At 39.7% G+C, this 114,410-nt stretch overlaps 1 non-coding gene and 1 pseudogene across 1 annotated transcript; one reads left to right on the top strand and one right to left on the bottom strand.

Annotated features, from left to right (window-relative positions):
- The first annotated feature begins 15,365 nt into the window (after positions 1-15,365).
- Positions 15,366-51,219, top strand: LOC126024226 (hexokinase-1-like; annotated as a pseudogene).
- On the bottom strand, positions 49,267-49,373 carry LOC126025006 (U6 spliceosomal RNA). Its single transcript, XR_007501060.1, has one exon. It is a non-coding gene; the product is annotated as a U6 spliceosomal RNA (small nuclear RNA).
- Positions 51,220-114,410: the final 63,191 nt, after the last annotated feature.

Below are 114,410 nucleotides of genomic sequence, written 5' to 3'. Positions count from 1 at the left end.
TTTACTTAATCAACTGAAAATTATTAGAGAAAAAAATGTAATTCAGAAACAGAAAGAAAAGATGCAATGGCATAGATTTGTTCTAAACAACTCTTTCAACTCATCTTTCACATATTCCCCCAAACTGAAAGTTCTCCAAACTTGTCTTTGATCATGGCAGCTTCATTATATATATATATATATTTGATTAGCTTATTGATTCATTAGTACTTCATTCAGTCTTGGCTCCTCTCCTCTCCCAGGAGAATAAAATATGGGATTATAAGTCTCAATTCTTCCTATGTACTTTTATATCTTAGATATGAGAGAGTTCATTCTGTGTCTGTCCCTCTTCTTACTGGCTAATTTTACTCAGCATGATACTCTACAGTTCCATCCAGGTAGCAACAAACCACATGATTTTTTATTACAAGAACTGAGTAGTATTCCATTGTGTCTAAGATCATAGTTTCTTTATTCAGTTCGGTTTGGGGACACTTGGATTGTTTTCATATGTTGGCTGCTGTGACTAGTGTTCTACAACCATAGAAATGCATCAAAAAGAGTAGACAGTGGTGAAGGGGTGATGTTGGAATACATTTTGTTTCCTTCTATTTTTTAAATAAATTTTTAATTGAATCATCATGAGATATATAGCTACAAAGTTGTTCATGATTGAGTTTTAGTCATACAATGTACAACACCCTTCACCAGTGCATATTTCCTGCCACCAATATTACCAGTTAACTTCAGCCTTTCCCCATCCTTTCTTCTGCCTGCCTCTGTGGTAGACATTTTTTCTCTCTCTTTATCACTCTCTCACTCTCACCCTCTCCTCTCTCTCTTTTTTTCCTTTATTTCCTTTTAGACACTGTAGTTTTCAGTATTGTTACTGAATGGGTATTGTGCATATCATTTTATCTCCTTTCAGCTCCCAATTCTTGTCCATAGTGGAAAACCTTTTATGGGTAAAACCCTACTTACTTTACAAAACCCTAACTCTCTACTCAATAGTTGGTTCTCTTGGCAATCAAGTCCAAAACTTAGATGAGGTCCAAGTTTAACTATTTAAGAAATTTAACTAATTAGTACTGAAGAGATATTACTGCAGGTTGAAAGCTTTCTTTGCCATGCAGGTTACCCAGGCTCAAACCCCAAAACTACATATGGTCCCTAAGAGCTGCTTGACAAGATCCCTCGGAGAAGAGTAAGGAGTAAGTCCTGAGCATAGTCCTGGGCATAGTCCAAAAAAAAAAAAAAAAAAAAAAAAGAAATTGAAATAATTTTAGGAGCTCTGTGCCAGAAATAGGAGTAAAGATTGAATATACAATTTTTTAATATAAATCACATCACAGATTGTTATGTTAATTAGATAGAAATAAACATAAAAAGAAAGGAAAAGAGAGAGAGAAAACTGCTCTTTAGCCCAAATAAGGAATAGAAAATAAAGAACATTAACAGCAGCAACTTAGTAATGAACCTAATTCTTACAGTTTTTATCCTAAGACCAATACCATGGCCCTGGAGAAATTTCAAGAAACTTGGACAGCATGAAGATTATATACAAGAAGGTGGGTGACTCCAAATGAATGCATATTCTAAGACTAAGCTCATCTACTTAAAATACCAATTTGTTGTTTGGAAGCAATCATAAAAAGTCATGAAAAGCCAGAGGATACATTTGTTCACCATTTAATTTTAGCAGTTAGAGCAGTGCCCAGAATATGTTTACTAAATATTTGCTAAATGACTGCATAATTTGTATTAAATTCCTACCAAAAGAATGAAATTATCTAATAATTTTATTTTCATAACTAGGCATTTAGGCACTAAATTTCTCTTTCACTATTTTTAAAATACAAAAAATATTTTTATTTTATACATTCTATTTATTATACTCAGTCCTTAGGTTGAAATAGCTTCCAGAGTTGTTATAACATTGTAATTTGTCCAGAAATTTGAAAGATCCAATTTGTTCATATTCTCACAAGTCCCAGGTTGCTGTCATTTGTTTACTTGTTTTAATATGTTTAAACATGTCCACATGTTTAATACTAGTATAAATACACTTTATTTTTGTTGTCGTATGCCTCTTTTGATGCTGATGATCAAAACCAGGTCTCACATGTGTAACACAGATACTATCACTGAAGCATATCTTTAGCCAATTAAATTTTGATGTTGATATTGTAACCTAAAACTTTTTTAAATTAATATCTTTACTTAAACACCTTGATTACAAACATTATTGTGTTTGGGTTTCAGTCATATAAAGAACACCCCCACCCCTTCACCAGTGCAACATTCCCATCACCAATGTCCCAAATCTCCCTCCTCCCCACCCCACCCCTGCCTGTACTCTAGACAGGCTTTCTACTTCCCTCATCCATTCACATTGTTATGATAGTTCTCAATGTAGTTATTTCTCTAACTGCACTCATCACTCTTTGTGATGAGCTTCATGTAGTGAGCTCGAACTTCCAGGCCTCCTCTCTTTTGTCTCTAAAAATTATTGTAAGGATGACTTTTATTTTTCTTAAAACCCATAGATGAGTGAGACTATTCTATGTCTATCTCTCTCCGGCTGACTTATTTCACTCAGCATAATAAATTCCATGTACATTCATATATAGGAAAATTTCATGACTTCATCTCTCCTGATGGCTGCATAATAATCCATTGTGTATATGTACCACAGTTTCTTTAGCCATTCATCTGTTGAAGGGCATCTTGGTTGTTTTCAGAGTCTGACTACTGTAAATAGTGCTGCCATGAATATAGGTGTGAGGAATGGATTTTTGTATTGTATTTTTGTGTTTCTAGGGTATATCCCTAGGAGTGGTATAGCTGGATCATGTGGGAGCTCAATTTCCAGCTTTTGGAGGAATCTCCATATTGCTTTTCATAAAGGTTGGACTAGATGGCATTCCCGCCAACAGTGAATAAGAGTTCCTTTCTCTCCACATCCCTCCCAACACTGCTTGTTCTTATTCTTTGTGATGTGTGCCAATCTCTGTGGTATAAGGTGGTACCTCATAGTTGTTTTGATTTGCATCTCCCTGGTGATTAGTGATTGCAATATTTTTTTCATGTGCCTTTTGGCCATTTGTATTTTTTGTTTTTTGTCAAAGTGTCTGTCTATTTCTTCTCCCCATTTTTGATGGGATTAGATTTTTTTTCTTGTAAAGTTATGTCAGTGCCTTGTATATTTTGGATACTAGCCCCTTATCTGATGGGTATTGGGTGAATAGTTTCTTCCACTCAGTGGGTGACTCATAATCCTGGGCTCTGTTTCCTTTGAGGTGCAGAAGCTTCTCAGCTTAATATAATCCCATCTGTTTATCTCTGCTTCCACTTGTTTGGAGAGTGTAGTTTCCTCCTTAAAGATGCCTTTAGTCTCAATGTCATGGAGTGTTTTACCTATGTGTTTTACCTTATGGTATCAGGTCTGATATCAAGGTCTTTAATTCATTTGGATTTTACCTTCATACATGATGTTAGCTGGGAGTCTAAGTTTGCTTTTTTGCAAGTGGCTAACCAGTTGTGCCAACACCACTTGTAGAAGAAGCTTTCCCTGCTACATTTAGGATTTCTTGCTCCTTTATCAAAAATTAGATGATTGTATGTCTGGGGAACATTCTCTGAGTACTCAAGCCTATTCCACTGATCTGAGGGTCTGTCTTTATTCCAATACCATGCTGTTTTGATAACTATTGCTTTGTAATAGTTTAAAGTTGGGTAACCTAAAACTCAATAAACTCACTTTTTAATTCTAGTGTTTGTTGTGCTTTCCATGGTAGTTGCTATGTAGGCAACCATATTTTCTGTAAAAAAATATGACACTAGGGCCGGGCGGTGGCGCTGGAGGTAAGGTGCCTGCCTTACCTGCGCTAGCCTAGGAGACGGACCGCGGTTCGATCCCCCAGCGTCCCATATGGTCCCCCAAGCCAGGAGCGACTTCTGAGCGCATAGCCAGGAGTAACCCCTGAGCGTCACCGGGTGTGGCCCAAAAACCAAAAAAAAAAAAAATATGACACTATACTTTAAGAATGGAGAAACCCTGTATCTCCTAGGCCAAGGGAATTTCCTCTCTAATGCCCCCCAATATTTACTATGCCATGCAGGAAAAGAAAAGGCCCAAAATAATCTTTTTACCTATTTATTTATTTTTTATTTTTATTTTTATCTTTTTTGACTTCTTTGTTTTGGTGTAGATATTGAAGTTGATGTCCCCAATCTTATTTTATGTTATTTTATCTTTCTCTTTCTTTTTGCTCTCTGGCATTGTTTTATTGCAGGTTCGAGACTATTATGTGGTGCTTGCCTTTAGTGCTGTAGTGCTCACTGGATATTTTATTTGATATTTCTTTTTGTATTGTTGTTGTATTTAAATTCCTTTTTTTCCTGTCCTCTCTCAAACTGAGGTTGAGAGCCTCTAGAAGGACTACACCCATTTTCCGCTTATTTGATTTTTACCCCACTTTATTGCTTTTCTTTTCTTCAAACAAAGCCACATAAGTTGAACTATCTAGTTCCACCTCTCAAATAGAGGGGGAAATAAGGGAGGGTACCAGGACCAAACAGATATATGATCACTAAGTAGTAAGGTAGACATAGAGGGGACCACTTATTCTAGCAGCCCGGGAGGGCGTGGTGGGGGATATGGGATGCAAGATGGGAATGGGGGTAGAGGCAGGGCAAATTTGGTGATGGTAATTTCCCTGATATAATGTTAATATGTACCTAAAATACTACTGTGAAACATATGTAAGCAATATGGTCAAAATAAAAATTATAAAAAAATAATAATAATTGCATTTCCTTCTGTCTTTAATTTCAATTTTACCACATTGAGCTACATGAAACTTTCAGCAATTGTGTTGAATAGTAGTAGTGAGAGAAGATATCCCTTGTTCCTTATCTTAGAGGGACACAGACAGCTTTTCTCCTTTTAAAGAAATATTGGCACTAGGGGCCGGGTAGGTGGCGCTGGAGGTAAGGTGTCTGCCTTGCAAGCGCTAGCCAAGGAAGGACCGCGGTTCGATCCCCCGGCGTCCCATATGGTCCCCCCAAGCCAGGGGTGATTTCTGAGCACATAGCCAGGAGTAACCCCTGAGCGTCAAACGGGTGTGGCCCAAAAACCAAAAAAAAAAAAAAAAAAAAAAAAGAAATATTGGCACTGGATTTTTTCTACATATTTTTGATTTAGTTGAATTAGCTTCTTTCTATTTTAGTTTTTTGAGAATTCTTATTCTGAATAAGGGTTGAGAGTTTATAAGATTCCTTTTCTGTTTTAACTGACATAAATGTTCAAATGATTTTCTTTAGCCTGTCTTTTTTTAATCCTTATTTAAGCATAATTATTACAAACATGTTTGTAGTTGGGTTTCAGTTAAAAAAAAATACATCCTCCTTCACCAGTGCAATATTCCCTCCATCAATGTTCCTCCTCCCTCATATCCTTCCTTCCCCACCCTCTATCTATCTTTGAGACAGGCATTCTATTTCTCTCACTCATTACCAATGTCGTGATAGTTGTTAGTGTAGTTCTTTCTCTAACTGCACTCATCACAATTTGAGGTAAGCTTCTTTCGCCTGTTCAATAGGATGTAGTAGCTTGCATTGATTGTGTCTCTGTTTTTCTGTCTATCTGTCTGTCTGTCTGTCTGTCTCTTTTTTATTTCTGTTGTTTGGGCCATTCAAGTGGGTGTGCAGGGCTGATTCCTGGCTCTGTGCTCAGGAACCACTCCTGGCAGTGTTCAGGAGGTCAAATAGTATGTCTGAGACAAAACATTGACCAGCTTTATCCAAGGCAAGGGCTTGCTGTATGATTGCTCTGACGACCCCTCATTGACTGATTTTCAGATGCCAAACCTCCTTCATCCTTGGAATGAATTCCACTTAGTTATGGTATATTTTTACATATTGTTAATTCTGTCTACTAATACTAATACTGTGCTTGAGGAATATTGTTTATAGCTGGTTCTGATACCAGAAAAAGACTTATATCATAAATTAAATTGCAAATTGTTATTTTGAGGTACACAATAAATTAGAATAATGTGCTGAAATTGTGTTTTTTAAATATTTGCCAGAATTTTTCAGTTAAAATTAGGACTAGAGATTTTTGAGAGGTTTAATTTAATAAATGTTATTAATTTAATTTTCTTAATAGGGCTATTTGATATTTTTTCTATTTTATGAGTTATAGCAACTTGTTCAGGTTGAAGAATTGGTGTATTTATTTTTTCATTTAATCTATACTTAGAGTTTTATGTTGTTGTTTTTCTTTCTTTTATCTTTTTTATAGTATTCCTTATTATTTATTTGATGCTTCTCTATTATCTAGCTATATTCCCTATTTTATTTCTGATATAAATCATTTAAAATTTTTATTTTTCTCTCTTTATAAAACTTTCTGGATATTTATATATTTCATTGCTCTTTATGTAGAACAGACTATTTATTTTATTAATTTTTCTATTGTTTCTATTTTTTAATTAACTTTACTTGAGTCTTTATGATTTCTTTCATTCTCCCTGGTATGATTTTATTTAGCTCCTACTTTTCCTATTGAAATGAAAACCTGCTATCTCAATACTTTTTCTCTTTTTTATGTGTGTGTGTTGGGGTCAACCCAGCAATGCTCAAGGATTACTCCTGACTCTGCTCAGGAAGCCATATAAAATGCCAGGGGTAGAATCTTTGTCTATCATATGCAAGGCAAGCACTTTACACACTATCATATCTCTCTGGCCCCAATATTTTTTCTTTTATGGTATTTGCAGTAATTCAAAAATGTTCCACTTCTTCACTGTGTGACTATGCCCACAAGTATTTATTTAGTTCAAATGTTTTGTTTTGATTTAGTTCAGTGTTGCTTTTGTTTTATTTGGTTTTTTGTTTGTTTGTTTGTTTGTTTGTTTGGAGTCACACCAGCTGTACTTAGGGATTTATCCTAACTTTGTCCTCATGGATAACTCCTAGTGCTGCTCAGGGACAATGATGACAAATGAACAGAAGTTGGATATGGGGGCCCGGGGAGATAGCACAGCGGCGTTTGCCTTGCAAGCAGCCGATCCAGGACCAAAGGTGGTTGGTTTGAATCCCGGTGTCCCATATGGTCCCCCATGCCTGCCAGGAGCTATTTCTGAGCAGACAGCCAGGAGTAACCCCTGAGCACCGACAGGTGTGGCTCAAAAACCAAAAAAAAAAAAAAGAAGAAGAAGAAGAAGAAGTTGGATATGTGCAAGGCAATTGCCCTACCCACTATACAATTTTTCAGCCATCGATGTAGGCTTTATTTCCATTAATACTTTTTGACCAATGAAGTGTTATGATATATTTTTCATTTTCCAAATGCTTGGATATTTTATGTTGTATGGCTGTAATTTGTTTCTATTTTGATTGTGGAAGATAATTTTCTTCATATGATTTCAATTATTTCAAATATGTTAATATTTGGTTATGGACCCAGGATAGAATTTATCTTATCTATCTACTGATCTTATCTATCTACTTTCTATGAATGTTTTAAATATATTCCATGTTTTTTAAAATAAATTTTACATAAATTTTGAATAGCTGTTATAGTTTGATGGTAGTGCTTAGTAGTTTTATAATGGACTAGTTTTCTGCCCATAGCAATATGCTGCATGATATTAGTTTCAAAGACTATGTGTACTATGATGGTCTCTATCCTTTCTGCTTGTGTTGTAGGCTAAAGCATCTTGATTCATATAAATAAATTCTATGTATACATACAATAATAAATCACCTTACACTGCATTTTTAGAGCATTATTTCTATTGTTTAATGGTGCTTGACTGTACCTATATTCCAATTGTAAGATGTGTATAAAGTTCTCTAACTATAATTTTGAATTTATAAATTTCTTTTCTGCTTGAGTCACTTTGTTTCACATATTTTGTAACCTTTTAGGGGCATACAATTAAAGATTATGAAGTATTAGTGAGAATTGACCCTTCTATTATGGTCATATTCTCTTCCAGAGAATCATAAATAATTTCTTTTAAATCTACATGTCTCCCAGAACCATACAGGGTACTGTATCTGCAGGGGTGATCACTAAGCACAGCCAGAAAAAAGCTCTGAATACTGTGTGCTGTATCCACAAAAGCAAAAAGTAAATAAAATTTACATCTCATATTAATACATCAATTCCTTTTTTTTTTGTCCTATGCCATCTTTCCCTATTCTTTTATTTTAATAAACTATCCTATGTTGTTCCAAAAGCTAGAACAAACAAACTTTTTATAAGATTTCTCTGTACTCCCTTGTGAGAGTGTCCAATTTGCCATCTTCTTTAGGATCCATTTTCTGACATAAAATCGAAAGAAAATTCATGCAATCATTGCTGACTTGTTTTTTTTTAGGTCTCAAGTTCTCCATAGGAGTCAAGTTAAAATTGTGAGCTATCACTAAATCTACTAGAGTTTGATCACTAGTCATACTTTTGAAGACAAAACAATATGAACATCCAAATGCACAGAGTAGCAGTAGGTGTATGATATATATCCTTAACAGAGTGAATTAGAAAAGCATTAAGAGAGATTCAAAAAACCTGTTATCTGCTTGTTTGACATGAAGTTGTATGACCTCCAACTACTAAAAAGAAGATGAAGGCAGAGGAATCTACCCAAGACACTAAATTTTACAGAGATTAAATGTTTCCTAAATTGACTATATTGAGATTTTAATCCAATTTGATATTTAAATAACTTGGATTTGCTACTTTTGTGTGGAAGAATAGAAGAAAGACATATTTAATGTAGGCAAATTAAAGACATTACATTTTTTAAAATTAATATCTTTATTTAAGTACCATGATTACAAACATGTTTGTAGTTGGGTTTCAGTTATAAAATAAAGAACACTCCCTTCACCAGTGCAACATTCCCACCACCAAAGCCCCCCCCATCTACATTTTTGGATATATGTGAGATCAGAATTCTACTTTATAGGTGCTTATCTACTGAGACTGAGAACCTAAGGGTTGGTATATTCTACCAGGTATTTTCTGTGGTTCATTTTGTGGTGTTTTTACTTCCATTTTTCTTCAAATGAACAATTCTAGTTATTTTTTCTTTTAAATTCTGAGTTCTTAAATTTTTTTTTAGTATTCCCTAGATTTAAGACCATGCGGTTGATATCTTGCAAAAATGCTTTTCAAGATATGTTACAAGATCCCTTTCACTTATTTTTAAGCACAGTAAATTCAGAAATTTAAATACTTTGGGTTGTCAAAGAATAGAGAGAAATGTTGATTCGACAATGGCAGGTCCCCTAAGCCAATACTTCCCATATTATAACCTCTATATCATAAGAAGCCTTGTATTGTCACCTAAACTTTATCTGAAGCATTTGGCAGTGAATGCACTTACACCAGGCCCTCCAACTAGTATGTGTTAACGTGGGAAGCCTTGAAAATGTCCTCCTACCTTCCAAACAATCTTCTTTGGGTGATTCTGAAAGACTTTCATTGTGCTCACTGATTCTGTGTCCTCACCTTTTGTTTCCACTTTGGAATCTTCTAGCATGCAGAATTGACACGTAAATTGTCTCCAGGATGGGAGCCAGAGCTATTCTCAGGACTGTGCTGTGGCTGAGCTGACACCAGTAAGTGTGTTCTATATGCCTATCTCCCTGACAGGAGCAGTATCAGGACCTTGACTTTAAGATGTTCTTTTGAATCATTGATAACCTTAAATCTGTCATTCTTATGTGATCTTTAATACATTTTCAATGTTTCTATTCCTACTGTTTTATTATAAAGGCCTAATCAGAGTATAAGAAATGATAGTAAGTGATTTACTTGACCATCTCACTACTAAGTTTACTTTCAGCTATTATGAACATGCCTACTTTCTGCTTTTTCTTATTTATCTAAACTTACAAAAGACAAAATAAAAAAACACTTTGCAAATGCCAAGATCTCAACAGGGCACTAATAGACCCGACTGAACAAAAGAAATAAATCCTTATTTAATTTTCAGAGATTATTTCTTAGAAGTATTATTACTCAGCAAGAAAGTTAAGGTTTGTGTGTGCTTTTGTGTGTGGATCTGTATGTCTATGTGAGTGTGACAAAGAGACAGAAAGAATATGAGAATGCTAGGTGACAATGGGACAGAGGAAGGAAATTTTAGAGATAGAGCAACCAACCAGTCAACACAAATACTAAGTTGAACTAGAAGAAATATCCAATATTCTAACTTTTTTTTTTGGTTTTTGGGTCACACCTGGCAGTGCTCAGGGGTTACTCCTGGCTCTACATTCAGAAATCACCCCTGGCAGGCATGGGGGACCATATGAGATGCCAGAATTCGAACCACCGTCCTTCTGCATGTAAGGCAAATGCCTTACCTCCATGCTAACTCTCCAGCCCCTGCAATATTCTAACATTTTGATCTTCAAAAATGACAATTTAATATGATACAACAAAAAATTATAATGTTCATGGCTTACTCCTGGTTCTGTACTCAGAGATAACTAACTTATTCTAACTTATCACTGCTGAAAATTATATTAGAGTGTACTTAAGTTGTGGGCACAGAGAGTACAGACAGAGGGGCTGAGACTTGCTCAAAATATCTTCCCCCTGGTCCTTCATTAGATAGCACTCTGCCCTTTCCAAGAATGTGTTTATCAAAAAGGCAAATGGAAACTTTGCTTTCTCTAGCACTCTGTTAGCATGCAACTTGAGATTGCCACACAGGTCTCTGTTCAGAGAATGGAGCCCAACTATTTATAATATTAATCCCAAGTCCGTGCCTCCCCTCAGGGCCTGATCTGCCAGAAAGGTCAGAGAGCATTCATTGCTCTGCTAGATAGAATGACCACTTTTCATCACAGTGCCATGGAGGGATCAGAGGTTATAATTACAACCTTTTCCAGAAAGGTGTGGGCCTCATTGCTTAGATCTTTTTTGGAAAGAAAAAAAATAAAGAGCGGGGGGGGGGGGGAGAAAATTTCTAAAAAGAAACAGTGGACTGTGTCCCTGATACATCCCAATTCTACCATTTAGCCTTCAGGAAAATCTTGCTAAGCAAGTCTCTTTTTATGTCAAAATTGACCCTCAAGAGATAGTGGGGAGGAAGTGGGCTGATCAGGTGCTGATTGCAGGTGCTGACCAAAACTAAGCACAGTAAAGATGATTCTGATTTCAAATGTTTAAATTTCAATAGAGCTCTGCTTTTATAGTTAAATGTTGTAGCCCAAATGAGGGAACCTTATATTCGCTGAAATAAAAAGAGAAAAGAAATTTTTACTCATTTGCCAGCTGATCACCTGATAGTGCTCAGGATTTATTCCAAACTCTGTCAAAGGTATCACTCCTAGTGGAACTAGCAGACCAAGTGTGATACTAGAGATCAAATCAGATTCAGCTGCAAAGAAAATGCTTTACCTCCTTGTCTAGTCTAGGCTAGATGCCTTTCTTAATGTAAGTAATATGAAAATAAATAAGGGTAGAAAATGAGGGCATGATTAAATAAAAAAATAAAGCAAAGGGAAAAGAAATTTAATTGTGGCCAAAAAATAAACATCACATGGCTTGTGTATATAATATTATAGTCATAATTATAACCACTTAACTAATTTAACAAAAATTTTAATAAAATTACACTGAATTTATGAGAAAGGAAAATAGAATGTAAGTGGAGCGAAAGGGAGAGGTTTAAATTAATAATATCTTGTCTTCCATAGAATAGACAATAGGAAATAAACTAAATTTTATAATTGAGAAAGAAATATTTAAAAAGGAAAAAAGCAATAAAAACAAGTTAATGAAGTATCAGAGATGTAAGTTACATTCTTTTTATCTCTAAAACATGGCAGTAAGAAGGGGAAAAGCATAAGATTGTCTTTTTTATATAACTGTGAAAGACTAGTAATTCAAATTAATCTCAATAAACATTTTTAAAAATTAATGATATTTTAAATAAATAAAAGTGTGCACATTTATGTATAAATTTGTGCATGTATACATATAAAAATTTAGATGCATGTATCTATAATAAAAATTAATTATATAAGATAATATATAAATGTTTCAATAGTAGAAGCTTTAGCAATCTCAGTAACAAAAAATGATTGTCTTTTTTTACTATAAACTTTTAGAAAAGATTTTTAAAACTATTTTTGGGTGTTGTCTCAAAACAAACAAAAATATGTGCTCATTATTACATTTCAAATATATGAAATTTATGGGAAGTCAAGATCATTCATTTGTTACTTCAATTAGATCATGGAAGGCTACCATGCCCAGTATTGGGCATAACTTTGCTAAAAGAATATAGATGGGAAGCTTCTACAATAAGAAAATTCGGAGAGGGCCGGGCGGTGGCGCTGGAGGTAAGGTGCCTGCCTTGCCTGCGCTAGCCTAGGACGGACCGCGGTTCCATCCCCCGGTGTCCCATATGGTCCCCCAAGAAGCCAGGAGCAACTTCTGAGCGCATAGCCAGGAGTAACCCCTGAGCGTCACAGGGTGTGGCCCAAAAACCAAAAAAAAAAAAAAAAAGAAAAAGAAAATTCGGAGTCGCAGAGATATCACAGCGGCGTTTGCCTTGCAAGCAGCCAATCCAGGACCTAAGATGGTTGATTCGAATTCCGGTGTCCCATATGGTCCCCCATGCCTGCCAGGAGCTACTTCTGAGCATAGAGCCAGGAGTAACCCCTGTGCACGGCCGGATGTGACCCCCCCCCCAAAAAAAAAAAGAAAATTCATGATGAAGGCACTAAAGCTGATAAGCTGATAAACTGGAGACAAAAGGTAAGTGATTAAAAATCAATATTTTTCTTATAATTTGGAACTATTGCATGATTTTTTTTTTTTTTTTTTTTTTTTTTTTTTTTTTTTTTTTTTGGTTTTTGGGCCACCACCCGGTGACGCTCAGGGGTTACTCCTGGCTAATGCGCTCAGAAGTCGCTCCTGGCTTGGGGGGACCATATGGGGCGCCGGGGGATCGAACCGCGGTCGTCTCCTAGGCTAGCGCAGGTAAGGCAGGCACCTTACCCTCGAGCGCCACGCCCGGCCCCTATTACATAGATTTTTTAAAAAATGTAACTTGACGAGACTGGCCGCCAAACAGAGCAGTGGCTGAAATGTCTTTTGGGTTATATATTGATCTGTGAGAAGAGTTTTGTTAAATAAAGTTAATACTGTGTTTAAAAAAAAATGTAACTTGAGGAACTGGGGGTGTTACTCACTAGTAGAGCACTAACCCTCCTTGTCTCCAGAAAACAAAAAGTATAAATCTCTTAAGTACTTATAATATTTAACTCAAGGCTGAGTTAGGGTCATTGCTTCAGCACTCATCTAGTGTTGTCTACCCATATTATTGTGTTAATATGTTAATATAAAATTATCACTTCCTGTGACCTTTAGGGAGTTAGTATATATGTATTATTCATTTTCCTATCCCCAATGCAGCCAGGAGCCATGCCTGGCATGTAGTAGATGCTGGAAATCAAAAAGGAATAAATTTCATGATTTGATATAACTTTAGCTCAAAGAACATTAAATTTCAGGGGAATCCTGACAATGTATGAAATTGTCTGGAAAGATGAGTATTTAATCACAAGAATAATCAAGTAGAACTGGAGTCCTTCTCTAGGTGAAGCTGAAAAGTAGATGACCTTGAAAACTTCTTCCAATTAACATTGCAATTAACATTGACTTCAACTATGAACATTAAAAAGTATCAGAAATATCTCTTGAGAATTATTGCTTCTATATCCTTATCTTTCTCAGCTAAATGGACAGCAGTAAACTAAAGGTCAATAATAGGACACATAGGACAATGATATGAGGGACAAACACTACCTAAAATAATGCACTAGAAAGTTCTATCTGGTTGAAATATTCCTGTCTTGAAGTCTTCGTTATCTTTACCTACCAAACCACCATATGAAAATTCATGAACAGGAAAAATCAAGAAGTGGAAATTAATAACTACTAGTTGAGAGTAGTTGCTATATTGCGTAGATTCAGGAAATACTGCCTGTTTCATAGCAGTGAGAATGCTGAACATTGGTCTTGAGAAATGGACAATCTGGATGGCAGGTCCTGTGATTTTGATAGGACAGGAATGCTGGCCAGTTAAGGTGCTCAGGAATGAGGAGAGCAAAAAGAGATCAACAACAAACAATTGCAAAACCGAATCTTATTTTTTATTGATTTAAAATAATATCTTTATTTGAGCATAATAATTACAAACATATTCATAATAAGGTTTCAGTTATAATATGTACAACCCCCCCTTCACCAGTGCAACTTTCAAACCACCAATGCCCCCATTTCCCTTTTCCAACTCCCCCTGCCTGTCTTTGAGAAATGCATTCTATTTTCTTTTTCACTATTATTGTCATGATAGTTGTTAGTGTAGTATTTCTCCAACTGAGTTCACCACTCTTTGTGGTAAGCTTCATATCATGGCTGGTCTTCTGGCCCTCATCTCTATTGTCTCTGGGTATTATTATTATACTGTATTTTATTTTTTTAAATCTCATAGCTGAGACTATTCTGTCTGTCTCTCTCCTTCAGACTTATTTTGCTTAGCATAATAGTTTCTATGACCATCCATTTTTAGGCAAATTTTATGACTTCATTTTTTCTAACAACTGTATAGTATTTCATTGTGTAGACACACCACAGTTTCTTTAGCCACTTATCTGTTGAACTTAAGATAAAAACAAATCTAACCCAATTAAAATAAAAATCGGAAGAAGCAGTGAACAGTCATTTGCTCAAAGATGAAATACAGATAGTCAAAAAGGCACATAAAAAAATGCTCCACATCACTAATCATCAGGAAGATGCAAATCACATCAATTAGGTATTACCTCATGCCACAGTCTGGCACACATCTCTCTCTCTCACTCTCTCTCTCTCTCTCTCTCTCTCTCTCTCTCTCTCTCTCTCACACACACACACACACACACACACACACACACACACACAACCAAGAACATCCAGTGCTGGTGGGGATGTGGTAAGAAAGAAACTCTCATTCACTGCTGGTGGGACTGTTGTCTATTCTAGCCTTTCTGAAAACAATATGGATATTCCTCAAAAAACTGGAAATTGATCTCCCAGATGACCCAGCATACAGTGGAAATACCCTGGAACACAATACAAAAATGCTATCTGCACTCTTATGTTCATTGCAGTTCTATTTACAATAGCCAGAATCTCTAAATAACCCAGGTGACAATGGATCTTATTTTAGATGGACATACTTGCTGAGCTAATTCTAAAGGATAGTTATTCCTATGTTGGGTTTGATTGTACATGCAGACCCAACCTCAATACATACTTTTATTATTTTTCTAAGTGAAAAATAATATAATGTGACTTTACCTCAATGTTAGTCACTGAGAAACTGATATATTTCATTGTCACTCACCTGCTCAACAGTTCTGCTATGAGGAGGAGAGCAAGTGAAGATAAAGGCGAAGTGGATAATAGGGAGTTGATAGGACATCAAAGGCTGGAGGTGCAGACAGCAGAGAGGAGGTGGTGAGCATGCTTCAGAGCCAAGTGCAGACCTCTCATGCATGCCTATTTTTATGCCCACTCTTAGCTGCTTGTGTCACTGAACCTTGAAGGCATCAGTTCCCAGAGTCCCAAAAGTCTATTTTAAGATTTTACTTTAATGCCTGACACCAACAAAAGACAGATTCTACAAATAGCTAAACAGAAAGAGCATATGTGGCTGCTTCATAATTTAACAAAAGCAGATATATTGTCTCCCTTACAAATGTGTAGGCTTCAAGGGATACAAGAAGTGTCTGTGATAAAGGGCCCCCAAGGAGTTCAGTGAGACTGTACATTAGGAAAGGCACTTGAGTTGCATATTCTGACCCAGGAATGATCCCTGAGCACAAAGCCAAAAGGACTTTAACAGCTGGAAGGGCTGTTATTTGTGGCCCCAAACCAAACCAATAAAAAATAAAAGAATTTCATAGGAGTAGGAGAATTTTATAGAATTTCGTAGGAGTAGTTCCATTGGGCCCTGTTATATACTTAACACCTTCCCAGACTTCCCCAACATGCACTAAGGATCTTTGGTCTGTTAGACGTTTTATACCTTTATTTAGTAAGTAATCTGTCTCCTTTTGAAGTTAAAGTTCTATATTTGCAAGAAAAATATTAAGGCAAAAGAAAGAACCACACCAAATGCTTCTCTGCCCTTTAAATAAGTTCTTAGGTTCCAGACACTACTAGTTGCAAAAGTAATTAGCAAGATTCTCTGTCCACTTGGAAAGAAATTCTTAATGCACAGGTAAGGCACACAACTGTCATCTCCCCATTCTCAGTAACTGCTGACCTTGAATGCTTAGATATCTAAACACATGAAGCTCCATGAGCAGGGCAGGCTGTTAGTCAGCCAACACGAAGAACAGGCCCTGAGCCCTGTGCAGGAGTGACCAATCGGATACCTGGGGAGTTTGGTTTCACTCTCTCCTCTGGACAAGGAGAGATCGTGCCAGAAGGATCCTTGGAAAAATGCAGAGGACTAAGATAGTCTTGCTCAATAGACTCACCAGTACAGAATTTAGAAACTGTGTCTTCCCCTTTCCCTGACTTTCAGACTCAACCAATAATTTTTCCTTTACCCTGAGAGTCCTTTGCTGTTCCTTCTCCCAAATCTCAAGTACTCAAGTTGAGTACTTGGCAAGAAAGAGAGAAAATAAGAATTTGGGATAGATTGTGGTCAGAAAAAAATAGTGTTTTATAACCATCTAGTCTGAGTATTGAGAAGACTCAGTCAGCCTGAAGAATACATTGAATTCCATGAAGACGTATTAAGACACACATTCCTTTAGAACCGCCAATTGCCAAGGTTTTTGTTTGTTTCTTGGAGCCAATAATGTGTGGGGAGAGATCATCTCTTTGAGACTGGAGAACAGAGGAGGGCTTAAGGTCAGACGAGACAACTGAGAGAATGGAAGAACATGTATGCTCATGAGGAGAATAGCATTGCCAATAAATTGTCATTCTAACCTGCAAAAAAACAGGCCAAGGATTCTCTGAAGTGAACACTTAGAGGGAACTCATGAGTACTCAATTTTATCAGGGACCTTCACAACTTACTGGCTGTGTACTGTCAATCAAAGATTAGACAAGAGGAGTGTCCTCTGGCAGATGCAAATCTTTCTCAAAGAACAGGTCCTCTAAGGCCATGCAAACATAGTGGAACTATCTCATCATTGGCAGCCAGACTGCTGTTCCAATAGATACTTTATAGTTTTATGTAGAGTCTTATTATGTTGATTGCTTAATTCTGTTGATTAGATAGCTATCATTTATCTGATTTCAACTGATGACATGCAAAAGTCATCTATAACACATAGCTTTATAAGACAAGATATATTCAGAAAAGAACATGCAAAATAATAGGATTACTCTTTTAGGAATGGGAAGAGTTTAACTTAAACATCAACACAATATTTCTATAAAAATTATGATATTGAAACTTGAGACATAGGCCTTGTGAACCAGCTGAGAGCAGAGATCTTGAAACTCTTATAATGTCCAAATGTCCTACCCAGTTTGCCTCCTTCCCACATCAAACTTGCCTAACTAAACACCCCACATTGGGAAATCTTAGAGCCTTCTGCTTTTCTATTCTTATGTTAGGGGTCATCTGTGTTCATTATTTAGTTATCATAGTATTCACTGTCTTCATTAGGGCCAGAGAGAGAAAGAGAGCAATGCAGAGTCAGAAGTAAGTTCTGAGCACCTCCGGGGTATAGTGTGCATGTGTCCCTGCATACTCCTCTCTCTCTCTCTCTATCTCTCTCTCTCCTACTCTCTCTCTTTCTCTCTCTCTCTCTCTCATCTTTCACACACACACACACAACACACACACACACACATACACACACAGAATGCATGGACTGTACTGATTGGGAGAGAATAAGAAAATTGTCTTTGGAAAAGGACGAATGAGCAACATTTCCAGCTGAGTCCAGTTTTCCAAGCCTAGATGAAGCTCTTTCTTGTATGCTATATTATACATCGATTCGGACCCATCAACCAAAGTTCCTATTAAAAACCCTCTTCCTGGAGAAAGAAGACTCAATTCTCTAAATCCTTCTTAAGTGCTTCAAACGACTCATTGGCACTACCTCTCCAACTGAACATCACTCCGATTGTGGGCTGAGCATTAGAATTTTCACAAGAACTTAATTAAAAAAAAAAAAAAAAAAAAACTTCCCTTGCACATCCAAACTAGCTCAAAAATTACCAGAACGCAGGTAATTTACAGGCACCAAACCACATTGAAAGGTCTCTGAATCAATAAGTAAACTATTTGAAGAAAAAAAAAATCCCTGAAAATGAGCCAAAGAGGTACAGCAAAAATGGGCAACCTTCCTTACCTGTAACCAACCAGGGTTACGAGGCAGGTTACGTGCCTTACATACACTTAAGGACTAAAATAAATCAATCAGCAAAGTTGAATATGGCCCAAACCTCCCATTATCACCCCCCTCAAAAAAGGAAAGAAATGTTTAAAATCTAAAATCAACATCATAATTTCCAAATCCTAATGTAAATGAAAATAAAGGCTCTTTAACCAAGATAGCACAGCTTGATAGGGCATTTGCCTTGCCTACAAACCGATCTGGGTTCAATCCCCAGACTCCTATATGGTTTCCCAAAGCACTTCCAGAAATGACCTCTGAGTGTAAGCCCAGGAGTAACCCCTGAGTACTACCAGGTGTGATGCAAAAATATAAAATAAAATAAAAATTAAAAATGCTCTTTGTTTAAAATTGAAAATTCAAGGTTATGAGAACAGAATATTAAATCTTTCTGTGATGAACTTGTGTAGAATTTGTGCATTTTCATTACAATTATTTAAGGTGTTTAAGACATGTTTTTGATGTTCATAAGTGTCATTGTTCTTTTAAGTTACTTTTTTATTTTGTTTTGTTGTGAGACACCCCTGGCCCCAAAATTGTCTCTTTTACAATTCCTAATTGTACAGTAAAGGAGTTGGGCTTTCTGGTATTGGCAGGCAGGTACTATGTTAATGATAGGAATGAAAGGAAATGAAAGGAATGCCCAATAGGATAGAAAGTAGGTCTTATTTTCAAGGTCATGGCTGACATTGAAAGCATTCTCTTAGTTTTGGAAAGTGGGTGCTAAAGAAAACTAAACACCTAAATAAACTTGGGAAGGCATTTCTGGTGACATTTCAGAGAAGCCAACTTGAGCCAAGTGTAAGAATTGCTACACACCACTATAGTCAATGCTATTATTTTTCTTTTAATAATCATTTTTAATCAATTTGATTTCAATATATCTATCATTTAAGTTTTATTTCTATTTTCCTTGATCATAAGACATGTTATAACTTTCAGTGACCTAAAGTATAAAAGCTCTTTTAATTCCAGGGGGTAAAGTAATCACCACTTCATTTGAAGTGCATTTTGGATTATATTTCTTTAAAAAGACACAAATAGAGATAGAGCATTTCACTGTTATTGGGAAGTCTGATCAGAAAAGTAGCAATGACTATGCTCAGCAAATATGTGGAAGAATCAAGCCATTGTCTATTATTAGTATGAGGATAAAATAGTGCAGGCATTCTGGGAAACAAGAGAGCAGATTCTCAAAAATTAAACTCAAAATCTATATAGGGACCCTCTGCCATTCCACTTTGAGTATACACCAGAAGAATAAAAGTGGTGTTTCAAAACAAATTTTGTGTTAATAGTAACATTTTTATAATAGTCAAAAGGGAGACACAACCCAAATGTTCTTATCACGGGGTAAAGAGGTTAAACAAAATGTAGTATACTCTTGCAGAGAAAATATTATCCATCCATTAACAAGAAAGACCTAAGACTTGTATTTTAATATTTGGACACTGAAGATATTGTGATTTGTGAAATAAGACAATCATAAAAAGACAATATATTGTTATTTTTCTTAAATAGGTTATCTGGATTAGTTAAATTTGTGAAGACAAAGATCAGAACAGTGGCTGGTCAATGCTAGAGAGCAGGAATGAGAAAACATTATTTAATAGTCAAAGAATTTTTGTTTAGGAAAATGGATATTTTCTAGAAATCAGATGATGGTGATGTTTATTTACGCAATGTTGTGAATGCACTTAACACCACTTAATTGAATACTCCAGAAATGGTTAAGGTGGAAAAATAAGGTGTATTTTTTTATCATTACTTTAAAAAAGATACAAGTGGAGAGGGATGGGATACAGGTAAATTTATCAGATTGTTGGAATAGTTGGTACAAAGTATGTTTGAGTTTCAAACCAATGAGGGCAAATATAATTTTATAGTCTTAGTAAGAATATGTTATCCCCTAAAATTGTTCTGTTAACCACGTAAAGAATACAGAATATCTTAATTCTAGTGACTTATAACGGAGAAGTGTGTTCTTAAGATATGCTTACTTTCTATCTCAAAAAATTTCCTTCCTATCCTGAGAAAAGCTAACATTTTTGTGCATTTCTTGTGGTCTGATACTAATAAATGTGAGTGGTGATGGGCAGAAATTAATGACTAGTAGAGCATTTTGCCTTACATGCAGCAGACTTGGGTTTAATCCCCTCGCGCATCCCATCACGTTCCCAACTAAGAACCACCAGGAGAAATTCCTGGATATAGAACCATGGAGTAACTCCCAATCAGCACTGAATGTAGCTCAAAAACCAAATAAATATTAACTGCCAACATACTTTCTAAAAAGTTATGTTTTTTAACAAAGCCCTGAATCCTTTTTTCTTTTCCTAAACTGTCGTTATACAAAAAAGCCACTAAATTTTATCTCTACTTCAATTCACCACGGTATCCTTTCAGCTATGTTGTATCTCTCCCCCACTGCACCCCCCAGCAAGGCCTCCTGCACTCCCTCTCCATCCAGTCACAGAACATCTGGGGAATGATTTGCCCTCAGCATATTCTTTACTTAACATTATAATCTCGACCCCGTTTCAGTGAACTTGGAGTCAAACTTCCATGCAAGGGTTTTGGAAAAAGGATTTGGTAACTAAATATCTTATGTGGTTTTGTGGTGCAAATCTTACCCACACACCATGTCTAAGTAGCTAATTTCATCCTGATTGATCCCAGCATGAACTGTGGAAGGGCAGAGCCTCCCAGGAACGCAAGGCCGACTTCTTGGAAACCAATGCAAAATGCCCTGGGGAAGGCTTGGGCCAAAAGGCAGTTTAGAGAATATTTTTAGTCATCTCCATTCTGATCAGTTTAAAGTTGGGAATTGAAGTGAACTTCACAAGTTAGCTGAAAATCATAGAGTACAGCATGCCCAAAGAACAGTCATCTGCAGTGAGGTGGAGTTGTGCTCAAGAAGATGTTGGCAACCCCCAAGGGCTGATTTCAGGGCAGCCAGTCACAAGGCTGGAGGTTCAGGGGGGTGAGATTTTCGGTAACTTGGTCCTCAGGAATCCTGAAGACAGCGCATGTTCCCCTCACCAGTATAAACATTTGTTGCTTCAGGTTCTCAACATTTCATGGACCACACCTGCCGATCTTCATAAAGCAACCAGGGCACATGATAGAGCAAGATGAACCTTCTTAAAGCCATGTTCCATGGATAATGAGGTGCTTCATGGCTGCTGTCAGTCAGAGGGAAAGGAGATGATGGAGGCAAGCACAGCGAGACCACAGGGGCAGACAGTGTGTGGGTGTTGTCCCTGCTGTTACTTTTGTAGCCAGAGGCTGCTAGTCATCGAGGGGTCATAGAGATTCTTTGGTTTTGCATTAAGGGACCATTTCCAAAAGTACACAGTTCTAACTCATGACTCTGTGCTCAAGATCGCTCCTTGTGGTGCTCAGGGGATCCTATAGGATGCCAATTATTGAACCTAGGTCAGCCTCATGCAAGGCAAGCACCCTATCCACTGTACTATCACTCTGATCCCTGACAGAAAACCTTTCATTTGTCCATATCCTTGGTAGGGGATGAGAAATGCACCTAGTAAGATGAATGATCTGTACATCTTTATGTGATTTCAGACTAAAGAAATAATAAAACAAAGTATGAATGTGTGTGTGAGAGAGAGAAGCAAATTGTCTGCCCCCGAGACAGGCAGAGTGGGGGTTAGGAGAAAAGGGAGGCATCAGTGTCAGAAAGGGGGCTTGGTGAAGGGTGGTGTACACTGTATGACTGAAGCCCAATAATGAACAACTTTGTCTCCATGGTGCTTAAATAAAGCAATTAATAAAATAAGAAAAAGAAAATTACAGGGAAGACTATTCTGTGAGCTAAACAGAATACAGAAGGCTCAACTAGAGCCAACCACAGTCTAGTAAATCCTCAGACACTGATTTTAGTAACACCATTGAGAGATATCATAATTATTAAAAATTGACCCTTATTGATCTAAATTTTAGTAATTCCATTTACCTTTGTGTTGGAACAACCAATATGAAATAAATTTGTTCATGCCTACAAGGGGCCAGCTAGTACATTCTTAGCCAATGTGCAGCAGTTTTAATAAAGACCATCTTTGTCAGATGTCAACAAAGGAGGGTAACACTTTGACAGGTAACAGGGTAGGGAGGGGAATTTACCAGCATAGGGACTGGAAAGAATAGAGCGATAGGAATGGCCTGCACGCACTTATGGGGAACAAGAAAAAGTGGGGGTGCAGGAGGAAAATAGAATGCCCAGAACGAAATCCTCACAGTCATGGGAAGACTATGCAAATTCTAAAAACTGTTTCCCAGACCAGAAATTCATATTTTCTCCTCCTCATTGAACTTAGAGGAAAATGAAAAGAAATAAATTGATAGTAATGGAGATCCTGCTGGAATAGACAACTTTGACACAGATGTCTCTGGTTCTTTTTTTATAATATAATAATTTATTGTGACCAATATGAATTACATGTTTTTTCACATTATATTTAAGGTACACAGTGATAGTGAATCAGGGTCATTCTCACCAAAAGTGTTGTCCTCCGTCCACTCCTGTTCCCAGCTTGCTTATGATATCTTTCCCCTGAGCCCCCCAGGAATGCTAGTATAACAGCATTATGATTATGTGTATATTCATTTGTGTATAGCTTGTTGTAGATTGGGGGTTCCCCCTTGATTCTAGTTTGTCGTTGATTTTGGGTTTGGTGTTTAAGGTCTGATTATTTTTTTATTTCCACTTAAATTTTCAAGCGACTGTTTGCTCCTGGGTTTTCCTCCCCCAACCCCTCAATTTATGAAGCAGAACAAGATGATTCAAGTTCTCTGGTTTTGTTGGAAAACAAAACAATTGAAAGGAACCTTTCTCAATCTAGTCGAAGCCAATGGCAAATATTATATTCAATGGAGAAAAACTTAAAGCCTTCCCTCTAAATTCTGGTACAAGATAAGGCTGTCCTCTCTCACCACTCCTATTCAGCATAGTACTACGAAGTACTTGTTATAAAGATTAGGCCAATAAAGAGATATCAAGGTAATCCAGATAGAAAAGGAAGAAAGTCAAGCTCTCACTGTTTGCAGATGACATGAAACTATACTTAGAAAACTCTTAGAACTCTACCGAAAAGCTTCTAGAAACAATAGAGTGCATATAGACAATGTGACAGACTACAAAATTAGCACACAGAAAATCAATGGCCTTTTTATACACCCATAATGATAGGGGAAGAAATGGACATTAAGGAAACAAAACAAAACAAAAAAACAACGCACATTGGCAAAAGAAACAAACCCACAATAGCAACAAGAAAAAAAAAACAACAAAACAATAATAAGGAAAGAAAAAAAGAAAAAGAAAGGGGAAAGAAAGAAACAGGAGGAGGGCTAGTGTGGCAAGTTTTTTGTTTATTTGTTATGTTTTTTGTATAGGCACAGTAAGTATTTGGGGATATTACAAAGGGAATTCCCTGGGCCTAAGAGAGATTCAGGGTTTCTCCACTCCTGAAGTTTACTGTCATGGTAATAACTATAGGCTCCAGACATGCTCATTATCAAATCCCAAGGTCATTTTATGGGTGCCAGGAAACATTCTGCTCAGTTGTGACTGTCTAAATCAGGTTCTTCTACTTGTTGCTAAAGCTCTCAAAATTAAAGAGAAGTAGAATTTGAAATTATACATACCTTCATGTTGTACCAACATTTACTTGCCTGCTCTTAGATTATTAGGCACACTATTGTCCACATCTTGATAACTTTTAGAGCCCCAATTCTCAGCAGATTCATCCATTCAGCAGGAGACATGTTAAAATTCTGTGTCTTTTGAAGACCTTTAGTTGTAGTGTTTCTAGGTTCTACTACCTGCAAGAAAGGTGAACAGATATGGGCCATAACAGAGCAATGTCCTAGTGGAGGTTATGACCCGAAACATGACCTTTCCAGATTCCATTGTTGCTACATTATTATCCTCATCATCTCTGCACTAATAAGCAGCTCTGGTGGACCAGGGCAAATTTCGCATGGCATTATCATCTACACCTCCTCAAATCTGTGGGGCGAGGCGCCTTTTCAGCCCATAAGTGCAGGTCCCTTTTGTCCACTCACATATGACTATCCTGCTCTAGCCTTTGCTCTTAATAAGATGTTCTCTATGACCAAGACTGAGGAGACACAATTTATGTTTTCTGATGGAGGAAGAACTAAAAGTAAAAATATAACATTTAACACACACACACACAAAATTTTTTCTGCTGAATGTTGTCTGCAATCTATGAACTCCCAAAAGAATTGCAGAAATATTAGGAATATACTTTTTTAAAGAGTTCAGTTTGAGAATTTCAGCAAGTTCAATCTGAAGAAAAAGAACAGACCTGTAATATGAATTCATGAATGTACAAGAATTATAATGAAATAATAAATACCATAGGTGCTGAAAACAATCTTTAAATCACAGGTGTTTCCCAGGGGTCCACAGTAAATCCAACAACTTGTGTGTCTCCTGGTCTGGAAATTCACAAACCAAGAAGTCACAAGCCCTGATTTCTTTTTTTTTTTATACCATTGCAAGTATACCATTGCAAGATATACTTCAATAATTAAGAGTTGATGAACACTTTGTTTTATCTAATTTGGGGTAATTGAATAAATTTTTCTGGATAGTTTAAGAAAAACCTTTGTGTAGATATATAATTTAATTTATCTTAAGCTAATGAATACTTTGGCATGGAATAGTTCAATCGATATAAGATACTAAATTTAGCTTTTTAAGAAAATAGGGTTTTTTTGGTGGTTTTTTAATATTTTTTATTAAACACCTTGGTTACAAACATGATTGTGGTTGGGTTTCAGTCATATAAGAGGACATCCCCAACACTAGTGCAACATTCCCACCACCAATATGTCTCAAATATCTCTCCTCACCACCCTGAACCCACCTGTACTCTAGACAGGCTTTCTTTTCCCTCATACATTCCATTTTAATTGATAGGTAGTTGACAATGTAGTTATTCTCTAAACTAAACTCATCACTCGTTGTGGTGAGGTTTCATGAAGTGTGGCTGTAACGTTCCAGCCCTCCACTCTTTTTGTCCTCTGAAAATTATTGCAAGAATGTCTATCATTTTTCTAAAACCCCATAGATGAGTGAAACCATATTTCTGCTCTTTCATTCTCTTCTCTGTCTTATTTCACGTCCAGCATAATAGATTCCATGTACATCCATGTATAGGAAAATTTCATGACTTCATTTCTCCTGACAGCTGCATAATATTTCATTGCGTATATGGTACCCACAGGTTTCTTTAGGTATTTATCTGTTGAAGGGCATATTGGTTGTTTCCAGAGCCTTGCTATGGTAAATAGTGCTGCAATGTATATTGGGTGTAAGGAAGGGGATTTTTCTATTGTATTATTGTGTTCCTAGGGTATATTCCTAGGAGTGGATTATAGCTGGAACCTATGGGAGCTCAATTTCCAGTTTTGGAGGAATCTCCAGTATCGCTTTCCATAAAGGTTGAACTAGACAGCATTTCCACCTAGCAGTGGATAAGAGTTCCTTTCTCTCCACATCCCTGCCACACTGACAAGCCCTGATTTCTGAATCTGGGGTCTCATGGTATCTTCAAGTCTCTCCCATCAGAAAATGAAAAACTGGGGGCTGGAGCAGTTGAGACACAAGGTGTCTGCCGCGGTGCTATCCCCATATGGTCCCCCAAGCCAGGAGCTATTTCTGAGTGCATAGCCAGGTGTAACTCTTGAGAGTCACCAGCTGTGGCCCAAAAACCAAAACCAAAAAAGTGAAGCACCTTGTTAGAAATGTTACACAAAATGATGGCTGGAATTGAATAAGAATGAGTCCAAATGAGGAGCCAGGTCATTTCTATGCATAGTGAAGGTATGGAGCCCTACCCCCAAAGAGGATCTTCAGTAATCCTGGCCTAGTGAGGATTTCTCTATCACTGTCATTGATAAGAGTGCTGGCTGTTTGAGAGCACACATAGCACAGCAATTAGCAAGTAGCTCATTCAGCCACTCATGTGAGGTCAGCTCCAAACCTATGATGCAAAATGATAGGAGCCTCTAAACTACTCCTTGGCCCACCCAAGGGCAGAGGCAACAGATGGCCATGAGCACCCTTCATTGTTGCCATGGTACCTCACTGAGAACATGCATGCCCAGCTATGACGATCACTCAGTTATGACCTCCCTAACAGTCAACCCTCTTAGCCAAGTTCTAGAAGTGTCTCTGATATGAAAGCACCTGAGGGATGAGTGAGAATGCCGTAATTGTTTCCAACAGGCAGAATTTGGGTAAGTAGCTGGCTCTACTCCGGAACAAGTGGGACTGTAGATACATTTTAGCCAACCCTACAGTGTTGGGGTGCTTCACAGGCACCTGAAAGAGCAATCAAACGGAAGGGAAAGTAGGAAGGGCAGAGAGGGTTCTGAAGCCCACAGGTGACTCCTATAGAACAGACCATCCACTCTTAGCCCGATTCCAACCTGCAAAAGGATTTCACTCACTTAACAGCGTTTTTGAGAATCGGGTCACTATTTTAAAATGGACCTTTATGATAAGACCAAGAGTAGGACACGTTTCTTACTTGTGCCAATTTAGGTTCAATCTCCTGCACCACTCAGCACTGTTAGGAGCGATCCCTGAACACAGAGCCAGGAGTAAGCAAGCCTTGAGCACTGCTGGGTGTTGATCACAAAACGAGATAAATAAATTAAAATGTTATAAAATAAATATAAACATATGATTTATAAAATATGTAGAATATTTATAAATAATTAAATGTAAAAAAATTCATAAATAAATTGTTGAATATTGTATAAATAAAATGTTTTTGTATTATATTAAATTAAAATTTTATTTTATAAAATATTTATAATATATAAATATTTTTAATATTTATTACATAAATTATTTAATAAGTACAATTGAGTAGTTTTTAGAGAAAAGACTCACTAAAATATATATTTAAATAGTAAACAAATAAATACCTAAGTCATAAGCTACTGAAATAGTTGACCTTAATCTTAAGAGTCTAGATAATTATATAAAATTTAAAACAAAAAATTCAACATGACTTTAAGAAGTTTAGAGTAGATGGATTAGATTGTAAAAAATAAGATACTTTTAATAAAAGTAGCATTTGATGTAAGTAAAGCTGTATGATATGCTATGAAATTAAGTAACCTACTCTTGGAAATAAACATAACTACATTTAGGAAAATAGAGTCACTGAAATTCAGGAACCACAAGATCACTACTACTTCACCTCAGAGAGAAAAAAAAATCTATAAAAATATATGTTGGGCCCAGAGCGATAGCGTAGCAGGTGCGACATTTGCCTTGCATGTGACTGACCCATGTTTGATCCCCAGCATACCTATGGCCCACCAAGCACAGCCAGAAATGACCCCTGAGTGCAGAGGCAGGAATGGCCCAGATGTGGTCCATAAACCACAACACACACACCAAAAAAAAAAAAAGTACATTTGTGTTTTGTAGTTATATTTAAATTTAGTTATGATCCACTTAAAGATATTTTGGGGGGAGGAACTGATTCTGTTCATGACTGTAAGTCTTCTTTTTATCCCCTTTCAATGTAATTTTTGTGGTGACTGAGGGTTGCATGGGTTGGGTTGGGTGCTCACCATGTCTTCTCTCAGCAGTTTGTGCTGGAATGGTGCCTCTCAATGTCATATTCAGAGCACAAATGTTTAGCCAACTTCTGGTTGTACCGCTCTATTGATATATTTAAGGGAATTAATGAATAAAATTTTAAGGAGCGATGATGCCCCCCCTGTAATGGCAATTAAACTGGGACATGACCCCCTGGACTGGGACATGCCTCCCCTAATGGAAAATTGTCCAAAGTATAAAAAGTAGAGCCTGGCACTTGGAGGGGCAGGTTAATACTGGAGCAGAACCTACTGGCTTGCCAGGGTCCACAGGCCCAGGCCTGCCCCCAGCCAGGCCTGATATATAACATCAGCAAGATGCAATTTGTTCTCTCTCTTCCCTCCCCTCCCATCTCCCCTACCCTCCCATCTCTTCTCTTCTCTTCTCTTCTCTTCTCTTCTCTCCCCTCCCCTCCCTTCCCTTCCCTTCCCTTCCCTTCCCTTCTCTTCTCTTCTCTTCTCTTCTCTTCTCTTCTCTTCTCTTCTCTTCTCTTCTCTTCTCTTCTCTTCTTCTCTCTCTTCTCTTCTCTCTCTTCTCTTCTCTTCTCCTCTTCTCTTCTCTCTCTTCTCTTCCCTCCCCTCCCCTCCCATCTCCCCTCCCCTCCCTTCTCTTCTCTTCCCTCCCCTCCCCTCCCATCTCCCCTCCCATCTCCCCCCCCTCCCCTTCCCTTTCCCCTCCCCTCCCCTCCCCTTTCCTTTCCCCTCCCCTCCCCTTTCCCCCCCCCTTTCCCCTCCCCACCCCTCCCCTTCCCCTCCCCTCCCCTTTCCCCTCCCCTCCCCTCCCATCTCCCCTCCCCTCCCCTCCCATCTCCCCTCCCCTCCCCTCCCATCTCCCCTCCCCTCCCCTCCCCTCCCCTTTCCCCTCCCCTCCCATCTCCCCTCCCCTCCCCTCCCATCTCCCCTCCCCTCCCATCCCCTCCCCTCCCCTCCCATCTCCCCTCCCCTTTCCCCTCCCCTTTCCCCCCTCCCCTTTCCCCTCCCTTCCCATCTCCCCTCCCCTCCCCTCCCCTTCCCTTTCCCCTCCCCTTCCCTTTCTTTCCCTCCCCTCCCCTTTCCCCTCCCCTCCCCTTTCCCCTCCCCTCCCCTCCCCTTCCCTCCCCTCCCCTCCCCTTTCCCCTCCCCTCCCCTCCCCTCACCCTTCCCTCCCCCTCCCCTTTCCCTTCCCTTCCCTTCCTCCCCTCCCCTCCCCTCCCTCCCCTCCCCTCCCCTTCCCTTCCCTTCCCTCCCCTTCCCTTCCCCTTCCCTTCCCTCCCCTTCCCTCCCCTCCCCTCCCCTTCCCTCCTCTCCCCTCCCCTTCCCTTCCCTTCCTTCCCTTCCCTTCCCTTCCCTTTCCTTCCCTTCCTTCCCTTCCCTTCCCTTCCCTTCCCTTCCCTTCCCTTCCCTTCCCTTCCCTTCCCTTCCCTTCCCTTCCCTTCCCTTCCCTTCCCTTCCCTTCCCTTCCCTTCTCGTCTCTTCTCTTCTCTTCTGTCTGGAACTGGAGCTACAGGCCTCCTCCTCCTCCCAGCACTCTAGCTGGTGATTCTCTCTCTCCCTCTTACTTCCCTCCCTTATTCTCTCTCTCTCTCTCTCTCTCTCTCTCTCTCTCTCTCTCTCTCTCTCACTCTCTCTCTCTCTCTCTCTCCTCTCTCTCTCTCTCTCTCTCCCCTTCCACCATTGCCCCCACCCCTCTCACTCCTCCTCTTTCTCAGACCGCTTAGGCAAAGTTGCAGGTCTCTACATTTGGTGTTCCTAGGTGGACCCTTGGCACTGCTCACAGTACTGAAGTAACAGTAATCTTCACACACAACCTCATTGTGGGATTATGCCTTGGCCAGGACACTCACTTGCTTCTTGTTTGTTTGGTTTTTGGTTTGGGAGCCACACCTAGCAGTTCTCAGGGGTTCCTCCTGGCTCTGCACTCAGGAATCACTGCTGGCAGACTTGGTGGACCATAAGGGATGCCAGGGATCAAACCTGAGTCAGCCAAGTGCAAGGTGAATGCCCTATCTGCTGTGCAATTGCACCAGCCCCCATTTGCTTTTTTTGACTATGGTGCTCCACACCCTAGTACAGTAGTCTGAAATGATTCTTAGTGCTAGGGACCACTGATCAAAAAGATGCCAGGATCAGTGTAGGTCAGAGCACTGAGGACCAAGCTCCAAGCTTACACATAAGGACCAAAACTATCTGACCCTCTACTATAATCAAACCTCCCTGTTACTTAGATTTGCTACATAATCCAAAACACCTATTTGAGACTTTGTTATTGGGTTGCAAAAATATTTTTTTAGATTTTTGAATCTTTCATTTAAAGAAAAATTTAATAAATAGATGTAACAGATAGTGGTTATGATATTTCCACCCATGTGTTCAATTATGAAAATGTGTCTTATTTTCATGTGGATGCATGTGATATTTTTATTTTTTAATAAATTTATTTTTAATTATGAGAACAAAGATGCAAAGAGGAAAAGGTAAAGTTACAGTGGAAGGACAATCACCCATAAAGAGAATTCTTAGAAGGAAACCCCTTGCTGATACCTTAATTTTGAACTTTCAGCCAAAAAACATTAAGAAAAATAAAATAGGGGCCGGAGAGATAGCATGGAGGTAAAGCGTTTGCCTTTCATGCAGGAGGTCATCGGTTCGAATCCCGGCGTCCCATATGGTCCCCCGTGCCTGCCAGGAGCAATTTCTGAGCCTGGAGCCAGGAATAACCCCTGAGCACTGCCTGGTGTGACCCAAAAACCCCCCCCCCCAAAAAAAAAAGAAAGAAAGAAAAATAAAATAGAACCCACGTACAATTACTTTGTCCCTCAAGTCTCCAGATTGTAGTACATTATAACATTTCTTAGCCGTACACAAAGCAATCTAAGGCCATAAAACTTATGTAACTGGATGCATGTGATTTTTACCTCTACCTAAAGAATTTGCTCCAGCTAGTTATTTTTAGGTAATTCCAGCCATTTTCACAATCATTACAGACTGTACTATGTTGACTGCTAATTCCCATGCTCACCACTGTCTCCCCCATTTCTGCTTTCAGTTCTCATCCCCAGCTGCCTCCCTCTTACTGGCAGTGTCTGTGGAGCCTTGTCTGAACAACTGGATATCTCCCCTCAGGAGCCAACACTAAGATACATAGACCCCTGGGAGTCGGTCCCTTGGCACAGACTTGGCCAGGCTCCAGGTCCCATCCAGTCTCTCTGCACTTGTCATGCTCTACTTCTTTCACTGAACTCAAGTTGGGTTAGAAGGGGCTATGAGAATAGTAAAATGCCTGCCTCAGAGGCAGGCAGAGGGGGGAGAGAGGGATGGAAACTGGAGACACTGGTGGCGGGAAATGTGCACTGGTGAAGGGTAAGACTGAAACTCAATCATGAACAACTTCCTAACCACAGTATTTAAATAAAAAGAAAAAAAAAAACAAAGAGTGAGGCCAGCTTTTCATGGTTCTGCTAGACACTTTCCTTTTGAAAACTGGATTGACTGGCTCTGGATTGGTTTGGTTTTCATTTTTTAACTTCCAAGTTATGAATTGTTGTTCTTTGATCTCCATTTCCACAGAATCAGCTTTTCCTTGCAGCAGAGATTTATGTCTGGCAGTCGCCGGGAAACAAAGGCCCGTGGGGCAAGAGGGAAGAGTTTACTAAAGCCTGGGTGGGACACCCATCTAGGGCCAAAACTGCTCTTGATTCCTGCCATCTAGATAAATAGAAGAGATTTTCCATCAACCTAGACCCACATGTTCTGCATTTATGCCATCCATAAAGTATCAGAAATGGTTTCATCTCCAGGTTGAAAATATGCCTACGAGTTCTTTAATAATAGCTAGAATAAGCAATCAGCTATACATTTATATACTAACAGCACAGTAGTTATTTAAAAATTAATAATCAGAATAAGTCAAAGAAAGCTTTTTGTTCTTTACTAACTATAATTTCTTATAATTAAGGATACTCCTTTTGAGTTCTGAATATTCAAATATCAGAATCAATGTGACACCATTTGGTATAAACTGAAATGTACCCTCAAATAATATGCTGAAGCTCCCCTACCTCAGATATGAAATACTGGAGTGAGAGTATTTAAAGAAGGAGTTAAAAAGGGTCGTGTGAGTGAGGCTATGATCCAGTCAAACTTGGTCCTAATAAGAGTCAGAGACAGCAAAATGACTATAACCAGAGAGAACAGAGGGTAGGAAGGGCAAAATTTCCCTTAACCCTCCAAAGTCCAGTGCTTTTGGAACTTCCAGGCAAACAAAGGACAGGTCACCAAGAAAATTTACAGAAGTTTGATAATAATGACTAATGTGGGAATTCACAGCAACTAGGTGAAACTCAAGAAAACTATTGAAGAGGCAAAAAAAAGTAGTAGTAGTTAAGGCATTTACTTTGCATGCATTGGAGTCTGATTTAATTCCCTGGCAGTGTGTGTGTTTCCCCAAACCACTGTGATGAATGTTTCCTGGGTGTAGAGCCAAAAGTAAGTCTTAAGCCCTGCCAATGTGGCTCAGGAAAAAATAGGAAAAATAAAATTATTAAACTTGGGATCATATAAAACATCTTAATAAATAAATAGTCACAGTTTCAAGGATCACAAATCGTGAAGGAGTGGCTCAGAAATAGATGGAGACTAATTAAAAAAAAAGGTTATGTTAAGCATTGTATAGATTTAATACAATCCCTCTAAAGATACCCATGACATTCTTCAAAGAAGTGGATCAAACACTCATGAAATGCATTTGGAACAATAAATACCCATGAATAGCTAAAGCAACCCTTGAGAAAAGGAAAATGGAAGGCATCATTTTCCCCAATTTTAAATTGTATTACAAAGGAATAGTTATTAAAACAGCATGGTATTGGAATATAGACCCTCAGATCAGTATAGACTTGAGTATTCAGATAATCATCCCCAGACATGTGATCAATTAATCTTTGATAAAGGATCAAAATGGAGCAAGGAAAGCATTTTCAACAAGTGATGTTGGGAAAACTGGCCACATGCAAAAAAGTGAACTCAGACCTCCATCTAATACCATGCACAAAGTTCAAATCTAAATGGATTAAAGACCTTGATATCAGACCCCAAAACATAAGGCACATAGAACAACATGTAGGTAAAAAACACACTTCAGGACAATTGATACTAAAGGCATTTTCAAGAAGGAAACACCATTCTCTAAGCAAGTGAAAGTGGAAATAAACAGCTGGGACTATATTAAGCTGAGAATCTTCTGCACCTCAAAGAAAATAGTACCTAGGACACAAAAGCCACCCACATAACAGGAGAAACTATTCACCCAATACCCATCAGATAGGGCTAATATCTAAGATATACAAGGTACTGACATGACTTTACAAGAACAAAACATCCAACCTCATCAAAAAATGGGGAGAAGAAATGAAGAGACAATTTCTCAAAGAAGAAATACAAATAGCCAAAAAGCACATAAAAAATGCTCATCAGGGAGAGGTAAATCAAAACAACAATGAGGTACCATCTCATGCCACAGAGACTGGCACACATTACAAAGAAAAAGAACAATCAGTACTGGAGGGGATGTGGAGAGAAAGAAACTCTCATTTACTGCTTATGGAAATGCCATCTAGTCCATCCTTTATAGAAAACAATATGGAGATTCCTCAAAAACTGGAAATTGAGCTTCCATATCTAGATATACCACTCCTACATATTTATCCTAGGAACAAAAAACAATATAAAATTGCCTTCTTCACACCTACATTTATTGAAGCACTATTTACAATAGTCAGAATCTGGGAACAAACAAAATGCCCTTCAACAGATAAATGGCTAAAGAAATTGTGGAACTGGGCCAGAGTAGTGGCACAAGGGGCATCGTGTTTGTCTTGCCTGCACTAGCCTAGGACAGACCGCGGTTCGATCCCCAGGTGTCCCATATGGTCCCCCAGGCCAGGGGCAATTTTGAGCTCATAGCAAGGAGTAACCCCTGAGCGTCTCTGGGTGTGGCCCCAAAACAAAAACAAACAAAAAATTAAACTGTGGTACATATACACAATGGAATATTATGCAGCCATCAGGAGAGATGAATTCATAAAATTTTTCTATACATGGATGCACATGAAAACTATTATGCTGAGTGAAATAAGTCAGAGGGAGAGAAATAGACACAGAATAGTCTCACTCATCTATGAGTTTTAAGAAAAATAAGCGACATTATTGTAATAATGCCCAGAGTCAAGAGAGATGAGGGCCAGAAGGACCAGCTCAAGATATGAAGCTCACCACAAAGAGTAATGAATGCAGTTAGAGAAATAACTGCACTAACAACTATCATGACTATGTTAATGAAAGAAGTAGAATGCCTGTTTCCAATACAGGCAAAGGTGGGGGAGGAGGGAGTTGGGGGGCATTGGTGTTGGGAATGTTGCACAGGTAAATGGGGGTGTTCTGTTTATGACTGAAACCCAACTACAATCATGTTTGTAATCATGGTGATTAAATAAAGAAAAGTCTGAATACATAGAAACATCCCTCTTCTCCATCCTCTTCTTGATGGTGGTGTTACATGGTGTAGGGGTATAGAAATTACCTTCACAGTGCCCGGAGAGATAGCACAGCGGCATTTGCCTTGCAAGCAGCCGATCCAGGACCAAAGGTGGTTGGTTCAAATCCCGGTGTCCCATATGGTCCCCCGTGCCTACCAGGAGCTATTTCTGAGCAGATAGCCAGGAGTAACCCCTGAGCACAGCCGGGTGTGGCCCCCCCAAAAAAATAAAAAAGAAATTACCTTCACAAACTAAAGTTTTCTTCCTGTTCATAGCAGGTAACTGAAGACCAATTGCAGTTTTTGCTTCTGCTGGTATTCAAATGCCTTTAGCTCCAAATAGTTCTTAGCTAGTGGGCATATTTCAAGATGGTTGTCAGGCTCTTGATCTTCTTCAGCAGCATCTGAAAGACAAGGAGAGAGGCCACAGAAGAAATCAACTCTGCTGGCATCTTGGTCTCAGACATTCACTCTCCAGAACATTGAGAAAATTAATGCCTGTTACTAAATGTCCCCTGATATGTGCCATTTTGTTACAACAGCACTTGCAAATGAATAGTGCATTATTCTTGTTTCCATTCTTTTGGTTTTATTACTGTAATGGTCTTTGATAAAGAAGAAACTACATGAAATAACAAATGACCTCAATGGACAAATAGACATTAATTGTCCATATGGAAAGGGTCATATGTCCTGGGCAGTCTTTCGCATGTGAATTTGAAATGTCCTAGTGACTCTTTGGTTTTCAGAACACTATCAGACAAAAATATTAGATATTTTTCCTTTACATAAGATACATAAGTTAATTTTTTTCTCATAGTCTAATCATTTTACTTGGTTCTTTTGAATTAAATGTTACCTAAAATTTCAGTATATAAAATTTTAGAAAACACCTTGACTATTGGAAGAGCAGGCTGGATAATTGTAGGTGGGGACCTCTGCATGCTGACATGGTAGCAGACTAAAAGGGCCATGCTCCTTCACAAGCTACAAGCTTAGCTAACATTTGAAGTCCAGTCCCCAGTCACAGAAACAGGTCAGCACTGCATTACTACTTTTTCATAAACTGCTTTTCTACAAAATTATTAGGCAAGCTGCTTCATGCTCTCTGTACTTCAAATCTTCTAGTCTTAAACAACCATATCCAGAAGGATGGGTGTCATAAAAGTTTCATCAGTAGTTAAAAAAAAATCAACTTTCATTTCTCGAAAGTAGAGTTGACATTTAGACATATATGAACCTGTCAGGAGGTGGTGCATGAAAGGGACAAGTTCTTACATGAGCCACATAGAAACCTCTAGCTCAAGACTAGACTGTTTCTTTCATCCAAGGAGCCTCAAGAAAAGTTGAGAATTCACATGTGAACCTGCATGGTTTATTGAAGCTGGAATTGGAAGTGGAAACGGGGGCTGGAGTGACAGTACAACTGGTAGGGCATTTGCCTTGCATGCAGCCAACCCATGTTCAATCCCAGCATCCCATATGGCCTGAGCATGCCAGAAGTAACTTCTGAGCTCTGAGCCAGAAATAACACATGAGTTATGTGTTATGTGGGTATGGTACCAAAAAAAGTAGAAACAAAAATCAGAGCTCTGGTACAAGCAAGCCTGCTGAAGAGAGATCAAAGTAACGACAATATATTTTAGGAGGAAGTAACCTTTAGCCTGACTGTCTTGTATCCCTTTGGAAGGATCTTAAAATGAGTTCACTACTGATTCTACAATCTTTTAGACAGGGTATAGGAGTTACAAATTCATATTTCTATAGTAGTCACATGTATGAATGTGTAAAGCAAAAGTTTAAGGCTACTGATGACACTAAAGAGGCAGAGGACTTAATAAACACAAAAACCATGGGCAGCAGTATTAATTCTTTTATAATTGATCCCTATAGAATTGGCAGCAATGAAAGAGAAAACAAAGTCAACCTGATCAAATCACATCTTAGAGTCACTGGAATGTCCTTTCAGGATTAATGTATTGGCTCCCTCAGATCCAAGGCTTTCAGACAATCCTGTAAGCCAAAGAATAACTTCATGAAATAAAGTTATTTTTATGAAAAATTTTACTCAATTGTTTTCTTCTTTTCAATCCTTTATCTAATCTCCACATTATTATTTTTTCAATTCAAGTAAAATAGACTTTAGATTTCTTTCTTCTGTTTTGGAAAACAACTTTCTCATTTTCTATTTATAAGTGAAAAAACATAACTGAGAAGTTGAAGACATTTCTAATTTGCATTTGTTTGTTTGAGTTTCTCAATAACACTATCTTCCAATGTGCATTTTTATATGTGTGCGTTAGTACTGGAGTCATTAAACATAAGTAATTAAACCAAAAGTATCTATGCTCAATGATTCCTTCCGAACTCACTGACAGATGAGGGAACTGTGATGGGAGTGGAGGAATCTATATAAGAACATGGAGTTATGGCACTTAAGATTAAAATTTCTGAGGCGGGGAAAATCCGCGAAAGTACACCGGCCCAGTGGGGCTCAGCTGTGAAAGACTGTGAGTGTGACCTGTCTATGTCTGTCTACTGTCCTCTTGCGTGAAACTCTTGCGAGTGGGGCAAAAAGAGGCTCAGAGGAGCACGGCCGCTCTGCTTCGCTATGCGGCCGTGCACTCTTTCTAAGGAAAGAACTCCATTGCAACAAGAAGGAAAAATCACACTAAGAACGGCGCTATATCACAGAAGCAAACATTTCTCTCTGGACTGTCTTCTCTGTTGCATGCTCGGGCCTAAGATTTGACCCAGTGTGAGGCTTCATCCACGGAGGACTCCCCTCCCTTAGAGGCAAGTCAGCCCATCCAGAAAGGGAGGAGCCAGAGGAGTGTGCTGCCTACATCATATAGACAATGAATACCACCACAACACGTAGAAAAAACCCACAATACAAGTGTGACAATGGGGAAACAACGCAGGCCAGCATCAGACATAGAGAATGAAGATGACAATTCTGAGGACCAGATAATGACTGAACAACTAATCAACCTCTCAGATAAGGACTTTAGACTAGCAATATGGAAGGTGCTCAACAGACTCCAAGAAACCATGGATCGAGTTGAACAGAACACTAATAAGAACCAAGAAAATATGAAGGCAGAAATGACAAAACTCCAAACTGAAATAACATGTCAACTAACAGGACTGAAAAAGTCAGTAAACGAAGTGAATGACAAAATGGATAAGCTCTGGGACAGGGTATCAGAAGCTGAGAATAGACTTGGTGCTGTGGAAGATGAGATACATAACAATTCCATACAGCAGGAGAGATTGGACAAAAAACTTAAAGCAAATGAGCAGACAATGGAAAAATTAGTCAAAGAATGGGAACAGACGAAAATAGAAGTCTATGATAAGATCAACAGAAACAACTTAAGAATCATTGGAGTCCCAGAGACCCAGGAAGAAAATTTCCAGGAAGAATCAATGGTCAAGAACATCATTAAAGAGAAACTTCCAGAGCTAAAGAATATATGTGATCAAATCCTGCATGCCCGAAGAGTACCAACCAAAAGAGACCCCAGAAAAACCACCCCAAGACACATCCTAGTCACAATGACAAATCCCACAGATAGAGACAGAATTCTGAAAACAGCAAGATCAAAAGGGGAAATCATGTTCAAGCAAGCTTCCCTGAGATTTACAGCAGACCTGTCACCAGAAACGCTCAATGCCAGAAAGCAGTGGTGGGATATTGTGACAAGACTGAATGAAATGAATGCTTCACCCAGAATACTATACCCAGCAAAACTCACTTTCCGGTTTGATGGAAGAATACATGGTTTCACAGACAAAAAACAGCTCAGAAACTTCACAGACACAAAACCAGTCTTAAGAGAAAAACTGAAAGACCTAATCTAAGACAAGACTACCCAAAAGACACACCAAATTTTGAAATAAAGATGGCGTTAAATCCCAGGACAATTCTTTCTCTCAACGTCAATGGACTAAATGCACCAGTTAAGAGACACAGAGTGGCTAAATGGATCAAAAAACTCAATCCAACCTTCTGCTGCCTACAAGAAACGCACCTGAATAGTCAGAACAAACATAGACTCAAAATAAAAGGCTGGAGAAAAGTTATCCAAGCAAACAACACCCATAAAAAAGCTGGAGTGGCCATACTAATATCAGATAATGCAAACTTTATACTCAGGAAGGTTGTAAGGGACAAAGACGGACATTTTATATTAATCAAGGGGTACATAGAGCAGGAAGAATTCACTCTCCTAAACATATATGCACCGAATGAGGGGCCAGCAAAATATTTAATACAATTGTTGACAAATCTGAAAAATAATATCAACAACAACACAATAATTGTGGGGGACCTTAACACGGCTTTGTCAACACTGGACAGGTCAACCAGACTGAAACCCAACAAGAATATACTAGACCTGAGGAGAGAAATGGAAGAAAGAGGCCTAGTGGATATATATAGGACACTCCATCCCCAGAAACCTGGATACACATTCTTCTCCAATGTACATGGGACATTCTCCAGGATAGACTACATGCTGGCACATAAAACATACCTCCATAAGATCAAGAGGATAGAAATTTTGCAGACTACCTTCGCTGACCACAAGGCTCTGAAATTATTTGTGAACTCCAAAGGGACTCAGAAGAAACACTTTAACACCTGGAAGTTAAACAGCCTCATGCTCAATAACCAGTGGGTCCGAGATGAAATCAAGGAGGAAATAAAAAGGTTCCTGGAAACAAATGACAATAAAGACACAAACTCTCAGAACTTATGGGACACAGCAAAAGCAGTACTGAGAGGAAAATTTATAGCTTTGCAAGCACACATCAGGAAGGAAGAAGGAGCTTACCTGAGTAGCTTAATGACACAGCTAATAGAACTAGAAAATGCTCAACAAAAGGACCCAAGAATAGGAAGACAGAAGGAAATAACAAAGCTGAGAGCAGAAATCAACGAAGTGGAAACTCAAAAAACAATCCGAAAGATCAACGAAAGCAGAAGTTGGTTCTTTGAAAAAATAAACAAGATTGATAGACCACTGGCAAACCTAACAAAGAAAGAGAGAGAGAGAGAAACTTGATAACTCGTATCAGGAATGAAAAAGGAGAGATCACTACTGATATGACAGAGATTCAAAGGGTAATCAGAAACTACTTTGAAAAACTCTACGCCACTAAAAATGAGAACCTGGAAGAAATGGATAAATTCTTGGACTCTTATAATCTTCCACGGTTGAAGGAAGAGGATGTAGCATATCTAAACACCCCCATCACCATTGATGAAATTAAAACAGTAATCAAATGTCTGCCGAAAAACAAAAGCCCAGGTCCAGATGGATTCACTAATGAATTCTATCAAACTTTCCAAGAGGAACTACTGCCAGTCTTGGCAAGACTCTTTCATGAAATTGAACAAACAGAAACACTTCCAAATAGCTTTTATGAAGCCAACATCACCTTGATACCTAAACCAGACAGAGACGCTACCAAAAAAGAAAATTACAGACCAATATCACTGATGAATGCAGATGCAAAGATCCTCAACAAAATCCTGGCAAATAGGATTCAATGCCTCGTTAAGAAGATCATCCACTACGATCAAGTAGGTTTCATCCCAGGAATGCAAGGCTGGTTTAACATCCGTAAATCTATCAACATAATACACAACATCAATAACAAGAAAAATAAAAACCACATGATCATATCAATAGATGCAGAGAAAGCATTTGATAAGGTCCAACACCCATTCTTGATCAAAACTCTCAGCAAGATGGGAATGGAGGGAACCTTTCTCAATATAGTGAAGGCCATCTACCACAAGCCAGTGGCAAATATTATCCTCAATGGAGAAAAACTGAAAGCCTTCCCTCTAAATTCTGGCCCAAGACAAGGCTGTCCTCTCTCACCACTCCTATTCAACATAGCACTGGAAGTACTTGCTATAACGATTAGGCAAGAAAAGGATATCAAGGGAATCCAGATAGGAAAGGAAGAAGTCAAGCTCTCACTGTTTGCAGATGACATGATACTCTACTTAGAAAACCCTAAAGACTCTATCAAAAAGCTTCTAGAAACAATAGACTCATATAGCAAGGTGGCAGGCTACAAAATTAACACACAAAAATCAATGGCCTTTCTATATACCAATAGTAATAAGGATGAAATGGACATTAAGAAAACAACCCCATTCACAATAGTACCACACAAACTCAAATATCTTGGAATCAACTTGACTAAATATGTGAAGGACCTATACAAAGAAAACTATAAAACTCTGCTCCAAGAAATAAGAGAGGACACACGGAAATGGAAACACATACCCTGCTCATGGATTGGCAGGATTAACATCATCAAAATGTCAATACTCCCCAAGGCATTATACAGATTTAATGCCATCCCTCTAAAGATACCCATGACATTCTTCAAAGAAGTGGATCAGACACTTTTGAAATTCATTTGGAACAATAAACACCCTCGAATAGCTAAAGCAATCATTGGGAAAAAGAATATGGGAGGAATTACTTTTCCCAACTTTAAACTGTACTACAAAGCAACAGTTATCAAAACAGCATGGTATTGGAATAAGGATAGGTCCTCAGATCAGTGGAATAGGCTTGAATACTCAGAAAATGTTCCCCAGAGATACAACCATCTAATTTTTGATAAAGGAGCAGGAAATCCTAAATGGAGCAGGGAAAGCCTCTTCAACAAGTGGTGTTGGCACAATTGGATAGCCACTTGCAAAAAATTAAACTTAGACCCCCAGCTAACATCATGTACAAAGGTAAAATCCAAATGGATTAAAGACCTCGATATCAGCCCCAAAACCATAAGATATATAGAACAGCACATAGGCAAAACACTCCAGGACATTACAGGCATCTTCAAGGAGGAAACTGCACTCTCCAAGCAAGTGAAAGCAGAGATTAACAGATGGGAATATATTAAGCTGAGAAGCTTCTGCGCCTCAAAGGAAATAGTGCCCAGGATACAAGAGCCACCCACTGAGTGGGAGAAACTATTCACCCAATACCCATCAGATAAGGGGCTAATCTCCAAAATATACAAGGCACTGACAGAACTTTACAAGAAAAAAACATCTAACCCCATCAAAAAATGGGGAGAAGAAATGAACAGACACTTTGACAAAGAAGAAATACGCATGGCCAAAAGACACATGAAAAAATGTTCCACATCACTAATCATCAGGGAGATGCAAATCAAAACAACGATGAGATACCACCTCACACCCCAGAGAATGGCACACATCACAAAGAATGAGAATAAACAGTGTTGGCGGGGATGTGGAGAGAAAGGAACTCTTATCCACTGCTGGTGGGAATGCCGTCTAGTTCAACCTTTATGGAAAGCGATATGGAGATTCCTCCAAAAACTGGAAATCGAGCTCCCATACGATCCAGCTATACCACTCCTAGGAATATACCCTAGGAACACAAAAATACAATACAAAAACCCCTTCCTTACACCTATATTCATTGCAGCTCTATTTACCATAGCAAGACTCTGGAAACAACCAAGATGCCCTTCAACAGACGAATGGCTAAAGAAACTGTGGTACATATACACAATGGAATATTATGCAGCTGTCAGGAGAGATGAAGTCATGAAATTTTCCTATACATGGATGTACATGGAATCTATTATGCTGAGTGAAATAAGTCAGAGAGAGAGAGAAAAACGCAGAATGGTCTCACTCATCTATGGGTTTTAAGAAAAATGAAAGACACCCTTGTAATAATAATTTTCAGACACAAAAGAGAAAAGAGCTGGAAGTTCCAGCTCACCTCAGGAAGCTCACCACAAAGAGTGATGAGTTTAGTTAGAGAAATAACTACATTTTGAACTGTCCTAATATTGAGAATGTATGAGGGAAATGTAGAGCCTGTTTAGGGTACAGGCGGGGGTTGGGTGGGGAGGAGGGAGATTTGGGACTTGGGTGATGGGAATGTTGCACTGGTGATGGGTGGTGTTCCTTTTATGACTGAAACCCAAACACAATCATGTATGTAATCAAGGTGTTTAAATAAAAAAAAATTATGCATTAAAAAAAAAAGATTAAAATTTCTCTTTTTAATTATACTCATGTCAAAATGAAAGAATAAAGCAGAAAATTAATCATCTCTATACCATTGCCTACCCATACACTAGTCAACTGATAGACACTTAGAATTTTTAGAAAAGATTACAGTTGGTAACATACAAAAGTCATCTATTTCTGTTCTTTTATTTAAGAGACTTGATAATTTATTCAGTAGTCGTACTAGTAATAGGTCTGCTTGCACTTTCTATTTCTATTTCTTCCTGGTTTACACTTTGTTGCACCTTTCTAGAAATTTTTTATTCAATTTTATGTATAATTTTATAGATATAATCCTCTGCATGATCCTTATATTAAGAACAGACATGAAAAGACACCACATAAAAAGAAAACTTTATGAATATGGATGCAAACCTCTTAAAAAAAAGTGCCAGGAAATCTAATTCAAAAGCACATAGACAACTGCATGTACTACTGGTTGTTCACACTTGGATATGGTTTAGTAGACACAAATTGCAGGGCCACCATCAACCTATTAAAAGTAGCATACATAAGGTTTGTCTTTGGAATGAAAGATAGTTGAATATATAAAATTCAATGTGATACACTATGTTAGGATAAAAGGGATTTAAAACACACAATCTCTTTATTAAATGCCATAAAGGGCATTAACAAAATTCAACACCTTTTTTTTTTTTTTTTTTGGTTTTTGGGTCACATCCAGCAATACTCAGAGGTTACTCCTGGCTCTACGCTCAGAAATCGCTCCTGGCAGGCTCAGGGGACGAAATGGGATGCCGGGATTCAAACTATCGTCCTTCTGCACGCAAGACAAACACCCTACCTCCATGATATCTTTCTGGCCCCGCAACACCCTTTTTGATAAAAAAAAAAAACTTCATAGGAAACAAATTAGGAGAAAATGATCTCAACTAGCTAAAAACAAAGAAGAAGAAGAAGAAGAAGAAGAAGAAGAAGAAGAAGAAGAAGAAGAAGAAGAAGAAGAAGAAGAAGAAGAAGAAGAAGAAGAAGAAGAAGAAAACTCTAAGGAAGGCCTTTCCAATGCCAACACTATTACTTTTTGTTGTTGTTGTTGTTGTTGTTGTTGTTGTTTGCTTTTGGATTTTGTTTTTTGGGTCACACCTGGCTGAGCTCAGGGATTACTGTTGACTCTGCACTCAGAAATCACTCCTGGCAAATGCAAGCCATGTACAGGAAATGAGAGAATCTCTAGCCACCAAGTACAAGAAATCCATGGAGGAACAAATTAGCCAAATTAAATAAGATCTGATATAGAATATGATAGACCCCATACAAAAGCAATTATAGGAATTAACAGACACCGTAAAAAGCCAGACAAGCAGAATCGCAGAGATGGAGAGGCACATAGTAGTACTTGAAGGAAATCTGCAAACCAAAAATGACCAGGAAACCAACAAGGAATTAAGAGGCAAGGCACTGGAAGGAAAAGTCTAGTATGTAATGAACAAAGACAAAAGAAATAATCTAAGAATTGTAGGTATACCAGAAGGGGAGTAAACAGGGAAAGGGGAAGAACAAGTAGTTAGGGAAATAATAGCAGAAAATGTTCCCACCCTTCGGAAAGAGGACTCTGCAAATCCAGGAAGTGAAAAGTCCCTAATAAAAATAGACCCTAATAAACCAACACCAAGACATATTATAATCCAAATGGCAAAGAAAAAAGCAATAAGGAAATAAAAGAACCTCAAGTACAAAGGAAGGGACATAAGAATCAAACCAGATCTCCCATTTGAAATAATTCAAGCAAGAAGACAGTGGAACGAAATATTTAAACAACTGAATGAAAGAAATTTCCAGCCTAGGGTACAATACCCAGCAAAACTGCCATTCATATGGGATGGTAGCCTAAAGACATTCTCAAACAAAAACGAGCTTGCAGTATTTGTGCAAACAAAACCGATCCTAAACGACCTACTCAGAGATGAACTACACAATCCAAACCCCCAATTGTAACAACAACCACCCTACACAACACAACTGCACAACAGCCTTCTCTGTCAATAATCTCCCTAAATATTAATGGACTAAACTCTCCCATTAAAAGGCACATAGTAGAGAACTGGATTAGAAAACATAAACTAGACTTCTGCTGCCTGCAAGAAACACACCTACAAGTACAGGACAGGCATAGGCTTAGAATAAAAGGATGGAAATCAATCTTTCAAGCCAATGGAAAACAAAAAAGAGCAGGGACAGCCATTCTTATATCAGACCAAATTCCATTCAACCTCGAGAAAGTGATCAGAGACAAAGAGGGTCACTACATACTAATCAGAGGAACAATAGATCAAGAAATACTAACCCTGATCAATATTTATGCACCTAATGTAGAGTTAGCAAAATATGTGATGCAGTTGCTCACTAACTTGGAGAAACACATGACAGGAAATGTGATAATAGTAGGAGATTTTAATACTCCACTATCACCACTGGACAGATCCAGTAGACAAAAAAAATAGCAAAGAAATAAGAGCCCTAAATAAAAAATTAGAAGATGTAGGGCTAAAAGACATATAGGGCCCTCTACCCCCAGAAAACAGAATACACATTCTTCTCAAACCCTCATGCAATCTTCTCCAGAATAGACCATGTCTTAGGATACAAATCAAACCTATATAAGACCACAAAAGTAAGGATCATTAGAAGCACCCTATTAGATCACTATGCAACAGAGGTCAAAATTAATTGCAAGAAGAAGCAATGAAGAAAAACTAATACCTGGAGTTTAAACAACACATTGCTCAAAAACAGCTGGATCAAAGAGCAAACCAAGGAAGAAATAAAAAAATTTCTTGAGACAAACGATAATGAAGAGACAACTTGTCAAAATTTGTGGGACACAGCAAAAGCAGTAATTAGAGGGAAACTCATATCAATACAGGCCTATGTCAAGAAAGAGGAAAATGACAAAGTCAACAGTTTAAAGGATCATCTCAATGAATTGGAACAATAGCAGCAAAGAAATCCAACCACAACCAGAATGCAAGAAATAGTAAAATATCAGAGCAGAAATAAACAACATAGAAACTAAGAAAACAATACAAAAATATCAATGAGTCCAAGAGTTGGTTTTTCAAAAAAATAAACAAGATAGACAAACCACTGGCAAAACTCACCAAAAAAAAAAAAAAAAGAGGAAAAACATCCAAATTAGTAGGATCACAACTAAAAGGGGAGAGATTACAACAGAACCCCAAGAAATACAACATAATCACGAGATCATATTATGAACAACTATACTCAGTTAGGCTAGAGAACTTAGTAGAAATCGACAAATTCCTGGAAAATTACCATCTTCCGAGACTGGTAAAGGAAGACCTAGAAAGCACAAATAGACCAATCACTTCAGAGGAAATTGATGATGTAATTAAGAAACTCCCTAAGAACAAAGTCCAGGCCCAGATGGATTTACTGGTGAATTCTACCAAACATTCTGAGAAGACTTACTGCCACTTTTCCACAGGCTCTTCCAAACCATCAAAAAAAAACCACAATTCTTCCCAACTCCTTTTATGAAGCTAATATCACACTCATTCCCTAAGATGGCAAAGACACCACCAAGTAAGAAAACTACAGACCAATATCTCTAATGAACATAGATGCAAAGATACTCAACAAAATCTTAGCAAACCGAATCCAGCACTTCATCAAAAAGATCATACACCATGACCAAGTGGGTTTTATCCCAGGAATGCAAGGTTGGTTCAACATACGCAAATCAATCAACATGAGACATCACATCAACAACAAGAAAGACAAAAACCACATGATCGAAGCAGCAACCGAGACCTACAGATTTTTTACCACAGGGCCCAAGCATCGAACCCTTTCAGCCAAACCAACATGCCCTTGCTCTTATAGCCTTTCTTCTCATTACTTCGTATTTTTGTTGTTTTTGGTGTTTGATTGTTGGTTTGTTTTGTTTTGTCTTGTTTTTCCTATTCTCTCTTCTTGTCTCCCTCTTCTTCCACCTTCTCCTCCTCACTCACTATCATTAACTCAATTTATGTCAAATAAAAACCATATGGTTGCCTCCTTTATAGGAAAGGAATGCTGACATATATGGTGCTGTGGACAAAACTGAAAAGGGTAAACACCTATATAGATAGACCTCAGTAACAACGGTCAGTACTCGAGACATGAAACCTATACATACTCAAAAGTTGATCTATTAGTTTCCTTTCCTTACAAGTACTATACTTAGTACTCAATGCACCTCTATACTTAGTACTCAACGCACCTCTTGCATTCCACACCTCTCTACATTAATATACACCTAAGCTAACTTCTATATGTTTATATGTGTGCAGGAGCACACAGAGACAGGAATTCTCCTTAAGGGACAAGCCTAAACCACAAACAAATCATACCTATACTCTATGTAACCCCTCCCATATACTATTCCTTCTCCCTCCTCCAGAAATCCGGCTATTTCTTCACCCCTCAATCTCACCCCCGATATCCCCACCACACTCTAATTCTTCTCCCTCAGCTCTTAATCCACTAGGCACCAAGAAAGACCTCCTACCACAACAAGCCAGTACCCACTACCCACTACCCAAGTGAAGAGACACCCACTCAAGCTCTCACCTCGTTCCCGGCAAGAAAATATAACCAACACCCTGACAGACTCATGCAGTGTGGCCCACCTAATCACCTCTCCCTAATGTGGACTGTGGCTTGATACCAAAACTAGCTCCAAAGGACCCCCACTGCAAGAACTCTACCCAAGACCTCCCTGCCTGGACCCCACACCTCACAAGGAAATCTCAAAAGACAAGGGGGAACCCTATTCTTTCATCATAAGTATAGACCTATATAACACTACCTCTTATCCTGTTTCTCCCCAAATGTAAAGTGATCTCCTGTATCACTTTCTCCCCCTTTTCTTTGTTTTTTTTATTCTTGTTAGTTTCTTTTGTTTGTTTGTTTTGTCTTGTTTTAGTTTTTTTTTATTTGATTTGATTTATTTTTGCTTCTATGGGTCACTCCTGGCAGCGCTTGGAGGGTGCTCCTGGCTCTATGCTTGGAGAACATCCCTGGTGGGCACGGGGGACCATATGGAATGCCGGGTTCTGAGCCACTGCCCTTCTACAGGAAGGACAGATGCCTGATCTCCATGCTATCTCTCCTGACCCCACTTTATCCCTTTAATTACATCTTTTATTTAATCTTTTCTTTTTTTTCTTTTTTAAAGAAACTTTTTTTCCTTTAGATATGTGTGAGCATATATATTCTTAGTTTTTGTCGGGAGTCTGGTTTCTTTTCTCTCCACCCCCCAAATTCACCAGCAATATAATGTAGCACCACTTCCTCCTGCAAAGACATATTAAACAAAGGGGAAATTGTACATATAAAAACAAGCTCTTATCTACTAGGGATAAGAACTCATACTTGTTTACAACACAGGGACATCTCCCACCCTGAATGTATGTCATGTGGAAACAACTTAGGCTCCAGGGAACTAGACACTGACCATTCAGCCTTAACTCCTGAATCCCATACATAGATACAACAGGGTTCTCCACAACAGCTCCAGGAACCAAATCCCCTCCAGGGCATTTACAATGCTGCTCTGACACCAACATGAGCCAGTTCTAAATTGATAACCTGACAATGAGGAAATGGGAACAACTTGATCTAAGACCAAGTTGTCCTTCCTCATCAGCTTATTGATATAAGACAAAATCAGAAAACATGTCACCCTTTGATCTGTGCAAAAGCCAAGATCGCTATATACAGATGACTGGTTGTTGCAACCAAGACTGGACAGTATGCATCCAGGGGCCAACGACAATAACAGCAGCAACAAAAAGCTCTAGCCTAGCTTTTGGTATACTATCTGTTCAACAAACAAGAGCTCCAATACCAAAAGTCTGACTGAGACAACCACAGCTGAACGGGTCTTCCGGAAACATAACTAAAGACTTTATCCCAGGCTCCATTCTAGGACCAAGAACACCAACTACAGAAGATGAATTAAAACGACACTGAAGAAGCATAACTGCTAGAACCACAAAGAAAGACTTCATAAACTCCATTCCCTGAGCTGCACAGCCACCAAGATCTCTAGAAACAGAGGTCTGATTTTACCATCCAAGACAAAGCAGAAGTCTTCCACACACCACAAAAGCAGCAAGAGTAGAGTAAATGATCATGCAAGAAGTCTAGACTTAATCCCATGACAGTATACTTCAGGGGTAGAGAACCCTGTATCTCCTAGGTCAAGGGAATTCCCTCTACAATATCCCCAATAGTTACTGTGTCTATGCAGGGGGATAAAGAAAAGGAATGGGGAAAAAGCACAAAACAAAACAATCATTTTTCCACATGTTTATTTATCGATTGATCAATATTTTTGACGTCTTTGTTTTGGTGTGGAGACTATGGTTGATGTTTCCAATATTATTTTGTCTTGTCTTTTTCTTTTTTTTTTTTTTTGCACTTGAGCATGATTTGATTTCAGAACCAAGACTATTGTGTGGTGCCTGTCTGTATTGCTGTAGTGCTCACCAGTTATTTAATTTGATATATATATATATATATATATATATATTTTAAAAATATGGAACCCTTCACGAATTTGCGTGTCATCCTTGCGCAGGGGCCATGCTAATCTTCTCTGTATCGTTCCAATTTTAGTATATGTGCTGCCGAAGCGAGCACGATATTTTTTTCTGTATTGTTGTGGTATCTCAATTACCTTTTTCACATCCTCTCTAACTGAGGTTGGAAGCCTCTAGAGGGACTCTGCCCATTTTCAGTGTATTTGACTTTTGACTTCTTTTTTTTTCCTCTTATTTTGTACCCCAATCTATTGCTTTTCTTTCCTTCAAACAAAACCACATACCTCGATTTTTCTAGCTCTGCCTTTTAAATAGAGGGGAAAACAATGGAGGGTTCCAGGACCAAACAGATATGTGATTACTAATAGTAAGCCAGACAAAGAGGGGTCCACCTACTCTAGCAACCTGGGAGGGTGATGGTGGGGTATATGGGTTGTAGAAAGGGAATTGGAATGGGGGGAGGACATAGTTGGTGATGGGTATTCCCCTGATTCAATCTTAATATATACCTAAAATACTACAGTGAAAGATATGTAAGCCATTATGGAAAAAAATTGTGCTTTTAATCAGAAACTTTCTTTGACTTACATGTATTATTATATCAATTATATTATATGTTATGTTATGTCACTATATTATGTTATGTTAGTTTACCTCATTATGTTAATCAATTTTGTCTCTTGAATAAATTCTTACAATAAAAAAAAAAAGAAATCACTCCTGGCTAGCTTGGTGGACCACATGGAGTGCCAACCATCATTCGTCCTGGGTCAGCTGTGTGCAAGGCAAACGACCTACTGCTGTGCTATCTCTCTAGCTCCTCCAATGCCAAGACTATTGTGGCCCGCCTGGGAGTTGAGGCATCAAACATGACTGTGTGGCAATCTAGCATGTGTGCACCATTATGACCTTCAGCTCACACAACCTTACGGCAGCCACACTGGGCGCCATAATGAATTGTCTTTGAAATAACAATAGCACCACGTGTCAAAGATGAACCACAATACTCCCACCGTTTCCACAAGACACTGAGGCACCTGGTGACCAACTCAGACTTCTGCTTCCTGCTGTAGGAGAGCTGCAGTGGCAAAGGCGCTACAATGGTGATGGCCGTGGCCAAGCAGCACCAGCAAATCAAGGAGATTTGGGCCACCTTCCACCTCTCCAAGGACAAGCTCCTGGAGGTCAAGAAGTGGAGAAGGCCATCTTCAAGATGCTTCCCTCCTTTCATCCTCAGGATCCCTGATAGCACTCAACACTGCAACTTCTTGGCACTGGACCTCAGGGATTGAATTTCCATGTGCTGCTGGTGAAAAGACTTGTGGAAATGCACAAGATCTACGCCATCCCCATCGATATCATACAGTACTTGGGAGAAGAGCTCTTTGACCACATCATATCCTGCATTTCTGACTTCATGGACTACATGGGGATCAAAGGCCCCAGAATACCTCTGGGCTTCACCTTCTCCTTTTCTGTCAAGCAGACAAACCTGGACAGGGCATTTTGGTCACTTGGACGAAGGGCTCATAGGTGACAGACTGTGTGGGGCACTACGTGCAACCCTGTTGAGAGACGCAATTAAAAGGAGAGAGGAATTCAACCTGGCCGTAGTGGCCGTAATCAATGACACCATGGGCACCATGATGACCTGTGCTTACAAGGAGCCCACCTGTAAGGTGAAATGGTGAAGAAGATGAAGGGCAATGGAGTGGGGTGCCTTTGAGGACAATGGGATCCTGGATGACATCAGGACGATCTTTGACAGAATGGTGGATGAATATTCTCTGAATGCTGGGAAACAGAGTGACCGGTTAGCGCTCTGCCAGGTCCAGACCATTCTGCAGTAGTTGGGCCTCAACAGCATTTGTGACGACAACATTCTGGTGAATATGGTGTGTGGGGCGGTGTCCCCAAGAGCAACACAGCTCTCTGGGCTAGTGTAGCCGCTAAGATGGAGGCACCCTCCTCTCCTCCTTCATATCTTCTGTCTTTTGGAAAGCCTGGCATCTGTAACCATACCCCCAAATGCAGGCATGTTCGAACCAGGCCAGCTCCATAAATTCACTCTTTTCTGGAACAAGATGTAAACTGAGCCATGAAAGAACATGGGTATACCAGCCCACAAAGCAGAAAGCTGGTTATCTCAGGAAAACAGAGCAGTCCAAGCTCCAATCCTGCCGAAGCCCTGCCTGCTGCCTCCATCACCCACAATCACCAGGATTCATCATTGACTTCAGATATATCTATTTTGGAGCTGATATCACCAGGGCTTCTTGGAGTGAGTATGGGCACAATACCCCATATCTTTCTTCTTTAAGGAGCCCTGAAAGCTGGGTACGCACCCCTAAAATTTATTGCATCATTAATATTTCTGTGAATCTCTGCACAACTTAAATTGTTTAATGCTCTCATATCTATAGGAACACATCAGTTTAACAATATGAACAGCAACAACAAGAGTTTACTAAACTTTCACCATTATATTCATGTCTTAGTTGGAGATACAATAGTTTTCACAAATGTGCTTGCTAATTTACTTTTTTCTCTTTTCTTTCTTTCTTTCTTTCAGCTTTCTTTCTTCTTTTTCCTTTTATTTTTTCTTTTTTTAAACATTTTGCTTTCATATATCTAGAAACAAATGTATTATGCTCAATTATGTCAACTATGCAATGCATGTTCTTTAAATAAATTTTTAATGTAAAAAAGTCACAATAAATAGAAACCTGATATGCTACCAGAACCACTCAACCTTGCTGATAGGAATCCTGGGGGAGGCCACTTGTATTTCATTCCCTATAGTAACAAACCTTGTGAGTAAATACCTAAATAAAGGTCCATCTTTCTATAGCAAATAGCTGAGTTAACTGAGATGCAATTATCATTAATGCTAACTTCTAGTAGTCAAAGAAACTCGGTCCTCCACAAGCCCAATGATAATAAAGTCATCCCCATACAAACATAAATTTTTCTCTGAACCACCCAGAGAATAACCAACTATCTTGTTCTCTTTCAGTCCATAATTAGACTTTGTTCCCTGCTAGCCTAGTTTATGTGCCCTTTACCCAGCTGATACCAAGGTCCAAGCTTTCCTCATAGACCCACCTCAGCATGGGATCCCCAGCCAACACTTAAAACTATGTAAACTTAATGACTGATTGGACCTTGAACCCCTGATCATTGCCTGGTACCCCATGAATTCAGTTCCATAGCAGTGTTCAACCACTAGAGTCTGTGGATCCCTGAGTACCCTGAGAACCTCTTAGATGCTGCAACCAGCATTCAGGCCTCCAGCCCCATCTAATCTCTTCTAAATCTGCAGATTTAGAGGAACCCCTCTGCACTAATATATCAAGACAGTAACTTGGAAAGAACTTTTGGTATGGCAGAACAATACAAACTCTGAACAAGATCAAAACAACAGTCTGAGTGATACTGAAATGAGAAACTCTGAATAGAATTGTAACAGAAAAAATAAAAGAGGAGGCTTGAAAACAAAATTTTTATAACTAATGAATGAAGTAATTGAACTAAAAACAAAGAGGGACTTAAGAACAGAATAGAAGAAGAAAACCAAGTAAGTCAGGAATTCAAAGGTAAAGTAGTAGAAATCTAAACCAGCAGAAAGAAGAAAGACAAAATAATGTTAAATGACTATAATATAAGAGCTCCATGGGACAGCATCAAGAGAAAAACATTTGCAGAAGGGAGAAATAGAAGCAAAATTCTTATTTGAGAAAATATTAGTCAGGATTTCTTGAGATCCAGAAACTTCAAAGAGTTTCAAACAAAATAAAACCAAACTCATGCCAGGATATATTTTAATTAAATTGAAAAAAAATGCTAAGGAGGATCCTAAAAACTGCAATAAAAATTAGGTCCCATATAAAGGATTATCCATAAAACCATCACCAAAATTCTTCACAGAAATGATAGGTGTGATGTATTTGAAGTGTTGAAGACAAAAGCATTCCGATAAAGAATACTCTACCCAGCAAGTATTTGAAGTAGAAAGAAGGAACTTTTTAGACAAGCAACAGTTGAAGGAATTCATTGCCTTCCAATGAACCAGCTTTCCAAGAAATACTTAAGGAACTTCTATAAAAGGAAAAGAATCCCTGCTTAGAAGTAGTAAGATAAATTTTAAAAATGTGGTAGAGAAAGAGAATAATAATGGAAACGCTATTTTCAAGTCTATTGTTTCTTTCCCTGTTATCTCCATTATGTGAAGTTAAGAAAATTTTAAATTTCATATATTTTGATTTTCAGTTGTCAATTTTATATTTGATTCTCTTGGAGCAGATCATATTTTTCTTTAAAATACTTTGATCTATTTTAGATGTATATTTTATTGACCTTTAAGAACATTTTTTGGTTAAATTGATTTTGGTTCTGTTGATTTTCCTACTTTAAATGTTTTTTTTCTGTTCCTAAACTTCCCATTTTATTTTTCTTTTTAAATGTGGCTTATTTTGCTCATTCTTTTTTATATTCTTGGGTAAAACCTTATTAATTTTAAAATATTTTTATAAAATAGAATTTACTACTATAAATCTTTTTCTAAAAATTTTATACAAAGTATTTTCTAATTCTCAGTGATTTTTTCTTTTTTAACACAGAAGAAATGCTGTTTAATTTCTATATGTTTAGATAACTTTATATTATTTTGTTTCACTTAGCATATAATTCTATTATGGTTGAAAATATACTTTGCATGAAAGAAATTAGGGGTTTTGTTTGTTTGGGGGTAACACCTAGAGGTGCTCAAGGATGCTCCTAGCATGGTGTTGGGTCAAATCTGAAGCTTCCACATGTAAAGAATGTGTACGATTCTTTGAAACCTTCTGTTCAGTCTCTTGCATTAATTTCTTAATTCAAAATTAGCAGTTCAGATGGGAAGAGTAAATTTTGGGCCATAAATTAAAAGATATACGGGGCTGGAGAGAGAGCACAGTGGTAGGGCGCTTGCCTTGCATGCAGCTGATCCAGGACAGACGGTGATTCGAATCTCAGCATCCCATCTGGTTCCCCATGCTAGGAGCAATTTCTGAGTGCTGAGCCAGGAGAAATACCTGAGCACCACTGGATGTGACCCCCAAAAAAACAAATTAAAAGACATAACCAAACTACATTTTGCTATCCCTAATTCCTGGCAATTCTAAACCATATTAATGACAAAATTAAATAAATATTTTCAAGCCAAAAATTGATAACTTAATAAATCTCGTGTTCTTAACTATAGTACTTTTTTTAATTCTAATAAAACATCACCTCACGGCAGTGAAAGTGGCATCCATTAATAAGTAAAGGAACAACTTGTGCTCAAGAGGATGTGCTGAAAAAGGAACTCACGTGTCTAATGGTGGAAATGTTGTCTAGTTTTGAATTTGTGGAAACATAGAGATTCCTCAAAAAACTAATAGACTCCTATATGATCTGACAATCCCAGTGCTTCTTAGCTACCTACAAGACACAAAAGCACCCATTCAAAAAGATATATGCACACCTATGCCTATTGTAGCATTTACTTCAAGGCATGAAAACAATTCAGGTGCCCAATGATAGAAGAGTCAAGATAATGAAGTTATAGTGTATACACACAACTGTATACATCCATGTGCATTCATAAAAGATAATGAAACCAAGCAATTTGGATGGAACTATGCAACCTAGATGGAACTAGAGAATTATATGTTAAGTGAATTAAGTCAGAGGACAAGAACAAATACCAGATATTCTTACTAATCTGTGGTATTTAAAATAACATCTCTAGGGAATGGTGGGTAGCAAAAGCTGAACAGAACATTGGTGTGTAGCAAAAAGTGAACAGAATACAGACTCTAGATTATAGAAACAAAAACACAAACAGAAAGAAATTCAAGGAGAGCAGGACAAAAAGAAGGAACTTGGAACATAGGGGCAAGAATCAGGGACTATGAGTTCTTCTGTGGTAGAGATATGAAAAATCCTCATTGTATCTAAACCACCAGAGACAACACTACTGGAAGGCTGAGATCAATTACAACTACTAAACTGAAAACTGTTTCTGTCAAGGATGGGGGCGGGAGGGAATCTGGGGAGGTTATTTGGGTCTGGGTCAAGGGGTGTGAAATTGGAGGTGGGAATATTGTAAACCTGAAATACTAATTGTACATCACTATGTAAATCAGTGTCTAAATGGATTAAAAACCCTCTTTTTGAAGTTTTCTTTGTGGTGTTGAGGATGATCCCAGGACTTCACACATGCAAGGCAAGAATTATACCACTGAACTATAAAATAAAAGTAAAGTATTTTATTTTGTTATCCCAACAAATATTTTCTTAATATCCCAATAAGGTATTTTCTTCTAAAAATGAATTGAGGGGAGGAAAGTTAGATTACACTACAGACTAGACTTCATCGGGAGGAGGTCTGAGTTGGCTGTTCCAGCACCCTGTGGTTCCCCAAACATTACAGAGAGCACAGATCCAGGGGTAGATCCTGAACAGCATTGGGTATGACCTCAAAACATAAAAAATAAATAGAATATAGGTTTAAAACTAAGTGAATGCCTTATTTCTTAATATAGGGAGTATAATTGGATTCAAAAACACTATAGCCTTTTTAGATTATCCCTCTACTTGGCTTTCCAGTCTAGATGTTAGAGTAACTATAAGAAAGCCTGAACTTTTGCTGTTCAAACTCCCATTCCACTGACTGTTGTATCCTTTTATATGTAATTGGTCTCTAAAAAAAAATAGGATACACATCTTGTTTTAATTTGATCTGCTTCTTCTACTTCCTGACTACCTTAAGGGTTTTTAAATAAATGTCTATTGAGCCTGGATAGTAAAGTGGGTAGAACTGATCCCTGGCATTCCTAAACCTGTCAGGAGTGACCTCTGAGTGCAGAATCAGGAGTAAGTCCTGAGCACTGCCAGATGTGGCCAAAGAAATAAAACAACAACAAAGAATATCATCAATTATTTTCTTGCTCAAAGGTCTCTGATTCCAACATAGAACTATATTTGAGATGCTTTTTTCTTATGACTTTATAACAAAAATAGATAGTGATGGAAAACAGATAATATTGGACAGTCTAAAATATATATGTTTTATACATAAAAATATGCTAATAAAAAGCTATCTCTTTTAAGTACAAAACTATACCAAAGAAATAAGTGTGTGCACAAAAGGCACCTCTTGTTTTAATTCCTCACCACATTCTTCGTTATAAAGCTTCTCTGTCTGCTTTGTTTGTTGTTATTGGTGGAGGCAGGTTTAACAGCGTTTTCATAGGGTGTCATGTTTTCTGGGTAGCTCCTAAATCAGGAAGAAATGTCTGCATCCCACTTCCTGGTGGCAAAAGTTTATTTTGTTCATGTGGATTCTCTGTCTAGTCATCTCTTAACTTTCCTTTTCTTCTCTCTTGCTGCCCATCACCTGTTACCTCTCCATTCATTCCCCCACTTCCTCTGAGCACTTCGAAATGAGTCTGTAGTTCTTTCTGAGGCTGGGAGCCCAGTCTGAAAAGATAGCAATAGTGAATGGAAGTAGAGATCCCCTACAATAATAAAACCATAATGTTATCTGAGATTTTTAAACTCAGTGTTTGCCAGCCCAAATGGAGGAATAAGACAGAAAAAAAAACAAGTTCAGAATTCTCTTCACCAAAAACTCTAGCAAGGGATTCTTGTCTTCATAGAAAGTCCCAAGTTGAGGGTAGTTTGAGGAAAACCTTATAAGAGCAAACTTCATACTCTCTCTTTTGGGAATCATTCACATCCCAATCAGCTGTATAAATTCTTTCTATAATTTTGTGGCATTTCCTTCTCTCTCTCTCTCTCTCTTCTTTATGGGGGCCGGAGAGATAGCATGGAGGTAAGGCTTTTGCCTTTCATGCAGAAGGTCGGTGGTTAGAATCCCAGCACCCCATATGGTCCCCTGAGCCTGCCAGGAGCAATGTCTAAGCATAGAGCCAGGAGTAGCCCCTGAGCGCTGCCAGGTGTGACCCAAAAACCAAAAAAAAAAAAAAAAAAGAAAGAAAGAAATTCTTCTTTACTTGGGTCAATAAAGAACCTGGGACAAGCTATGCACAGTGGGCAACTAACCACTGAGCTAGACCTGAAACCAGGGTCAAAAGCAAATATTAAATGAGGATTATTATTCTTGTCCCTAAACCAAATGACAGTTTTTCTTCAGTTTATCCTTCCTCAAAAAGCACACAGGTAAGGAAAGACCTTTTTTCTTAATACGCTGCCCAAGTCTAACCTTTTCTTTAAGTTTGCTGATGAGATGGAGTATGCCTTAGGAGATTTTATTGCCCATGTGATGCCCACTGGTCTTCAGCACACCGTCTCCCACTCTTTCTCTCTGGTGGCTGGAGAGAGAGTACAGGCATGTGCCTAACCACTGTACTTTCTCCAAATTTCTTCCTTCCTGGACTTTTTAGTTCATATGTACTTCTACATTTGCCCTTAACTAGTGCTTTCTTAGTGCCCAAAATATTTTAAGAGAATTTTAAAGTTCATTCTAAAAGATTTTCTTTCTCTACTATTCACAAAAAATGTTTTACCAAAATGTATTTTGCTAAAATTGGATTTTATATCAACAAATGTAATCATTTTCAAACTCAAGTGTCATTTTACACCAAGCACCAGCATGTTTAGAGAGTCTCTGATAATTTGACAAAATGGAGCAGGAGCAATAGCACAACAGTAGGGCATTACCTTGCACATGGCTGACCTAGGACTGACCCAGGTTTGATCCCTGGCATCACATTATGGTCCCCAAGCCTGCCAGGAGCAATTTCTGAGCATAAAGTCAGGAGTAATCCCTGACCACTGCTGTGTGTGGCCCAACCCTCCCCAAAAGAGTTTGACAAAATGGGTTCTGTTTTCTATTCATCTATAGATAAAAGATAGATGATTAATAGATAAGTGAATACTAGGCATATATAAAAATATTTAGAAAGAGAAATACTTTAAATTTATGTAGAGATATAAATATATCATCAATGTGTTAACTAAATACTTTATACATATGTACTTAATCTTTTTGTTCAATCTCTTTTTGTTTTATTTGTGTGACACAGTGTTCTGGTGTTACTCCTAATTAGGCACTCAGGAATTACTCCTGATGGGCTCAGGGCAACCATATAGGATGCTTGGGATCAAACTTGGGTTGGCTACATGCAAAGCAAATGCTTTATTTGCTGTATTATTTCTCTGGCTTCTCATTCAAGTTCTGATGTTAAGACCTGTGAGTTTTCCCTCAGTTTACACACAAGCATATCAATAAAGCATTTTACATTACATTAGGAGATTTACATTTCAATCAGGACATGCCTAACCTAGAATACCCTGAAATTGTCATAGTCTTAGTGCCAATTTTAACATAATTGTTTTACATCTTTTTTATTTTTTTAAACTATTTATTGATTGATTGGCATTGGGCCACACTCACCTGTGCTCAGAGGTTACTCCTGGCTCTACATTCAGAAATCGCTCCTGGTAGGCTGGAGGACCATATTAAATGCCAGAAATCAACCAGGTCCCTTGTGGATTGGCCATATGCAAGGCTAAGGGCCTACTACTGTGCTATCTCTCCAGCTCCAGTTTTACAACTTTTTTAAAAATTATAATTTTTGCTTTGTTTTCTAACTTCTAGGCTCTTTCCTATTCTCTTCCATCTAGATGTCATTCTTAGATTTTAATAGCTCTAATTTCATTGTACCAAGTAAACTGGTTCCTATATGCTCTAAATGTCCAGCTCCAGTTTTACAACTTCTTTTAAAAATTGTAATTTTTGCTTTGTTTTCTAACTTCTAGGCTCTTTCCTATTCTCTTCCATTTAGATGTCATTCTTAGATTTTAATAGCTCTAATTTTATTGTACCAAGTAAACTGGTTCCTATATGCTCTAAATGCAATGCAAAAAAACTCACTGTCTAATGCCTATTTGGTATTAGTTTTTTTCCCTTCTAATCTAGACAATCACAGAGCAGAAGGTAATGTGATGTACATTTCCTAATGCTACTTCAGACCCTAAGAGCTAAGAAGTTTAATAATATTTCTACTTATGATTTTATAATGCTATACTTGTTAAAATTAATAGGATAGGACCAGAGAGATAAGACTAGGCAAGACACTTGCCTTGCATGCAGTTTACTAAGACTCAATCTTCAATACTATATCTCCAGGTACACCAGCAGTGATCCCTGAGCATACAATACACATATTGTATTTATAAATATGCATGTGCATATATATTTAAAAATAACATTATCTAGAACCTACATAACTAAAATTCAAATTAACTATTTTTATGTAAAAATATACGTATCTATGTAGAAAAAGAAAAAATTTTATTTTCTATGGTATTTCTGAAAAATTAAAAAGCATAGTTAGGAAAATGAAGTTGTATTATCTATAAAGATCTTGAGAAATTCTTTTGGAGGGGAGGGGGACTACTCCTAGCTCTGTGTTCAGTCTGTCCTGGCAGACTCGGGAGACCATATGGGATGCCAAGGATTGAACCCAGGTCTGTCCCGGGTTGACTGCGTGCAAGGCAAATGCCCAACCACTGAGCTATCACTCCAGCCCTGAGAAATCTGTAAGTATTCCATCAAGACTGTCACAATGTTTTCTTGCTCCTTACATACTTAATTTAATAGAAAACGAATCCAGCTAAATTACACATTTATTCTTTCTGTTTGTCTGAACTAAAAAAAAAAAATGAAACCAGTCTAAAAGAAAGTCAGAGAGCTGAACTCAGAATTTCACCCAGAAAACTGCTATGAGCATCAGCTGTTGAGAATGTAAAAAATGTTCTCTTTACTCTTATCTTGTCCTTCCATGAAAAGCCTATACAAGGAAATAGGCAGAACTGTTTAGCAGAAATCTTTCACTTTCTAGATTTAGAAATCATATAACACTCATATCAGAAGACAAGGACGCACAAAATTTGCAACCCACAATTTTTAGAGAAGTTTTGCTGTTATATTCCCCTGCAATCTTTCTCATGTAACCATGATGGAAGATGATTTTCTAGCATGTGAGACTGCTGACAGGGTGGGAATGAAACTCTTTCTCTACCTGCCATTTTGCCACTGGGTTGATTGACCCTACTTCAAGCAACCATGGAACTAGACAAAGACAAAATTTCCTCAATTAAGCACAAATGAAAATTTAGAGATCATTTCAGCCAGGACTTTCACACTAGAATCACTAGACTAATAGGCAAATGAAGCACTTCAGGCCAACATGTCCCCTTTCTATCAGTGCCAATAGCATATTTAGGAAAATGTTACATTAATTTCTAAACATCCGATGAGGACTGGAAGGTCTGGCCCACGATATGAAGCTTACCACAAAAAGTGGTGAGTTCAGTTAGAAAAATAACTACACTGAAAACTACCATGACAATGGTAGTGAGTGAGAGAAATAGAATGCCTGTCTTAAATATAGGCAAGGGGTGGGGGAGAAGGAAGATGGAGGGCATTGGTGGTGGGAAAGTTGCACTGGTAAAGAGGGATGGTGTTCTTTTTTCTTGTACAAAACTAAAACCCAACTACAAACATGTTTGTACTTATGGTGTTTAAATAAAAATATTTATTAAAAATGTCTAAAAATTCATTGGTAATCAGTGTATACTTACACACATGTACATGTATACATACACACACTGCTTTTCTATTCATCCCTACATATCTTTGACCTCCATATGTTTTTCACTCAAGCCCAAGAGCCCAAAAATGACCAGAGAGATAAACATATGGATCAAGGCTCTTGCCTTGCAAAACAGACTTTAAAGTGTAGGTTTTAGCACCAGGATTCCACTCTAAAGAAATGTTACTGTATGAGCTGTGCTTCAGGATTATTGCCCTGAGTGCTTTGATTTGGTGATAATATATACGGTTCTTATCTTCTAATCTCTCTTTTGAAGTAAGACCAACAACCTCAGGACCCAATCAACTCATCAGGAGGATTGAAACTTTGAGCTCCTCTCTCTACCACAGAGCCAGAAGCAAGGGCTCAGAGATTCACTTCATTTAATAATCATGTTGTGGTTGTTGCAGAACAGCTTCATTTCAAGAAACAGGGCTGGGACTGGAGAGATAGTATCATGATTAAGGCACTTGCCTTGCATCTGGTGTACCCTGGTTTAATTCCCCAAAACTGCCAAGAATGGCCCTGAGCATAGAGCCAGGAGTAAGCCCTTAGTCCTACCAGCTGGGCCTGAAAAGCAAAACAAACAACAAACAAACAAAAAAGTTAAAACGGTAAAGTTTGTTATGTATAATTTACTACAATAAAAAGCTAAAATTAAAAATATGTTCATTTTCCATGTGGCCTTTTTCCTGAATATGAATCCTTGGCCATTTGGGACATTTCAACATTACTTTGGAGATATTCCATTTTGGAATCAACCATGTCCCAACTTGTATGTAATACCTTTTACTCAATGAAGTTTCCTCTTGCAGATACCCTCTTTTCTGTAAAGAAATCCATATTCTCTTTTGAGAGTGTTGCCCTTTCTCTTCCTCTAAATAAAATTTCTTCACTTAAAAAAATAGCCAGAAAAATAATAAATAGATAAAAATTATTTCACAAGTGCAAAATTAATTATGTACTGCGCACTGAATGATTCATGGACATAGCTTTGCTGAAAGTCAGCTGGATCCTTTGCTTTTAAAAACAAAACAACATGCTGGCTGGCAGAGGTGAATTCAGACCAGAAGGATCATAGAGATCATAGAGATTCACAAGTGAGAAAGCTGCCTCTTATGCTTGGGACCACAAGGGCAGAATCAGCAAATACATTAGTCATCCAGGATAGACAGAGGACTGCATCCCATCTAAGCAAGAGGGAGATAGAAGAGCCTCTGTTGGCTTCCACGTTGATGACTAGAAGAGCAGGCAGACTGAGGCAGACTTGCTGAGTGGCAGAAAGACAGTACTTACTTACTGAAGAGCGAGTCCTTGCAGGCCCGCTGTCTCTCCAGCTTTTGCTCTGTTCTGTCATTCCCTTAGTTTGACTTCCTGTTGTCAGCCCAAGGGGAGAGCTGCTGGCACTAGGGAAACAAAAGATGGCAGCAACTCAAGAATAGCCATGAGCTGCAAACCAGTCCTTGAAAGCTGTCTCTGTCCTTTGGGACAAGCTAGACTTGCCTCCACACTCATAATACTTCAACCTGAAGGTATCCTGTCTTCTATTACTTTTGGAAGAGTAAACAAATGCACAATAATGTAGATTAATACCACCAAGAACTTTCCCAATGTGTCCCCAGTTATTTTACCATACAGATACTTTTTGCCTATTAAAAGGATAGTGGGCATGACATGGAAGAATATAATGGCCAGTCAGTAGGCAGGTAAGACTTTAAAGTATAAATGTATACATAAATGTATCTTTGTGCTAACCTTCACAGACAAAATTCTCAGATCCTAAGTATTGAGAGTGACAAGAATGTCTTGTATGAGGGCGTGGGAGCAATATTAACAACATTTGACTTGCGCACGGTCAATCTGAGTTTGATCCTTGGCATTTCATATAATGTCCCTAGCTCACTAGGACTGATTCCGAGTGCAGAACCAGGAATAATCCTTGAGCACTGCCAGGCATGTCCCCAAAACAAAAAATGAATATCTGTGTGACAGTACAGTGGATAAGGCACTTGCCTTTTAAAGCAAACCCAGGTTTGGTCTGTAGCACCACATATGTTTCCTGAGCCCTGCCAGAAGTGAGCCCTGAGCATAGAGCCAGGAGTAATCCCAAGCAGCTCCAATTGTGGTCCAAAAACAGAACAAACAAAACTATTTATCACTTGGATGAGAATGGGTGACTTTGGGGGAAGCATCTAAGAACGGGGCTGGTTGCCATCTTATTAAAGACCTGGGACTTCTAGGCTGCTAGAAAGAACAGTTAATGCCTCTCAACAGTGGCCAAATGAGTCCATCAATCTCATAAATAATTATGTATCCATCAAAACCTAAGAAAAACCCCAGGAAATTTCCAGGAGAGTGAATTTATGTAAATGGATATACTTAAAGTGGCCAGGAATATTCTATGACTTCCTGGTGCCTTGCCTTATGCATTTTCTAACTGGATGCTCTTTTAGTCTATCTTATAAGTAAATGAATCTCCTGAGTTCTTTGAGTGGCTTGAGAAATTTAATCAAACATTTTAATGTGTCTTGGGAACCCCTGGTTTAGAGCCCATGAGTCAGTAGCTCAGGCACATCTTGCACTGGCAACAGGCATCCACAAAAGTAGCCTTAAGAAACAGTGCTCTGGAACCCGAGCAATAGTACAGTGGTAGGGCAATTGCCTTGCACATTACCAACCTTGGACAGACTTCAGTTTGATTCCCAGCATCCCATATGGTTCCCCAAGCCTGCCAGGAGTGATTTCTTAGTGCAGAGCCAGGATTACCCTTGAGTACCAGTGAGTGTGATCCAATTTTCCCCCAGCCCAATAAAATAAAAAGAAACAGTGCTCATCTTGTGACTTCAGTCAGTCATGGCAGAATCAAGCAGATTTGCACTGAATTCTTAGATATCTAGCTGGTGCCTAAGAATTGTTTGTAGGTGCAGAAAAGCCAACACACACTCATGGAAACTAGGTCTTGAACACCAAAAATTCCCCACTCAGAAACAGTAACTTGCATATTACAAGAGCTCTCCAAATGGTAATCATCATTGTTATGTGACAGTGGTGTTCTCAGGTTAGAAATGAAGATATATCGTCATAGGGCTGTTTCCCTGAAAAATAGCTGACTGCAGTCTTTAGGTACCTGCTCCACCCTACAGTAGGAAACTCCCAGCCAGTCTCTGTACAATCCCTCAGCAGCCACACACAAGCATGGGCCTGCCAGGCATTTCCTCATCAGAGATGATCTGACCACAAAGGGAGCCGCAGCACAGAAACTATCCCCACACTCTTCATTCATCAGGGGTAGGACCTGAGACCGGTCTCCTCTCTATCTACTTTAGAAGCCCCAGAGTTCTTCCTTCTATATTTACTGATGTCTTGGTATCCAGAAATGTCCTGATTCAGGTAACAGGGTTACCTGATCCTTGGCATATAATGTCCCTAGCCCACTAGGACTGATTTCCAAGTGCAGAACCAGGAATAATCTTTGAGCACTGCCAGACATGGACAAAGGAATTTTTTACAACAGTCTGAGGGAGGCTGAGAAGATTTGGGGTTTGGTCCTTAATGTTGAGGAGAATAAGTTGTGATGAGAGCAAGAGAAAAAGTGCTGTTGCCTTTCCTTAAAGCCAACTTCCAGCAACCCTGAAGGACCTCTTGCACCAAAGACAGAAGCTTCTACCTTCTAATCTATTGGGTCCTTCTGCCTCCTCTCCAAGGCAAGAGAAAAAGGTACTATTTGATGGTTGTACACATCAGCCATCTTGGTGAAGTATTGAGACTCAGCTGCAGGAAATAGAAAATGTCCCTGGATTCTTCACCTTAGGACACCCATCACCCATCTTGGAGAAGGGAAAGGATTTCTCCAATGGAACATCACATAGTTATTAGAGATCTGGGCTTCTCAAAGTTTCTTCATTCTCCTTTTCTCAGGAGAAAATTAATATGCTAACAGGCCTGTAGGTATATATGATAGGCATTCAGATTAAGCATTTACTGGTAAAGCATGAAGACATTAGGTTAAGAGATTTTTACAGTCTGGGATCCTGACGTATAACTTAAGAAGCAAGGTTAGTAGATAGTTCTCTATTGTATTAATATAAAATATGAAGTCCTAGGCTGGGGTGAGGCCTTTCTCAGCATGGCACCGCACAGCACCTGTAAGCCACTTCAGCTGGTGGGTCTGAAGGCGAAGTATAACAGCAGAAAGATTCACAAGCAATCAGTTCAAGTTTCATCAGAGTAAGCTCGGTTTATTCCAAGGCTTTATCTGCCGTGTCCATTTCCTCACATGGCTTCTATGCTAATCTTTTCATGCAACCTCTTTCAGTTGCCCTCTATGCAAGCTTGCTGTCTCTGCCCTAGGTCTCTAAAATCCCTCCCACCAGCCAGCCCTATTATTCTCCATCCCAAACTGCAATCTCTCCCAGGTGTGGGTGGGTCTGACCATCCAGGTGAGATTAACATTTCAATAGAAAGTGCAGGGCGGGTCTGGAGAGATAGCACGGCAGCGTTTGCCTTGCAAGCAGCCGATCCAGGAACGAAGGTGATTGGTTCGAATCCGGTGTCCCATATGGTCCCCCGTGCCTGCCAGGAGTTATTTCTGAGCAGACAGCCAGGAGTAACCCCTGAGCAACGCCGGGTGTGGCCCAAAAACCAAAAAAAAAAAAAAAAAAAAACAGTTCAGGGCCTAAGGGAGGGGTAACAATTCTCCACTCATGGTCTTGCTGGCCTAATCACAACCCATATATCTCTAGCAAGATATGAGGGGTACATGCAAGTAGCTTCATGTATAAATTCAAGAAGTAGGAGTCACTCACTGCCAAATTAATCTGCAGTTTCTGTTGATTGGTTTGTTGACTGGAGGAGCAAACCCAATGATGCTTAGGGGGACCTTGTTGAGCGAATGATCAAATCCAGGACATAAAAAGCATTGCACTCCAGCCTTTTGAGCTCTCTAACCAGCCTTCCTACCACTTTTCCCTGAGGTTGGGCATGTCTCTATTAAGGTTTCATCACTTTGATTGGAAATTACCTTTCGTTCTAGCTGATGTCAGCCATAGGAATTGCTGTACATGCAGATTCTGAAATCTGATCTGAGAGGGATGTGAGGAGAGAGCATCAGCATGGGTGGCATCTGGAGTGTAGGGAAAGGCAGGCACGCTGTAGGCTCAATGTTTTTGTATGTTTATGGCATGCAATTTGAGGGAGCAACATGAATTCAGGCAATGTTAATGGAAGCCAACAGAGCCCCATCCTCTGACCTACAGCTTTTGTCCTGTTAGGCTGAGAGGTGACATGGAGCTATGGTCATTAGTGAGGTAGCTTCCTGCCTAGTTAGTCAATTTATTTCAACACCCAAGTTCAGGATCAGCCAAGTACAAAAGGAATAAACGTCTGGATTTTGTCTCACTGACAAACGCTTTCGCAATTCTTCAGGTTGATGTTGCCCAGAGCTCTCATGGACGTATTTACACTAGTGGACAGTTACGCAGCCCTTTCTGCCTGTTGATTGTTCTGGAAGTGTTGAAGGAATGTTTGAGTAAGGTTTTCAGTAATAGCTAGTAGAGCAGGAGACAATAAAAAGATATTTAATAATAAATAGACAGGTGAGAGTTATATAGTTACATATCCAAACCACAGACTCACCAATATTGAAAAAATGAGATTCAAACTAAACAATAAAGCTTTAAAAACGTGCCTGTCAAGGTGGCAAACTCAGAAGAAGGGGTGAACAAGAGGGATAGGAGGGAACTTGGAAACACTGGGGAAGGGAAGTTGGCACTGGAGGTAGGATTGGTGCTAGAACATTAGATGTCTAAAATTCAACTATCAGTAGCATTATGAATAAGTCCTTTAAATTAAAACATTAAAAAAATATTAAAACATTAGTAAAACTCTAAAAAACTAAAAGGGGGAGGCAGAGCAGTGAAGTAAATGGTAGGGCATTTGCTTTGCATATGATAACCTAGGACCAACTGTGGTTCAATTCCCCAGCGTCCCATATAGTCCCTCAAGTCAGGAAAGATTTTTGAGTGCATAGACAGGAGTAACCCCTGAACATCACAGGGTGTTGCCCATAAAGCAAAATAACAACAACAACAACAATAATAATAATAATAATTATGTGTCAGAGACATTATACAGTGGATAGAACACTTGCCTTATATGCAGCCGACCCAGGTTTAATCCCTGGCATTCAATGTTCCCCAGGCACCATAAGGACTAATTCCTAAGCACAGAGTCAAGAATAACTTTGAGCCATGCCAAGTGTGTCCCCAAAACCAAAACTAGATAAATAAAAATTTTTTAGGCAAAGAAATATATATATAATCAGAAACCAACGCCAAGCTTGTCCTCTGGCTTTTTCAGATAGATTTGGTGGAACATACTTCATAAGCTACACACACACACACACACACACACACACACTACACCAGACGCACATAGTGACTCTGCATCAGACATTGTTCTGGGATAGAACAAGGTTGTTCTGCATCCTTGATCTTTGGATTTAGCAAGATTTCTGTGCTTTGCCTTGGAACTCTTCTCCTTTCTTGCTTTGGCTTGGCACCAAGCACTTCTCTCCCTACTCTGTCCTTTCTGGCTCCCTGATCTGCTCATCTTCTCTTGCTGTGAAGCCTGCTTATGAGACACAGAAATCTGTCCAGAGTGAAAAAACCCTTTTACTTCCCCACCTCAAAGAAGGGGAGGAGGAAAAGGCAGTTCCAGACAGTTCTCAAGGGCCTCAGTCCTAGTGGTACATGAGAAGCAAATATACACTTGTACCAGGTTCTATGGAGGGGCCCAAAGTGTACTCAGGAGGTTGGCAGAAGTATCTACACCAGTTACAAACTCAGCTGTGGAAGGTTCCAGGAGCAGAGAGATGAGCAAGGAGATCCAGTGACCGACCCCTCAGATGCAATGCCTATGAGGCAGGTGCTGGGACATGGCTCTTAACCAGGCTGGATAAAGTTTCCTCTTACAAGCTGTCAATGAGGAGTCTTCTTGTATGAGGGTGGGGGTGTCCATCATATCTCTGTTCATGGGGCTCAATGTGTATTCATCAAATAAAATCAAAATATTTGATCTAGATGATATGACCTATGATTTGAGTTCCTTGGATCTGAGAAGCTGGACCTAGAAGCAGCTGCCAACCCTCCTTTCTGAGCCATAGAAAGGATGTAGGGGCTGGAGCAATGGTGCAAGCAGTAAGGCATCTGCCTTGCCCATGCTAGCCTAGGATGGACCGTGGTTCGATCCCCAAGCATTGTATATGGTCCTCCCAGCCAGGAGCAATTTTTGAGTGCATAGCCAGGAGTAACTCCTGAGCATCACTAGGTGTGGCCAAAAACAAACAAACAAAGAAAAAGTAAAAGAAAAGAAAAGAGGCAAATGCCAACCCGAACCATGCTTTTTCTGGCACAGCCAGTCCTGCCCACAACCCAGAATTTTGGACCACAAGACCTGCAATTCATGCTGTACCTTCCCTATTGTGTGTTCAGGGGTGAACATCAACAGGCACAGTCTGTTTCTCCCACCACCCCAAATCTGCATGTACAGACATGGCACTGCAGCCGACCTCTCCTTGGTGTTGTCTGGGGGAGGAAAGACAAGCTCAGGCTGAGAGGTGTTCACCAACGCTTACATTGGCTACTGGTTATGCCAGTCCAGTTCCTTGTTCAGGCCTGGCTTTCCAGAGGAAAAATACCCTACAATTCTCCCCTCCACTGATTGCTCTTTTTGTTTAAGGAATCTCCATCCTCACCAACAGAACTGAGTTTAGAGTCCTTCCTCATATGCCCCTGATGTCTGATTTAATATAGAAGGGTTCCAAGGGGACTTCTCAGAAGGATTTTGACTCCAAATACCTTGAAAAACATTTGGAACTTAGAATGCTGCTCAACCTTTCCACTAAGCTCCATTGGCGGTGTCTATGAGTGAGATGCAGCTCTCCCAGCAAATGCTACCTCTGTCACAGTCCCACAGAAAAGCCTTAGGATCACCAGCCAACCCTCAGCTCCCTTCTTCACCTGAGAGGCAAGTGAGATACCAGCGTCCCCAACATTCTCCTTGATGGCCCAGCTGGAAGGAAGCCCTCTGCCAATTGTCAAGAGACTTGTTTAAGTCAAAACCAAGAATTAGTATTCATCAAAAGAACAGAAATCACTAGTGATGGTGGACTATGGGGGGAAGGGACCCTCATATACTGCTGACAAAGATGCAGACAAGTTCAATCTCTCTGGAAAACAATATGGACCCTTTCATATTACCCAGCATTTGTACTTCTGGGTTTATTCCAAGGCCCCAAACCTCTACTCATTAAAGATATATATAGTCTTATGTTTATTGCACAATTAGTCACAATAGTCAAAATCTGGAAACAATCCAAGATGACTGAATAAAGAAAGTATGGTATGACCTATATACATAATAGAATACTACTTGACTTTAAGAAAAGATGAAACCATGCAATTTACAGGTTTGTGGATGGATCTGGAGAGCATCAGTGCTGAGTAGTCAATCAGGAAGACAGACACAAAATTAATTTCTCATATGCAGCATGTAAGAAACATAATAAAGGAATAGGAGTAACAAATGGCCAAAGGACCTAGAACTTTAGAACTGATCTATAGGATCATGGGATCAACCCACTATGAAGGGTGGGAGAATTGCTAGGACAATGGTGGAGGGAAGCAGACACTCTGGAGGAGGAAGTGGTACTGAAATTATTCATGCATGAAACTCTATTGTGAGCAGTATTATAAATCACAGTATAAGGTTTTGAAATATTTCAAAAATTAATATTTAATAAAGACAAATGTAAAATGCAAAAAATAGCTATAAGTTATTAACAGGACAGTGATATCTTTTGTAACAGATCTGTAAGGGCTTATGTTTAGAGCATAAATTGGAAAGCTAGGTTATATAAAGGTGGCCCATGATTATGTTCTATCATGCCTTTTAAACTTCCCGATTTCTAATTACTTTCTATTTCTGACTTGTCCTCTCTTCTACTTCTCTCTTTTCTCTCTCTCTTTGATCTCTCTCTACTTGATTTACTTTTGCCTTGATTAAGGGCACTTCATGACTATTAGTGTTGTTACATCATATTGAAACCCAGCAAAATTCTATATCTGAGTTCATTAAAATAGAACTAAACATTTCTAACCCTCAGAAATTTAAATTTTTTTAATAAAAATTGTCTTTTCATTATAAAATAAAGAAAGAACATGTAAGCCATTTATAGAATACATGAAATTATAGAAAAGCCACTTTACCCCTGATCCCCTCATCCGGACATAAGCATATTTGCATTTGCTGCGGAGCCTGTCTGAATCTAAATTCCATTGTCATGGAGCCCGTTTTTTTTTTATTATCAAGATTTTATCCTTTTGTTTCTTTGTGTTCTTCTAGGTCATTTCTAATTGCTAAAGAATGTTTCCTTATTTAACCCAGGCAGATTCTAGGCTGCTTCCAACCTTACCAACTGTAAATCTAACCACAAGAAAGGTGCCCTGTGACCTTATCTCTGCCTCCATCTCCAACTCTTTCCTTGGGTAACCTGCCTAGAATTTCTGTGCCCAGAACAATCTCAAACAAACATTCTCAAGAAATATTGAGTCTGCCTCCCCTGCTTTGCTCTGCCTCAACCAGTCTTTTAGACATAAAAATTGTTAAGAACCTAGAGCTTTGCAGCTACTTGAAACCAGTGTTATTTTTCTCTTCTAGTATATAGTTTTTAAAAAGCTCTAACATGTCTAATAAACAGTTCAACAGACTGGAGCACATTATGAAAGAGACCTAGTATTGGCCCTGACCTGAAACCCCCAAGAACTAGTAGGAGTGAACCCTGAATTCAGAGCTCTGTATAGCTCTGAACACATCTGGGTATAGTCCTAAAACAAAAACATTTAAAATAAACATAGGACCAGAGAGAGAGAGAGTGTGTGCAATGGATGGGTAGGGTGCTTGCATTGCACACAGCCAACCCAGGTTCAATCCCTGACACCACATAAAGTTCTCCAAGCCCAGCCAGGAGTGATCAGTGCCAGTTACACAGTCAAGAGTAACTCCAGGTAGAGCCCTCTCAAAAGACAACAATAAAAAGTAAAATTAGCAAGTAAATTCAGAAGCTTGAGAGGTTTCTCTGTTTTCATGTTGGAGAGAAAGTGATAAATATGCTCCACTCCAAGCTTAAACTGAGCCTTGGACCTTGCCTAGGTTTAATTTCAGAACCAGGGATTCTGGGCCAGGGGTTGGGGATGGCCAATGGCACCAGATCATGCAGAGGAGCACTGAAGGCCCACCCTAGCCAGAGGTCAATGTGGGCTGAGGAATGTCTATTCATCTGGAGACTTGGTGCCAGGCAAGAATCTAAAAACAGAAAAAAATCAATTCTGAAAGAATCTAAAGGCCTGCAGCCCACGTCCTTGTGAGGCCTGATCATACCTGCATGAGCCTTGGCTTATCCCTTCCTCAACTCTCAGAGCTCCAGCCCTTGGGTATTGAGAGACTGGTGGTGTCCTTGAGGCAGGCAGAAGGGGGAGTTGGCAGGGGCTTTCCACATGGTGGGGGAGGTATGCCTCCTTTCATGAATACCTTAAAAGGTCTATAGAACAAGGGGTGCTCTCTTATCTCTTGCACTTGGGACAGCTTATTTATAGCCTTGCTAGCAAAAACCTCCCAGCTGACTGCCTGCTGAAAGCACAGTCTGGGGAGCCCTAGGAGGGCACCCATAAGGACTACTGTCTCCTCTGATCAGATTGGGGAACAGAAGGCAACTCAGGTAAGGACCTCTACCTCCCTTCCCTTATCCTTTCCTTACCACCCTGCCTGCTGGGCTGAAGGTAACTTGGACATATAATCTATGAAAGGCTCTGTCCCAGTTATACCCAGCTGGGCAGAGGATCTAGAGCACTGTCCACATGGAAGCCCTGAGCAGAGACCCAGGGGAACTGATCCATGGCTCCCACCTCTCAGCTTCTTGCCTTATTAGCTAAGTGAGCAGAGCTGAGCCTACAGCAGAGATCTGTTCCTTCATCTCAGGGGAAATCAGGAGTGTGCAATGTTTGGAATTTCTGAGAGGATAGGGATAAAAAGGCAACACAGAAAAAAAGTAAACACTGGGGAAAGCCACAGAGCTCCAGGACAAAAATTCTGGAAAGTGTGAGCAATGGGATCTGCCGGGAAAGTATGTTTATCCAAGATGACTGGTTACAGCTGAGCACTGCAAAGTGCAAAGACCGGGTGCAAAGTGCCTTTTACTTCCTAAGTAATAGGAATAATAGGGCAGAGGCCAACTGTGCAAGGCTGAGAAGACCAAGAAGCAGTTGGCCAAAGACGGTGATGATTTGCTAGAATTACCTCTCTATGTACCAAGGTTTCTTCTGTACAAATAACCACCAACCAGACCCTGGCAACCTGTTAAGTTTAACCTAAAAAGGAAAAGTAGTTGTCAAGTCAGGAGCTCTAACCCACATCTCCTCCTACGGAGTGTATACTTCCCTTGCTCTGCCTTGCTTTTTGGACCCTCATCTGCTTGAGAAATGTGCTTTATTTCTTAAGGGCCCATTTCCCCATTCTGGAGAAATGCAGTTTCTCTTAAGCTTGTACTTTAATCTGTCTCTCTTGAACATGTATCTTAATAAACTTCTCTACTTCCATTTCTTTATTTCCTGAATAAACTTGTTTTACTTCTAAAAAGTAATTGCTAAATTAATTATTAAAAAATACTCAGAGGGGCCAGAGAAATAGTAGAGCAGGTAGGGCACTTATCTTGCAAATGACTGGTCCAGGTTTCATTTCTATGATTTCACAAGCCAGCCAGGAGTTACCCCTTAACACAGAGCCAAAAGTAAGCCCTAAACATCACTGGGTGTGGCCAAAAACAAACAAAATATAAGTAAATAAATAAATAGCTCCGGTCAAAATATTGCTTGGATATTTGGGTATAGGTTAATGTTATTGTATTATGTGACTAAATAGATTTGTGCTGTAGCTTTTTCTTGAATTTTGTTTTATTATTAGCTTTATAATAACAAAATGTGACAAGTTGATGTCAACGTTTGAGAATCATCCTGATTTATACGAGTATTTTTTTTTTTGATTTTTGGGCCAAATCCTGTAGAATTGCATATTAATTATAGAGTCCTTGATGGTGGTGGATGAAGATGGATGGATGGTGAGGCCTTTCTCTGCCAACCTGGGCCAGGGTGCCTACAACCCCTTTCAGCTAGTGGGTCTGCAGGTTCAGGGCAGCAGTGAGGAAAAAATCCATAGGCAATCAGGTTCAGGAGATATCAGCTTTATTCAAGGCCCTAGCCATCAGGCTAGGCTCCATAAGGCTCCATAAGCTGCCCTGAACTTAAACCTGTTTCTTATCCCTTCATGCTGCCAACTCCTCCAGCTGCTTCTTGCTTTCTTCTGCTGACCTCCTTATACCCCTGAAGCAACCCTTTTGTTACCTTCCAAAGACCCCCTCCCCCAAAAAATAGGCTGGTCTTACCATCAGGTAAGATTACACAGGAAGATGGAAGATGGGGTGACAACACCCAGTGACACTCAGGGGTTACTTCTGGCTATGTGCTCAGAAATGGCTCCTGACTTGGGGGACCATATGGGACACGGGAGATCAAACTGGATCCTGGCATGAAAGGCAAATGACCTATCATTGAGCTATCACTCCAGCTCATGAGTTTTCTTTTTAATGGAGTTGCCAACTTAGCATGTTGAAGGCTTTTTGTGAGAGATTTTTACTTTTAGGGGGAAGTTGTATATTTTCTCATAGAATGACTCTTCACTGTTTTCTTAACCCTCTTGCAGTTCTTTGAGTCCATTTTGCTGCTTTTTAGTTTATTTTGTTCATTGAGGCTTTATCTGAAATCAAAGTCATATTAAGTACTCTGGCTTTCTTCTCCTATCTCTGAGGCTAGGTCATTTCACATCCGGCTTAGTGAGGTACAAACTGCACTGGTCTCTAAACAACTCATATATAACACAGATGGGAAAGAGACACTGATGTTAACTCCTACTCTCACTGCTGTTCAGGAATAAGAATGAACTGAGTAAAATTTTCATCTTTTTTTCCTTTGGTTTTTGGGACACACCCAGAGGCACTGAAGGGTTACTCAGTTGCACTCAGAAATTATTCCTGGCAGGCTCGGGGAACCATATGGGATACTGGGGATCAAACTGGGTCTGTCCCGGGTTGACTATATGCAAGCACTGTGCTATAGCTCCAGCCCCTAAATTTTTTCCTTGATGTGGTTTTCAATACTTAATGTTTCCAATGCTTTCTGTTGTGTCCAATGCTGTTAACGGTAGAGTTTCATGCATACCAGCACCACATCCTCCACTAGGTCATTTTCAGTTTCTATTACCTATAGGCATTTTTTAATTATCCTAGTAAGATTCTTTTATCCCAGATATGTGCGAAACCCCTGTCTGTTCCTCTCTTTTTGACTAACTTCATTCATTGTGATATGCTCCACATCCATCCTGACAGCATTGCATCTTTTCTTATAGCTAAGTATTAGTCCATTGTGTATATGCACAGGTAGTTTCTTTATCCAATCATCTGTTCTTGGATGCTTGAACTATTTTCATATGTTGGCTATTGTGACAACTGCTGCATGAGAGTGATAAGTCTTTCTGAATAGAGTTTTTGGGATTTGGGGGTAGATGTCTAAAAGTGGAATTGTTGGGTGACAGAGAAGCTCAGTTCTGCATTTGGAGAAACTTTCTTATTGCTTCCCCAAAAGACTGGAGCAGTCAACATCCCCACCGCCAGTAAATTAGGCTTTCTTTTTTTTCCTGCACCCTCACCAATATTAACGGGTTTTGTTCTTTATGAGTTGGTAGCACATTGTAGCTTTAATTTGCATTTCAATGATGATAAATGAGCATTTTTTTTCAGATTTCATTTTGTCCTTTGTATATCTTCTTTCCCCTATTTTTTGTTTGTTTGTTTGTTTGTTTGTTTGGTGCCACATCTGGTGATGCTCAGGAGTTACTCCTGGCTATGCACTCAGAATTGCCTCTGGCTTGAGGGACCATTATGGGACAGGGGTGGGGGGGTAAGGGGGTGGGGGGGGGGGGGGCGGGGGGGGGGAATCGAACTGCAGTCTGTCCTAGGTTAGCGCACAAGGCAGATGTCTTACTGCTTGTGCCACTGCTCTGGCCCCTCTTTCCCCTATTCTTAATGGGATTATCTGAGTACATTTTAAATATCTTACTGACTTTATTTAAAGACTCAAGAAGCAGGGGCTGGAGTGGTAGCATAACAGTAGGGAGTTCGCCTTGCATGCAACTGACTCAGGACAAACCCAGGTTTAACCCCCAGCCAGGAGCAATTTCTGAGTGCAGAGACAGGAGTAACCCTGAGTGTGACACTAAAAAACAAACAAACAAATAATCACTAAAGAAGCAGGCTGTGGGCCAGAGTAGTAGCACAATAGGCAGGGCATTGGCCTTGCACATGGCCAACCCAGGATCAATCTCCAGCATTCCATATAGTCCCGCAAGACTGCCATGAGTAATTTCAGAGTGCAGAGCTGAGGTAACCCCTGAGTGCTGCCAGATGTGCCCAAAAACCTATATAAATAAATAAGCAAATAGATAAAGCAGATTGCATTTCCTCTCTGAGTGGCTAAACAAAATGGAAGATGTTAACAGGCAGAAGAGCAGGCTCCAAGATGTTATCCTACGGGAAAAAAATGCAAGTTGGCTATTGAAAAGTTCATGGAAACAGTCTATTAGTGGATTAGCTAACTAGTACTGATCAGGTTAGTCTCTGTGGAATAGTTTAAGGAAAATTTTCTGGGGGCCGGAGAGATAACACAGTGGTAGAGCTTTTGCCTTGCATGCGATTGACCCTGGAGACTGGTTCGGTTCCCAGCATCAGCATCCCATATGGTCCCCCAGCTGCAAGGGGCAATTTCGTTTCTTTTTTTTTTTTTAATAGCTTTTAAGGGAATACATACAAGATATTCAAAAGATATATATTTGTCCCTTTTATATATCTGAAATAGTTGGGGGGGGTGTTAAATCCAGTGCATCACTTTGGTCTGTGGTTTGGCTGGCTGGCGATGGACGCATATCAGGAAAAATCCTTGAGCCATGACTTCTCAGAAACCAAGTCTCTTAGCAAGCAAAGACCCACAATGAAGGAAGGAGGAGGGAAGGAGGCCTCTGAGAGTAGATCGATAGCAACAGAGTACAGGGATCTTCTTAGACTGAGAGTCTATCATATCACTTAGAGTATGATTTGGCAGCTGGTTTGTGTGGTGATAATTATCTGATTCTTGAGGAGCCAAGAACTGAAGGTTAAAAGGGTTAAATGTGGGGTAATGGTGGTTGGGGGTGATAGAGTGAAGGACTACACATAAGCTTGTATGGCAGTAGGCAAGGCAGAATATAATATGGACATTCTGCATCTGCAAAACATACGTTAATCATAGAAAATCCTATTGATTAATATCATACGGGGCTAGTGCCCCTGTGCAGTTTTGAAAATGGAGACCAGTGAGAAAGAAAGTTGCTGGTGATTGACCCTGCCCAACCCTCTTTAGAGTTCTCCTTGGCACCCACCTTTCTGGCTGCCTGGGCCAGCACTCAGGCACCATGCCAGCACCCCATGCCTCCAGAACAGAAAAGGATTCAGTGTACAACAGAACCTAGAAATCTGCCGACCCCTCCCTATTCTCTCCCCCCACCCATGTGCTGGGGGAGATAGTCCTGGGGTCCCCTCTAGAGTCCACCCCTATCTATCCAGCACCTATCTTTCTGGCTGCCTATGCCAGCACCCAGGCATGAAGGAGCAATTTCTGAGTGCTGCAGAGCCAGGAGTAACACCTGAGCACAGCTGGGTGTGGCTCAAAAACCAACCAACCAATCAATAAATAAATAAAGTAAAAAAAAGGGAAGTTTTCTGGAAAGATACTGGGAAACACTTCTGTGTTTCAAGGGATCAAGTGGTGCCGAGAATGGCCAGACTCAACTTGAAGAAAAAGCATACACTGCCAACCCATGTACCCTTTCTCAAACCCAGTAATTTTTTTATTAACACTACTGAAGAAAGGGGTAAAATTGTCTCTCTATAAATATATATTATCTCATATATTATATACATATAGTGGATATATCATGCTTAAAGTTTATTTTGTTCCTTCTTACCATGTAATTATATATACCCACTAAGAAAATAGATTAACTAAAAGAGGAAAATGAAAAATTGTGTGCAGTTGTACTGTTAAACTGTTACTCTTAGAAATTTATTATTTATACTATTTGTTCTGCAATCCTTAGTTTTAATCCCCAATTTCATTTGATTCTAGCTCTAAAACAGCTATCCCTTTGTCTTACAGCTTGACGAATTTTAAGATAATCCCCAAAACATTGTTATGAAAAAATTATAAGTCACAATTAAAGAAAAATTATATATAGATAGATATGTAAATAATTAGTGCCAGAAAGATAGTACAGCAGAATAGTTATTTTTCATGTACATGGCCAATCTGATTTTGATTCCTAGCACTCCATATGGTACAAGAGCATCACTAGGAGTGGTCCCTGAGCACTGCTGGATATGGCCTAAAAAAAACCCCAAAAGACTATATATGTATATATAACAAATATGCATATATATAGAGAGAGAGAGAGAAAGAGAGCGAGAGAGAGAGAGATTACTTGCAACCTACGTTTTGACCAATTTGGGATCAATATACTTTTTTTTTTTTGGTCACACCCAGTGGCGCTCAGCAGTTACTCTTGGCTCTGCCCTCAGAAGTCACTCCTGGCAGGCTTGGGGGACCATATGGAATGCCAGGATTCAAACCAGGGTCCATCCTGTATTGGCCGCGTGCAAGACAAATGCCTTACTGCTGTGCTATCAATATACCTTTAATATATAAGCAAATTCTCATCTGAAACTTGAAATTTTATTATTTCCATATGACTGTTTCTCCATAATACTGAATAAATAATATGCACAAACGTATTTTGATTAAAAATTGTCAGAATATAATTGTTTTAAAGTATGTTCTGCTCACTTATACAGTATTAATTCTGCTTACTAAATAGAGTAAAACTCAACCATCTGTGCCTTGGTCTGTATGTCTGTTTGACTGTTTTCTGCATTTTCACTGATTTGTCAGCCTTTCATCACTTAGTCTCCAATAGGCCAGAATAAGGATGAAAATAGAAAAGCACTAACAGAAGGTCTGAGAAATTTGATATTTAACAGATGAATTTCATAAACATCCTTTGCAAAAATGAAATCAATTTTAACTTTCAAAAAATTATTACAATTTGATGGAATTTAAAGAATAATTTTGAAATAAAGAAAAGGGGAACAAAAATAGTCAAAAGTAGTCAAAAGTTAAGTTAAAATGTTAATAAAAATAATACCAATTAAATGACAGAGAAAATATATTCAGCATGTTTTATGAAGATCACATGTGTGATTAAATATTAAAGGCACAAGAATTATACAAGAATTACATTTTAGTTTTAAAAAGTCTCTTTTGTTTGTTTTTTATTTTGTTTGCTTTTTTTTTTTTTAGCCACACTCAGTGGTGCTCAGAGCCCACCCCTGGTTCTCTGCTCAGGAATCACTCCTGACAGAACTAGAGAGACTCTATATGGTGTCAGGGATTGAACCCAAGTCACCCACATGCAAAGCAAACATCCTACATCCTCTGTTATCGCTTCCATTCCTAAGAAAAAAGCTTCTTATCACTGCTTGGAATCCATCTAGTCCAATTGAAGCAGTTAGTGAGATCTGAAGTGGCAGAGGACCACTATTATCAAACTCAGTAAAGATCCAGAGCAAGCTTTCTGCTGAAGTTTTGGTTTGTTCTGATAATTCTACATTAACTGCAAAACATCAATGCAGGACCAAAGGAAGCTCAATGAATCAAGCCCAAGCATTGCATGCAAGAGATCTGGGTTGATCCTCAGCATCCCATAGTTCCCTGGCATTACTGGGGGTGACCCTCAAGCACAGAACTTGGAGCCCCAGTTCACTAGGTGTGGCCTCAAAAACAATTCAAGCTTTTAGAATAAACATCAGAAAGAAAAATACATGAGGTTGATTATCATAGTTTTATTTAATGTATAATCTTTGTAGAAAAGTAAAATGAATAACTCACAAAGTCTTACATGATAATATTGCCTGTAATAATCAACATCCAGAGATGGTACAGAAGGTAAGGCACTTGTTTGTAATCAACCAACCATAGTTCTAACAAAAGCACCATATATGATTCCCTGAGCCATATCAGAAATGTTTCCTGAACACAAAGCCTGGATCAAACTCTGAGCACTGTCAAGTATGGCCCCATAATAAAAACAAATGACTAAATTAAAATAAAAAACTTTTAACCACAATTCCTCAGTGTAGAATATGGCTAAAAACATACAATCTACATAGATAAGTTGCCTAAGAACCAGATGACATTGATAATATTAAAATAATAATTAAAATTATTGTTAACATAATATACCAAATTAAAAATAAAGCATTGTGATTTAGCCATAAAATGATATAGTCATTGAATCTTACAGAGTTAGCATCAGTTTTGCTAAAACTTTTAGTTTAAATATACATTGTACACACAGTCATGGAGTTAACTTAAAAAATTCAATAATCGATTTATGCAGCAAAGTTTGTTGAGAAATAGAACAACAAAAGAACAGACGAATGGCTAAAGAAACTGGTACATATACACAATGGAATATTATGCAGCTGTCAGGAGAGATGAAGTCATGAAATTTTCCTATACATGGATGTACACGGAATCTATTATGCTGAGTGAAATAAGTCAGAGAGAGAGAGAAAAACGCAGAATGGTCTCACTCATCTATGGGTTTTAAGAAAAATGAAAGACATTCTTGCAATAATAATTTTCAGACACAAAAGAGAAAAGAGCTGGAAGTTCCAGCTCACCTCAGGAAGCTCACCACAAAGAGTGATGAGTTTAGTTAGAGAAATAACTACATTTTGAACTGTCCTAATAATGAGAATGTATGAGGGAAATGGAGAGCCTGTTTAGAGTACAGGCGGGGGTCGGGTGGGGAGGAGGGAGACTTTGGACATTGGTGATGGGAATGTTGCACTGGTGATGGGTGGTGTTCTTTACATGACTGAAACCCAAACACAATCATGTATGTAATCAAGGTGTTTAAATTAAAAAAAAAAAAAGAACGTTCATGCACACACAGGAACCTATATGTGGATGCTCTCATGTAATCCACACAGCAGCTGTGGAATGTCCCTGTAGCCCTTGCATGGACACCAAGGTAACCAAAATAAAAGGCAGTAACTGGGCAGCTGGGATTGAAACTGAGGTGATAGTAGTCAGGACTGAGGGGAATCTAGCAGAGGTAAGGAAAGGTCTCCAATCTGGAGATGAGATATGGAGGGAAGTTAAGTAACAAAGGACATGCTGAGCACATCTGAGGTTCTACAGCCTGTCTTGCACTTTCTGGTTATCTTTAGCACTGCCAGGAATACCCTGAACACTGCTGTGGGTGTTGAATTCAAGAAAAAATGGGGGGCTTTCAAGATAGCCATTATTATTTTCCTTTCCTAACATTCCTGTTATTTCCAATAATTTCTTAAGAACTAGGGAAAAGTATGAATTGTTTGAGAGCTATTTCAGCATCTTACAAGCAGCAGCTGCTTAATAAATATTTGTAGAAGTAAATTATTGTGTTTAATTCAGACTTAAGAAGTGTTCGGATCCAAAGGAAGGAACTGGATGTTTTCCTTGTTGGCTAGTATTTTTCCATTTTAAAGTTTACTTTATGCCCTTTGATATACAACACAAGGTTCATAATGAGTTATGGTCATAGCAATGTTTTAAAGTGGAATTTTCAGTGAGCAATAAAATCTAATATTTGATAATAACTTAAGAAGATTCTTGGACATAGAAATTTCCATTCATCATAGTGTGTGTGTGTGTGTACATATGTATTGTATTTCAGGGTAATGCAATCACTTTCCCCCACCATATACAACTTTGACATATGGTTATTTCTGAACATAGTTAGGGCAGAATCAGATTTCCCTTGTCCTCTTTCTTTCTTTCTTTCTTTCTTTCTTTCTTTCTTTCTTTCTTTCTTTCTTTCTTTCTTTCTTTCTTTCTTTCTTTCTTTCTTTCTTTCTTTTCTTTTCTTTCTCTTTCTTTTTCTTCCTTTCTTTTTCTTTCTTTTCTTTTTCCTCTTTCTTCTTTCTTTTTTCTTCTTCCTTTCTCTCTTCCTTTTTTCCTTTCTTCTTTTCTTTCTTCTTTCTCTCTTTCTCTTTCTTTCTCTTTTTCTTCCTTCCTTCTTTCTTCTTTCTTTCTTTCTTTCTTTCTTTCTTTCTTTCTTTCTTTCTTTCTTTCTTTCTTTCTTTCTTTCTTTCTTCTTCCTCTTTCTTTTTTCTTTCTTTCTTTTCTTTCTTTTCTTTCTTTCTCTTTCTTTCTTTCTTTCTTTCTTTTCTTTTCTTTCTTTTTCTTTTCTTTTTCTTCTTTCTTTCTTTCTTTCTTTCTTTGTTCTTTTTTCTTTCTTTCTCTTCTTTCTTCTTCCTCATCCCGCAGTGCTCAGGAGTTACTCCTGGCTCTGCACTAGAAATTAATTCCTGGTAGACTCAGGGGACCATATGAGATGCCAGAGATCAAACCTGGGCCCGTCCTGGGAGAGCTGCGTGCAAGGCAAATGCCCTACAGCTGTGTTATTGCTCCAGTCCCTTTTTGATCATTTTCTTAACTGACTGAAAGCATGTAGAAAAAGGATCTGCTCCAATAAATGAACTATCACCAAAATTAACTTTCAATAGGAGCTCATTGCAGCTGGATGTGCATAACAAGGCCTGGGTGCCCCAATCCCTCTCTCTGTTCCTTTGTCTCTGTGTCTTCCTCCTTACCAGACATTTCTTTCACTATCTTCCAGTAAACTATCTTTTTCCTCTATGAAGTCCCAGATTCCTACTCACTTCCTGAGCTCAAGATGGCAACTCAAACCCAGTTGACTATCAGGGGATCACAGGGTCTTTGAAGGGCTTCCTGACAACGGAAATTAATTTTTTTCTCCTGTGATTTTATAATTTAATTATTAGTCAAAGACTTCAGAGGGTAGAAGAAAAATGTTTCCTATGGGTATGTGTGTCAATGTGAAGAGGGAAATGAATGAAGACACTGAATTAATTTTAAATTCTATATGCTTCCTTTTGAAAGCTCGCCAATATCTTTTGGTTTCTTTATTACCCACTAACCAGATGTCGCTCTTTAAACACAACAGCAATCAATACATTAAGAAAAGGACAGTCTCCTTATTTCAGACCAACTTTCGTTACACTGAATTATAGGCTGATCTGTCTTTTCAATTCCTAAATTAAAAGTCAGTTCAGTAAGGCTTTCAAATCAGTGGCATGTGACATACAAACAAAGCCAAGAAAGACAGGCTGGAGCACGCTTGGCATGCAGCCACCTGAGTAGCACATACTCCCCTGTGCACTGGCAGGAGTGACCCCCAAAAACCAAGGCTAAGCACTGCTATCTATATTCCAGAAATAAAAAGAAAAGGAAATAAAGTAAAAAAAAGAAGGGCCGGAGCAGTGGCACAAACTTGCCTATGTGCACTAACCTAGGACGGACGTCGGTTTGATCCCCCAGTGTCCCATATGGTCCCCCAAGCCAGAAGCAATTTCTGAGCACATACATAGCCAGGAGTAATCCCTGAGCATCACCAGGTGTGCCCACCCCCATAAAAAAAAGACCCAAGGAGACAGAACATATGCTTTGCTGCCTTGCACTTGTAAGACCCCTGTTTAATCCCTAGTGCTGCATGGTCCTCTGAACACTATGGGGCATACTTCTTGTATTCCCCAAGTATGGTAGACCAGAATACCATTGGGAGTGAGATGTAACTTTATAAAGAAAATAAACATATTTTGAAAGTGCACGAGATAAACCCCATTTAGGCATTTCTCTCTCAGCTCTTGCAAACTGAAAATGTAAAACTAGTATAAGGAGGTACAAATTTTTTGGCGCTCAAATCAGTCAGTACAGGCAATCATCCAACTGAAGGCAGAAGTATTTATGGCCATGAGGCCATGTTTCTCTGGTGGGGAAACTCTGAAAGCAACAAGAAAGGCGATGTGAGATCTAACTGAAACAGCCTTTACAGCATATTAGAAGGCTGGACACTTTGAGTGTTAATGTTTAATTTATTCAATGTTTAAATAGTGATGAATTTCAATAGAAACTTCAGCCAACATTACTAAACAGCATTGGTAGCACCTCCTTCTGTCTGGCTAAGATTTGCTTTAACAGGACCTTGGCACCCTATCCTGAATTTGCTTCTGCTTTTGTAGATTCCACTTCATATCTCTTGAGAAGTGTCAGCAAACTTCCAGACCAGAGGCCAGTTAAATGAGATTATCTCATTTAATCCCAGCTCTCACTATAAAATGTATCTCCTATTTGTATCTTGAATTAGATTATGTCCCTTCCTCACCCCCTCTTTCTGTCTTAAAATTGTTTTGTGTCTTCCTAAATTAAATTGAAACCCTAACGATAGAATTACAGAGACCTATGTGATCCAGATTCTAGAACCTGACTTTACCTCTTCTTTGCCCCCTCTATTTAAGAGGTTCTAGTCACATTGCTTTCCCTCAGTGGTGCCAATCACTGCCTATTCTCATGGTCTTAGTACATGCTGGAGCCATTATAAATCATTATAAATCATATACCTAATTCCTCCTCATTCCCACTTTATTAAGAGCCACCCCCAAGCATCACAAAGTTATCTTCTGCCACCCAGTCCCTGGTCCTGATTACTTTTTCTCCTCTTTTGTTTGTTTTGGAGCCACACCAACTGGTGTTCAGGGCTTACTCCTGGTTCTGCAATCAGGAATCACTGTTGGTGGTGCTCAGCCTGGGTGGGCCACCTGCAAGGCAAGCTGCTTAAGCTGAGATACCTTGAGAGGGAAAGCAATTTAGGTGCATAGGTGGGAAAGGGGTATAAGTGATCAGGTGCTGGTGTTCCTATGTGAATGAGGCTCCCAGCGGGACTGAACTAAGCAGCCCCCAGAAGCTTTAATTTTTTTCAATTAATTCATATGATGCACAGGATATCTTTTTCCTTTATAATGCCCCTACTAGTATTCTCTGTTCACTAATGGATTAAAGGCTAAAGCACATTTTTTGTTGCCTTGAGGCACACCTGGTGATGCTCAGAGGTTGCTTCTGACTGCACTCAGAAATTACTTACTGCCAGTATTGCAAGGAGGATCATATGGGATGCCAGGGATCAAATCCAGTCAGTCATGTGCAAGGCAAGCACCTTAACCTCTATCACTTAAGCCCCTATAGCACCATTTTATTTTAACCAGTTGGATTGTTTCTTTAGCTGAAGAATCAAGTTGATGGCTGGAAATGTGAATTCTATTTACTCTTTTAGTTCTCATGTTTTAATTTTCATAAAATGATTTATCCATCATTCATGAGTATTGTTATCTCTAATTGAAGTAATGCTGTTTCATAAAAGTATGTGATTTTTCAAGTGGATAATATTAAAAGTCCATGTGCATATAAGCTACATTAAGTTCACCACTGAAAGATCAGTTCTGTACTTCATCATGCAATTGGCCTCTTTCACCTGACTGACCCAATCCCTTCTCCCTTCACTTCTGGGAAACCCTAATTGGTCTTATAGTTTAAATATTTATTTTTGTTTTATTTAGCTTATCTACTTGCTTATATTTTTATATGAGTAAAATAATATTGTGCTTATTTCTCACCCTCTGACTCATTTATTTAACATCTTTCAATTTTTTGCAAAAAATTCTGAGGTAAAGTAGAATAAAGTTGTCTCCTTGTCTCTGTTGTGAAGTTGGGGCACCCCCTACTCCAGGAGAATAGAATAATCTGCTGTCAGAGTTGCAGGACTTTAGCTCCCAGCTCAACTTCTTCTAGGAAACTTTCCTAAACTAGGCTGCACTGCTTGTCTGCCATCACTGAAAGTTCCTGAGGGCAATCCAAGTTCACAAGAAAATTTCCCTACTCTGAGTCTTCCTATAGGAAAGTTTTGCAGATTGGAAGCTGGGGAAAGTTTCCTATTTATTGGTAGACCAGGAAATTCATTTTATTTATTTTTTTTTTGCCCCTTGTTTTTTATTTCTTTTTTTTTAATTTATTTAAACACCTTAATTACATACATGATTGTGTTTGGGTTTCAGTCATGTAAAGAACACCACCCATCACCAGTGCAACATTCCCATCACCAATGTCCCAAGTCTCCCTTCGCCCCACCCGACCCCCGCCTGCACTCTAGACAGGCTCTCCATTTTCCTCATACATTCTCATTATTAGGACAGTTCAAAATGTAGTTATTTCCCTAACTAAACTCATCACTCTTTGTGGTGAGCTTCCTGAGGTGAGCTGGAACTTCCAGCTCTTTTCTCTTTTGTGTCTGAAAATTATTATTACAAGGGTGTCTTTCAATTTTCTTAAAACCCATAGATGAGTGAGACCATTCTGCGTTTTTCTCTCTCTCTCTGACTTATTTCACTCAGCATAATAGATTTCGTGTACATCCATGTATAGGAAAATTTCATGACTTCATCTCTCCTGACAGCTGCATAATATTCCATTGTGTATATGTACCACAGTTTCTTTAGCCATTCGTCTGTTGAAGGGCATCTTGGTTGTTTCCAGAGTCTTGCTATGGTAAATTGTGCTGCAATGAATATAGGTGTAAGGAAGGGGTTTTTGTATTGTATTTTTGTGTTCTTAGGGTATATTCCTAGGAGTGGTATAGCTGGATCGTATGGGAGCTCGATTTCCAGTTTTTGGAGGAATCTCCATATCGCTTTCCATAAAGGTTGAACTAGACGGCATTCCCACCAGCAGTGGATAAGAGTTCCTTTCTCTCCACATCCCCGCCAACACTGTTTATTCTCATTCTTTGTGATGTGTGCCATTCTCTGGGGTGTGAGGTGGTATCTCATCGTTGTTTTGATTTGCATCTCCCTGATGATTAGTGATGTGGAACATTTTTTCATGTGTCTTTTGGCCATGTGTATTTCTTCTTTATCAAAGTGTCTGTTCATTTCTTCTCCCCATTTTTTGATGGGGTTAGATGTTTTTTTCTTGTAAAGTTCTGTCAGTGCCTTGTATATTTTGGAGATTAGCCCCAGGAAATTCATTTTAAAAAATGAAATTCACATAGCTGTAGATCAAGACCTGGGACCACACTCACTGATTCTCCATCAATGATGTTTAAAGGTTCACTGTGAAAACTGGAAACTAGGAAACTACTCAAGCTCTGGAGAATTAGGGACCACCAAGACCACCTCCAATGGTGTCGGCAGTCTACAGAGCTCTATCTAGCTGTGTTCCATGACCAGAATTGAGCCACAGTCAGACTTATGCAAGGCCAATGCCTTAATCCTTAAATGACCAGTCTCTCTGGCCAGATTCACATAATTTTAACAATAAAATCAAAAGAGGATCAGAGAGATAGTACAGGGAGTAGGATGTTTTGCCTTGAGAGCCACCAACTGGGATTAGATCTCTGACACCAATTATGGTCATCTGAGCCCCACTAGGAATGATCTCTGGATGCAGAGCCAGATGTTAGCCCTAAGAACTGCCAAGTTTGTCACAAAAACAAGCAAAAAATTAAATCAACTTGAGTGGGAGTAGGGGAAAATAGCATAAAAAGAATTTTACATAGTAAAAGCTAGAATTATTGGGTATGTTGGAAAGAGAATTTCAAGAAGAGAGGCATACTTTGCATGGTATTCAAAGCCAGATACCCTATTCACAACTAAAATGGCCCAAGAGGGCCCCAACCTCCTTGTCTGTACTGCCAGGACAAGTGATTCTAGGAGTGAACCTCAAGCTTCTAGTACTACTAGCGAAACCCCTCTAAGAAAAACTATTGAGGCTTGGACAGGTGGCTCTATGTTAGCTCACCTGCATTGGATATAGGAGCTATTTGATTTCCAGCAATACTCAATTACCAAGTGTAATCAACTTCCCCTGGCATGATCCCCAGCCCGAGTTTCATGAGTGTGTGAGCCCAGATATGCACAATAACCATAATAAAGGGAAGAAAGGAGAAATTTATAGTGCATAATTGTTTCAGGGAGTTCTGGTGGTTATGCCCAGCGGTGCTCAATAATTACTCCTGGTTCTGTGCTCAGGGATAACTCCAGGCAAACTCTTGGAACCATATGGTATGAACCATATGGGATTGAACCCAGGTCAGCCATGTGCAAGACAAACACTCTACCCGCTATACTATTTGCGCCAGCTTTGGATAATGCATAATTTTAAAATTGCCGTCACAGAGTCCAAGGATGTGGCCTAAGTGGTAGAACATGCTTTTTATGCACAAGGTCCTGGGTTCTATCCCCCAGACTTGCATGACCCCCCTGCTGGATATAGTCCTAGTGACCCCTACTAGGAGTGAAAATGTCTCCAAAAGAATTCAGGACAATATTTTCAGCACTCCAAGCAAGGCTGTGTGAAGAGGCTGTGATATAAAAAGACACTCCTTGGCACAGGCTGGTTAAAGAATCGATTCACTGCTGAAAGCAAAGTTTCAGCCTTTCTGCTTTCCTTTACAAAATCTTACAAAGTTGGAGCTGCTTGTTTTCCTCCTATCACTGCTTCCTACTCAGTTGATCCTCTAGATCAGAGAGGCTAGAATACTCCCATACTGTGTACACTGTGTACTGTCCTGTGTATGGAAGTCCCCACTGGAAAAGGTAGCGAAGAGTTCTGAGTCAAATAATTAGCCATTCAGGGGTCTCAAACTCGCGGCCCACGGGGCAGCAACGGCCCTCTGTACAACACTTTGTGGCCCTGCCCTAGAGGAATCTTTTTTTGTTTTGTTTTGTTTTAGTTGTTTGGGTCACACACCTCAATGTTTACTACTGACTTTGCACTCAAGGATCACCCCGACTTTGTCTTCTGCGGCCCCCAGGTAAATTGAGTTTGAGACCCTTGCAAGGAAAGGTGAACACTGTCTTTGAGAAACACAGAAGAGCATCCACTGGCTCTCAGAATGTGGCCCCTTAGGCAGCACCTGCCAGGCCGCATGTGAAATGACTCATTTGTGTGTTTGTTTGCTGACTCACATCCTCTCAATGGCTTCAAATCAGCAAAAAATATCCCAGCCTGAGGGGCTGGCCTGCTGCATTGTTGCAGGGTCTCCAAAGTTGCATTGAGTTTCCTCCCTTTTCCTGTCCTTTGGCAGGAGCTTTGGGGTAAAAGACTGGTTACCCCCACATCAAAGCTTCCCTTTCATGCTTGCTCGCAGAGGAAGGAGGGAGGGAGACTTGGTGCTCAGCAGAAAGGAGAACCCTGAGCAGGATGTCTGGAAGAAAAGATAAAGCAAGAAACAAAGGTATTTTAAGAGACATATGCTGTTTCCATTCTTGGCCATGTGTTTTTCGTTCTGTCTTCCTGTTACTTTGGACTTGAATTATAGAGTTCTGTGTTTTGATGAAGGTAACTTAGAGGCAATAATTTTTATACATCACAAATGAATACTGAGCCTTTGGGGTGGGGCTGGGGAGAATGTGAGTGCCTGGGGCAGAAAACACAGACACATTGATTTCAAAAGACGGGAACTTTACCTCCTTCTTTCTTACTGAAGTAAAAGAGCCTCTTTTCAATAAACGCCAAGTATAAAAGGTAAAGTGTTGCATCCGCTCTGGAAAGATGATACAGTGATACAATGCTGTGCCTTCACATAGCCAAAAAGCAAGCAGATGCCCTTTATCCAAAGGGGCAGAGGCAACCCCAGAGAGCCTGGGCTAGAGTGCAAGAATTAATCCAAGGTCTCTAGCCAGAGCTGCTTCTGCTCTTCCTAGTTTAACCTCATCTTCTCTCTTCTCCGATGCAGCAAGTTTTATTTGCAAAGGGTTATTGCTACAGTTATTCAAACATACTTCTGAAATTCTCATGTTTCCAAGTACTTTAAAGTCATAATCCAATTTTCAGTCATCCCCAAAACTACATTTTCTCTCTGTTGGAGCCGTGTTGCTCAGCAGGTACTTTCTAACAGTGGGTATCGCTAGTTTCCTCTGCTCTGTGTAAATGAAAGAGAAAGGGGACAGGGAGCAAAGAAAGAAAGGGAAGAGTGGCCCCAGTGGCTTGCATCCGACCCAATTCCAACAGCCTCTACTCTTCGCCCCCAAAGTGGGGAAACAAGTAGGGCTCTGACATTGCTAGCTGAAACATTGACTCTGGTGGATGAGCTATCCAAAAGACTTGTGACTAAGCATTGATAAGTCAAAAAGAAAATCAGCCATCTGGGGCCTGAATGGTAGCACAGTAGTAGGGCATTTGCCTTGCACATGGCTGACCCGGATGGACGCCGGGTTTTATCCCTGGCATCCTATATGGTCCCCAGAGCTAGGAGCAATTTCTGAGCGCAGAGCCAGGAGTAACCCCCAAATGCCACTTTGTGTGGCCACCCCCCAAAAAACTAACAAACAAAAAAAGAAAGAAAGAAAATCAGCCATCTGACCTATATAATAAGAAATCCTAGCTAGGTTATCTATTAGGACTAAAAAGTTGCTAATTTGAAATTTTCTGTGCACTGAGATGTTAATGGCAACCTCTGTTGCAATAGTAAAGATAAGGAGACAACTTTAATTGACAACTTCAAAGATAATGAAGGAAATGTAGTATGCATGTGCACAATGGGAGAAAGGGAAAATCTTGTCATTCACATAAAATGGAAGAAACTAAAGAAGTGACATAAGTCACAGACAAATATTAAATGCTTTTACCTGTACATCCTACAGGTGTTACAGAAAGAAATAACACATAAGAATGAAAAAGGGATTATAAGAATAAAGCAATGTTTATTAACAACAAAAATAAGGATACCAGAAGAGTATATGAATAAGAGGGAATAAGGTGAGAGGGAATCTAAAAACTAGATTTTTAACAAATAATAAAAATAATGAACATGCACTTCGATTTCTGCCTGAGTTTTCATCCTATCCTGCAATTTTTCAAAACTGCAACTCAAAATTGTAACATCACCTATAAATTTCTAAATCTTTGATCTGCCCTGCATATGTTATACATGTCAGTCTTCACAATCACTTAAGCTAAGTCTTTACAATCATTCTGTGTGTGTGTGTGTGTGTGTGTGTGTGTGTGTCTGTGTGTGTATGAAGCAGTTATCTCAAATTTCTTTTCTGCTCTTCAACCCAGTTCAGATCACTGCTATACAGTGTTATAGAAAGGACTTAGATCTGTGCTGGGAAGAAAAATTCCACCATCATTCTCTGTAGTGGCAAGTTCTTTAGGCTGACCTGTGTCAATTATAGGACCTTGAGAGGCACAACATTGATAGGAACAAAAAGACATAATATTGATCACAGGCCCAAATACAAACCTAACAGTTAGGAAGTGTGTACATCTTTTCTATTAAATACAAGAAGCAAATGCAGATGTATGAGTATAGGAACACCTACTTCCTAGGAAGACAAATGAAAAACATGTACATCAAGGAACTATATGTATAAATATGTTTTATATAGATGAGACCTTTAAATTGTGGCTTTTGTCAAAAAAATAAATAAATAAAAGAAGAAGAAGCAGTGTATCCTGGTGGTTAAATCGGTTGTCTATAGGGTTCACCTGTCTGTATATTTCCAATTAGATATCCAAGGATTTAGGAAGGTCAATTTGTTAATCCTGTGCCGTCCTTTGAGAAGGCACAAGCAGGCTTTTGTAAACATTTGCGAAGTCCAGTGGAAACAGACGTGAGGCATAATTGGACTTACTGTATTAAAGTCTCAGTATTCACTTACATAAAATGTCCCCACCCCAATTTTATGTCAAAATGTCAAGACTTTTTAACATAGTATGTAAAACAATGCTTCTTGATTTTTTTTTCTTTGTGGTTCTGGTTTCATGCCTAAGAAAATGATCAAAGCCATTTCCTTCCTAATAGTAAGATGCAATTGCCTTTCCCCTTGTATTGGCATTTGTATTGAGCACAGAAAGTGGTAGAATGTCTCCCACATTCCTGCAGTTAACAGGAATATAGATGTTGGCTCATGTAAGGGAGTTCAAACGGTTTTTTAAAGTCCCTAAATCCAATAATTACTTTGACATGAGACAGATTAATAGAAGAAAACCAACCTGAACACACCCATGCATGAGAGTCTCCTTAAGAAAGTGAAAACACCTGGGACCTGAGCAATAGCACAGCGGTAGGATGTTTGCCTTGCATGCAGCTGATACTGGACAGACCCAGGTTCAATTCCTTGGTAAACCCAAGTCTACCAGGAGTGGTTTCTGAGCACAGAGGCAGGAGTAACCCCTGAGTGCTGCCAGATGTGACCCAAAAATAAACAAAAAGAAAAAAGTGAAAACCCGAGTTTATCAGCCTATGGATTTTCATATAAATTTGAAGAAAGAGAGGTATTTGTGGGAAATAAACTGAAATATATGGAAAGATTAAAGGGTATTAGAGGTATTTTAGGCCTGTTACCAAAATCAGTTTATGCAAATGTCTCTCACCCTCCACACAACCCCACCCCTTGCATCCCTGGTGATGATAACATATCAGTCCTCCTGGCACAGGGAAGGCATCATTCACATCAGATTTTATTTCCCACTTCTAGGAAGAAACAAGAAGCTCAAAGGATTCTTCCTGAAGCTCTTGTTTTCAATGGCAACATAATTTAATGTCAAAACTGACATAATACATTTTGGGTGGCCTATTCTGCTACTCTTGACTTTAGATATTGGTAGACATCCCGTTGTTTACCATTGAGCTCTTAGAAGGAAAGGGGAAAGGCCACACTCATTTCAAAACAGTTTTGATGAAACCGTGGAAATGATTACTCTAAGGAAATCTGGGTCCTTCGACAAACATCTTTTTATTATCCTCAGAAATAAAAGGCCCTTGTGCTCATATTAAATAATTATGGTTGGTCCATGAAAGGAGCTGTGAAATGTGCAAGCTGTAGGATAAACTGGATGCTTTTTTTGTTTTTCCTTGCAAGAAAAATACTAGAGATAAATCACTGGTATCAAGATGATAGAAGTAGGCTTTCCACAATAAATTCAATGGGAAAGCCTGCCATTTCAAAGGAAATGACTGGCAATGCATGACTTAAAGATAAATTTTCAACTTTCAAAAGAAGTAGTATAGAATTATCCATACAATTAACTTTTAGATTCATATATTTGTTAAAAAAAGATATTGCTTTTGAAAAAAGTGAACAATTTATCATTGACTCACAGTTTTGGGGAATCTTTGATCATCTATATGTTTATATAGGTAGGTGCCACTATTTTCACAATTAAAAAAACTCATATATGTAGTATAAAGAAGCATAGCAAGGAAACAACAAATGGCTAAAGTCATCAGAACTGGAGATTTTTATTGAACTCATTTACTCAATACATGATGAGTTTCATACACATGGGTTTTGCATTTGAAACTGTCATGATTTATTCCACTACTACTGTAAACTCGCTCGCAATCTGTTTAAAAGAATTATTGAATGCCGCTATTTAAAGACATTACTTATACTGACTTTGCTGTAATAAAAATGTCAGGCTTTTATTATTTTATTTACTATATAATCAATGTACATGGTGCAAAATTGGAAAGGTACAAAATAAGAAATAATAAAAAGTAATTACTATCCCAACCCCAGTTCTCCAGACACTCAACTTCTCCCCAGGAGCAACTATATAAATCAATGACTTACATAAATCAATGTAAATCTATGCACCTAGATCTTGTGATGCCTGTAGATATTCAAGAGACATCTAACAAACATGAATCTTTCCCTTACACCAACGCTATACACTGCACACACTTCCTCCTATCTTGGAACACGTTTTTTGTTTGTTTTGTTTTGTTTTGTTTTGTGGCTACATACAAGGGCAGCATTCATGCATTCCAGCAGCATTCAGGAATTACACCTGGCTCTACATTCAAGAATTACTCCTGGCAGTGCTCAGGTGACCATATGGGATTCTGAGGTGCAAACCCAGGTCAGCCAAGTGCAAGGCAAATACCCTACCCACTGTGGTTTCACTCCAGCTCTGTATCCTGAAATACTCTTTTTTAGAGTGATTCTTTCTGGAAATGGAAGAAAGAATCTGCCTGACTGTTCAAGCTGTGCAATGCTTCATTGTGCAAAAGAATGCTATTTGATCCTTCTCTTCTTATCAACATTTAAACAGTTTTTAATTTAAAAAATGTCTTTAATATCTTAGTACATTTCCTCATGTAAAACAATATATGTAAGTAGAACCTTCTGAATAATAGGGTGTGTTAAGGGACTGTCCTTAAACCATAAGTGTATTCCCAGAAGATTGTTAGTCATCTTATACGTCATAGGCTACTAAGCAAATATTAAGAGAGAGCCTGGAGACAACAGGGACATGGACTTTGCCTTTCTCCTTCAAGAGTTTATTTCTTGTGGAAGGAAGCAGTTAGTGTCCAGAAACTAGTGAAAGTCATAATCTTGCCTAGGAGGCAGCAAGATGGAAGGGAAAGATCATAAAGGACCCATAAGTTCTGGACTCAAACACTGTCTTGATTGAAATCCTGCCTACACCACTGACTTTAATAGGCAACCTATTCAGCCTCTGATTCTAAGTTTCTCCATCTGTAGCACCTATTTCTATTGCTTTCTTTTATGCTTATAGTCATGATACCCTCAAATGCCATTGACTTCAGCTTCCTACAAGAGGGCTTCCATCCATATCACATCACCAAAGCCTACTTTAGAAGTCACAAACAATATCCATATTGTGATTAAATGGACTCCCAACAGCCCCGAGTTTATGCATCAACACTATTGAATAAACTGGGGTTTATTCAGTAGGTTTATTTTTTATTTATTTTGGTTTTGGGGTCACACCCGGCAGCGCTCAGGGTTTACTCCTGGCTCTGTGCTCAGAAATCATTCCTGGTGGGCTCAGGGGACCATATAGGATGGCAGAATTTGAACCACCATCCTTTTGCATGTAAGGCAAACACCCTACCTCTATGCTATCTCTCCAGCCCCTTTTATTTTTATTTATTTTGGGTTTTTTTTTTTAAGTAGGTTTATTAAAAGGTTTAATGCCATTACACCTGAAAAAACATTGACTCATCCTTATTCCATCTGTCTCCAGGGATTTCCCATTCCTTCCTGAAAAGTCACTTCTCAGTTATCTTCATGGTTTTTCCTTCTATACTCATGCTTGGAACTCAAGCAGCTACTAAAACTTAAACTTTGACCATTCATCATAATTCACATACTGTCTTCAGTGACTTATTCCCTTCTCTAGGTTGATTTTTAACTACTATTTGACTAATGGTCCAGCATTGAGCTGCCATCCTAAGCTTCTGTGTCTGTAAGTCTAGACAATGCTTCTATCTGGATGGCTCTCTTAATAGTACTTTATTTTCAATGGGCTAAAGTGATTTTGTCTTTCATCACAAAACTTGATTTTTTTTCCCTTCTGGTTACCTGTGCCAAGGAAATAGTCATACTCAGCCTCACTATCTGATCATCTGGCCTAACATCTAATAGTTTGTAATCTTTAAAATGCTTAAAACTTACTTTTCTCTCTACTACCCTCCATCATTACTTGTTACCTTCAAAACCCCTGAAGGGATAGAGAGACAGTCCATGAGGGACTATACTTACCTTGTATCTATTGGGTCAGTGATAGCACTGGTTCAAATCCCTGGCCTCACATATGTCTCTCTTAAACACTACCAAGAATCAGCCTTGAGTATAGAGCCAGGAACATCCCTAAGCTCCCCAGTGTATGACCCTATAACAGAAAATTAAACAAACAAATGCCTGGATAAAGCAGTAGCTGTCAAGAAGAAGTCAAGCAGAGACTGGCACATCACAAAGAGCAAGAACAATCAATGCTGGTGGGGATGTGAAGAGAAAGGAACTCTTATTCACTGCTGGTGAGAATGTCATTTAGTACAATCTTTATGGAAAACACCATGGAGATTCCTCCAAAAACTGGAAATTGAGCTCCCATATGATCCAGCTATACCATTTCTAGGGATATGCCCTAGGAACACAAAAATACAATTCGAAAATCTCTTCCTCACACCTATATTTATTGCAGCGCTATTTAGAATAGCCAGACTTTGGAAACAGCCAAAATGCACTTCAACAGAGAAATGGCTAAAGAAACTGTGGTACATATACACAATGGAATAATATGCAGCCATTAGGAGAGATGAAGTCATGAAATTTTTCTATACATGGATGGACATGGAATCTATTATACTGAGTGAACTAGGTTAGAGGGAGAGAGAGAGACACACAGAATAGTCTCACTCATCTTGGGTTTTAAAATAATGAATGACATTATTGTAAAGAAAAAACCAGAGACATTAGAGTTTAAGGTCCGAAAGGACTGGCTCACAATATAAAGCTCACCACAAAGAGTGGTGAATGCTGTTAGGGAAATAACTACACTAACATCTAGCACAACAATGTTAATGAGTGAGAGAAGTATAATGCCTGTCTTAAATACAGTCAGGAGTGGGGGGCATTGGTGGGAGTAAGGTTGCACTGTAAAGGGGGTGTTTCCTTTATGACTAAAACCCAAGTACAATCATGCTTGTAATTATGGTGCTTAAATAAAGATTTTATAAAAAAAAAAAAAAGTCAAGCTTCTAGGAGCAGAGTGTGAGCTTCATTAGCAAGTGCCTTTACTATTCATAGGAAGTGGGGCTACCAGACAGAAAAGAAGAAGTTAAGTAAGGAAATGGTTGGGGACCATGCTCCAAGTCAGAGCATAGATTATGCCTTAAAATGGCCATGTTTGACAAATGGAATTAAAATGTCATATCTCCACACAAGACATCCAAACAAGGGGTGAAGTGGTTCATAGAGCCCAATGACTATTCAAATGAACCTGCAGCTGACGCAAAGGGACCCACAGTATTTCAGACAGAGCACCAGGAGCAACTTATTCTAAATCAGACCCAGATAAATCTACATTTCAGCCAGATTTATTGGCAAAATCTAACAATAATCAGCTATGAAGCCCTCTGAATGGCATGTCACCTCTTCTAAACAGTCTGTGAGAATTACCTTCCTTCCCCATAGTGGTGGGAATCCAATTAGAAAAGGGGAGCCTTCTTGTTCAAATGTATCATCTCTCTTCGTTTTGGGGAGGGTGGAGAGTTTGCCAAGTGCTTCTCAAGAGGCCCAATGGTTGGGAAGGACAGACCTTCTTAGCAATTCTTACTTGGCCAATGAGACTCCTAGTTCAATGTAAAAATGTTGTTCTTATCAAAGGCTACAGTGCTGGGATTTCCCAGTCCACAGGCAGTGTTCAGAGACTCTGGGGGATGGACCACAAAGTTCAGGGGACTACATGGTGCCAGGCCTGAACTAGGATAGGCTGCAGAAAAAGGCATGTACTCTTGTTCCTGTTCTCTCTCTGGCCCTACATCTTCTCTTTAAGTGCAAGACTGCACACAAACTCCTTAAAGATATTGCATAGCTCTACAATAATGGACTCTATGCTTGCTAGCCTGTGTCTTGTTCGCTGCATATTAGACATGGAGTCAGCCTCTGACATGGCTTCAGTCATGTTGAACTCTGCATCCAATTCTGACTAAGGCTTCACATGCGAGATGGAAATTTGTACACCCCCCCCCCTTTGCACAAATGACCATCAAATAAATGGTCTGTTTGTTAAGGATTGGGTCAAATGTACATCTTCCAAGGAAGTCTTCTAGAACCCTTTCTCAATCAGAGAAATGAGACAAAATGTATTTGCAGAGAAAATAAAAGAAATTTTCTTTCCTCTTTTTCAAGGGAACTGGTTATGTGATTCATAGAGACTGAGAAATTCCAGGATCTTGCAAATGAGTTTACAAACCAGAGACTCAGGACAGCTAAAGTGTCTAGATACAGGGAAAAAGCAGGGCAGATGAATGCATAAAGAAGATTATCTTTGTTGTTCTAATCAGGTTTTCACTTGAGTGAATAGGACCTTTTCCCCACAGAACAATCTGCTTTTCTCAGTCAATCCATTTCAATGCCAACTACAGTGAAAACCGTGATTAAAAAAAATACCTAGAATAATGTTTTATCAAATCATGTTTGACTAGGCCCCATGGCCTAGTTAACCCGATGCATAAAATTAACCTCACAATCCTCTGTTTGGCTGAAGGGCCTTGCTTGTATTTGTATCACATTCAAAAGAGACACTTTCCAGACATTACTTTTACTATTTTTAAGTGCACAGTTCAACATTGTGCAGCGGTTTTCCAGAACCATTTCATCTTGCCAAGGGAAACTCTACTTCCATTGTTTATCCAGTCATCCATTGATGGATATTTGGACCACTTCCACCTCTTGACTATTGTGCACAGTGCCACAATGCACTTGCAAATGTTTCTTTGATGCTCTGCTTTCGATTCTTTTGGATAGTCAGGAATTAAATATACTTCCTATATCTTTTGTTAGGGGAGGGGAATCCACAGCAGTGCTCAGGGAATCCTAAGGACCACTCTTAGAGATACTCTTCTGATTATTGGGCCTGATACTTCAATGCTCACTCCCAAAATGTGCTGGGACCATCCCAGGGGACAATGGTACCAGGGACATAATTTATGAACACTTCTGTGAGGCTTAATCACTTAGCAAAGAGCAAGTTACTACCCAGTAATTTCCTATCTTTTACCCTTCTCAATCGAATTGCCACAAAAAGAATCAATAGACCTCTGAGTTTTCCCCATCCCCTCACATGAGCTTCCAATATCAAAATAGTCCTAAATTCTGGAATTCCACACATTTTAAATTTCAAAGATTAAGGTTCTGGGTGAATGTGGAGGAAAAATTCTAACTAAAATCAGGTTTAGAAACAAGGTTTATTCACTTGTACTTAAAAAATAATTGACTAAAAGAAGGTGCCTCAAAGGACTGGATTCTATTCTGCATGCAGGATCTCTGGAAAGTTTAATCTTTGGTGTTACATGGTCCAACCCCAGAATTGCTAGAAGCAACCCCTTTCCCAGATCTGAACCAGATTTAGACCCTTAAAACAACCCAGTGTGGCCCAAAAGTCAAACACAAAAACATGAAGAAATGTATATTACACTTCATAATCTTTTTATGTTTGCCTCAAATGTGATGTTATTATCTTTAATAATGTTCTGGAATTATTTTATTTTACTTACCCATCTATTATTTTTATAAGGAACATTCCCAGCATTGTTTGAAAGGACTTAGGGTACACTTTTAGCAATTGTTGATGCAGAAAGCTGGGCTGACAGTGCTCACCCTCTGGTGTTCAGAGGGCTATGCCTGGGTCTGAGGACCCATCTCAGGCCCTCGCATATACAGTCCCTCTCCTATTATCTCCTCCACCCTGCTTGTATTTTAGAAGAAACATTTGACAGTTTTCCACCCTGGGGAAAATAGGACTGAGACTCCTGTAGTGGTGAAAGCCATGAGTACTTTGTTGGTTATGGGACACAGTAATTTTGTATATTGATACAATAAACTTACACATTATTGCAATTATTTAAACTCTAACTCTAAGAAAAGTCACATTTAGCCCTTTCTACAATGAACAACACCACACCCTCCACCCTCCAATGGAAAAGGCCAAGCTCTGCAACTGAAATCAAATATGAGCAGCTAAATCCTCTCATGTGAGTTTAGTCTACAGGCTGAAAACTCTGGGACTTTATGGACTAGGATCCCCACACCACCCCCAACACAACACACACACACACACACACACACACACACAGCACTACTGGAAAATCTAGTAGCCCCTACCCACAGCCACCACTTTCTTATTAAACTTCCAAGCAAAACATTTGTTTCAGACTTATTAACACTGGATTGCAACACCTCAATATTTTACAGTAGTGTCAACCCAGTAAATCTGATAGGTTAGTTACATAGTAATTTGCCAAGCTCAGTGAGCCTAAACAGTAACACATAAAACTCAACTAGCACCAACCACACAGCCCAGTAAATCCTTACACAATGATTTTAGTAACACCATGGAGGATATAACAATCACTTCAAGTTGACCTGTTTTAATCTAAGTGTTAATAATCAGTTGATCTAAATTTTTATTGTTCTATTTGCCTTTGTGTTGCAACAAACAATATGAAGTAAATTTGTCTTTGTGCCTACAAGGAGGAAGGCTATGATGGTGGGTGGGAAATTGGAGACATTGGTGAATGGGTCACACCGATAATGGGGTGTTTGAACATTTAATGTCTGAAATGACTGTATTATGAATAACTTGGTAAATCATGGTGTTATAATAAAAATTAGGAAAAAATAAAGAAAGGTTGTATTTAAAATTTTAACTAAAAAGATAATTCTAGGAAGTTATGCAAAATTATTTTGCCTGCTTGAAAAAATATGCTGAGCATCAATTAGCATCGATTTTGTGGTCAGTTTTATTGATTGAAATGAGAATGAAAGCATCTAGACATGTAAAATGATGATGTAATACACACACATGTGCCCATGGAAACCTGCTGTGTCACATTCCGTTTTAGCCTTAAATTTTTTTATATGAGGAGGTCTGGAAGATAGTCTAAAAATAAGGGTGTTTGTCTTATATGCAGACAATCGCTCATTTGATCTCTAGCACTGCACATGGGCCCCTCTACTACCACCAGGAGTGATCTCTGAGCATCAAGACAGGGGTAAACCCTGAGCACAGCTGGGTATGGTCCATAAAAACTAAACAAAAATAAACAATAAATGGTGGGCATTTTGTAAAGGATGGAATGGAATTTATAAATCTTAAAATAAATCTTCTGTGAAAGGTCCTGACACACCTTTCTCAAAACAGGTTTAAAGTCAGTCTAATTCTTCCCCCCAAACATCCCATCATACCCTGGTCTTAACTTCTCAACAGTCTCAGCCATCAAGACAGCATTCCACACTGGGTTCCTTGTTGAGTGTCAGCATTCTTTCCGACCATATGAGACCTTGGTTTCCAGCTCACTGGAAACACAAGCTGGTACAAGAAGTCATGCATACCACATATTTCCCACTGGTTGCCTCTGCCAAGAAATCATCCTGCTCTGGTCTGCAGTAGGCAATCTAGAGCCCTGGCTGTGGACATCACCTCCAACAAGCAGCTTAAAAGAGGACACATTCCCTGAGATTAGCAGTCAAAATAGACCTCAGCAGACATCACCCTAAAAAATCTGCTGGCAGCAGCTCCCTGACATTGAGTCCTGTTCAATAGAGACAACATTTCCAAGAGTCTCGATTACAGTTGACCGTAAAGGGGCATTCATGCCCTTTGCAGCCCCACTACCCCAAACACACACACACACACACACACACACACACACACACACACACACACACACAGCCTTGGATTCTGAGACTCTCATCTAGTTTAATGCTCCCCTCTATCTCTGCCGGGAGATCAGCCCTAAAACCTTAGGAGCAAAGAGTTCATTCCTCTGGGAGCTCTTTACAGTGAGTATCCCTCTCTGGTCCCAAGCCCTATCATTGTTAGGATGTGGGAAGAGGCAGACAGGCCAGGCTTCAAGAAAGCTGCCAGCTGAGATACCTGGGGTGAGGACTTGTCAGAGAATTCACAGTTGGCTAATAAATAGCTCCCCTCCCAGAGCCTCTCTGCCTTCTGCATTCCTAAATCCTGGCCATGGTACACACAACCATATTCAGCTCTGTCAAGGCACAGGGCCCCCACTTTGACCTGCCTCCCACACTACAGGTCTCCAGGCCAAGCCCCTGGAATTCCTCACTGTCTGGAATGTCCCTCACTCTGGTGATCTTGGCTCTGGGTCCCTGTGAGTGGAGTTGGTCAGGAGCAAACAGTCATTGGCTTGATCTAGCTTCAGAAACAATGGGTAAAGCTCCTACTGTACTCAGCACACCCAGCTGCTCCCCTGGGAAAATGAAGGCTGCTATGGGCTTTTCCAGTACCCCACACACAGGGGCCAGATCCAGGGCAGTAGAGATCACACCTTGGAGCATCAGTTTCCTGAATACATAAAATTTATTATATCCCTTTATTGATCAGTCATCATAAATAGACTTCAACTGTCAGAAAAGTTGAAATGATTGTGGGTGTTAGACATAGTTCCTTTTACTTTGAGCAAAAATGTACCATTCAGGAGCCTGTAAAGCCTTTCTGACCTCTCTGAGACTCCTCCCTCACTGGCCTTACCTTATCATGACCAATTTTAGGTCAACTTAAACTAAGTTCAGTCTTTTTTTGTTTTGTTCTGTTTTGTTTTGGCTCTATATTCTACAGATAAGTAAGATCATTTGGCATTTGTCTTCCCTTTCACTTATGTTGTTTGATATGTTGCCATCCAGTTCCATCCACATTATAGCAAACTGCATGGATTCACCATTTTCATGATTGTAGAGGATTCTATTGTGTATGTTTACCATGATTTTTTTATCCATTCATCTGATGTCGGACATTTGGGTTGTTTTCATACCCTAGTATTGTGATGAACGTAAGTGTGCATATACATTTCCAAAGGATGCTTTTGTGAAGGACGAGAGTTAGATGGCAAGAACTGATTTCAATACTGACTGAACAAGACTACATTACCATCACATCCCTGCCAACACTAATTGTTTGTGTGTGTGTGTGTGTGTGTGTGTGTGTGTGTGTGTGTGTGTGTTGTTCTCACTTAGCATGAGATATCACATTGTTTTGTATTTTCCTCATAGTAAGGGATAGTGAACACTTTTTCATGTGACTACTGCTCATCCAGGTGCCTTCTCTAGTGATTTGTCCCTTCATTTCCTCTTTCCATGTTTGTGTGATCATTGGCATTATTTCTATTAAGTTTTGGAGTGTGTTATCTATCTTGAATCTCGTCCCTTTATTTTAAATATTATGTTGTCTTTATCTGATGGGGTTTCACCCATTCAGTAGTGTCTTCTATTTATGTTTTTGGTTTTTTTTGTTTGTTTGTTTGTTTTGTTTTGGGGCCACACACAGCAGCACTCAGGGTTACTCCTGGTTCTGCGCCCAGAAATCACAGCTGGTAGGCTCAGTGGACCACATAGGATGCCAGGAATAGAACATTAGTCAGCCGCATGCAAGGCAAATGCTCTACTAGCTGTGCTATCACTCCAGTCCCATGTCTTTTTATTTTGGCCTGAGTTTTCTTTCCCACATAAAAAGTTTTTAAATTGATATGGCTTTGTTTGTTTGTTTTGTTTTTGTTATCTTTGCCACTGGAGTAATGTCACTGAAGACAACTCTGAGGTCCATATCCTGAAGAGTTTTGCCTATGTATTTTCAGTGTGCTTACATTGACTCTGGTTTAATATCAAAATCTTTAATCTACTTTTAATTAGCATCTGTGAATGGTGTGATCTATGAATCCAATTATAATTTTTACATGTGGTCATCCATTTTCCCAACAACTATGAATGGAATAGGCTTTCTTTTTTCCTTGCTCCATTTCATGTATGCTCCAGTTTTTTCCCCATAGAGTATATGTTCTTAGATCTGTGAGCTCTTTATAGTTTCAGTGGTCTATACCAGCATCATACCATTTTGATTACTATGATTTTATAGTATAATTTAATTTAAAGACAGGAAATATGTTGTCTCCTAAGATCTTTTTTCAGTTGCCTTGAGTTTTATGACTCCATACAAATTTTAGTAGAGTTTAGTCTGAGTCCTTGAATTTCAATGGAATTTTAACAGGGTTTGCATTGAATATGTATAATGCTGTGGGTAAGATGGTCATTTTGACTTTATTATCCCTTCAATCCATAAACATAGATTATTTTTTCATGTCCTGTGTCCATTTATATTTTTTTAAATAAATTTTGGCACATGTGTTCCTTGGACCCATGTGTCAGTACTGCATATATGTATGTTGATGACCCATCTCCCTTCTTAAGATACTAACTTTCTTACTGGGGGATCTCTCCACTTTTGGAGAAGCCCATGCTCTCTCTTGAGGACACATTCTTTTTTCTGTCCTCTCCCTCCCTTCCTTCCTTGGTACCTTCCAATAAAACCTATTCAAAATAAAATAATAATAACAAAGTTTTTGCTGTATAAATTTTTACATACATCCTTTTTTATTTCTAGATACTTGATTTTAATGCTATTTTAAATGGAGTTGCCTTTTTATTTATCTTCTAGTTTATTATTTATTTATAGAAATGCAGCTGATGTTTGAATATTGAATTTGTGGGTAGGCTGTGTTCTTCCAAGTGGAGACATTTCCCCTAAATTTCTATTTCATGTTGCTGTGTTGGTGATCTGCAGTGCTAGGGATCAAACCCAGAACTTCCTGCTTGCAAAGCCAGTTCTCTACCACTGAGCTACATCCCAGGCTCCATAACAATCAATTTTGTTATTGTTGTTGTGCTGGTGAGTGTTGTTTTTCCAGTGACAAGTGTAGAACCCAAAGCTTTACACATGCCAGGCAAATGCTCTTCTCCTGAGCTACATCTCCATCCCTTTACTTGTGTTGTAAGGAATTAAGCAAAGCTCCAAAGGCAGAAAAGAGCAGAAAATTATTATTATTATTATTAATATTATTATTAATTATTATTATTCCATAGTGGCAGGTACCCCTATTTCCTGGCTGTAGTGAGCTATGGGGGGAGGGGAATACTGAGCAGGCGGAGCTGCAAAGACCACCTACCTCAGCATCCCAGTTCCTGTTCTCCAGATGAAATAGCTTTCCAAAAGTATTCTTCAAGGAAACCAAGCACTTTCTTCATCTGTTTGACATATGACCCGGATGTTATTGGAATTTAAGGGTCTCATGTTTATAAAGGGAAACACACTTCTTATAGATAGGTGGGAGAGAAATTGAGGCCATGGTGCTAGTGAGAGCAGAGTACCAGTTAGCTTATGGCAAGACTGTGAAATGAAAAATATAATTTTAAACTGTTGCTAGGAAGGATGGAGGTGAAGAAAGGAGATAATGGGGGAAGAAAAGGCACCTTTTATTTAAAGGAAGTTTAGTAATATTTTTGTAATCTGACAGCAATTTGCCTCTGGAGTACCTTGGTACCTGTGCAGAGGGGCAGAACTAATGGATACTTTTTACTGTTCCAGAAAAATGCCTCAGTATTTTTAACTGCAGGAGGTCCCAAAAACATGTGTGCAATTAGACTGGCCCAGAATTTTGCAAGTTTTATTTTGACAAATAGTATTGCCATGATAACACTGAAATTCAGCTATTTTACAAAACTCATTTCCTGATATTTCAACAGTCAACTGCCACTGTAATGATGCAGAGTGGAAAGGCATTCCTGAAAGCTCAGTCATGCCTCCCAGGTCCAATGTGAATTACTATCTAAAATAGGCAGAAGATATTTCTTCCCAGTTTCTCAGCAGAATAAAATGCAACATAGAACTTACCTTTCATTAGGTATAATTCCTACCATGAGACAGAATTATCCCCTGAAGATGGCTCTAGAAAATAAGTTTCTTATAGATTACCCATAAAACTGTCTGGAAGAATAACTAGAAAAATTTTAAATAACACTTAAGAGAAAGAAATTGGAAGGTTAGAAAGATAGAACAAGGATTAAGGCACTTGTTTTGAATCCCACCAACTGCAATTTAATTCCTGGCACCATATATGGTCCCAAGAGTAGCACCAGAGGTCTCTTCTTGAGCATTGAGTTAATAAAAGCTTTTGGGCACTGCCAGGTATGACCCATGCTTCACATCCCAAGAAAGAAAAATAAAATAGAAGAATAGAAGGAAGGAAGAAAATAAATAAGGAAGGAGAGAAAGAAAGAGGGAAGGAAGGAAGGAAGGAAGGAAGGAAGGAAGGAAGGAAGGAAGGAAGGAAGGAAGGAAGGAAGGGAGGGAGGGAGGGAGGGAGGGAGGAAGAGAGAGAGGGAGGGAGGGAGGGAGGACGGAAGGAAGGAAGGAAGGAAGGAAGGAAGGGAGGGAGGGAGGGAGGGAGGAAGAGAGGGAGGGAGGAAGGAAGGAAGGAAGGAAGGAAGGAAGGAGGAAGGAAAGAAGGAAGGAAGAAAGGAAGGAAGGGAGGGAGGGAGGGAGGGAGGGAGGGAGGGAGGAAGGAAGAAAGGAAGGAAAGAAGGGAGGGAGGGAGGGAGGGAGGAAGGGAGGGAGGAGAAGGAAGGAAGGAAGGAAGGAAGGAAGGAAGGAAGGAAGGAAGGAAGGAAGGAAGGAAGGAAGGAAGGAAGGAAGGAAGAGAGGGAGGAGGGAGGGAGGAAGGAAGGAAGGAAGAGAGGGAGGGAGGGAGGGAAGAAGGAAGGAAAGAAGGAAGGAAGAAAGGAAGGAAGGAAGGAAGGAAGGGAGGGAGGGAGGAAGGGAGGAAGGAAGAAAGGAAGGAAGGAGAGAGGAGGGAGGGAGGGAGAAAGGAAGGGGGAGGGAGGAAGGAAGGAAGGAAGGAAAAAAGGAAGAAAGGAAGGAAGGAAGGAAAGGAAGGAAGGAAGGAAGGAAGGGAGGGAGGGAGGGAGGGAGGGAGGGAGGGAGGGAGGAAGGAAGGAAGGAAGGAAGGAAGGAAGGAAGGAAGGAAGGAAGGAAGGAAGAAGGAAGGAAGGAAGGAAGGAAGAAAGGAGAAGGAAGGAAGAAAAGAAGGAAGGAAGAAAAGGAGAAAATGAAGGATGGAGAAAAGGAAGGAAGGAAGAAAATAAGGAAGGAAGAAAAGAAGGAGAAAAGGAAGGATGGAGTAAAGGAAGGAGTAAAGGAAGGAAGGAAGGAAGGAAGGAAGGAAGGACGGAAGGACGGAAGGAAGGAAGGACGGAAGGAAGGAAGGAAGGAAGGAAGGAAGGAAGGAAGGAAGGACGGAAGGAAGGGAAAAGAAAGATCTGGCTTATTCTTTGTTTTAAGAGTAATGGGGAACAGTACAAACTAAGTTGAGATTTGTTTATTCTGTCACACACAAGTAACTTAGAAGTCAGGATTTCCAAGGCAAGGAGCCTAATCTCAGACCCCTCAGCTCAAGGTCTTGCCAGCAGGATGGATATAGGTTTCTGTTAATGACTCTGATCAAAGTGGAAATGTCACAAAAAGACATTTGTGACACTGAAAAAGGTGCTCTGGAAGTGACATTGTTGACTCAGAAAGTTAATTCACGAAGAATAACTGCCATTCAGTGTGATTTCAAATCAATATTCTAAGCAGCAAGTGATGAATGAGATACTCTATACCAGGAGTCAGGGCCTCCAGGAAAAAATTGTTTTCCAAATAAGCTTCACCCACAGAGAGCCAGAAGCATGGAGTTGTTTGTGGCTAGTCTCAAAGTCAGCCGTGTTTTGAAGCTTTAAACATTAACTTTACATCTGTTGGTGAAAAGGAGCAGAAGAGAATGGGATGTGGAAAAGTTGCCTCTTAGGAGAGAGTAAAGCATTTTCCTTCCTATCCAGAGGATGGCAGAGAAGGGAGGGAAAGAAAGAATTTGCGTGTGTGTGTGTGGGGGGGGGGGTGCACTAAGATTTTTCGTGAAAGTTTAACTAGCACAGAAACCATGACATTTGGGACCTGTACAAAGCAGACACAAGCTCCTTCGTTTTGCAGGAGGAGACACTTTCATAGCGACTAGGAAAAGGATGGTCCATTGGTCTTCAATGGAGGTGCCCTGCTCCATCAGGCAAATAAATATCACAAGACAGAGTCCAAGTCTTTACAGCGGAGCAGGTCAGATCAGTGAGGGAGGAACAACCCTACCGCCTGACCACTCCCCTCCTGGAGCAAGGCTGGAATTCGCCCTCTTCCTGCAGCTTTTATGATCTTAGACTCTTACTCACCCTCTAACCATCTCAATCAAGAATGATTACATTTGAATCCCTGGCAAATCATCCACCCATTTCCTGAGGGGTCTGCATGCACTGAAAAGCCTTGGAAAATCCTGTTTCCAACAGGGACAACAAGAACCAAATGTCTTCACTCAAGGGCCAGTCGGGAATTTGGAAGGAAGTTTGGTGTCTTCCAGGGTTGCCTTTGCTCTAGGTACTGGTGAGGTCTCCAGTGGCACATTCATGTCTATAGGCTACTGGAGGCTGGGTGGCAGCCTCCTACCAAAGCCTCCTACCCACACAAAGCAGTCAGCTCTGAGAGAACCTGGGCTCCTTGCTGGTGTTGATGAGGTGAAAAAGGAACTCCTTTCCTCTCAGCAAGATTTTTTTTTTTTGGCTTTGAGCTTCCTTCTTAGAAAGTAGTGTACAGATGAAGTCCTTTGATTTTAAGTACCTAAGCTAAGTTTTTCTTTCTCCCTCTGTCTCTGTGTCTCTCTCTGTCTCTTTGTCTCTCTCTGTCTCTGTGTCTGTGTCTGTCTCTGTCTCTCTCTCTCTCTGTCTCTCTCTCTCTCTCTCAACTTTTATTCTCCCAACAGACACTGACATCTCCTCAGTGGTGTCTGCTAAATTACTGTCCCCAGTTGGAGTCCCTCTGCAGGAGGTATTTTACCTTAAATGACTGTCTTCAGTGAGAAGATGAAGGGCTTACTAAAAGGCTGGCCTGAGGCCAAGCATGTGGTTCAGTGGTAGAACAAACAGAATACTTGCCTGACCTCTGTGAGTCCTGGTCTAGTTCCCTGCACTGCAGACTCCTCAGCTCTGCCTGTATAAATCCTTAGCACCAAGTCTGGAGTAGCCCCCAACCACAGCCAGGTGTCTCCCCAAATGACCACAAGAATGACCAGAGAATGCTTCTAGCCTACATAAAGCATTCATTTTGGCTTCCATTCCTAAACTTCCTCCCCCAACAAGAAAGGAAGAGGAAGTTCGATACTCCAAAAGAAAGATTTTGGAATTGAAACAAGATGACCTGAATAAACTAACATAGTTATTGCCCCCAACTTTGCATGAGAGTCTCAGTGACTCCCACCTTATCATCAGATGAGGCCACTATGTCAATCCACATTTTATTTTGCTTTGTTAGGATCATTACCATTTCGATGTCTATGACTCTACTATGTTCCAAGCACTAATTGTGCTGTGGTTGTAGGTGTCATCTCAAAAGATAATCCCAACAGTTTGGCAAAGTATGTTTTTAGCTCATTTTCTATGTGGTCAAACTGAGCCTTAATGGAGATTGTGGTTGCTAAACACCATGGAGGCTAATAACTGTTACATGGGGCTGCAAATCCAGACTTGACTCCAGTGAGCAAGCTCCACTGCCACAGACAGTTATGTTTTCTCTAATAGTCTCTCTGCTATCCAATCAATCAATTAGAAAATGAAAGACTTGTCATATAATAAGCAACTGTTCTATGATGCATCCAATTATTCAATATGTATATCTGTTTGTTTTTTAGATTTAGTGTTAGGGTTAGGGTTTTGATTGGGGTAGGGTTAGAGTTAGGGTTAGGTTTAGTGTTAGGGTTAGGGGTAGGGTTAGTGGTAGGTTTATGGATAGGGGTATGTTTAGGGATAGGTGTAGGGTATGTGTTAGGATTAGATTTGGGGTTAGGGGTTAAGGTAAGTGTTAGGTGAAGTTTTTATTATTTAATCACTGTGTTTATTAAACAAAACTTCATACTGGGGTTTCAGTCATAGAATGTACACCACCCTTTACTAGTGCAATCTTAAACACATGGTGTATGTCATCCACTATCATTAGGCTCTCTGGGAAGTCAGTGGTATAGAATATAAAACTTTTCAAAGACATTTTCCCAGAAGGTTTCATTTTTTATTTTTTGAGTTTGTCCTTTGACAAAATGCTTAAAGGTGTGTGTGTATGTCACTAAACCCATCATTGTGTTCCCCTTTCCTCTATTTCTACAACATTTCGCTTTCCTTGTCTATTCTATGAACCTCAGTTTAATTATTTTGTTCCTTAAAGAAGACTTTCTTGTTTGGGAGGCATAGATAATATACTCCATGACTCAAAATTCAAAATATGCAATGGCATACTGGAAAATTACTCTCCATTCTACTCTGCTACTCTCTTCTATTGATCCCTGACTGCCCAAAGATAAGCACTACTGACTGTAAGTAAATATTGACTTCCTCCTTGTTTTAGTAACACAAATGGCTGGTTACCATCTATAAAGTGTTCTCGACTTTTCTTTGAGTTATTTTGGAGATGAAGCCAAATCAGTTAATATAGTTGCCTCCTTCTTTTTTTAACAGCTGTGTATGGCTATAGTTATAAAATATAGCATATGAACTTTAATCTAGATTCTGAGAATGCACATAAAGAGTTCAACATTTTGCTTTTAGTAAAAATGTTAAAGTGACTTCTCTAGTATGTCTATCACCTTTTATATGAGCATATTTGTAAAGGAGTGCTGAGTTAAGAGCAGCTGGTATGTACAAAATCATCCCTATGGAGTTCTGAGAGATTATGAAGGGAGATTACAATAAATGCCCACATAATGGTCATCCAGTTTCAGTGGTTTCCATTAATCTATGGTTAGTTAAAATTGAATCTATTCTTTCCTATGCCTACAAATTATTATGAAACAACCCCAAAAATAATGTTAAAATATTGGTAAATTTCTGACACCATTCAGAAAAATCAGGGCTTTATAAGTGTGTAGAAATATTTAATTACCAAACCTAAATTAGTTAATTGTATTTGAATCATATCCCGCAGATTATAAAACCATTTTTTATTTTGTTTTGTTTCTGGACCACACCTTGTGATACTCAGGGGTTACTGCATTGAGGAAATAGCTCCTGACAAGGCTTGGAACCATATGGGATGTTGGGGATTGAATGTAGGTTGTCCACGTATAAGTCGAATACCAACTCTACAGCACCAGATTGATAAAATATTATCTTTTTAATAGTTTGTGGTCTGACTCAGATGCCAGGATATATTTATTAATGTTTTTGGGTTTTTTTGTTTTTGTTTTTGTTTTTTTTTTTGTTTTTGGTAGGGGACACACCTGGTGACGCTCAGGGTTACTCCTGGCTATTGTGCTCAGAAATCGCTCCTGGCTTGGAGGATTATATGGGAAAACTGGGATTGAACCATGGTCTGTCCTAGGTCAGAAAGTGTGCAAGGCAGATGCCCTACCACTGCACTACCACTCCGGCCCCTGTTCTTGAGTTTAGTTGCTTGTTTTGATTTTATTTTTATCTTGGTCTGCACCTTTATTTATTCACTATTCAAATAGTAAAACTGGGCAAATTTGGAGCTAGAGAATTACTGAAGGGAATCCTTGACTGCTGCTGGTTCTATCCTGCATCCTGCGGCCTTTCTGATACAGACTCCCACAGGTTGAAGGGGAACAGAAAACTGCAAAACACTGGGGTACAGGAGATAGGGGTGACTCCCACTGGGGAGTCAGAGCCTGCAGCAGAGCCTGAGCAGCATCTGCCTCCTTTGAGCCCCCCAGTTGTTTTATTTGGGGGGGGGTAGAGGAAGGTTCCTCGTAGACTTTCAAAAAAAGAAAACCTGGCAATTGTTTCCAGAATCTGGATCTTTCTGACATCCCCACAGTTTCTCATTTAGTGCTTCTCTATTCTTCAGGTCTGAGAGGGAAATACAAAAATCAATTGTACCATTTCTTCAGAATTAATACACACAGCCTATCAACATCTATGGGATACAGAGAAGAATGTTACGAGATTCATTTTATGGTTTCATAGAACTAACTAGTTCCACCAATACAAATATAAATAAATGGGGGCCAAAGAGACTACTGTCAGATACTCAGCAGATAAGGCTCTACATACATGCCTTGCATGTGGTCCACCACGTGGTTCAATCTTTGGATCTCCATAAGCTCGCCTTCCTATACCAGGAGTGATCCCTGAGCACAGAGCTGGAGGTAAGCCCTGTGCACTAACAGGTGTAAACCCCCCTCTAAAAAAAGAAATGGAAATAAATGAATTAAACATAGAACTCCATTTAAAAAAACCAAAGCTAGCAAATCAAAGGAAAGCAGAAAGAAGACAATGCAGGAACTACTTTATTACATTCTCAGCATCTTCTTGTCCTGGAACATTTTTTAGATTCATCCTCTGAGGAGGTGGAGAGCATTCTGTGGTCTGCAACTACCCAACAACAAATCCCCACGGAGTCAACTCTTAGAGGTGAAAGGCCTCTCCAACCTCCCCTGGCTCTGAACTTCAAGGCCCAACCAGGCCTGTCTAGACAGAAGTGGGGATTCAGGCCAGAGCCCATACTATCCTGGGCAGAATAGCTGAGATCAGGGTTCTAGGACTCAAGAACCAAAGAGGTAAAGCTGAGTTTTCCAGACGCCCCTAGCTTTCCCCACATGCTAGTAGTGGGAGTCCACAGCTCGCCACTACTCCAGTTTGCAGATGGAACTGGAAGGTAGAACATTTCCCTCCCTCAGGTCTCCTATCCCAGGGAGGGATCCCCATCCTGCCCCAAGCTTCATGCTCAGAAGAAAGGTGTCTTTAAGTGTGGAGTGCTCCTAGTTTCCTTATCTGTGCTCCCCCAGCCACCCTGCGGGGGACACAGAATAGCCTCTTTCCTCACCAGTGGGGAGTTGGGGTGCTGCACCCCCACCACAATCAAAGAAGCCCCCCACCTCGAGGCGCACTTTGGCTGGGACTCTCTGATTCTGGGGGCGCAGCAGCCCAAGAGCCCCCTCTCCATTGGCCCCCATGACCACCTGCTGTAAGACAGCCGTGACCCCGGAGAAGTAGCAAGTCAGCTGAGAGAGTCGGGGTGCTGGCGCGACCACCCAGGCCGGGGACGCCGTCCTGGCATCTCCAAACCGACCGCGCCTCCGAGACGCGCACGTCCTTATATGGGCAAATGACTCGCGGGGCCCTCCGGGGCGGGCTCCGGGCTCGGGCCGCAGCCTTCGCGCGCCGCAGCCGCCTCCAGCTCCGCGAGAGCGCACAGCGCGCAGCGCGCCCCGGAGCCGGTGAGTGTGCTTAGAGAGCGGGGAGCGCGCCCGAGAGCCGGTGAGAGCGCCCAGACTCGCGCCCCGAAAGCCGGTGAGTACGCCAGAAGACCGATCTCTCCTTGGGGAGCCCTGGAGTGGGGAGCGCAATCGTGGAGAGCCTTGCGTTCTGTGCCTGCCGGGTGCCCCATTTCGGAGAGGACTGAACCGCGTTTGGACCCGATGGGGAGGACGGAGGGAGCCCGGAGCCAACTCCAGGTTGAAATAGAGCGCTTTACAGACCCTGGTGCTGGCATCCCCACGCCTCTCCGTGGCCCCCTAATAGCTCCCGCTTTCCGGATCTTTTTGCGCCCCCTGCCCACCCTCCACGCTCCCTCGCTTCTCCTGCAGCCTCTGGGTCTCCGCTGGTCCTGCACTTCCAGGTCCCCAGCTTATTGGCGACCTCGCTCCCCACGCTGCTCTGCTCCCCTCTCGGGCTCTGTTCGGGCGTGTCCTCTGGGACTTGAGCTGGTGGGGCTTCAGGGCTCCCCGGAACTGGCCACCTGGCCTTTGTGATCCGGCTTGCTTCGCGCGGAAGACCCGCTTGTTCTTAGGTCCCCGCGGTGGTGACCACTGCGCTACGTCCCCGGGCACTTTCTGTTCACTTCTCCAAAGCTGAGCCAGGCTAAGGGATGGATTAGGGGCACGCTCCTCTGTCTTCCTGGTCCAAATCGTTAACGTGTATCATCAGACCTGAGCTCCCAAGCCAAGTTAAAAAAAAAAAAAACTTTCCCTGCTTTGCCCTGACTGTTTTTCCTGGACCTTAGAATATCATAATAAACTCAGAGAGAAGACTTCCACTAAATCACAGAGTGGGTAATAAAAAAAAACTAATCTTCAAGCTATAGGAATTCCTGGTTAGATACTCAAACTTCCACTCACTGAAGAGCAGTGTGCATGCATATAAGCTTTAATCAGTGTGTTTCTGGCTTAATTGCACTGGATTTTTATGGGGCAGCCATTCATATATAATGTGGGGTTTTTCTATGGTGTTAATATTGCCCTGTTTCAAAATGCTTTTACAGGGCTGCATATTAGAAAAGCTACATTGGTGCTACTACAGGAAAAAATAAAAGACACTGAGGGTTAGGGTACTGCTGTCAGTGAGACCTTAAAGCCTAATCTGGATAAGACCAAGCAAGCATCCTTCCTTGAACTGGGCACAGGCACTGGGTTCCTTATCCAGGAACCCTGAAACCTTTCCTAGGTACCTCCGTTTGTTTCCACAGCTGGGAAGTAGGGGTGTGACCAGAGCTTATTTGCAGAATTGCGGTGAAACCTGCACATCTACAGCAGGGTACACATCCTCAATGATATTCTCACCTGGGCAGACAAACTAAGCACAGAGACATCAAAGTCTGGAGGAAGACTTGGCTGGTGGAAACCCATTACCAATTGTGAAAGAACTGTGAGTGCAGAGGCTGCCCAGCAGGATAGTGAAAGCAATTGCACTATTCCTGGTGAACTCAGGCTTCTATTCATGTCCTGCTCCCAGGTTCAGTTATGCAGCATCCAGGGCCCCATGCCTCCTTGATCAGCAATAGAATGGGGTGTGTAGTTTCTCTCTTACCCAATGTAAGGAGACAGGAGTTTCTGAGCTTGGCAGGACTATTCGATATCGGATACTTCCTGTGTGGTTTTATTATGGGAATTTTATCAACACCACATTTATCATGTGAAATTACACCATGAGGCTCCTTACTCAAAATGATCCCCTTGAACAATACATTCAGGCTCAGAGCCTATTCTTCCGGGAGACTAAGTTGGCATTATGACCAGGGTTGGGGGACAAAAGGGAGTAAATCAAATGAATGGCCCTCTTGTCCTAATTTGTGGATTTCATTTTAGCCCCTATGAATGTGAATTGTATGTGACTTGATCATAAGGTGCTCAGACATTTGATCAGTGTTTCTGGGTGTATCTGTGGAGCTATTTCTGGATGCGGCTGACATGGAAATCAGTGGCCTGAATAAAGTAGTTGGTTTTCCCACCCCCAGGTGGGTGGGTCTTATTTACTCGGTTGAAGACTATAGAGAACAAAACAGACTATGTCCGAATTTCTTCTTGTGGACTGTCGAAATTTGGGATGTCAGTTTCTATCACCCTTGGACTTCCGCAGAAAGAAAAGAGACTGAATCTGAGAGAATTGCAGCATTTTAGACTGAACTGGGATAGAGTTTCATAGCACTGAGACTCACACTGATACAACACATCATAGGTTTTGAGGCTGCCAGTGTTTGCTTCATGGTATTTGTTTGTTTGGGGGAAGGGGCTCACCCTACACTGTTCAGAGACTATTCCTGGCTCTATGCTCAGGTGTGATCCCTGGAGGTGCTCCGGGAATCATACTTAACAGGGTGCACTGCATGCAAGGCCAAGCACCTTACTCAGGTACTTTATCTCCTACTGGATGAGTCATCTTTCATCTAGGATATTGACTTTACTGACATCCTTTTACCCCCAGGCCTTCAGACTCAGACCAGAATAACACTGTAGCTCATAACATCTCCAATTTACCACTGTATATCGAGGAATTTCTTAACCCATGTCATATTCTGAACCACTTTCTTTAATATTTTTGTAAATAGCAATATAAATATTGTCTGTGTCAATAAGCAGAATGACTGACCTGGGTGTTCAGTCTGTTTTCTTAATATAGTCATTGTCAGAGGGCATCCTTGAAG

Source organism: Suncus etruscus, chromosome 12 (genome assembly GCF_024139225.1).
Source record: "Suncus etruscus isolate mSunEtr1 chromosome 12, mSunEtr1.pri.cur, whole genome shotgun sequence".
NCBI classification, from domain to species: domain Eukaryota; kingdom Metazoa; phylum Chordata; class Mammalia; order Eulipotyphla; family Soricidae; genus Suncus; species Suncus etruscus.
This window is presented reverse-complemented; position numbering and strand designations above follow the sequence as displayed.